The sequence below is a fragment of the Pogoniulus pusillus genome, chromosome 25 (genome assembly GCF_015220805.1).
Source record: "Pogoniulus pusillus isolate bPogPus1 chromosome 25, bPogPus1.pri, whole genome shotgun sequence".
Lineage (NCBI taxonomy): Eukaryota > Metazoa > Chordata > Aves > Piciformes > Lybiidae > Pogoniulus > Pogoniulus pusillus.
In genome coordinates this window covers 177131-299026 of record NC_087288.1, presented here as the reverse complement: position 1 = coordinate 299026, position 121896 = coordinate 177131, and the positions used below count along the sequence as shown (strand labels likewise).

General features: G+C 47.4%; 5 protein-coding genes across 19 annotated transcripts in view; 1 reads left to right on the top strand and 4 right to left on the bottom strand.

Moving 5' to 3' along the window:
• Positions 1-226: 226 nt before the first annotated feature.
• On the bottom strand, positions 227-50805 carry PRIM2 (DNA primase subunit 2). 2 transcript variants are annotated; one of them, XM_064164108.1, is made up of 14 exons: positions 50709-50805; positions 46772-46934; positions 45027-45130; positions 44657-44736; positions 42578-42698; positions 34579-34674; positions 33612-33749; positions 25026-25093; positions 20927-20999; positions 19581-19766; positions 7544-7670; positions 6816-6898; positions 2168-2236; positions 227-759 (listed from the first exon to the last, which is right to left on the bottom strand). In XM_064164108.1, the coding sequence occupies exons 2-14, from the start codon at positions 46926-46928 to the stop codon at positions 532-534; spliced, it is 1530 nt and encodes a 509-aa protein (XP_064020178.1). In that variant the 5' UTR covers positions 46929-46934; positions 50709-50805; the 3' UTR covers positions 227-531. The 2 variants fall into 2 exon arrangements, with proteins under 2 accessions (XP_064020178.1, XP_064020177.1); XM_064164107.1 differs by lacking the exon at positions 50709-50805 and having other exon boundaries at positions 46772-47181.
• A 53-nt stretch (positions 50806-50858) lies between these two features.
• On the top strand, positions 50859-60351 carry RAB23 (RAB23, member RAS oncogene family). Of its 3 annotated transcripts, none has more exons than XM_064164110.1 (8): positions 50859-51014; positions 51893-51977; positions 52396-52587; positions 53399-53484; positions 54416-54572; positions 56014-56096; positions 57187-57279; positions 58099-60351. In XM_064164110.1, exons 3-8 carry the CDS (start codon positions 52433-52435, stop codon positions 58233-58235), a joined length of 711 nt encoding a protein of 236 aa, XP_064020180.1. In that variant the 5' UTR covers positions 50859-51014; positions 51893-51977; positions 52396-52432; the 3' UTR covers positions 58236-60351. The 3 variants fall into 3 exon arrangements, with proteins under 3 accessions (XP_064020180.1, XP_064020181.1, XP_064020179.1); XM_064164109.1 differs by having other exon boundaries at positions 50861-51014; positions 52387-52587; XM_064164111.1 differs by lacking the exon at positions 51893-51977 and having other exon boundaries at positions 50860-51014; positions 52387-52587.
• Positions 60352-62720: 2369 nt separating this feature from the next.
• On the bottom strand, positions 62721-70886 carry BAG2 (BAG cochaperone 2). The gene is made up of 3 exons (XM_064164113.1): positions 70599-70886; positions 64659-64768; positions 62721-63724 (listed from the first exon to the last, which is right to left on the bottom strand). Exons 1-3 carry the CDS (start codon positions 70751-70753, stop codon positions 63324-63326), a joined length of 666 nt encoding a protein of 221 aa, XP_064020183.1. The 5' UTR covers positions 70754-70886; the 3' UTR covers positions 62721-63323.
• A 7539-nt stretch (positions 70887-78425) lies between these two features.
• On the bottom strand, positions 78426-111096 carry ZNF451 (zinc finger protein 451). 4 transcript variants are annotated; one of them, XM_064164103.1, is made up of 16 exons: positions 110624-111096; positions 110066-110146; positions 108833-108916; positions 107091-107216; positions 104098-104209; positions 103360-103510; positions 102221-102347; positions 100507-100660; positions 98485-98632; positions 96310-97949; positions 94698-94832; positions 92678-92808; positions 91621-91807; positions 81981-82058; positions 80847-81004; positions 78426-80395 (listed from the first exon to the last, which is right to left on the bottom strand). In XM_064164103.1, exons 2-16 carry the CDS (start codon positions 110141-110143, stop codon positions 80378-80380), a joined length of 3327 nt encoding a protein of 1108 aa, XP_064020173.1. In that variant the 5' UTR covers positions 110144-110146; positions 110624-111096; the 3' UTR covers positions 78426-80377. The 4 variants fall into 4 exon arrangements, with proteins under 4 accessions (XP_064020173.1, XP_064020174.1, XP_064020175.1 ...); XM_064164104.1 differs by having other exon boundaries at positions 110634-111096; XM_064164105.1 differs by having other exon boundaries at positions 110985-111095.
• Positions 111097-115121: 4025 nt separating this feature from the next.
• BEND6 (BEN domain containing 6) overlaps positions 115122-121896 on the bottom strand; it is an 18773-nt gene continuing 11998 nt past the window's right edge. For all 9 annotated transcript variants that reach the window (XM_064164094.1, XM_064164098.1, XM_064164092.1 and 6 more), the window contains 2 exons: positions 119107-119245; positions 115122-117149 (listed from right to left, as the gene is read on the bottom strand). In XM_064164094.1, coding sequence (XP_064020164.1) covers positions 116894-117149; positions 119107-119245 — 395 coding nt within the window. In that variant the 3' untranslated portion in view covers positions 115122-116893. The remainder of the gene's footprint in view (positions 117150-119106; positions 119246-121896) is intronic.

Here is a 121896-nt window from a genome sequence, read left to right as displayed (position 1 = left end):
ACATCACAGGTAGCAGCCTTGCTGCGGTCTCTGACTGACCAAGTCTCCACACGCTCCCTCCGAAGAGACACCACATCTACGCACGCTTCCTACATCTGGCATTGAGATACAAATCTGGAAGCTGATTTCCCGCAGCTCCTCTTGCAGAAAAGGGCCAGACTCCTCCCATGGGTAATTCTGAGCTTAAGTGCCATTCGAGCAGAACTAAGAAACACACCACAAACGCTGGCTTTGCAATTTATTTATTAAGGAGAGACACATTTGCACTCCATTGTGTGGTCACTTTGAAGAAAGCAGAGGCAAGCCGGGCAAAGATCACTGGTAACTGGGAGGGCAGCTTCATCTCCCAGGCGTCCCCGTGTCATATAACAGTGCAGAGCTCCAGCACCTGTCTGCCTCTTGGTCTGTTCAGACCACTCAGGGCATCCCAGGTAGCAAAGAGCCACATCCCTTAGCACAGGAACAAACCAGCTAGAGAAGAGGAGGTGAAAGAGAAAGAAAACCCAAGCCAAGCCCCAAGAGCGCAGCTGCTCAGTCTTCAGTGAAGTATGCCTCCAGCCCCTCCAGTTCTGCAGCAGCTGCTGTGCTGGAGGAAGTGGGAGTAGAACTCAAATTCTTGCTTTGCTGACTAACACTTTTTGGCTGGGAGTTTGCTGAATTACTTGGTTCCTTCTTCACCTCCCTAGCACCACTCAGCAGCCTTTGGCTCTCTGTAAAATACTGGTTGGGGTGGCTCAAAGAGAACCCGACGTCATCCACCTGCATGCAGAAGGAAAGCAGCACTGGATTACTGCATTTCGAAAGTCATCTTTGCCACACTGCAGGACAAATTAATCAGCAACTTAACAAAGAAAAAGGCATCGTTTTGCAAACACCAGCTCAGTAGGCACTAGCATGGCACTGATTTAGTTTCATCACAAGCATTCTCCCTTCCTAATGGAAGTCAAAGGCTGTCAGACTGCCTTTGCTGTAATAAAGACAAGGAACACCCCACAGCACATAAACAACAGAAGGATGCTGGCAAACCTTTTCCCACACACAACAATTGAAGCTTAAATTGAACCTTAAAACTGCATTTTCCTCTCCAAAAGAGGGGCTGGGATAAGCCCAGCATGCCAAGGGCAGCAGAGATCACTGCTGAAAGTTGTAACAAGTGCACAAGACAAATCCCAGTCCTGAGGACCAGTGTGAAACTGGGGATGGGCACAGGCAGCTCCACCTCCTGCCCTGTCTCCTCCAGCAGCCACGAACACAGCATCCTCAGGGTAGCAGGCTAAGACAGGAGGCCAACAGACCCAGCTTTGCCGTGCTCCATCAATGCCAGCAGCAGCATTCTGCAATCAGGTGTGCAACCAACAACACAGAGCATTGAGTCTGCAGTGGAGAAGACAAAACCAGCAACACATTTTCACCGCTCCTTTCCACTGAGCAGCAGCAGCATTCTCTCAGCTCTACCGTCATCCACAAACTGAACGTTCAACCAGTGCTGAAACACCTCACCAGCTAAGTTCAGAAGGCAGCTGTTCTGGTGTGTGCACCACACAGTTCTGCCCTGCCTGTCTCCTTTGGGGGTTCAGAAGCTGGGACACTCACTTTAGAGGGTGCTTCCAGTCCTGCTCAAGCAGCCTGCACTTCCTGGCTGCCCATCAGTTCATGCAAACACCAAGAACATTTTCAGGGAAATGCTGCTCTTAAAAAGTGCAGGAAGATACCAGGGAATTAACTATGTCTGTGTGTGCTGGGAGGTCAGAGCTTTAATTACATTGTTTAGATCCTTTTTGTTTATTTTTAAGGCATATATGGAAATATCAAACACATTTTTTACTAGATATAAGACAAAAAATAATGGGTTAAGCTCCACAAATCTGATTAAAACCAGGGCACTGAGAAAGTTAAATGGCTTACAACAGACCAAGTTCAATGATGTTGATGCTTTCAGGAAGGGTAACCTGTTACTGCCTCTAGTAATGGTCAGGCTGTTAACTTCAATGCATAAAAGCAGGAGATTGCAGAAGATCTGAAATCACTGGAAAGAAAACCAGCAGGGCAAGACAGCTGATGATGGATGTGGAAACTGCACAGTCTCTGGGCTCCACACACCATGTACAAGGCCCTCCTAGAGACAAAGACTGTGGCCAGAATCCAGCACAGATTAGCAGCTACTTACATCGTGGGTCACCTCGAAGTATTTCTGGCAGGCCAGCTGGTAGTGCATGCCCTTCACAAGCTCCAGGATCTGCACAGCAGGAGGAAAACCCAGGTCAGAAGCAGCATACCCACCTCTTGTGGATACTCATCAGAGAAGCACTGAGGCTGGAGAAAAGGAACATTTGCTCAAATACCAAACTTCTAATCCCCAAAAACACAGAGAGGATAAAAGACTGAGCATCAGGTTTGCAATTACACTTCCTCAGGCTCTCCTCTCTTTAAACCAGCTTTGAAAATACACCAGGCACCAACTGCTCTGGCTCAGGGCAAAACATTAGCACTAACAGCATGGGCAGTTCTGTGTCTGAACCTAACCAAAGCGTGCTCAGCACTCACTCTTTCTAAGAAATGCAAATACCTGAAGATGTTGGACATACAAATACATAAGTGCATGCAAACATATACACAACATTTTGAGAATCAAACCCTAAACTCAACTGATTTGAAGGTAAAAAAGAAACTTTCCTAGCGAGACGTTGGTCATAAGCAAGTCGGTACTAAGAAGAGTCAGATTCAGCTCTCATTCCAAATGAGGCTTAAGCTGCCAAAGCTTAGAACAAACACGGTCCAAGGAATCCTTACTGCACTTTTGACAAACATGATTATGAGTGATTTAAAAATCATATAGAAGAGAGAAAAGAGCTAAAACACAGAGCTCTGTGATCCCCACAGCCAGTAAGCTCATTGTTTATTTTGGTAATACAGCTGTGAGTTAACTGTCAAACCTCCACCCTGCAGCAGCTATGCCATAGCTGCAGCCATAAATCCAGCAATTCCAGGGGCTGAAGTGTGAAGCAATCAAGGACTTCATTTGTGTTTTTATCTCTCACATTGCTGGCTCACACAGATGCAGACTAAAGCAGCATCATGCTCCCATCGGAACGTGTGATCCCAGTTCCTGAGACAAAGATCTGTGAGAGGAAAGGCTTTGCCTTCAGTAAGATTTGTGCCTTTCTGAAATGAAGCTCTCTCTAGGCAGGCTCAGCAGAATGTGTGAGGAGCCAGCTGCTCTGAACATCCATTAAGGAAAATCAGGCCATCTCTTGTCAGTGCAATTTGCTTCCCACTTCCACTCCAGGTAATCTCCTCTGTGCTGAATGAAGCCTTGTTCTTATCTCCGCAGTGCAATGCCAGTTGAAATGTTGTACAGTCCCAACACCTCCTCCCCCATCTCCAGAACCACAAAGTCTGCTCTCTGCTTATCAAACAGATAAATTGCTGCAGTTATGAGGCAGCCTCAGTGCAAGCACAAAGACTTCTCAAGCACTGCTAATTTCAAGTCTCTTTCCCACGGCTGCACTGTGTCACACACAGCCACAGACCCCAGCTGAACCTCCTGCTGTCCTCAGTACTGGCAGCTGCCTGGTATTTATTGGCAGATCTATCAATAAATTAGATCTGCTGAATGGATAAAACCAGCACCACACTGCCAGGGAAATTCTTGGCCCCACTGCTTCTCCATCATAGCCCAGCTGACAACGTTCCTGCCCCTCTTGCCACCTCCTGCTCACTCTTCGTAGAAGATCAAGGCCGAGGCCAAATAGGCAATGAAGTCTAAACTGTGGCACTGTCACAGAAGGTAGGGGCTGGAAGTGACCCCTAGAGATCATTTGTCTGTGAGTCTGTGCTTAGTTATTTCCCTACCACCTCCTCAGAAACTGACTGAAAATAGTGTCAGGTGAAGTGGCTGAGGGCAGAAGGAAACTCACCCAGGCCTAATCCTTCAGCTAGTGACTCATGGTCTCCAGCTTGCTCCTTACAACTGAAGCCAGGCCATGCTAAAGCTGTCCTGGCTCTCAGCACATGCTTCCAGAAGGTATGTTATAGATGTCTTCTACAAACACCTCTGTGTTCCCTCCATTGTTAATGGACAGGGTTGCTAGCCTCAAGCAGGGACACACTGGAACGGCATCTTAATGGTCATGAGGGTCTGTGTTCAAGGTGTGGCCATGGCACTTGGGGACATGGCTTAGTGGCCATGGTGGGGTTGGGTTGATGGCTGGACTGATTAATCTTACAGGGCTTTTCCAACCCAAACAATTCCACGATTCTGGAAGCATATGCGAGACCTCCACTGAGTGCAGCCAGCTTGGAGCCTGCTGTGAAGCCCCTTCCCATTCTGAGTTTGTTGTCCTGTACACATGGTCAGCTGAGTGTCCCTCAGCTCAGAACACCACATTAACCTCTTCATCTCCATCAGAAAGCAGGCTGAGAGCTGAAATGCATCTAGGAACAGACATTCTGACCACACAGAGGGGAATTTTTCACTTGGACAGCCTGCTCGTCTGGAGCACATAGTAGAGCAAGATGTGGCACTAAATGGAGTCACATTTGAAGAGAGCAAAAGAAATTCAGAGTAAAGCAAGCAACAACCTAAGAGGTCCCAGGAAAGGGACAGCGTTTACTGAAATACCCAGCTGAGAGGTCAGGCTCTGACTCAGCCAGGGGAAAGAGAAGCTGCCAGGCTGTAAGGGTGCTCTCACTCCATCTGCAGCTGACAGGAGGTCTGACAGACTGGAGGGGATGGTTTGAGTGAGTGTCAGCCTTGAGGCCCAGATCCTGGAAAAGCTTTGAAAGGCTGCAAACCATCCACCCCTGTCACCATCTACTGAGCTGAAGCAGAAACAGCAAACAGCATCAGAGAAGGCTCCCAGAAGTCCCAGTCTGGACTGAAGGATCCTAAACTGGCATTAGTCATACAGAAGTTACTGGACCACACCAACAGAACAAATATTGGTGGCAGCAATGAGACCTGTGTGGGATCTCAGAGAGGTGTGAAGCAAGCCTCTTCCTCTTCCATGGAACATTCAAAGGCTGTCTGATGTAAAAGATCCATTTCTGAATGCTCAGCCACAGCCAACCTCTTTATTTTGGCTATTCTTAGTGTCCTGGTGTTCTGCTCTGGGTTGGGTTTAGCTTAACACCAGGAGTGGCCACTGCAGAGCCTGTACCCTGACACTAACAACACAAAGCCCAGGGACAGGACAGAGTTCAAGAAAAGATGCTGCTGATGGAGGCAGCTTCTCTAAGCCACTTTTGGCAAGAAAATTAATCTCAGTCCAAAGAGAAAAAACACACACATATCTCTTCCCATCAAATAAGGAGCTCTGTTAAGGACAAAGACACAGCCCTGCTGTGCAAAGCCATTGGAGAAATAACCTCTGCTAGCTTCTGCCCGCACACAGAGCACGGCAGCTAAGGCAGTAAATCCCCAGCAATACTCCCTATGATTAGCAGGATAAAAATCTCACAGCAGCATCAATTTTTGATGCATACAAGATGGGAAAAAGGCAAAGGCAGGTATCTCAGATATGGAAGACAGTCAAATGCTTGTTTATGTGAACCAGAAGAAAAGGAGAAAAATAAAGGAGAAAAGATCCCTGGAGAAAGTCTGAGCAGCTCAAGAACTTGTCAGGAATGACTATGAGTGAGCAACAAAGGCTTTAAAACTAATCTCTTCTCATTTATATCTTAATTGTTCCTTCCAAGGAGCAGAGACTGCTGTAAGTTGCCCTCTCACATGCTTCTCTCTCCAGTTCAATACTCTGGCAAGCACTAGTGACACTCCACAAACTAAAAGGCAGCAACCGAAAGCAGTTTCTTCCGATGGACCTCGAGCTGGTTTCAGGCAGTGCATACACAGAACTGCTTGCTGAAGTGCCTCAGCTTCCCTCTAACCTGTCCCTTCCTCACTGAAGATGATGGCATCCTATTATAGCCTGTCTCATGCAGCAGGAGTCAGAGTCCTTCAGTACACACCCCAGAAAGCTCCAGCCCCTGTGCTTTCCTTGCTATACAAGGCAGGGCTTCAGTGGAACGTTTCCTTTTCAAAAGCCTCAAGATCTCTGCTTCGCCTCCCTAGGCATGGAGCTTTTGTTGTCATGGGGAAGTTAGAGCAATGGATGGTTAAGAATGTGTGGGCTTTAGAAGCTGATTGCAGGAAACAATTCCTTGGGTCTCCTGACTGCACTGTGAAGTCGTCACAAGTCACTGCCAGGACGAAGAGATTCTCATGGTTGGGTCAGAAAGGATCCCAAAGGTCACCGGTGCCAACCCTGTGCGACACCTCCCACTGGACCTGGTTGGCTCAAGGCCCCAACCAGCCTTAAACACTTCCAGGGATGAGCTGCCCACGACTTCTCTGGGCAGCCTGGTCCAGTGTCTCACCACCCTCATAGTGAAGAGCTTTGTCCTAATGTCCAACCTAAAATCTACTCTGCTCTAATTTCAAACCATTGCCCTTTGTCCTGTCTCCACAGGCTCTCGTAACAAGACCCTCTCCAGCTTTCCTGTTGCCCCCTTCAGGTACTAGAAGGCTGCTAAAACACTGCCAGATTCATTCAAACTCTTTTTTCAAACACAGTGCAGTAAAATGAAGTAGAACAAGACTACCTGCATCGCACCCACTGCAGCAGCAAACCACCTCAGGAAGCCACGCAGTCAAAGGTGGCAACAACACAGACACCAGCCAGAGCACTGGAGCCAAGATGCTGAGTTAGATTTTGCAAGAAGAGACACTCACAAGCTGCATCCTGCATTCCTACAGAAATGGGAAGGAAAACTGCAAACAAGTGCTGCAGAACAGCGTCACATCAGCTGTGCCTTACCTGAGCCATCCCACCAGGAGGAACCCTGTAGGCCTGCAGCTTCTGCTTCAGCAGCTCCGGGTCGCAGTGGCGGAATGGGCACCCTAGCAGGTAAAGCAGCAAGCTCACACAGCATGTCCACCCAGAAGCTGTGCACTCAGGCACCCCAGACACCAGAGCAGCACCTCCTGGTTTTCGAGCAGCCAAAGTTAATTGCCCATGTGTGCGACTGCTTACTTCTTACAGGCTACTTTAAAATAATGACTCCACTGCACAGCCATCAGGGGGCCGCAGGCTCAAGAGGTACAGAAAACACCCCAAGAGAACCAGGCCACAGTTTTCCTGCACGGACAGGGAAACAGGCTCAGGTACGTCCCCACCACCAACTGCGAGCTGGCTGCCCGCTAGTGAGGTCACCAGCTGGACTGTGAGTGGGAGGTTTCGAGACACAGCTGAAGGAATGACCTGGTACAGCACAGCAGCAGTGAAGCCAGGGTGAGTTTTCCACGTTTAGCCACACAGGGCTTGAAAGTAAGCTAGCAAAGTTGCAGTGTTCTGCCCAGCTGGGTCCCTCCCTCGCAGCACCTCTGGCTGGATGTCATTGTAAAATCTCCTTGCACTGCCACCAAGGGCAAGGGGCCTGTGGCCTTGAAATGAAATATAGCATTTAAGAGAGTAGAGGAGGGAGTCTCTTCTCTAGCCAAGGGCTTCCCCTGCTTTTCAGCTTGCACAACAGACAAGGCACTCACCGTGATAATCCCCTTGGCTGGGTGGGTTGGACATGATGATCTTCATGCAGCTGTAGGGGGTGTAGTCGGTTCTCCTGCCCTCCTTGCCGTAGCTGTGGCGGATGCTGTAAGCGTATCCTTTGTCAAACTAGATAAACAGAAGAACAAGTCCTTACAGCTGCTGCCAGTGGTTCCAGCAGCTCTGCTAACAGCAGCATCGGGGAACAAAATGAACCTTTCAGACAGACTTCAATGGAGCAGAATAAACCTCGAGTTGCTTGCTGCTGACTTTGGTTTGTGTGCGACATGGGCTTGCATATGCACACAGACTTGTGCAAGTGCTGTCATTTGAGCTCTCCTCGGCGGCTGCAGGCATGGCCTTGGAGGTAAGAAGGTTGAAAGATCAAAAGTTTGAACCCCCAGATGTTAGGAAGTGGAGAAAACACAGCAATTTAAAATCTCTCATCCATGTCCCCACACTGGCTGCAAAGTGCATAAGTGTAGGTTTGTGTGCCCAGGTTTACTCTTGCCCTTCCAAAGCAGAGTGCATGACCCACTGGAGTTCAGCTCAGGAGAGTCTAAAGTGGGACACACTTCCCTCGTGCAAAAGAGGAAGATTTTAGCAAAGGTCTCCTGCCCACTGACAGCCTCCAGCCCCTCCAGTGAATGAAGCTGGCTGAAGAAATGCAGACAGACAGACATTCCTCCTGGCAGCTGAGTGCAGCGCTGCCAATATGTCACTGCAGGTGAGCCCTGTGGAGAACAGCTCGTGGCACCAGCTCATGTGGCTGTGTGTGCAGGACCAGCTGGCAGCGAATCTGAGCAGAACCAGGTAGCTTAACACATGGATCCCCTTCAGTTGCATTAGCTACTGTGAGACAGCAAGGAACATTTGCTCAAATACCAAACTTCTAATCCCCAAAAACACAGAGAGGATAAAAGACTGAGCATCAGGTTTGCAATTACACTTCCTCAGGCTCTCCTCTCTTTAAACCAGCTTTGAAAATACACCAGGCACCAACTGCTCTGGCTCAGGGCAAAACATTAGCACTAACAGCATGGGCAGTTCTGTGTCTGAACCTAACCAAAGCGTGCTCAGCACTCACTCTTTCTAAGAAATGCAAATACCTGAAGATGTGGGACATACAAATACATAAGTGCATGCCAACATATACACAACATTTTGAGAATCAAACCCTAAACTCAACTGATTTGAAAGCAAAAAAGAAACTTTCCTAGCGAGACGTTGGTCATAAGCAAGTCGGTACTAAGAAGAGTCAGATTCAGCTCTCATTCCAAATGAGGCTTAAGCTGCCAAAGCTTAGAACAAACACTGTCCAAGGAATCCTTACTGCACTTTTGACAAACATGATTATGAGTGATTTAAAAATCATATAGAAGAGAGAAAAGAGCTAAAACACAGAGCTCTGTGATCCCACAGCCAGCAGCTCTGGAGCCCTCTCTCGTCCTTAGGCAAAGACAAATGAAGCACATCCCACTGGCCATACAAAGGACACTGAGGAGGTAAATTAAAGTAGTTCTCTGTGAAGGAAAAGCAAACCTGGAATGCTTCAGGATGCATTGCTCAGTTTGCCAGAAAAGGAACACCCCTTGAACAGCTCTGTGTGCTGAAATCTGCAGTGGCAGTGCTCACATCTCCTGCCTTAGTACCCAGAGAAACCACTTTTACTGCCTCCACACAGAAGCAGCTCCTGCACACAGGAGCAACAGCTACAGAAGACCGTGACGTGGCTTTGGGACAGGATGAGGATTTTCTCCTTGCTTTCTTGCAGGACTGCATCTCAGAGCTTTTGCAGTGGCAGGCAGCAGCAGAGCTGTGTGGTGCCAGGCAGCAGTGGCACGGCTCTGCACCCCACTTGCAGCTCTTTCACCTCTGGCATTCAGAGTTTCTTTTCTCGAGCAAACAAACATAGGATTAGCAGGGCTGGCACCTGACAGGCCGTGTGGTCATCCTGGGTGCAAAGGGAGCAGGCACTGCAGCAGCTCCTTTCAGAGAGCACCTCCAGCACCACAGCCCTCTGTGCTCTGGGGGATGACTGCCATGACCAGGCTCACAGATTGCATTTGGTTGGAAGGGATCCTCCCAAGGTCACCTTCTCCAAGCCCCTGCAGGCAGCAGGGACACATCAAACCTGACCTTGAAAGTCTGCAGGGATGGGGCCTCAACCACATGCCTGAGCAGCCTGCTCCTGTGTCTCACCACTGCAGAACTCCACAAGTCCTGATACCCATTCTCAGCATCTCTGCTAGGATGGAAAGCAAGTTGCTGACAGGTCTTCCAAGCCCTGCGTGCTCAGGTTCACACTTCTGCAGAACTTCCATGTTTCACTTCACTACTTTTAGACACTTCTGTGAGTTCTTATGCATCTATTCCTTACAGGGCTGGAGATTTATTCGTGTGAAATCTAACACCCAAGCAAAACAGCTGCAGTAATTCTGTCTGTCTTTTGGCTGACCACCAGATGAGTTCCAACTCTGCAGAATTCAAACACTAATGCTATAACACCTTCATTTAAACATTCACTGGATAATTTCCTGTCTAAAACTGTTGAGCCTGCATGGATAACAGCTCCAAATTCAGACATTTATCACACAAACTCTTGTGTCTTCACTTTTCCATCCACTCCCCAGGCAGTTGCCCAATCATGACTGCTGACACTGCTTAGCTGGCAGATCTTTTTCCAAGAACCCTTTTTTTTTTTTTCCAGCTCACTCTTCAAGTGGCTCAACCTGAGGCTATCTTTTCTGAGGCACAGCTGTCAATTAGGGTCAGGAACAAATCTCCAACTGCTACAAACAACAAGTTTCAATTTACCCTAAATTCTCCACCTACAGCAGGACTTCACAGACTGAAGGGACTCTCCAGGTCACCTTGTCCAACCCCCTGCATGCAGCAGGGACAGCTCCAGCTAGAGCAGGCTGCCCAGGGACACAGCAAGACCTTGACTGTCTGCAAGGATGGGCCCTCAACCACACCTCTGGGCTACCTGTTCTGTTCCACTGTCTTACTACTCTCATTGCTACCCTAAAGGTACAGATCAGAGACACCAGCTAAAACTGGGCTGGAAAGTTCTGCTACGTTGTGCAGCAGCCACCACAGAGCAACTCACAGCAAGTGTAGAAACATCTCCTCACTCTCATGTCAGGTTTTCCAAGCCATACCAGGCAAGAACTGCTTTGCCTGAGAGACAATTTCATCTGCCACAAAGGATATCAGGACAGTCTGGGTCAAATTACTCCTATGCTTCCCCACACCAGAGTAAGACGTTTGACCAATGAACCAGTTTTGAGGCACCTCAGACCACTCCTGCAGGTGTTTCTTTGCAACAGGCTCAGTGTAACCCAGCTAAGACATAATTAACCTGCACCACTTCTCCACACATATGCATGGACCTAGCCTCTGGACCAGAAGTATGGAAACAAGTGACTGTGAGTTATCTTCTGCCCTAAGGCACTGCCTCAGCACAGCATCCTAAAGCCACCTCAAGATCTACAGGGTTTCCCTGCTCACCTGCAGAAGCCTTGCCCAGCCACTCCAAGGCACTGCACTGTTTGTCTGCAGCCAAGCTGGCAGTACCTGATTTTTTGGTCTGTGGATGTTTTATGTATCACTATTGAAAAACTTAGAGAAGATGCATTTGAAAACATATGATCAAAGGAGAAACATTCCAGTTCAGACTGGAATGGTGTGTGGATCTCCTGTCCCTTATGGAGCCAGCTCAGGTAGCGCTCCACTGGGCCACCAGACAGCTGCTCCAATGTCACTGGCCAAACCAAAAACCACAGACCGAGAAAGAGATGGAAACACTGCACACCTGTGAGTATCACTGGGCTTGAGATTCCCAGAAATATCCCAGGGTGCTCTCTAAATATCTACTTAAACTACTGCAGCACTTTGAGTCAGTACACTACCAAACCCAGAAGCACTAAAGAACGGAGTTTTTTTGGCAAAGACCACTGTGTGCTTGACAGGTTCATCTATACCAGAGTGCCCCATACAAACCAACAACCTAACTGAAAACACTGAGCTGCCAGCACAGACCCCTCAAAGTCACTGAACACAGAGGGGTCAATTCCTCATCCTTCCAGCTGAAACAACCACACAAAGCAGCAGTCCTGCTTAAGGACTGTGCCGAAGAGCCACGAGGAAACTGGCAATTATTAGAAGGGAAAGAATCACTACTTTCGATGGCAACTGAATGGGTGAGGAGAAATTTCTGTTGCTTCGCTTCCAAACAAGAAAGCATAAAGTCTTATTTTAAAGATGAACTAAGAGATTAATTAAAAGGGCAATGTTTGACAGCACCAGAGAAGAGTGTGCTTAAATATCTGCAAACAGTATAGCACTTTCCTTCAGACAGCAAATGAGCACTCAACTCAGTAAGCTGTCGTGGCTCAGCTGCAGCCAGCTTCTGCAGCCATTTTCCAGCCTCTGATCAACTCTTCAGAAAAGGCTTTCTCAGGTCAGAGAACAATCCTGACTTCTCCACTAAATGTTGTTCCCCAGCAGACTCATTTAGCAAGTTCAATACGAGATTTTAATGAAACAATGATCCAATAATCGGTTTCTAACCCACAGAAGCTCAGTCCGTTAGGACACCCACACCCCCCAGAGCCTTTCAGATGTCCCTGCTGATGTTCTTCAATCAATACTTCTCACATCTCAATATTCACAGAGGTTATCTGCTGCGACTGAAAATTCTGTGATCATGAAGAAGGGAAAGGACCTTCAAGACTGCCAGGTCCTCCTCCAAACCACACCCCCAGTGCCACATCTACATTTGAAGCATCTTCTGGGACTCCAGCGCTGCCCTGGGTAGCCTGCTCATCAGGCGTGGAGCACAGGTCCTGCGAGGAGCAGCTGAGGGTGCTGGAGTTGCTCATCTTGGGGAAGAGGAGGCTGAGGGGAGCCCTCATTGCTCTGAACAGCTCCCTGAGAGGAGGCTGGAGCCAGCTTGGGGCTAGTCTTGTTCTCCCAATGACAGAGGGAGAGGAAATGGCCTCGAGCTGTTCCAGCTCAAACAGCACACCTTGGCTCAAGAGCTCTGGCACTGTGTGAAAAGTGTGCTGTAAACCCCAGATTATTTCCTTACTAAAAGTAAAGCAAAAACAGAACAAACCCAACAAAACTAAGTAAACCCAAACCATTTTATGATGATGATCAAAGGAAAGAGAGGCTCAGAAGAACAGCTATGAGCCCTTGCTGGCACGGCAAACAACTGCTGGAGATTCTCCTGTGCACAGAGCAGCAGAGTGAAGGGCGGCGGCAGCCTTGGGAGCCTTGCTGCTCTCAACAACAGCGGCAAGCTTGCTCTGAGCACACAGGAGCACTTACCCACGATTAACTTGTCTTTCTTTTGCCAGTCCATCAGAAATTAAGAGATGACTGCAGGGAAAATGCAAACAGAAGACTAAAAGCTCGACTGCCAGACTGCTCTGAGTTCCCCCAGAAGAAGCACACAGACCCTGCCTGCTGCAAAGCCCTTACAGAAGAGCAACAACTCTGGTAATCAAACACAGCTACTGTAACTCATCCTAAAAACCAGTCTCCTGTGCTTTAGTGTCAATAACATATTTAAAAAGACAAATTCCTCAACGTTTCCAGCCCCAACCACTCTAACTCTGTGAGGTGCAGTCAGGGAGCTCGGAGACCTCCTGGTGGAGTGGCACAGGGCAGCAGGCTTTGTTCAGCAGCCTGCTCTAAGAGAGCTGTGCGGTCAAGAAGGCATCAAACAGGGGCATGCTGCTAAAGACTGCCCTTAGGACGTTCACATCCTGCACAGCTGCAGAACTCGGACATCTGGCACCCAGACAGACAAACCCATCTGTTGCTGTGTTTAACATGTCACAGCCTGACTTGCTGCTGCTGTGATGCCTACTAAAGCAGGGCCCTCCTCTGACAAGCTCACAGCCTTTCTCAGAGAGAATCAGGCCAAGCTGATAAGTGGCTCAAGATCACAAAGGGAGCTTAGAAAATCAAAGGTCTGGCATTTAGCATCTAATTTTATACACACAATTCCAGAAGGACAGCACAGCATGGAAATAAAACACATGCTGCTGCGATTAAAACAAGCTGTAAGAGACCAGATTCTGATCTACATTTGGTTTAGGAAGGGCATTTATTGTTTTCTCAGTGGTGCAAGATCCTTACCAGTAAGTTGCTCACACTGCACTGCCACAGACAGACCCCAGTGCCTAACATGCAGCAACCACGAGAAGTGACTCTGCAGTTCACAGCACAGGGCTTTGACTCAGTTTAAAACAGAAATGCCAGCTCTGCAATGCCCTGAAGAGAGACTCTGTAGCTAGATCTCTGCTCAGTCCCCAGGACGTGGCACCAGCTGCAAGGCTGCCCAAAAAGTGCCTGTGTGACGTAAGTCAAGAGATGAAAACTGAGCATCAGAAGGGTAGATACACTCAGCAGGTTAAAGAGAAGGCTGAGCAAATTCAAGTACTTTAAAGCCAGTAACCACAGGAAGATGCTAACACAGCTTTGGCTTTGCTGCACATACTGCAGAATTCCACTTTCAAACTGAGGTATTGATAAATCTGGTAGCAGGTGGAAGAGGGCTGGAGGGGAAGAGCACCCTTGTGTGTACCCACAAAAGAGCCTCCAAGGAGATCATAGGCTAACATTACTTTGTTTTCTAGCACACCATCAGCACTTGTGCTCTAGTTCAGTAACACCAAGGAACACAAGGGTGGAGAATGATGGGTTTATAACAGCTCCATCTCACTGCTTTAAGATTTCCAATCTGAAAAGCAAAAACTAACTTTCCCCCTGCCCCCCCTAAGTCTAAGGGTTTTTTAAAAACTATTTCTGTAAGAGAAATTCTGTCTCATTATAAAAAAATCAACTATGAAATGCCAGAGAGGGAAACAGATTGCTGCCAGAATCCAGTGAGCTCAGACAGTTGCAAGGTGCATGGAGATGCTGGCTGGGAGTGTAAGGGAATACACAGTCTGAGTTCAGTGTGCATCTGCATTAGCCACAGGGCATCATTAAAACTACAGCACTCTCTTAAATCTCCATAATGATGTCCCAAAGACACTTCTGCTTTAGCATCCCGACCTGTACTGATAAGCCAGCAGGGACCTCGGCTTTAAAGCACCATACAAGGTCATTCTAGGGTGGTATTTGACTTTAAACAGGTGAAAAAGTAAAAGTTTGGTTTGGGTTTACTCCTAGTGCTCAGAGCTCCAGGTGTGGCAGGCAAGACAGAATTCTCCTGCACACTGAATGGAAACATTACCAAGTGAGGCTGCATATTACTATCCAGGAAATTGAAGCAGCACCTACCACTGCTGGGGAAAGAGCAAACCTGGCTCCTTTTGGCAATGCCAGCAACTTCATTCATCAATAGTTCTGTGGTCATTCATCTGGGGCGGGGGGGGGTCCCTTTAGTAGTGAATATTCTACCTGCAAATTTAAACCCCACCCAAGTTAACCAGTTGAACTCAGCCTCACAGCGCTGCACACCCCTTACCTTCTATCAGTAATCCTACTCCAGGTTTTCATCTCCTGAGCACAGCTGCATCACGTGCAGGCTACACACATCCCTACACACACTCCAGCATCAGCCATGTCTTCACGTAAGGCTGTGAGCCAAGAGCTCCCTTGCACTGCTCGCTGCTCAGGTGGCACAGGCAGAAAGGGTGGGTGAGAAACTGCTTCCCTCCATCTCCTTTTGCCAAAGCAGGACACTTGTACCACACGCGACAAGGAGCAGCTGATCCCTGCCAAGTGGGGCTATGAGGCGCTTCCTGTACCTGCAAAATCTGGCAGAAAATGCACAATGGTGCATGAGACAGAGAGCCCCAGAACACAGCTCGGCGTTGTGTACTAGAGGCAGAGCAGCACAGCCGCAGACACCGGTGTGAGCACCGTGCGGGCAGCCCTCGCTGGTAAGCCCCTGCGCAGCACAGCGACACGGTGCCAGCAGCCTTGCCCCGCCGGCGTTACCGACCACAGCAAGCAGGCACGTCCGTAAACGCAGCACGGCTCCTTACTGCAGCAAGCGCTAGCCAAAGTCACCAGCTGATGCAAGCAGCCTTCAGTTACTCTGACTGGATCTCAGGATGCTTAATTAAACAGGGAGCAACCAGCCATCTCCAGCTCTAATTACACAGGCTGCTCTCCGCAGCCTTTGCAGAATGGCAAACTCCCGTCCATAAAACACAACTTCAGATGAAAGCTCCACGGTGCCAAGGACCCTGCACGGATTCAACATGCACACTGCAAGGCACTCAGCGCCAAAACCAGCCCCCATTCCAACAGCAACCGAAGCTCACTTCCTTTCAGCTGAGGAGAGATTACTTGGACTGAAGGCCATGGACGGAACACAGATATTGCAAGGAATTCTCCTCTAACTGTTCAAAGGTGGAACAGTAACAGCTGCCCACAGCAGGACTGCTCAGGGTTCTCAGTTGTTTGAGTCCAGCTCCTCACTGCTTTTTATTAGCAAATTACCACAGCCAAAGGTAGAAATGAACATCTTTCTCCAGCTATGACCAACAAGCTGTGCTAGTTCAGGTGGGCTCAGCTCCAGCCACCACCCCCCACACTTTTACAGCCACGCTTTCCATTTGGAGGACCAAAAAAGTTCTTCTGCATCCTGCTCATCAAAACACTAACCAAACTGTAGGCTGTGCTGCTCAGCCAAGATCACACCTGCTGACTGACCTCGGCAGCCAGCTACCATCACCAGAGCATCACCTTCAACAGCAGCTACGTCCCCCCTGAACCAGGCACCTGATAACCTCCAGGCTTCAGCTGAGATGCAAATAAAAACGTGACAGAAACTGTGGGAGAGGAGCAGATCATCTGCTGATGAATTCACTTCCATGGAGCTGATTTTTAGAAGCTAACCTGACTGCCATGAGTTCAACTGTTTTTACCACAGCGTTCTCTATACTACTCTGGCAAAGCCTGCTCAACTCCTGCCCAGCAGCATCTCTGGGCAGGTACCTCAGTTCTGCACAAGCACACTGACTGACTGCACAGCCCTGGCTGCTCACAGCAGTGTCTAAAAACACACACACACAGAGCAAACCCCAAGCCAGAACCACACAGAAGAAGTTAGCAACAGTGAAATCTACAAGTTTTGGTGTTTGTTTTTTTTAATCCTTTGGGGTGGAAATTCCAATTAAATATTCATTGTTCCTTTAAGCCTATTGGCCTGGAACAGACCTGGACCATCTCTGTAACAGCTGTGTGTTACTGCTGCATTCTTCTGCCTCTCATTTAAGGAGAAGGTTTAATGTAAATCCAGTATGAGGTTTGGGAAGAAACACGAGTCATGCAAATGAAAGTGAGTTTTCGTGTTTCTTCTGACAATTAAATCACTTCCAGCCTGGTACTGAAGTCATTTCAAGAGATAATTTTGTTTGCAGGATACCAGAAGTTTGGGGTTGGAAATTATTTGGAAACCTACCACACCAGTACCTTGTCTGCCTGCTCAGCCATACTGGGCAATCACAGCCCTAAAACGTGTGCCGGTGGTATGAGCAGAGTGGCACTGTGCCAATGCACAGCCACATCTGTCTGCCAAAAACCTTTAAATCACCTCTGTCTCCCTACCACTAGGGTACGAAGTGATAACTTCCACACGGTGAAAGAGTACTAAGTGCTTCTACTGAACTTAATCTTTCCAGCACCGGTGGAAGGAGAAACAGCAAATCTCTTCCATTTTATGACAAGCTTAACACAACAACACAATTTCATCCAGAACTTGACTGTGTGGTCCCCAGATAACCAACGAAGGCAATGGCAATGTCACTAACTGCATTTCTGCTTTGCTGCCAGAGTTCAGGGAGCCAGGATTTGACAGGTGATGCATGCTGCACTTCTACATCTTCCTGGGGAACAGATTAAACATTTTGGTTAAGGTCTATAGGAGCCGTTATGCATCTTAGGAGGATTCAGGCCTGAACATGTACTTGCACTGCACTGCTACTGATGTGCAGTTAAACAAAGACCAGATTTTAATCTCCACAGAGGAATTTCTATTACACATCTTTATTTCTTAGGTATTAAATATTGTGCCCTGCTGTGCAACATGCCACTCCAGGCTGCAGATTTGTGAAGCTTAAGTAATTCAGGAATAGAAGTAGCAAATGACAGTCTGCTAGATAATTATAATTAAGATGTGACAGAACAAAGGTTCTTTTCTGATCTATGAATCAAAATATGTTCCCAAAAATAGGAGGTAGCATTACTCAGTATAAAAGGAGGCAAGTGAAAAATTAATCTAGCTGCAAATCATCCCTCAAATGTCAGACAATGAGAAAGCAAAATACTAAACCCTGTGTCTGACTGATACAGAAAATACTCCTGGGACTGAAGGAGCTGGAGCTTGTTTTACAGCACCAGCACAGCATCACTACGCTATAAACTGCACTGGGACAGCTGTGCCTGCTAAAAGCACTGCCCTGCAGTTCACCTACTGCCTGCTTCCACTGCATTTGATGTAACTGTGCAGACCTACAAAGCCTTACAGCACTTCCCACTTACAGCTAGACCTTTATTTGTTATTCCTTGTGCTCCAGCCTCCCTCTAGCGACTGGCCCTCACCAACACCGACTCCTGCCTGTGTGCACAGACAGCTCAGGCTGCGAAGGACCTCAGGAGATCTCTAAGTCCAAGCTGCCCCTCCTGGTTGGCTCTGATAGAAACATTCACCACCATCTGTCTGCAGTCAAGGTGAAGTCTCGCTCCTGAAGCCACATTCAGGGACCTCCCTAGGATCCTCTGGAAAAGAGCTGCAGAGCCAGGAAAATCAAATCGCTGGAACTATGTAATTGTGAGTATCTTCATCCCAAAGTTTCATCACTTAACAGAGCAGAAGATGTATTCCTTTGCATCCTGATACGGTATGTGGCTGGCAAGCTGTCTATACAGGATCAGGTGTGGAAAAAACATCTAGAATGCATCAATAATCATCTGAACCTCAAAAGGTTAATTCTGAAGGGATTGCCTTCAAAAGCCTGAGCTAGATTAAGTCTGAGTAAATTTTCCTCTGCCTTCTTTCAGGAGAATGTCTGCCATGAGAACCTCCACCAGGACAAAGGGCTGCAGAGGCACCCCCTGGCTGGCCAGCCACCTCTGGCAGCTAGAAATCAGCCTCCTCGTTGCCACGAGTGACCACTGCTACAAAAAACAAGCTATTGGAAGCAGCATTAAGGAGATCTGCAAACTAAGCCAGAAGAGTAGGAGGCTTCAGGAGCCTGAATGCCACCACCTCCCTGGCAGGAGTCCTAGAACACAGTGGGTAAATAGCCCTGTCTCATTCTCAATGAGAAGCCACCAGGCCCAGGAAGCTGTTGTGATCAGGATAATTCTGTGAGGCTTACATTTTGGAGATGCATTACGCAGGGTTTTAAAAGAGAACCCAGCAAACTCCTGCACAATTTCCAGATGCATTTCAGTAGTACAAGCACCAGGGACACAAAGAAGCGCATCACTCAAATGCAGCATCAAAGCAATTCCTTCTCAACACAGCAGAGCACAACCAGCAACTGCCTCCTCTGTAAGCAGCAGCAAGCCACTAGTGCCGAGAGAGCACTTTGCAGCATCCTGCATCGAGCGCTGTAAAAAGAACGTCCATCCCCAGTATTTACATAGCAAAGGAAAGCAGAGCACAATAGGCAGCCCCAAAGCCACCCACCTGCAATTAATTCATCTGTTTTGAAGGAGCCAACAAAGAGAGGCTGCCCTCACCTTCCAACCAGCACTGGCTGTGCTCACCTACCTGCTTGGTGAATTTATGGGCAGTACCTGCAGTCCACAAAGAACATTGATTTCCCAGTGACTGAGTGACAAAGTAAGATCTTTCTAGCCCTCATCCATCTATGCAGAAGCTCTTTGTGCCTTAATTTTCTCCCTGTGCTTCAGGACAATGGCTGGTAGGGGGCAAAAAAACATAAGCAAAACTGGGAAGAACTCTCTTTAGAACCTGTTAGTGTGCCCTTGGCCCAAGGTCTGCTTCAGCGAGCACCCTCACACAGCTCACTGAGCTGTTCCTCAGCTGGGCATTACCTTGTCTGCATCTACTTTTCCCCTGATGAACTCTTTCTTCCAGAACTCCAGGGCCTGCTCCAGCGTCAGGCCAATGCCCTTCAGGAAGAGGCCGTACTGCATGCGGCCGCCGTGCCGGAGGTGGTGGCTGTCACGCAGGGCTCTGTGCAGCTGGCGCATGCAGAGGGGGAAGGACTTCACCGAGAGCTGTCAGGAGAAAGACAGGTGGTTACAAATCATTCCATTCGTAGGCTGTCTGGTTACTGCCATCTCTGAGTGCCGAGGCACTGGACCAGGCTGCCCAGGGAGGTGGTTGAGTCACTGGCCCTGGAGGTGTTCAAGAAACAAGCAGATGTAGCACTTCAGGACATGGTCTATGGTCATAGAGATGTTGGGGAGAAGGTTGATTTAACGACCTTAGAGGTCTTTTCCAACCCTAATGATCGTATTAATTAGCTCCACTTGAAAATACCAATAGCTGGAAGAAAAGCCATGGACATGCAAAGCACCAACTTGGTGTCCTTTAGCCAGCACATCCTGCAGCCACCTCCAGAACAGGGCGCAAAGCACAGGGTGGAAGTGGAAGCATCAGAGCATTTCCAGCTGCACACCAAGAGAGGCTTTGTTGCTGTCAGGAGAAACACATCCTCAATTCCATTATAACGTTTCTGTTTTTTTCCTTGTTTTAGCTTCTGGAACAAGGTTAGTTTTGTTCAAATCTTCTGGGGGCAGGAGGGGGATGCAGGGAGCGGGGCTTGGGCTCTACTGCCTGCTCTCAGGTGAGAGGAGGAGAGAAAATGGCCTGGAATGGTGCCAGGGAAGGGTTAGGTTGGAGAGGAGGGAAAAATGTCTTTGGTGCCAGAGTGGACTGGCAGAGGCTGCCCAAGGAGGTGGTGGAGTCCCCATGCTTGGAGGTGTTCCAGACAGGTGTGGCCATGGCAGGGCTGGGTTGTGGTTGGACTGGATGCTCTGGGAGGGCTTTTCCAACCCAAACAACTCCAAGATTCTATGAAAAAGGTAACATGACAAAGCAATAATCACAAACTAAACATCATGGTCTGCAAAACTACGACATAAGAAATCTTTGGTAAGCTCCTTTTAACGATGTTGGGCACTTGTGCAAGCACACAAAATGAGGCAGCAGATTAGACAGTTCATTACATCTCCAGCCTCAATCTGGTGAGTGTTCTGCTCACTCTGCTCCACTTTGGACTCTGTCTCAGTTTCATTTTAGCACTTCTCAAGTGTCACAAAGCAAACATGAACCAAAACCAGATAAAGGCTTTCATCTCATCTGTACACAGAGCACCTGAGTTTAAGATGCCACACACCAACCCTCAGCAGAACTCAATGAAGAGTGGACTCACAGCATCAATCTGATCCAGAGAAATCTTCCCTGCGCTCTTCTGCACGCTGTAATCTGGGCCAACATAGGCATGGCTGGAAAACAAAGCCAACAGCACAACATCATTCACAGCTGCTCAAAAATCAACTTCCTTTTAGGTTTACAGATTTAGAAAGATGTAGCTCACCAACTAAGGGCTGTCAACATTTCACATCTGGCAAAACCAACACAGCTGTGTCTGACAGTTAGGTAGGGAATTAATGACAGAATGCCAGGCTGGAAGGGACCCCAGAGATCAGCTGGTTTGACTTTCTAGGTGATGCTGGAGTTGAAATTAGGTGGCCCAGAATGCTGATTGACAGTTATAAAACCTCAATTAAGATTTATAAAACCAACATTAGAGCCAGTGTGGTGAAGAAACCATCCCTCATCTGGACAGAGTGGCGAGAGGTCATTCAGAACTCAGACCACAGGATCATGCTACTGGTGATCTTTGGAGGTGGGCAGAGAGGTGGCTGAAGTCCCATGCCTGGAACCATTCCAGGTTGGGTTGGATGGGGCTCTGAGTGACCTGATCTAGTGAAAGATGTCCCTTCAAACCCCAAACATTCAATGATTCTATGACATTTCAACAAGGCAAAGTGTGCACAGTGTTTATTTTACTGCAGCACACAGAGCTGGTTCACTGGATCTGCATTCATTGGTTCCCTGCTCTTAGCTCTGCCATGCACTGCAGTGCCAGCCAAGCCTGCTGTAGGTAAGAGCATCTTCTTCAGTACACAACAACAGATAAATAATTTAAATTATTTGAGCTGTGGATGTCTATTATTACTAATTCTACTAAAGAAACATCTACATTTCCTTGTAGAATCAGCTCTACATCACTTTACTTGGACAAACTACAAACAGAAACCAGAGTCCTAAAAATATACCAACCAAAGCACAGAGCAGCTGCTTGGAGTTTTCTGGCAAAACAGCCAGCTAGGGAAACAGCAAATAAGTGATAACATCCCAGGGTGAGTGCTGGTGGCTTCCTAAGCTGCTCTGCCACAAGCATCTCAGCTCATCTGCTTGCACCCTGCTGTGCAAATCAGAATCACACCTGTGCTGGAAACCACTGCTGAGCTAAGCAAACCCTGCTTCCAAGCAGCCATCACAAGCGTGGCCTGGGAGAGGAGGCTCAAAGACAGCCAAGTAAACAAAAAGGCTTTACAAATCCAAAGGAGGATACTCTCTCCCAGTCCAGCTGACCACTGTGTTTACTGCAAGGACAGGCATCCCCACAGTGCCACCTCCCCCTGCCAACACCAGCCAGGTGAGGCACAGCTGCTCCTGGCTGCAGCCTAGAAAATCTCCCTGAAACAAGAGCCCAACTCCCTGGGAAATCTGCTCCCACCTGTCTAGAATGAGCCTGACATCTGCTGTGAAGCTCCCATGCTGCTCTGTGACCACTGTCATTTGTTCTGTCCCCGAGCACCACCACCAACTCTGACACCACAGCGTTTGCTTGGCAAACAGCCGCAGGCTGCTATTTGATCCTCCCTAAGCCTCCTCTTCACCAGGCTCAGTAAAGTCAACTCAGGCTCTCCTTGTAATTCATGTACAGGCAGTCTGTAGGAGTTTGATGGGATGTGACAGCTTCTGTCTATCTTTGAAGTGATTCCTGCTGGAGATATCAAACAGCAGAGTGTTATAGCTCCATAATTTCATCACAAGACCCGCATGAGTTCCTTTGAAAGCAGAGGAGGCCGAAGTGTTCTTCCCATGCATTTAGACAGAAGGTTTCCATTTCTAGTCAATTGCTCAGGTTTCAGCAATTTAAATCCTTGTGAAGTCCCTCAGCACAATCTCACATCACTTACCATTTTAACTAAAAAGGTTCTCTGTTTTTGGTCTAGCACAATTGATATTAGAAAGTTACAAAGAAACAGAACAGGACACAAAGAGGACCTAAGGCACAGATAAATGTTTAGTCCGGAAAAGTCCAATTCCAAAATCCCTGTCGTGACTGGTTTACAAAAATGGGCATGGATTCCATCACCTCTGCAGACATCATGCACAGGAAAATGACCTTTTCTGACCACTGGCTGATTCAAGGGCCACAAGCAGGTACCCAGAGATGCCAAAAGCTGCACGAGGCACTACCAAGCAAATAATGATGCTCTGCAGCCTTCACGTGCAGGCTCTCTTCATGCATTTCTACCTCAGCTTTTGCTCCCCTGATGAAACTTCATTGACACATGCCAAAAATAAACTGCTGCTGTCAGAACCCACAAAACAAAGGTAGGGGAAAGCTTGCAGCTATTTTTCCTCTTCTTGTGGGCAAGATGAAGCAAAAACCAACTCAAATAACCAGAGCAGACCTCTTTGGTCTCCTCTTTGCTCAGCTGTAAAGTGTGATCTACTTTGCCTGTTTTAACAGAACTCCCCAGAAGCATTTAGGCATTTCCTGTTGGTGAGAGAATGTCCTGGGAACAGGCCCTCCACCTCTGCAGGAGCCAGATGGCAGTCGCCCTCCTGTGGTTAAATGCACCCAGGTGCACACAAGCGAGTGAAGAGCACCTCCCTGCACGGGTGCAGGATGCAGTGTCCCTGCTGGAGCAGCTCATGTCAGACCAGCTTTTGCTGCAACCTTTCCTTCTCCCACGTTCGAAACTGACAAGTGCAGGGAGGATTCTGACTGTTGGGCTACTGAAGGCTCTTCCACATAGTGTAGAGCAAAATGCATTTTGAATGTCTCAGTAATGACCCCTGGACAGCACAACTCATTACAAACCTAACTGCTCTTTGCTTCAGGTACACCACTGCGGCGCGGGGTTCCAAACCCCAGAAAGAGCTCTGGTGACAAAAGCGTGGAAGGTCGTTGGCGTTCCCAAACCAGCCACATGACAGCCACACTGCAAGGTGATTTTATCCCCATTCTTTGCTCATGAACAAAGTTCAATCCTCTCTAAATAAGCAGAGATACAGTGAGAGCTGCTTGTCTCATTCTCATTTACACTAGAAGAAAACAGGAAACTGTTCCCAAGCAATAATAATGATGAGGGTTGGTTTTTTAAATCCAAATAAAACGTGTTGGTTTGGGTACAAACACCTTGAGCAGCTGCACACCACGGGAAGCCAAGAGCATGGTAACTAGCTAACAACTAGCTCCGCATCCTAACTGCGGTGCAGTGCTGCTGGGGCACAGCTCACCACTCACATTTTTAATTCATCCCACGTCACTTCAGGCATCTTGATGCAGAGCTGCATGTGTTCAACAACAGAGCTTTCACCACTGACATTCAATATTTAAGTAAATTGTTACCCTTAGGGGTATTAAAAATTCAACTGAATTAATACCTGAGCAGCCTAGTCTCACCAGATCCACACTGAGCAGGGGCTGGACTCGATCACCTCCAGAGGTTTCCTCCAAGCTCAACTATTCAATTGTCCTGAACCAATCTACCTCCCTCTACTTGTATGGTCTTTGTCCTCCTGCACACCACTGCAGTAAGAAAGCTCTCCCAGACAATACAAAGTGGCAAAAAAGGCAATCATAAGAGACCAAATCTGTGCTTAACCTGAAGAACATCAGGAAAGGTTTTTTTCTTATTCTTCATCCCAAAATACATCCAAAGAAAGTACAAAACTTCTATAGCCTGTATGCTAGCAGCAGAGGCAGGCTGCTTCAGCTGCAGAGCACCCTTCCAGGCTCACATCTGCAGCTGTTTTCAGGTTCATTAACAGAGGAAAACTGAATTCCATTTGGCGATAAGCAACAAAGAGATCTTCCAAAAATGTCAGCATAAAATATCTGCAGGAAGGAAGGACCATGTTCTGAGCAGTGCCACTTGGAATTCATGAAGAAACTTAACAACTTTGCCTTTACCACAGGAGGAAAGAAAGTCGCATTACAGAAGTTGCCAATGTTTTCTTGTTCCTTAGAAGCAACAGCAGCTCCAGGTCATTTATAAACCCTTGGTAAGATGAAGAAATGCACTCAGGGGTTGTTCTCCAGTCAAAGCCTAATGCACAGATGAGGCATCTATAAGAAAAAGCAACTTTTGCTAAACCATTTCCCCACCAGAATTATTTCAAGCTGTAGGAAACAACCCACTCATGCTTCCAGCTGGGGCTACCTGAGGTGGTTCAGCAGAGGCTGCAGTCTCTCATCAGTCTGTACGGCAGGCAGCGACCGTGCTGTCAGCTGGAAGGAAACAGAGGTCAGTTAGCAAAGTATTACCTTCAGCAGAGCAGGCAGCACAGACACCACCGTGTGCTGCTGCCGGACACAGCACGGGCAGGGGCATGCTCGCTCCTGCCCAAAGCAACCAACGCAACCTTATGGGACACCTTGTTAGCAGAAACAGTCACAAGTCCCACGCAAACAGTGAAAACTCTTCTTTCTGACTTTGGACATTAGCAGGAAGACATCCCTGGAGGCAGACACTTTCTGGACATAGGCAGAAAGCCATTCCTGGAAGCAGATACTTTCTGGACCTCGGCAGAAAGCATCCCTGGAAGCAGATACTTTCTGGACCTAGGCAGAAAGCATCCCTGGAAGCAGATACTTTCTGGACATAGGCAGAAAGGCATCCCTGGAAGCAGATACTTTTTTCCAAGCATATTTGAGCTAGCAGCCACCTTCTACCTAGATGCCCTTCTAGCACTCACCTAATGCAAATACAGCCCAGGAAGCCACAGCACATACAGCTCCCAGCTGCACAGCATATAGCACTGTGTGGCTGCTCTACAGACCTGCCCTGTGTCACTGCTGGGTGCTTTTAAACCTTCAGTATTCTATGACTGTTCTGAACTAAGCACGCACCTCCTCCTCTTGCTGCTTCTATAAGACTGGTTAAAGCAGTTAACCTCTCCTGAGAAAATAAAGCTAGTAGTCTGCATTCAGCAAGCACAAGTTCACTGGTCTGTTGACTAAAACAGGTATATCAGATCAGATCAGTATCAGGAGACAGGTGTCTGCCTTCACCTATACAAGTTACAAGCAGGGCAGTTCTGACAGTGCTGCTGTTTCTCCACTACAAAATTCTGCAGACCAAATAGGTCTGCTCGGAAGAGAGCTCCAAGATCATCCCTTTTCATTGTGCTACTGCTGCCACGGCTGTATTTTGAAAGCAGCCTTGGAACACGTTTAAGATTTCAGCCCATTTCCCATGGCATAAATCACCACCAAGTTCTGAAGGGCTACAGAGAGAACTGAGCTACCTGCAGTGCCAAAGCTCAGCTGCCAGCACAGCACTTGTGTGCACACTCACATCCATGGCCACCTTCACATCAGACAGGCAATGCTCTCCCCCATGCAGTACGTTAAACATTACACTGCATCAGGAAAAAGTCCAACTGGTTCCTTCTTACAAACAACACATTCACAACAGATGATATTTGTGGAAGTCAAAGTGGAACAGTGGTGAAGAAGCAAAACCAGTAGAAGTCAAAATTATTGGTGCTACTGCCACAGTTAGTGAACCAGGTTCTAGTTCTGCTTTGATTCCCACAGGTGCCCCCGTTAGCTTTCACACAGCACTGCTGTCATTGCCTAACAGTCTGTTTCACACTGACAAGAAGCTGACACACTTCAGGTTTAGCACAGATCTCACAGTATTTTGAAAGCTTAGCTGCTGGTCTGTACAAAATCCACTGAAGGTGGCTCTCTGCCACCTGCTTTTTGTCCCTCACACCCAACAGCAAGTCCTCCTGACTTACAGAGGAAAAGTAATTCTTACATACATATATATTCCAAAGCCCAGACAGGGGAGAGGCTACACATGCCGAACTAGGAACGAAGAGAGTCAAAATCCACTATCAATAAAGTCTTTTACATCCCTTTAAAAAGCAGAAAGTTGCTGCCATACAGACAGTAAAAGCCCACAACAGAAGCTCCACTCCTGTTTCTCCAGCAATCTGGAGACACGACCTGAGGAAGCCACTTCCAAAAGTAACAAATACACTCACCATACCCATCTAAAATGGGACTAACAAATTATACTCATTTTAATCACCCTCTGTAATGCACTGATTTAGAACTCCCTTTTCACACCATCCCAAAAGTCTGAACACCCTGTGCCTGTGGCATGCTGGCATGCACAGGAGGCCACTTTGCCCTACCATTTCCCTGCATAACTGTTTCAACTCTTCACTGCTCCACTACTCGTCTCCAGCTTTTAAGTTGGAGAGATCATATCCAGGTTAATTGCTTCCCTGTTATTTTTCATTGCTCTAATTGAACGAATTGGTACCATTTCAAATGCTGCTGGAGCCCACACTGGCAAGGTAATTACATAGCCTTGAACAGCATCCATAAATGTTTGCTGCCGTTAGCAGAACAGTTTCTGAGCTTCAGTAACATTCACAGAACAGAATTCTGCACCCACAGTCACTTAAACATTAAGAAGGTGGACTTGAAGCAGTGTCCCCATTGATAGTGCATTTGCTCAGGGAAAGCCTTTTGCCCACTGCAGTCTGTCCCCAACTGCAGTGTTTGCTCCAGAGCCCAGTCCAGCTGGGGGAAGCCAAGGTCACAGCAGGCTCTTGGTGCACCTTGATCAGAGGTGCTGGTGAAGAGCAGGGCTTCTGGAGCCTTAACACAACTCTTTTCTCCCAACAAAACCTGAATGCCTACTTTCTCTCAAGCAATGTGGCAGGCCAGGAGCTCTCCAGTAAAGCAGTCTGCGTTTCTACCTTGAATTTTACTGCAGCAGGCACCACAGTAGCTGCCTTCAATGGAAGGCAGCTTATGCTGTCTGGAGAAGCTGTGCGCTGCTGAGAGGCTTCATGGAGCCCTCTCTTGCCTTTTGAGCCACGAGATGCACAGATTGCCAGCAGCCAACAATTCCATTTAACTAGGTTTCAGAGGAACACCCCTAACACCCAGCTAGGCTGCAGACTGCCTCATCCCAACCAGAGATGATTGATTTTGAAAGATCAGCGACCTGCTACAGCAGCGAAATGCCCTCATGCAAGTTCTCTGCAGCTGGGGGCGGGAGCCAAGCCCTGGCATGCCCGCACGCTGCTGCACCTAGGCAGCTGACGGTGTACTGCTGATCGATTTGCTTGCAAAGAACTTGGGGCTTAACCTTTCACAGCATGGCACAAATCTTGAGTGCTGTAGAAAATTAGTAAGTAATTTTTGGCAAGGCTTTTTCAGCTATTAAAGGTTATTGCAGCAGCACTTACACCGAAGCGTGCCCAACAGAAGCTCAAGCAAACAATATCACAGTCTGTCCATGTGAACTCTGCACGCAGCAGGCAACACTGTCAAACAGAACTAGTGAAGTAAAAATGGTGATCACTGGGTTTTTTTGTTGCAGTGGGCCAAGAGAATTTAACAGATAAAGCACCTGGATTGTTTTCATACAGCACCACCCAATGTATGGAAGAAAGGCAGTAATGCAGATTGGCCTTACTCAAAGGTTTACAAACACATGTAGGGCGAGTGCCAGGAGGCTGGAGCCAGCCTCTTCTTGGTGATGCCCAGTGACAGGACAAGGGGCAAGGAGTAGAAGTTGAGGCACAGGGGTTCCGTGGGAACCTGAGGAAGAATTTTTTTGCTGTGAGGGTGACAGAGCACTGGCACAGGCTGCCCAGGGGGGCTGTGGAGTCTCCCTCTCTGGAGATATTCAAGAACCATCTGGATGTGCTCCTGTGTGATCTGCTCTGGGTGATGCTGCTCTGCAAGGGAGCTGGTCCTTTCCAGCCCCTGACATTCTGTGACTCTATGAATTCCCCTCACCAGTCTCTGGTGGTTGATACAGTGGCACTGTAAAGCTCAGGTTGGTTCTGTGGGGGTGCTCTTTGTTTAATCAAATAAAACTCTCCCTCACCCCCTTTAGAGTAACACAAACCAGCCCAAAGAGAACCAGAGAGAAGGCAGAGTGGGTTCCCGTGCCTTCAGGTAGGCAAACCCAAGGCAATAGCTAACTCACCTTTGAAAACAAAGAATTCAAGCTCTGTTCTTAGCACTGCAGCTTTCTTTGTTGGGACTCTAAAGGGGAGGGCACAGCAGTTACCCGCAGCCCTGTCTGAAAGTACATCTAACAATTCAGTTGGCACAGGTACAGCTTTCATTCTATGACACATGCATTCTACAATTACCAGTACCATGTACAGGCTGTATCTGGCTATTTGGTCAGTCCATCCCAGCTGCCCAAGAACACCAGTTGTGAAGAACTCACTTGCTAGCGTGGCCTCGTTATTGGCCTAATGCTTTAAACACTTTGGAGAACCCAAACTGCACTAGTTTCAGCTCAGCACGTGTCAACTGCACTAGGAATGATCATTAATGTTCTCCTGAGGCATTTGCTCCTGGAGCTCACTGATTTCTTCCTCCATTTGGAAATGTCTAGCTTTCATATTCACACTGAAGTACAAACAACATCTGGGTTGAAGATTAATATTTCGTCTTGAAAGCACATTTTTCAATAATTAAACCTTGTTTAATTGGTAGGTGAGCTGTTGCTGGGTTTTGCAGCATTATTACTTATGCATATACTCATTTCACTTGCATGTTGGGGTGAAAGTATGTAAATTAATTCATCTCCCATGCTTTTCTGCATTCCAAGGTGCAGCTGAAGTTGACAGCTACCAAGATGCTCATTAGATTTCCCCTTCCAAACAGATTATTAATTCCATCTTCCTTACAACAGTGCATAGTGTCTTCCAGGCTTTAATTATATGTAGATGGAAGTAGCCACTTAGGAATCCACTTTGTCAGCAGACTGCCCCCCTTCTGTTAAACGATGCTGCTTCCCATCACTGGGGAGGTTCTCCAAGCTGCCTGGCCACTGACCTACCCTTCACCAGCAGCTTTCTCAGCTCTTCATTTCACCCTCAGCTGTTTCTGTACCTCATTTCAGACCGCCCATCCATTTCAAACCTCAGTAAATCCTGTACTAGAACACCTGCCCACACAGCAAACTGGAAAATGAAATCACCTCACCTCTAACAGGTGGAAATAATCCTTCACCTGTTTGGTACTGCTCACTGCTCTTCGGCTGTGTGCAGACCCTCTGGTTCCTTTTTGGCATTATTTATCAACTGAAGCTTCTCCAGTTTGCTGACTTTCTCCCAGGTTCGTGAACTAAATGCTGATTCCAGAACCCCAAGGTAACCTGGAATCTGTCCTTCAGTTCAGCCACACATTGCTGCTTGAACCAACGTGCCTCCGCAGAGCGTTGCTGGAGGGCGAGAAGGTCCCAGGCAGCAGTGAGCTCCCTCAGGGCTTAGCATTAGGATCTGGACATTGTTTCTTGCCTCTTGCCTTCGTTCATGAGAAAGAAAGTAAGAAAAACAACATCTCTGGAGTGTTTGGTAAAAGCTCCTGGCTGTGCTGGATTTGTGCCTGCAGGGCTTCTGGTAACAGAGGAGCACTTCTGGGCTCCATACAGCAACTTCTGTTCTCTAAGCACCCTCCAAAGGCCACATGTTCACCTTCCCAGATTCCTGGTGATGAGCAATTAGGCACAAACCCTAATGAGGATTTAAAATCTTTTTTCAGGAGGATGAAATTAAATTATTTTTCTTTTAGAAACAAGATCATTTTGGTCCTAGATTGCTTTCAAAGAGAAAGAATTAATAGCTTTTAAACACTTGTCTTTAGGGTCCAGGGCTGGTTACCACCATTGGCACTGCCCAAGGCTGCGTTCCCACTCACACACCAGGTACAGACATTTACATCTGAAAGAAAAGACCCCTACCACCAAGTGCTTTCTGTTTAATGAGCTCATCAGATCTTCATGAACTAACTCTGGTGGAGAAAGCTACTATGCAACTGCAAATACACTGAAGTAATCCTTAGATTTCCATGCTTGATCCTCAGCAACAAAAAGCCCAGAAAAGACTTTCTTACAACAATCTGTGTGATGCCATCCTCTAACTATCAAACCTAAAATGAAAGGGTTTGACTTGCAGTGTTTTAGTCTCTCAAGATGTGGCACTGCCTGGAAGGCCTTGCTGTGCTGCCGAGACAGCAGACACCCATCTCCTAACACCAGTGAGGTACTGGAGTGCTTCTGTTTAGCTGTCTGTATTTCACAGCAGTGGGGGTTGAAGAAATAAGATCAAATCTTGTCAAACTTAGAGTTTTCAGCCCTAGCTTCCCACAGGTTGAAGTTCCAGTTGTTCCATTCTTATCTTCACTGAGTAATTCAGAGCTAAACACATGGCAGGTGCTATTTCATGCTGCTATTAACCAGCATCAACTTGAGTCAACTCAGCATCAAATACTGTATTTAACCTTGACTCTCAACTGCTAGCAACAGCCATCATTTCCCAGACTGTTCTCTCTCCACACCAGAAAATGACATTCCTAGCAAAGAAAACCACTATCAGCTCTGCCCTGGTTTTGATTCACTGTTTTAAAGTGTTGGTTATTTAAGCACAATCACCATGAATGTTCCTGAACAAACACACTCTGACATAAGGACTCCTTCCCCAGGACTCAAGCTCCTGGAGCAGAAAACCAAACCCTCAAAAGGAGCACCAAATAATAAACCCAGCCCCATGAATGGTCTGATCTGCTCATACCTGTTGGCTGACCTCAGGCACGGGAGCATCCTGTAGCTGGCCACAAACTGAGGTCTCCTCATAGACTGACTCTGAAAGCTGTTCTAGGCTGAAGTACACTAGCACCACACACAGATAACTAGGAATAGTGTTCAAGGCCATAGAATGGCTTTGATTGTTGGAAAAGACCTCTATGATGATCCATTCCAGCCACTGATTAAACCATGCAAATGCCATGGCCACACCTTTCTGGAACACCTTCAGAGATGGGGACTCCACCACCTCCCTGGGCAGCATGTGTCAGTTCTTGACCACTCTTGCAGCAAAGAAATTCTTCCTCATCTCCAACCTAACCTTGCCCTAGCACAATTCAAAGCCATTTCCTCTTGTCCTTAACAAATCTTACTAAGCTGTTACTGCAGTGTTACGGCTGGGCAGAAGCCTAACTATCAGCAGAGCTCCTACACTCCCACCTCCTGCCTATAGCTTTCCCACTAGATGATCCATAGTAACTTTTCCACAATCCCATAAGTCCCCTCAAACATCACCAACAGAGCATAGCATCACCTCAGACTCTGAAAGCCTGTGATGCACCAGGACATGTCTGCTACAGCTGATTAGGAAGCAGTGAGCTACCCCTCAAGCACACAAAGGCGCAGTAACTCCAGGGGGCACACACAAGCAGATCCATCAGGCAGCGCCAGAACTCTTAAATGGTGACCATGTCCTGTCTTCCGCTTCTGAATTCACGCCGAGATGCAAGGGGATTCATCAGCGCTCAGAACCAGTGACACTCAGTGAAACGGTGATGTGCACCTGGCATACACCATCGGCCTAACAGCAGCCTCATTCAGGGGCGTCCTGCACTAGGCCAAACGGAACACATTCTTCTTCACAAGGAACTCAACCCCAGGGCTTCCTCCCCGCCCCTGAAGAACACATGGCTACACAGAAAGGCTGCGTTCCAGGCAGGACTTTCCACCCTGACTCTTGGGGTGCCTCTGATGGCCAAAGGCTTGAGGTGCCCCTTAAGCACCTGGGCACAGAGAAGGACGCATTCACTTCTCTGCTGGTGCAGTACGAGTTACTTTCAGCCTCTAGTGAGAAGCAAGGCTTTGCTCTGCCAGCGAGGCCATGCTGCAGCCAACCTCCTGCAACAGTGCCTGGCAGCCTCAGCTCCAAAGATCGCTTTAGAAGCTTCTCATCTGGAGCAAGAAGCAAATCACACTTCTCATTTGTTCTGACAGCTGGTGCGATTCTTCCCACCTTCTAGAAAAGTAATTCAACATTTTCATGTCCTCCATGTCTTTCCCAAGCTTTCTGATTCTAGGATTCTGTCCTCCAAAGACGACTCCTCCAAGTCACAGCTGGAAGCAAGGGCAGGGGTGTTGCTGGCATTTCTGCCTTTTACATTTATTTTTATTATCTATACATCAAAAGGATGCAGCAGAAATAAACACAACCCCTGGGATTAACAAAGCTGGTAACAGAACAACCTTCACCTCATTTTGGCAGCATAACTAGGAAAGCAGTAACTGAACAGTGCTGACGTTTGCTATCACTCAAGCAGCGCCGAGCACTTCATCCAGACTGAATCCATTTCTCTCCTCCATGCCCACACAAACAAAGCCTCCAGTCATTAATGAGCCATGGCCTCTTACTAAACTCTTAGAACCTTTACTTTTGGTATTTGTTCAAAACTACAAATTATTTAAATTAGCCACCAGACCTTACAGACAGGAGAACTCTGGTGTTCACATAAGAATTAATCTGTTCACATAAATACAGAGCAACTAATGTAGCTACAAACACCTGCTGGGTCAGAACTTCTACTGACAGGTGCCTCTTCACCCCAGATAAGGCTGAGGACAACCCCTAAAGCAACAAATCACTGCTGCAAAATGGTGTGGGAGAACAGGCTGGAAGGAAAAAGCAGCAGCGTGTATGGGGTGAAATTCTGAATGAAGCCAGGAGACAGCTTCTCCTGTGTCTTTACAGGGCACAGCAGACACTGAACTCCATTTGAAATCAGTCCACTCTCAGTTCACAGTGAATTTTTTTCAGTGCTGCCAGCACTTTTGATAAGGTTTCTGGTATCCTCCAGATGGAAGCAGGTCAACTAAAAAAACCCAAAAGGCTGCTGCCGACGAGTGTCAGCAAGCAGTGGAAGCAGAGCTAAAGGAGCCAGAGCTGAGCAGACTCACCGCCAGGGCCTTGGACAGCTTTGCTCTGTAGTTGTTCAGGACGATGGCATCGATGTCCTTGAGCGGCACATATGCAAACCCATCCTTGATGAACACTCTCCTGGCTCTGAACAGATCCACAGCATCTGCAAGACCCACCTGAGGAGGAGAAAAACACTGTGCAACAGCAAAGCAATGCAGCAACAACAGATGCCACCCGAGTCAAGATGGACCAGCAGGCCTTTAAATAATTTTGTGTCTTCTAACAAGGCTCTCTGCAGCCAAACCGCCAAGGGTTTGAGAGTCCTTTCAGAGTCCAGCAACCAGGCAAAGGAAGATACTTCAGTGGTTGTGCCTACAACAGCCAGCTGTGCTGCTCTGCAGCACTTGCTGATTTGGTATTTGAGAATGAGTCTCTGCTGGACGCCTGTTTGCAGACACCTTGCAGTGTTTGATTCACGCAAACTACGCACAGAAGATCTTGCAGCCTGGGAACCCAACCAACTCGGGTCCAAAGAAGCAGATGCTCCTCTCATCTCCTCCTGTTCTCTTGCGAAGAGAATTTCAGACTAATACAATCAGACCAAACCCAGTGCCAGCACCAGGTGTTAGATAACAGCCTGTCAGCCAGGCCACATAAGTCTTTTGCCTGGGAAGGTTAAAACTTAAGATCACAGAACCACAGATGCATTGAGGCTGGAAGAGACCTTTGAGGTCACCAAGTCCAACCACCCGCCCAGCGCTCGCAATCCCACTGCTGCTGCTAGGCCTCTACCACTAAGCCACATCATGAGCGATGGCAGAAGAGGTCACAATACATTAAGTGGGGTTTAAAACTCTCTTCACGTTCCCACTTTGTCCTTACGAGAAGGACCCTCACTAGTCTGCATTAATTTAGATACCCTGATGAGCTGTTAGCACCAGTATGTTAACTTTTAACTGACTGAGGACCAGTGCAAACCTATGGCACTCAGCCATTTCTACTCACCTTGTAGAACATTTGCTCTTTCACTTTAATCATGCTGAAGCCAGGGGTGGATGTACACAGATCATTTGCCAACTCATTTTTCAGGTCTTCGCTAACCTAAAATTAAGAGCTTGCTTTAGAACTGCTGAAACACTTGGAAATTAGGCTTTATTTGCCCCTATCAGCTAAAAGATGAAACCTGCAAAGACATCATCCCTCCCCGATAGGCCAGCAAGTACACCAGGAGAGCTGGGGAGGGACTCTTGACAAGAGCTGGGATTGACAGAACAAGGGACAATGGCTCTGAGCTGGGAGAGGAGAGGTTGAGACCGGAGAGGAGGAAGAAATTCCTGACAGTGAGGGTGGGCAGACACTGGCACAGGCTGCCCAGGGAGGCTGTGGATGTCCCTTCTCTGGAGGTGTTCAAGGCCAGGTTGGATGATGCCTTGAGCAGCCTGTGCTGGCGCGAGGTGCCTCTGCCCATGGCAGGGGGTTGGAGCTGGATGATCTTCATGGTCCCCTTCTTCCCAAACAACTGTTTCACCCAGTTGAGGAAGCACTCCCAGCTCTTTAGGACTCCAGCACACTAAAGGGAGCACAGGGAACCGCACAGCTCGTGCTTTAGTTTGGCAAGTCCGTTTTAAGCAACAAAAGCCATCTCCTAAGGGTTCCTTAGATTTCTGTAGATAATCAGCATCTGTTTCCAAGCAAACTGAGATGATTACCAAATTAAAACTTTTAATTAGCATTTTGCATCATTTACAAATGTTCATTCTGTTTATGAAGGTGAAAAGGGACACTCCCAGTAGCTATACATTCTTCAACCACATTTATGACTTAATTGCACTGTTTCATGGAACACTGCCAGCACCACATGTGCAAATAAACACATGCAACTACAATTCCTGCAACAAAACGCCAGGTTTCTCCATGACTAACAAACTCATGCTTATAGTTCAGGGCCCCATCAGAGGGGGAAATAAAGACCCCTCCTCATTCATCCTGCCAGCACATCAAACAACAGCAAGTGGCTGAAGTGCTTTTTCAGCAGCTTCAGGCAGTGGAAAATAAGCTTATTTAATTTCCACATTAATGATCAGCACACTGGCAGAAGAGACTTTCTGATACTGTAAGCCTAAGTATTTCAACTCAGCTATTTTGGGTCCTAATAGCCCCGAGGAAAGACTTCTCCCAAGGATTTTCTTGCCCAGGATTTTTTAACTACAGTCAGCTACAAGGGCTGGCCACAAACCACAACACCAGAGGGCTGGGGTTTTCTTTGTCTGGAGCAAACCCCAATTTTCTAAAAGAAAGAATTGATTCTGTGGCAAAGCCACCACTTAGTTTCATTAAATCTGTCTTCTAGACTTGAATGATTACACTGAGAAACTTAGTACATCCTTTAGAGTTAGGTACTTCAGGATAAGAGCAACCTGTTACTTTTTCATTACTGGCATAGGTTTGCCTGTCTTACTCAACAGACTCCAGCATTTAAAAAGAGTAAGAAAACAAACAAACCTCCACACCTACTCCTTTGCCCTGCCACATTCCATTTTGGTTCTCTGATAACTTCAGGCGTGGAGCTGAGTGGCATAAGTCATTTTTAGCTTGCTTTGGCAAGCTGGCACTGTTTCCACTTAGACATGCATCACTTTGACCTCTGCAGTCACCTGTAAGACAAGCATTGCTGCTTCCCATGCAGAGGCACAAATGTCAGCCCCAAGCATCAGGAAACTAGGGTGAAATGGAGAACCATTCCCTTCACAAATAAACTGTAGCCTGCTTGGACATAGTTATTGCTTCAGCTTGACATAAGCTTCCACACATCAAAATTAGGCTCTGGACAGTTTCCTCTTTTCAGCATTTTTCCCCATCCTGTTTGGGAAAGGGAGAACAAAATGCTACCTGCTGTCTCCAAAGGCAAAGCCTTCACCCAGGCAAGAACACTTTGGTACCAAAACGTACAGCTATGGCCATGGTCAGCATCCAGCCACTGACAGCTTCCCTTCACCCCTCTTTCTGTCCTTCCTCAGGACACAAACAGACCCCTTCTCATTCCCTGAAATCCGAGTTCAGGCTCTTCTGTACCCATAAGGCAGTCATCACACACTGGAAGAAGCTGAGCCACAGCTGTTTGTACAGCTCCCCCAGCGCTGCCAGGAGTGCCTCTGAGCAGAACGCAATGGTGACACCAGGAAGCCTCCCACGGGAGTGCTCTGATCACACCATGGAAATTTAAGTAGTTCAATTTCTGCTGCTTAAAGCTGCTCGAAAAGCACTTCAACCACAGCATCAAAGAGCTACTGTGGAAAGAAATTAACTCTAACAATAATGTGTTTTGCCGTTTTCTTTTGCAGTTGTCTCCTCTCCAAGGCTGGCAGCACGACAGAGCGTTGGCTCCCCCAGCTGACGACTCTATCTGCTGTCGTTCCCCAGGACTCCGATCCAAGACCTCCTGCCAGGACGATCTGCTTTGTAACTGCATTAACAACGTTCAGATGGCTAATTTTGCAACAACGGGCACCTAACCTAGAAATTATGAAGAGCCAGACATAATGTATTTTCAATTTCAAGAGGCTTCCCAAAGGTGAAGAGGTTCTAAGCTAAAGAGGATGTTTAAGGCAGAGAGGAAACAGCAACACAGAAGAAACGTACTGTGCTTTGAAGTTCACTTGTGCGCGCTGCAGGGAGATGACACAGGGCAGCAGCATCGCAGGGAATCTAAACTCGGTTATATCATCCTTATCCCCAGACAAGGGCGTGTTACAGAAGCAACCAAGAGGAAACCCATCTGCTTCAAGGAGCAGTGTACAGGTTAGAGGAGGGGTCACAGCACATCAGAACAGTCAGACTGATGACCAGAACATCGCTGAAAAATAAATGTAGGGCGAATCTTACATTCTGTTCACATTCCCCTGCCTCCAGTGCAATCCCTGGAAAAGCACAGCATGGGATCAGACCAGAAAGTCTGGGCTAAAACTGAAGGCTGTATGTCAGACACACTTCAGAGCTCCACACGTGAGCCAGGTCTGTGCAAGCAGGGGAAGAGCTGACTGACCAGGAGCACTGAGAACAGCCCTGCAACCACTGCATCTCCAGCCTGTGACTCGCCACATTGCTTCTGAGATGTGAACAACAGATTAATTTAATCTCCTCACCACCTTAGAGCTGGCAATGGTTCACCTGGAACGTTCTGACCAACTAACACTGGACTGCAACAAGAGATGCTGCCCCACTGAAAAAATGGCAAAGGACACTCACAGAAACTACAAACACAAAGCACACAAAGACAGGCTGAATGAAGGAGCAAGAAAACATAACTAGTGTCATCCTATGTAGCAAAGGCACATTCAAAGAGGAAGGGGAAAAAATGAACAAAACGTTTTTCAATTGCTGAAGAGAACCAGAAGAAACAGGCTTCAGTTATTGGGAGGTAGAGCCAGTTTTGATTGGAAAAAGAAGTTATGAGAGAAGTAAATCAGCAGAATCACCACTGTGAGACATGAATCCTACTGCCTCACCACAGCAACTGAAGGCAGAAAAGGGAAAAGAAAATGACTGAAAAGTCCACAGCTGTGCACAGCAAGAGAAGAGAAAATCTTGCAAGACTGAGCAGCACTAGAAAGCAGTTTCAGCAGAGGAAGGGAAAGCTGCAGGTGAGAAACATACCACAGTCAGGACAAAGGAAAGGCAAAAAAGCTCATTACTTGAAGAGAGACAATGAACTGCTAGATTTTCTTCAAAACTGGAATCCTGTCAGAAGAAAGCTGCTGAACAGCTGAAGTGCATCACCAGCTTCACTGAATGAGGCTATGGCATGGAAGAAACCCCTAGAACTGAAGAGCAGAACCAGGCATTGATTCTGCTGAGATTGACCCTGAGAGGAGGGATGCAAGGTGCTGAGATAGCTAAGTTAGGGAGTTACTTTGTGAGAGGAGGAGGTGGACTAGACTGGTCTGAGAGACAGCAGAGCACGGCAAGCCAGTTCCAGGGATCAGAAGTAAAGGCCCCAGCTGTCTAAAAATGAATCTGGTAAGTGCCAGTTTCTCCGTGTAAGTGCAATGCAGAGGAGAGTTCTGTTTGTTGGCATTGGAGGAAACAGGATGCCCTCTGCAGCAGCTGAGGGCAAAGCCAAAGTCATGGAGAGGAGGAGGTGCTCATAACTCCAGGAGTTAGCACTGAGCTCTCTGCAGGAGATTAAAAGAAAGGTAATTTGGATTTCTGGTAGCAGAGGTTCCTTTCAGGGAAATGTTATTCCAAACACCAGATCATGCATGTTAGTTGTCAGGCCAGAGAACTCCACTTCCAGCTGTGCAGCCAAGCTAACAGTGCGGTTGGGCCACTTTTGATCCAGTTCCTCCTGCAATGCTACCAACCAACAGCTGGTGTACATTAGAAGACCAGAAAAAATTAGAGTGCAACTACCACTCTGAAAAGAACACTCCCATCACTTCTCAAACACATCCTGAAGAGCTGCTGGAACAAGCAGAACCTGCCAGAGGTGCCTGTTTGTATTCCAGAGCCACAGAGAACTCCAGACCAAGGTCTAGGAGTGTTTGCAATTGAGCACACATGAGACCAGCCCTGCAAGGTGAGGCAAGCAGCAGAGTGAAGGAAAGACATCTCTTATGACTTCAGGTTATCGTAGTCACCATGATTAATGGCTTGCCCAGTGCTAGGCCCTGTAAAACCAAACAGGTGAAGACCAGGAAACTCCAGACCTTAAATCAGGAATTCCTAGGAACAGCAATGCACAGACACCCTGCCACTCTCCTCAAACTCAGAGATGTATTGAAAGCCTTTCAGTACCTTGGGGTAGTTGCCATAAGCATGCTGATGATGTCGAAAAGGCTGTCAAATGGATAAACCAGGGTTTCTCTCATGCCACAAAGGTCTAAAAGCACAAAACTGTACCCAAAAAAAGTGCAGGTGTGGTCAATTCCCAAGGGCTTGATACAGGCAAGCAAAAAGGGAAAGGGCTGGGGCAGGGAGTCGGGAGTGCATGAGGGGGTGCAGGGCACGTGGAAAAGCACCCACCCAGCCAATCTGACTGATCAAGTTAGGTGAGCACTGTCACTGGCCCCAGAGAGGCCAAGTATCACAATGCAGCAGCAACCAAACCAGGCACTCCTAACTCATCCCAAGGAAAGCAGCAGGTGCCCACACCTCATGGCAGCAAGAAGACTTCCCAGAAAAGCCCAAGTGTCACTTCCCTGTAAATCCTTTCACTTCACATCATTTTTCAGGCACTGAAAGACTCCTTTTGAGGCAAAAACATTTCCTTCAGTGACTGCTACTTCATACATTCACTAGATGCCCCTATAAATGTATTTAAAATGGCTTCTACTGCCAGAAGCTGCCAGGCGTCACTGTTGCACTTACTCATTTCTAGTAAGATTCTAACGCTTTCATCTCCTAAATGAATGTAAATCCCAACTGCACGCCTCTGTCTGCATGTTCTCTTTGATGGGCTCTGTCACCCTAGATGTCAGCATCTCTTGAGCACTGCTTCAGGATTTCCTGTGCTCTGACTGATTTTGCACAGAGTATTTCAAGTGCCTTGAGAGATCAGAATTACACACCACACATAAAAAGCTTCTGGATGAGGGCAGCACTGTCCCTTAAAACCCTTTTCTTTAAGCACATAAAGTATCAAATAGACTTCTAATAGATAAGTATGAATCAGTCTTTAAGTCCTTTGTAAAGCCTTTTACAAACACGACATTAAGAAAAAGAGCACTGCTTTCATTTTAGTGACCCCTGCACAGCACCCAGAGTTTAGACCTCTTTTAGATACCTATGGAGCTCCTTGGCCATATTAAAATGCTTTATACTTGATAGTGCAAGGAGGAATTAATTTTGGTTCAATTCCCACTGAAACTGGAAGGGACAGGGAAAACAGAAGCAAGGAAGAAGGCTTTCAACAAAATGCTGCTCTGTTGCCTCAACAGGAACAAGGAAGTCACTGCTTTGCCATCACTCTGACATGATGAAGGCATAGTCAGCAGCATGGAACCAAGCTCTACTCCTGGCTGCTCCCAGCAACTCACAAACATCAATTTATTCTCACAAGCCTGAATGCTGTAACTGTGGCAGGACTGGGAATAGGCAATGGAGCTACAGCTCCACAAATATTTGCTGGAGGGTCTGTGGAACCAGAGTGGTATTTCCAAGAGTCTCTCAAGGACCCAGAAGGGTCCACTTGTTACTGCTCAGATGGACAAACATCTCAGCACTGTACAAGTCGCCTTGCACACTCCACCTTCCAGACCCTTCCAACCGGCATCATGCAATGCAAGTCAACCACACATTTCAAAATGCTGAAGTTCTTCTTCAGAGCCAGGCCCAGAGAGAAAACTGTCTTCAGTAGTGATGGCTGCACATTCATTTTCATTAATTTTACTGCTAGCTGCAGACACAGCTGGAGCTAACAAAGCAGTTTACAGCTGCAGTGCCACATTTTATTGAAGGCACTAATGCAGAAACCGTGCAGCAGGCATCTTCTTTTAGCCCACTCAGACAAAGCAACATGTAACATCAGGAGCCCTAAAACATTTAAAAGAGAGCCGTCATTTGTCTACCCAGATTTGACATTTGCAAGCTTTTCCTATGTTCAGCACCTGTGGAAGAAAAGCACTTGCAGAACTTTAGACACCACTTACACTCTGTGCTCTCCAGCAGGCACTTTGTGGGCCAGACCCAAGAGGTCTGGTGAATGGACAGTTTGTGGACATGCAGGAGTAAAGTCTGTGTCAATAAAGCTGAATGCACTGCACATGATTTCTTTCACATGACACACACACAGAGGTGAACTGCAACTACTGCATCCAGTACCAGCTTTCCTTTTCAAAACCAAATCATGGTCTTGGTTGCACATCTACAGCTCCAGAGACTCACATATGTGGAATCTAAGTGATTTTGAGCATGCACAAATGCACAACCCTCTGTCCAAAGTATACTTGCACAGGAGAGAGAAGTCTGCACTTTTTAACCCACAGTGACCCTTGCAGGATCACTTACACACCTGAGCAATCCACGCACGACTTGGCATACCTGGAGTATTTGTACTTGGATTATTATTTGATAACTTTTCATAGTTAAGTTTTCCAGAAGAAAATGTTTCCCCACAAGAACAGTTGAACATTAGAATCATCTTCCAAGGGTAGCAGTGGAGTCCCCTGCACTGGGCAGTTTGAAGACTCAGCTTGGCAGGATGCTGGGCCAGCTCATTTCAACTTCACCATCACCTAGAAAGGTTGGACCACATGGTCCTTGGGCTCTCTTCCAACCTGGCCTGCTGTGAGTCTGTGAACTGTTAATGATGCCCTCAAAGCTCTCTTCAGCCCTCCTTGGATACCTCTCTGTTTAACTTTCAGAGAGATGTCGGTATCCATGAAATGGACGAGGTACAGAGTCCTCAAGGTCACTGCTTTGCTTTTGCTGCTAGAGCAGGAAGGCCACAGCTTAAAAGTCATGCATACACTGCAGAGGTTCTGGAGCAATGGTTATCCCCAAAGACAGACTGACCAAAGCCATTGCCCACACCCTTCAGGTGAGGATCAAACATGGCCACTGCTTTCTTATTACTGAAACTTTTGGGGTTGAATGTCACACACTCCTTCACCAAGATGGAGAGCAAAGCAATTCTGACCCGAGTGCTTTTTGACTTCATGGGCAGGTGAGACCTTCAGATGCCACATGTGAAGAACAGAGGCTAGATCTGACCCATCCAGAAACACTTCCCAGCAGCCGTGGTGAACATAGGTAACTTAGAGCTGTAGTTACACATACCCCAGTGGACTGCTGGCCAGCTGAAGCAGGCTGATTGCTCCTACTGCAGCACATTTCTCATTCCTGCGGCACACATGCGGTGCTGCAAGCTAAGCAGTTCTCTGCAGTTGTTCCCTTCAAGACATAACTGCACATTGTATCTTTTCAACAGAAGCACTGGAGCTCTCGTGATGGGAGCTTTAAGTGACAACAGGCAGACACAACAGGACACAGCTAGCAGCACACTTACAGCTTCAAAGGACAGGTTGACGTGCTGCAGGAACTTCTGCCTCAGGCTGTCAGTCAGCTCGTTGAAGCGGTACCGCAGCAGATCCATCTCCTGCTGGAGAAACCAGCGCCTGAGGTCCTCTCTGCAAAGGAACAGCACAAAAGCACTCACCACAGGTGGTGTGATGATGCATTCTCTGTCTAGCCCTCAACCCAACACCACCATGGCCACTAAACCAAGTCCCCACGTGCCACAGCCACATGCTTCTTGAACACCTCCAGGGATGGCAACTTCACCACCTCCCTGGGCAACCTGTGCCCTCATGTGTTCTCTTCCACAACGCAGACACCTACCTGGGCTCCTCCTGCAGCTGGAGAGCTGCCTTACACCACTGTGCATGGCCAGCACACACTGCAAAGCTGCCTTTCCCAGGGCATCATTTGCTCTTTTTGTTAACTGACACCAGTTCTGACCCCAGTCACACCTCATCCTCCTGGGGAACATTGTGAAGTTGTACACTCAAGACACATCTCTATGGTAATACTCATTACCAAAGCCACAAGCTCCACTGAGCAGCAGTGTCACTGCCATCAGGCAACTAACCAAGCTGCTGCTGGACAGCAGACAGCTGAGCTATTTGTGCAGATGTTAAGAATGTTTCCTTGACTTTCACCACAAGTCTGTAGAGATTTTGTTGCGTTTATACAACATTCTACAATAAATATGAGAGCTTAGTTACCAACTTCATGTCAGCTTGTGAGATGGGCCAGAGATGTATTCACTAGGCAACCAGCACCATAAGATTCCTCAGAGTTTAAGTTGCAAAAGGTAGATGGCAAGGGGGAAGTGGGTACTGGAAGCACACAAATGAAAACGCTGGTCAGTGTAGAAGGCAGCGGTTTGACAGAGAAAACCAACTGCAGATAGTAGAGAAAGAGCATCAGAAAGCTTGATAAAGATCTTAGCTCTTTATTATGTGTCCAAAAAAAAGGCCAAAACAACAAGAAAACAAACCAACCAAAAAAACCAACATAAACAAACAAAACGAAGGGGAACAAATAAATAAAATAAACCCCCACAGAAGTCTGCCTGAAAGTTTCCTGAACAGAAGAGAGAGTTTCACCGTCAGAGGCAAGACTTAGCTCTTCCACCCCAAGCAATTAAAGTGAAGATTATACTCCTGTGACTGACAAGATTCTTCACAGCTCAACTGATAAAACCAAGAGGGATGCACCACAGCAGCAGGAATGCATGGGCACAGCCACAGGCAATGAAATCCTCTTTGGAGCTGTGCTTGCCAGCAACGCCAATGAACCAGCAAGACTCTGTTTCCTTGTCGTGACAGAGACGTGACTTCAGCAGAGGTGAGAAAGAAGGGCATGGATGAGGCTGTTCACTCAAGATTGGACATACCAGACCTTAGCAACATGACATGGGGATAAGCTCTAAAGCTTTGGAAGGCAGCAGGACAGCCAAAGGATAGAGACTACCTCACAAATGTAAATGACAGGAATGGTGGTGCTGGCCCCCTGGGACCAAGTGAAAAACAGAACTACCAAAAGTCCAAGTGAGGACTGATGTAGACTAGGAACAAAAGCTGCTGTGAGCTCATCCCCCCGGGTGGCACTGCTGGCCAGCTGGGCACTGAGCAGGGTGGTGTGGTAGGAAAGCAAGGCTGTGAGCACAGCTGCCCAGCAGGCCCCAGGGAGCTGACTTCAGCCCAGCATGCAGCCAGTGCTGCTAGAGTCCTCTGTCAAACACTCTGACCTCAACAACTTTCAGCACTTAACCCTGGCTTTGTGCCAGGCTTGTCTTTCTGACACAAGATGATAAAGGCTGAGGGAACAGCATATCCTGTTTGCCTCTCCATTTGATCTGCTGGGGAACAGGCCAGCTCCATAGCATCCCTGAAACAGCTGCCCTTAACAGAGAATGAAGAATGCTGGCACAGGGTCACCTGGCAGTGCTTGAGGTGCCAGTTTCCATCTTATGAGCCTGCCTTGCTCTTTAGTAGCCAGGCAGCTCTACAGCACCTGTAGTGTCAGAGCACCTGTACACATCTAAAACCAACGAGTACAGCAGAAAGCCAAGGGTACTCACGACTGGCAGTAAGCAAGGCGCAGTATGAAATGAGAGATGTGGTCTTTCCTTCGTGCTTCGTAATCATCCTCAGCCAAAGCCTACAGAACACAATGTGATTATTTCAGAGCAACATTCTCTCCCAGATTTAAAACTCCGCATTAATCCCTGCTGATCTGCAGTGCATTAATACTCCTCTCTAAGACAGCAAACGCAAGACTGTTGCAGAAGGGGTTGTCCTAAAGGAAGACACTGGCCACGGAAAACATCTCTGACAACATGACAGAAGTGCTGTGAGCAGTATTTCATCATCTCTACTTCCATTCGGAATTCCTGCGTAGTATAAAGGAAATAAAGTGCGAGAGGAACTGCTTTTTGGATTTTCACTTACTCTGTATGGAAACTTCAGCTTGCGGAGCTCAGTCTCCAGCTTAGTTTTGTAGGATTCATTGCCCCTCGCATAGCTCACACCAAGGTTCTCAACTGCTTTGAGCACTGGGGGAAAAAAGGTTCATGTGAGAGAACACATATTGAGAACAAATCTAACTGCAGTGATGCCTTGGAGAATACACAGCCCAGGCTAAGGCCAGAAGAATTGCTTGGAGTGGCCTGAGGAGCAGAGGAGTAAGATAAAAGGGGGATAAGGTGTGGATCACAGGGCTTGAACCACACACCCAGCTCTGAGGTTCATAGAATTCATAGACTGATAGAATGGGTTGGGTTGGAAGAGAACCTTTAAGATCATCTAGTGTCAACCCCTGCCATGGGCAGGGACACCTCCCACCAGCCCAGGCTGCTCCAGGCATGACAGCATCACAGTATCATCAGGGTTGGAAGAGACCTCACAGATCATCAAGTCCAACCCTTTACCACAAAGCTCAAGGCTAGACCACGGCACCAAGTGCCACGTCCAATCCTGCCTTGAACAGCTCCAGGGATGGAGACTCCACCACCTCCCTGGGCAGCACATTCCAGTGTCCAATGACTCTCTCAGTGAAGAACTTTCTCCTCACCTCTCCTCATCATCTGACCTTGCCTCAAACACCTCTAAGGAGGGGGCATCCACAGCCTCCCTGGGCAACTTGTGCCAGTGTCTGCCCACCTTCACTGTCAGGAATTTCTTCCTCATCTCGACTCTCAGTCTCCCCTCTTCCAACTCAATGCCACTGTCCCTCATCCTGTCACTTCCAGCCCTTGTCAAAAGTCCCTCCCCAGCTTTCCTGGAGCCCCTTCAGGTACTGGAAAATTGCTCTAAGATCTCCCTTGAGCATTCTCTTCTTCAGGCTGAACAGCCCCAACTCTCCCAGCCTGTCCTTATAAGGGAGGCTCTCCAGACTTCTAATCATCTTCATGGCTTCCTCTGGACCCTCTCCAACAGCTCCACATCCCTCTTATGCTGAGGTCTCCAGCACTGGAGGCCCCAGCACTGGAGGCAGTGCTGCAGGTGAGGTCTGAGCAGAGCAGAGGGGAAGAATCCTCTCCCTGTGCTGCTGCTCTCCCTGCTCTGACTGCAGCCAGCACACGGCTGGCTCTGGGCTGTGTCCAGTGCTGGCTCCTGGGCAGTTTGGCACCAACTGCCATACTCCAGGCTCCTCTCAGCCAGTCCTCACCCAGCCTAGATCTGTGCTTGGGATTGCCCTGGCCCAGGCACAGGTCTTTGCACCTGGCCTTGCTGAACTTCAGGAGGTAGGTTTGAGCCCCACCTTTCCAGCTTGTCCAAGTCCCTCTGGATGGACCCCTTCCCTCCAGCGTGTTAACAAGAAAGGAAGCCAGCTGACGGCTCAGCACATCTGTTCACACTGCAATCATGGAAGACTTGGCCTGAGTGCTTTCAGGAGCCAGAGGAGCCCTTGTTCCCAGCTATCATCCTCTGCATCGCCATACTCAGACCTGAAAAGCGAAACTCAGGCTACTCAGACACCCCAGTGCCACCCAAACCTGTGCATCCCCGACTGCTGCACATCGAGCACCGGCTGCGAATACAGCCGTGGCTCTCTCGCGTTCTCCTCCGTACGGGGGCTCCTGCAGCACCAGCCGGCTCACACCGTCAGCAGAGAGCCTGCAAACACACCCGACACACAGCCGCGGCAGGCAGAACCGACAGCTCCGAGCGGGCACAGCCGGAACGCCACTCACGCTTCAGTCGGTCGATGGCAAAGCTCTCGAACTCCACCAGAGAGATGTTTTCCGTGGGAGGCTCCAGGTAGAACTGCAGGCTGTGAGGATACAGCTCCCGCCGGTCCCCGGCCAGCCGGGCCTGCTTCAGCCTCGCTCGGCCGCTGGAGAACTCCATCTGCCCCTGAGAGCAATACGGACGCTTAGCCCCGAAGGAGGCAGCACCGGGGAGAACGGCTGGGAGAGAACGGCCGGGGAACACCGAGACGGTGCGGACACGGCGGGCGGAGATGACAACGTGGTGGGTGGAAGTGAGGAGGAAGTGGGGAGAAGGCGGCCGGCACCGGCCCGAGCTGCCCGGGGCTGACTTCTGCACCCTCGTTCCCGCGGTACGAGCACCGTCCCCACCCGCCGAAGTCCCCACCGGCTGCCGCCCGCCACCCGCGCGGCCCCGGTTCCCGCCACATTCAACCCCGCCCACTTCCGCGCCCCCAGCCCCCTCCCGGGCCCCGCCTCCCTGACGGCCATTGGCTGGCGCCGGCGGAACGCGCGGCGCCAGGGGACGTGCCCACAACCGTCATGGCGGGCGGAGCTACGTGCGGGCGTGCTGCGGCGGCCGCTCCGGCCTCGCGGAGGAGCTCTATGGTACCCGGGCCGTCACTGACCCGGTGCCGGCAGCGGTGATGCGCTGCCGCTGCCTCTCCCTGCGTGCTGCCACGGGTGCAGAGCTTTGCAAACTGGAAGACAGCCTAAGCCTGCAGCCTGTCTGCGCAGCGGCAAACGAAGGACGGTGCTGAGCTGAGCGGGGACAGTCCCTCTCCGGTGACCCTCAGCCGCAGTGCTCGTGCCGGTTCTCAGACACCGAAGTGTGCTCTCCGAGCTGGCCCACAGCTCTGCCCCGGGGGCACCGGCACGAGCCTGTCAGGACCCAGAATCAAGTCTCATTCTCCAGGGCTGCTCGGTAGTTTCCCAGGAAGAAAAACATGCTAGCCACGTCTACTTTGGTAGGATGTTTAACATCTTTTTGCAGAGGTACGCCAAGCCAGTTTAAACCAAAGTCACTTTCTCTCAGTAGCCACTGCTGGCACCAGTGCGCAGCTCCTTCCCTTCTGCTGCTACACAAGGCGCTCAGGAGCAGGAGTGCACCGCCCCACTCCACCTGGCAGCTGCAAGCGGGCTAATGCCCGAGAGATCTGACTGCGACTGACCCTTTCTGCTGCTGACCCACGCCCTGCTGATTTTTAACAGGTCAGCAATGAGATCTGCATCTGCTGCTTTCCTTTGTTTTGTTTTACTATCTTTTTTCTCTAATGCTGAGTACTCATCTTCAAATGGTGTGGAGTTAGGGTGAATGTCTCATTACTCTTCCAAGCTGTCCCACTCATTTACCGTGCCTAGAGTATTTGGTAGTCTATAGACAGCAAGGACAAGCGCCTCTCAAGTAAACATGAAGTAGAGAGAAGATCTGGGTGTGCTACAACTTGGTAAAGCCACAGGCTGTGGTCACCAGGCACGGAACACAGTCCATGTCTGAAATGTGCAGCAGGACACTGCCGACGGCCGGCCAGGTCGGTAAGGATTTATTCACATGTGACAGCAAGGCTGGGGCTGCTGCAGACCAGGGTTTGCTTTCTTACATTTACCAAAACGTAAGGCTTTCTTTTCTCTATAGTTTGGCTCTAACATCTTACAAAGTCAGATTCTGTTGTCTTACTGCTTTTAACTTGCAGTATCCTTCATTAGGTATGAATTCTTTCCTCTCCTGCTCACCACAGAAATGGAGGAGCCTTACAACAGCCTGCAGACAGATGCAGGATGTTTGCACTGTGATCTGCACAAAGGACTTCTGTAGATGGCTCCCCAGCTGTCTTTGTGCTCGGAGTTCCAAATTTCTTGCCTTACTTTCCTCCTCATGGGTGTGGATGCAGATTTTAGGCTTTATGTCTACATTGACATGATCTCAACTTGACAGTATGTAATGGGAAGCTGGCGGTAGCAGTGATTGGAAGGTGAGTCAGTGTCTGGAGTCCAGCTGTGCTCCCCACACGAGCCTGACCAGAGCCGAGTTACTCCGATTTCTGCGACTACCTGAAGCTGTCTTTTTAAGAAAGGAGCACGCTTGATGTGTGCTAGATACAGCTGTACATCCCAGAGCAGTTCACTGCACATGCACATCCCAGCATGCCTGTGGAAACAATTTGCAAGCAAAGGCTGATTATGCAAAATTGAGTTTATATTTCACAGCCAGGCTTCCTGTGACAAAAACCACAGAGCTCCTGGCAGTGAACACTGTGGTGCACAGTGAATGGGTTTTGTCAGACCTAGATATTGCTGTGATTGGGTTATGTATTTTCTTGTCCGACTTTCAGCAGAGGCTCTGCTTAATGAAAGCAAGAAAACATTGAACTGCTGTGAAAGAACACCACATTGGCTGTGACATGCAAGCTTAGAATCACATTAAAGCCTTGGAAGCATTTTTTATTTTAGGCTACCCTCTACCCTGAGGATTCCTTACTTGGAATTTGCTTGAAAAAGCTGCTTCTTCTGACATCATAGAGAGGACAATACATAGAATCTACAAAAGTAGGTCCCAACAACAGAAATAGTAGGGCAGAAGAACATGGTAGGTCAGAACTGTGAATCCGCAAGGCTTTTGGTAACAGGAGAAAGAGAAAAGGCCATCGGGGCAGCAGATTGGAGAAGCAAATCTTGGCTTCCAACTCAAACCCAGATAGTTTGGGTCTATGAGTCTGAGTTGCTAAATTGTGGAGAATCATCTCTCTTGCAAATGTTAACCTGATCTTTAAGTCAACCAGTGGAGCACAGAGGAGAAAAACCCTGAGAGGGAGAATCCCTTCAGCTCAGTGCATGCCTTGCTGTGACAAGACCCACTGTCACCCTGTAAGCTCAGGAACTTGGGAGATCTGCTCATCAGAGTCACTCACTCAAAGGAGTGCATCACCATCCACCTGCATCTCTAACCGTGTACCTTCTGCTTCAGCTGCCTGATCTTCCTCATAATGGCTACCAGCACGCAGCTCAGCTCCTAGGTGTTCTGGATGGCCAGCTACATCCAAGTCCACATTTACAAGGACTGAATATAGTAAATATAAGCATGCATAAATGGCGCAAGCACTGGGTGAGATGAACCCAGCCACACCTGGGACCCATGGAACCTGGGAAGCACAAGCAGCAGCGTTTCTCACACAGGGATATACTGGGCAGGTAACTCATTTCACAGGAAGGCTTTCCAAGCCAAGGTCTTTGGACACACATGAGCCCTGGCGCCAGATGGCCTGAGACTAGCAGCTGGGGTCAGCATTACAAAGTGTAAGCACACCTCTCAGCACAAATGTAACTGTTCTTTTGAGGACTGGCTCCAAAATATGCTAATCCAAAAGGTATTTACTAGGCACAAGTACTACTGATTGCCTCGAGCGAGACATAGCCTTGGGAACCAGGGGATAAAGAGACTTTGGCTGTGCAAAGCAGCTGCCAGCACCCCACAGCTGCTGCTACCCGAGTGTCCCCTGGCTGTGCTGGGCTGCAGGAAGCAATCACCCAGCAACGAGGGGCTCTGCAATATTTCAAAGCGAGGGCATCCTTTATCAGTCCAACTTAGAAGAGCCCAGAACAACGCTCCATCTCCACATTTTCAAGTGTCACGCCGACGGTTATGGTCAAACTTAGCATAATCTGGCCTAGATAACGTGCGGGAGCTGGCGGAGAACGCACACGGCGATGGCCGGACACCTGGCACAAACACACGGGTCCTGCCCGCAGCAGCTGCCCTCAGCCACAGCGGAGCAAAGCCGCGGGTGCCCGCGCAGCTCTGTTCTCCGTGAGGAAAGAGGCGAAGGGATGCGCGCACCCGGGGGCAGGCAAGCTCAGCCTTGCTCAGACCTCCCCTCAGGAGCCCAGACGAGAACCTCCCACAGCCAGGCGAACGAATTCTCACCCCTTCCTTGGGCAGGCAAGCGCTCCTCGGCTCGGCTCCCTCATACGCCGAGCACTGCCCCGGCAGCCCCAGCTACCCCCGCCGGGAGCCGCCGCCGCGGAGGCAGCGGCAGCGGGCGGGCACCTCCCCAAGCGGCGCCCCCGGTCCTGACGGCGTTTCCGGGCGGGGGAGCCGGGATGTGCGTCCGGGTTGGGTCGGCCCCAGCGAGCCGTTTCCTCTCGCTCGCCTGCTTCTCCTCATCCCTGCCTTCCTCCCTCGCCCTCACTGCGGTGAGCGAGCGCCGCCCGCCTGCTCCTCAAAGGCTTGGTGAGAGAGGCCGCGGCCAGGCGGGGATCATGGCCCGGAACGGGATGATGCCTCTGGGCAGGCTGGCGGGGGCTGGGGCGGCGGGAGGGCGGACGGGGCTGCGGGCGCCGCTGACTGAGCCTCCGCCCAAAGCGTGGCCATGGCGGCGGCGCCCCCGGGCAGGGGCGGGAGCTGGCCGCGGGGCCATCTCAGACTGGCCATCGGGGTTGCCGGCGACCGGGCTCGGGCAGTGCCTGCCGATGCCGGCCCAGATGTGCACGGCGGCCTCGGTGCAACCAGAGGCGGCTTGGCAGCGTCGTATGCCCGGAGAAGCCGGAGCGAGGGCACGGGGCCACGGCTCCGGCAGCGCGGCCTGCGTGGGGCTGGCGGTGGGCAGTGCGGGGGCCGCCGGCCCCTGGGGAGCGGATGCGCAGCTGCAGGGTCGCAGGGATGGTACCCGGCGCGGCAGAGCGCGGCAGAGGCAGCTTTCACTACGCCTGCGTCTCAAAAAAACCCAACAACCAAGAAAACCCCAAGAAGTGAATGACGGCTTCACAGCAAGCCCAGAGAGGTTATTTTCCACTCTTGCACGGTGGAAGTGTAGCTGATGCGCAGATCTCCGTGCCTGCTCTCACTGCCGGTGTCCCCCCTCCCTGCAGCGGCTCTGGGATGGGATGCTAGCGTCTCACCTAACACATGTATGGTGTCGATCCTCTAAATGCAAAGAACTCGCCTGGCCACTATTGATAAGCTGTCTAAAAGTTTAAACGTCTAAAACCTGTTTTAAGATAAACGAATTTTTTAATTTCTTGGGGATTGTTTTGTTTTAAAATCTTTGGCAATGCATTCCCATGTAACCCTTGTGCATTTGGTGTTTTCATTCACATGCCCAAAACCAGTAAGAAGTAGTGCACAAATTTCTCTGATGATCTTTACTGAAATACAAATTTGGACAAGATCCTAAGAACTGGAGTAGGAGTATAGGTAAGTCTGTATGCTTCTGTTCTCAGAACACCACTGTTGGTGCTCGTTGACCATCAGAACTAGAGAGAGCAGTGGCTGAAGTTCACAGCCACTGTGCTCCAGACTCGTGCTGTGTGCTGGGTTGATCAGTGGAGCACCAGAGGTGTGTTAGTAGGGGAGCATCAGGCACATAACCGACAGCACATTCGTGCTGCAGAAGGCTGTATTTTTTGAACCCTAATATTTACCCAATTAGTAAGTGGCAAATCACATTAGGGCCTGGCTCCACACCTTGCTTGAGGTCACTTAAAGCAGTTTGTGGTAGAGCTGAAAATCAGCTGTACAGTCCTTGTGAATTCCAGTGCATGATCCTGTGTCCTTGAGCTCTCTCTTCTCAGCATCCTCATGAGCAGAGCCATTTACTTTGCAGAATCCATAGTCTCCTGAACAAGCTGCAGAGTCTATTTGCCATAAAGATGTTGGAAGAAGATATGGAGGTGGCCATCAAGGTGGTGGTGGTGGGAAATGGAGCTGTTGGAAAGTCCAGCATGATTCAGCGGTACTGCAAGGGGATCTTTACAAAAGACTACAAGAAAACCATTGGTGTGGATTTCCTTGAAAGACAAATCCAGTATGTATTAAACAGGTGCCACACTGCTAATTGTCACCTCTCCCTCTAGTTCTTTGTGCTGCTGCAATCTCAGGATTTATGAAGGCTTGACACAAGGCCTGCCATCTCCAGAGCATGGCGAAGGGAGCTGTTTTCTTTCCTGCACAATGGGCTAAAATCATACCACTCTATTTTCCATACGAGGTTTACAGTTGTGAATTAACAGCAGGATAGAATTTGGGACTTCTGACATGCCCATTTTTTTAATAAGGTTCCTTTGTATTCTACCACCTGTTGTTTCTGTGGGGTTTTCTGATCTGTGGAGCAAGTGGAAGTACTTGTGGTAAAATGATTACTCAAATGTATCATCCAGTATAGATTAAAATTGCCGTGGAAACGAAAATTAAACACACTGCAGAGTCAGTGTCTTTATATAATATAAGCAGCTACTGGCCAATGAGGTTTGATGAAATGGAGATGCTGTGTTTTAGGAGGTGAGTAAATTCTGTCATTCTGGAAGCTGATTAAAAAGACAAAAAGGTTATTACTGAGTTTTAAGTTTTTGTTAGTCTTCCTCATAGAGGGAAATGTAGAAGAAGAGGAGGAAAGGAAGAAGGAAGTGTAGCATGGACTGTCAGGAAGGAGCTCATAACGTAACTGAGGGACTACTACAGTGCTTGTTGCAGAGGCAAACTGTTACCAGCACAAAGTTGCCTTATATTTAAATGAAATTAGAGTTGAGCTGAGTCACTCTTGTATTGCAGTTGTACGTGCCCGTTGGGGTTTTTGAGTTGCTCTTGTTCCCTGTATTGATGACAGTTGTTTATTTCAGAGTTAATGATGAAGATGTCAGGCTGATGCTGTGGGACACAGCAGGTCAGGAAGAATTTGACGCAATAACTAAGGCCTACTACAGAGGTGAACATACCATAATCGTTGTTTGGCACTTCAGGGTTTTGTGGGCTCCATATCTCTTAAGACATTTTCCTATCTGTATTAATCATCTCCTGTGTGGGTGAAAAGCATTTCTAGTTCACCGTTTCCAGTTTTTAGACGTTTCTCCCCTCCATGTCAGAGACTTGCCCTCATTAAGTGTCACTTTATGCCGGACGCTTAGCAGTGCCCTTTAAAAACATGGAACAAAACAAGTGTCTGCACAGAAACTGCACAGAATGTAGCTCTTCAGACAACCCCTCTGAAAGAGTGTTATTCCTCCTGTAAGACATTTTTGTGTACGTTCCAAAGCCTGTGGCTGAGGTACTTAGAAATTAGTCCAAGTGAACAAAAAATCCTCCAGTCATCCTCCAAAGAGTAAACTAAGCCCAGAAGTTCTCTTGTTAGCACGGAGACTGCCCACAACACCTTACCCCAAAGGAGTAACGAGGAGGGGTTGTTCATTCCTACCACAGATCCTGTATTAGTCACATAAAGGCAGTGTATCTGCTTGGCCACTTACCAACCACATACTTGGGCTCTCCTTGTGTGTAATCTGATGGTTCTGCAAATCTTTTTTCAGTATGAGAGAGATTAATGACTTGGTAAAGATTCCATGATTCAGTTCTTGTCAAGCTGATGGCTGGGAAAAATGTACCACTACGGTATGAAATCTTAGGAAGCGATCACCTCAGTAGAGGTAATGATAGCAGTACTGTGCTGCTGCAGGTGGGACAGTTCTCACCTTTGCCTGTTTTGCTGTCATTTGTGCCAACAAGCTGGTAGTGAAAGTGCACTTTTGTGGGAGTGGCTTGAAAATCCGACTTGCAGTACAGTATCTGTCATCCTTCTTGGTTTAATGCTTGTGGGGTTATTTGTATTTATTTATATTGGCAATTGATTTGTGTGTTTGTAGGAGCCCAGGCTTGTGTTCTTGTGTTTTCTACAACTGACAGAGAGTCCTTCAAAGCAATTCCTACCTGGAAGGAAAAAGTTGTGGCTGAAGTTGGAGATGTTCCCACGGTTCTTGTGCAGAATAAGATTGATCTTCTTGATGACTCTTGCATAAAGAAGTAGGAGATTTACCTTTCTGTTTTTAAAGGACAATATATGCCCTGTGTATACACACTGGGTTCAAAACAAATCAGTCTGTGGGAGGTACTGGTAAGGACTCCTGGTGTCTAGGCTGTCAGAGCATCAAAAGGTGCCCCAGCATGTGACAGGCACTGCTGCAGGACTGAGTTACTTGGGCAGACCTGCTTGCAAAGCTAGGAGCTTTCAGCTGGCTTCATGCCATCTTCTGGAGTGTCAGCCACAAAAGCAGAGGAATAATGTGAGGAGTTGGGCTGTGCTCTGATGTGATTCTCTCTTTTTTCCTATTTTGAATCAGAAATTCTAGAACTTTCCTCTGCTGGTTAAATGTACCATTACTGCTAGTCTGTGCCTGCACCAGTGAAGTTACATTGGCTAGTGTGGCCAGGGAGTGCTTGCTGACAGGATGAAGCATTAAGCAGGTTGTTTACAAACCGGATCTAATATTCTTTGCTTTGCTTTAGTTTGTTTATAGTGCTCATGTTAACCAAAATATTGTCACTCTCTGTAAACCCTCTTCTGGTGATACTCTCTAACTGCACGCTGCTGACCCTTCCCCGTTCTGTTTTTCTCTGCACTTCTAATCGCCAGCTCATTCTGCGCTTGTGTTTGACCAGCTTCATTCTTGCCATAAAGCTGTCCTAACCAGTGCTTCTATTTACCACAGTGTGCCGTGTAGACAGTACTGCGTGGTGAAGCTGAGCATTCTCCACTTTATTTCTGCCATCTTCCTGAGATTTAAGTTGTTTCTTCTTTTTGTTGTTTCCTGCACTGGCTTGCTTTGTTCTCTGTTTGCTGTCATTGGTGGCATAAATCAATTTCTACTCCCTCTACAAAGAATACTGAGGATTTTGCAAAGGAAAAGCAAAATTGCGTTTGAACTCCTCCTTTGTTCATGGTATGTTGCTTAGGTTTTGTCCTTGGAATACTTTGCCTGCCTCAGTAACATCATCTTTCTGATGGTGTGATTTCCCTTGGTGAAATTCTCTTAGGCTTCCTCAACTTCTTAACAATTTAGCATTAGTTCTCCTTCAGCTCACACCAAACACTGATGCTTGATCTCATCTCTGCATACACTCGCTTGCGCAGTCCACTGCTTCACTGAAGTGCACTTAACCGTTACATTGTTGTTTGGACTTTGCAGCGGCAATTGTAATTCTAGTGTTAATTGCGGCCAGCTTGCTTTTGGTTTCACTGACACCGGAACCCTTGAGAAACTGTAGCTTAAGAAGTGAATAATTAGTGAAAAGAAATCACTTTAGATCATAAAGAAACTGCATGTAAAAGGCCTTGTTTTTGTAGTGGAGATACTGTAAACAATTGAGATGTTTCAGCTGAGTTACTGAATGCACCTTGTCTGTAAGAATAAATGCTGACAAATAATGCACCTCAGCATTTACTGAGTCTTCCTCTGCTGTGCAGTGAAGAGGCAGAAGCCTTGGCAAAGAAGCTGAAGCTGAGGTTCTACCGGGCATCGGTGAAGGAAGACCTCAATGTCACTGAAGGTAGGAGATGCTGGAGAGTGGGGGGTCTGTCCTGCCCTCTGCTGTGGTCTGCAGTTGATCTGTCCCTTCCCATTCTTTTTGATCTTTCTTAGCAGCACACTAGAAACACAGCTACAGCTACAGCTACTGGGCAAGCTAGGCCCCTTGCTTAGTGAACAGCTCTCCCTTCCAGACACAGCACAGCCTCAGCATGCAGATGTGCCCATGTGCTCAGGCTGCCTGGTCCTAATGGCTGCCAGTAGAAGTTCAAGGACTACAATACTCAAATTGTTGAACAGATTATTTTGTGTTTGTTAATAACTGATATAAACAACTATTTCATAGTTTAGTTACACTTAAAGTACATTAAAATGACTGGAACTCCTGCAGCCTTTTGTGTACTGGCGATGCTTTACTAATTCCCTAGTATAATTTTTTAATGCACACATTTAATGTCCCATGACTACAATTCTAAAATGCAGTTACGGTCTCTTGTGTGGCTCATGAATTACAGTCTTTGGTAACTTTGATTTTCTCTTTGTTTAGTCAGAAAAACTCCACAGTAAACTGATTGTTTCTTCTCTTTTGACATCATTCCAACCTTGGAAAATAATGTGGAAATGTAAAACATTTCTGCCATGTTTAGGTGAATTACTAATTACACATGTAAATAATCAAAACATACAGGTTCTGGAGACTGTCCTCTAGCTATAGATTGTTTCAGAATCCTAGACAGGCTCTGATTTGCCCTCCAAATGATGGTAGCATTAGTTAATTAGATGTTGCTGCCTCTCATCACCTTTATGACCTCCTCTGGACCCTCTTCAGCAGTCTCATGTCCTTCCTGTATTGGCTACACCAGAACTGGAGGCAGTGCTGCATGTGGAGTCTGAGCAGAGAGGCAGAATCCCTTCCTTGTCCTGCTGCTCACTCCTTTTGATGCAGTCCCGCACACAGCTGCCTGCTGGGCTGCCAGTGGCCACTGGCAGCTCCTGGGGAGTTTTGTCATCAATGAATGATCATGAAAAAGTCAGTAATAAGTTTTTCATTTTTGATCTAAAGATTCCTTTTAAGCATTCTCTGATGTAGTTTTTTCCTTTTAACATTGCAGTTTTTAAGTATTTGGCTGATAAATACCTTCAAAAGCTGAAGCAACAAACAGCTGAGGATCCAGAAGTAGTACGTGCAAGCAGTAACAAAATAGGTAGGTATGCTGTAAGGGACAACAGTGTTTGGTGTCAGCACAGCCCCTGGGCTCGTCCCTTTCCTTAAGGGTTAATAGAGGGTGAGTCAGGGGCTAATTATTAGCTTCTGTCTTTGGATAGTGTCTCTTTTCCTCCTGTGAAATAACTTTGAAGTTACAAGACCATCAAACTGACGTACTGAAGTTTCTAGCTTGTTTGGCAAGTGCCCTTTGATTAAATTGGTTTAAGCAAACATTGTGCCAGGGCTTGAGGAAGGATGCTTCTTGGGTTTCCTCATGCCAGTAGTATTGACGTTGCTCATCCTGGTGCAGATTTACAAGACGCTCACGGTGAAAGAATCTGGCACGTAAAGAGAAGGCCTTTGTAAGCTGCCTTTTGTAAGGGAACACTGAGCTTCTGTCGTCCTTCTCTGAAGCATTTCTGAGTCAGTTCATTTACTTTCCTTGAAGCACTCTCTTTTTATTCAGGCTTTTTCCTTCCACTTAGCTCAGCAAAGTCTCTGATTTTAAAATTGCCATGGTTTTCTTGTATTAGTCAAGTCCCCATCCCTTTCTCTTGTGCAATTAGTAGCATACACATTGGCAGATGAGTGCATATGCTGCCCTTCAGTTACATGTTGACCAGCTCACATACTGCCCAGCCAGTTATTCCAGCTGGCCCTGCTTCCAGTTTAGCTGCAAAACTGACCCCAGAGCTTGACAAAGCCTTTAAAAACCAGAACATGTATTTGAGATGCACTGCTCTGCCTTTGATATGTGTTGTATTTTAAGTGTTAGTGTATTATGCTGCAAGTAATTCTTTTTTTCTGCATTCTGTAGGTGTTTTTAATACCACTGGTGGAAGTTACTCCAGCCAGAATTCCAGCGCTCTTAATGGCGATGTCGTCAACCTTAGACCAAACAAACAGAGGACCAAGAAGACCAGAAGTCCTTTTAGCAACTGCAGTGTACCTTAGACCCATTCTGGAGGACATAAAAGGAAGCCAAGTGAAATGGATGAAGTTGTGCAATTGAGTACTGAACCAAGCCAGCTGTAGAGGTGTTTTCACCAGTGCTTTAGCAAACCTTGTGCCTACGGGATCCTCTATAGAGGGTGGATTCATATAACCCTGTGATGCAGCATGTGTTGGTGTGTGGAGTGAGGCACTGGGTGGCCAGGCACAGAGCCATGGCTGCCCCATGCACTTTGTCAAAACAAAGCAAGCTTCCCCTTTCCCAAGGAATTGCTATGAACTGGGTACTGCTGAACTGCAAAGCACATTTAACCGAAGGCTCACACTGCCTGCTGTAGGTGCTGACCAGAACAGTACAGCCCAAAGTACAGCAGCAGCCTCACAGCCACGCTCCAAAGGAAACATTAGAGTGGGTTAGTCAGGACACCAGAAGGTCAAGAAGAGCAGAAAGAAGACACTGCATTTTACGCCTGGCTACTGGTAGGGATCCTGGCAGTTTTGTCAGTGCAGTCGACTTGCATTACATTGTCAGGGGTTGAGTTGCATCTGCTGATGTGTGCTCGATCCCACGCTGACCACACCAACTGCAAAACAGGAGTGCCAAGGTGCACCTGTGAGCATCCGGTATGGCCATGCAGGCTAAATCCCAGTGCAGGTGTTGGAGATCAGCTGATGACTGATAGAAGAGGACCTTCCAAAAAGACCTTTCCTTTACAAATGTGGTGTTTCAGATGAGGCTTTCTCAGCTGCCACTGTGTACGTTTAACTTGCTCTACTTTGGGCCTAAAAGCTTAGATTTAAAAATGCATGGTGCCAAAAATGCTCCTTTTTACCTAATGCAGTGCTTACAGATAGTTTCCTAATTTGTTTTCTCTCAGTCATAACAGGTTGAACAAATGGTGCAGACTTTTGACACTAGTAGCTGTTCAGAAGGAACGTCATGCGACCACATTGCTGCATCCTGCGTTGTTTGCAAAAGGGGATCTCGCAGAGGGGGTTCACAAAACACTTCTTTGGACAAACAAAATTCAGAGATAGCATAGATTGAGTTATGGAGCATCCAAAAAATGCAGCTGATCTCTGAGCTACATAAACACAACATTTCTTGAATGTCATCTCAGAGTCCAAGTTAGCTGCTGGGTGCAGAAAATCTAATTCTACAAGATCAGAGATGTGGCGAAACATTTTCAAAGTGCTTAAGTAGTTTTACAGAATTGTTTTAGATATTTAGGAGCGAATTTCAAGTTATTTGGACTTAGGCTCCTAAATCACTAAGGTGCTTTTAAATTGCTAAGCAAGTATCTTTTCCTTACCAAAAATAAAGAGTTTGTAATCCTCAAGAGCATGCATGCCTTTAAAAACTATCCGTTTGTTTACATCTTTTCGTATGCTGTAATTTTAACTTTCTAGGACAGCAAACCTGCCAGTGGCAAACCTGAAATCTGCTGCTTGAAGAAAATCAGACTTCTAACAGGTTGAGGTGACCAAGAATGCAAACCAGTTGAGTGATCCTGCCTATTTTTGGAGGAAGGACTTTTTTCGCTGTGTGAATTCCTGTAGGAATCATGACTGACTTTGTTTCTAAGTCAACGAATATGAAAACCGAAATGTACTCTGTGTCACTGTTTGCAGAGAGTAGTGGGTGGTGAGTTATGCACAAATACTGAAGATCTCTGAGCTCTGTATTTTGTACTTGCTATGTGAGACTTTGTTTCTTTGACAAGCTGCTAGAGCATTTCCTGTTGCTGGCAAGAAGGCAGCCTTCAAGGCACTGGATCCCCTTTGCTATTGCAGCAGCACTGTGTGTTCCTCACCAGAGTGTTCCCTGCTTTCTTTTGGATGAAGGCCTTCATGTTCTAGCAGGTATATTAAGTCACTGTGTGCAGAAATGGAGTCAAGTCCTACCTGTCTTAGCAATGCAAGAAGTAAAGGCACTGGGGTTAAGACTTGCATTTGTACATCACAGGGCTGCCTTGTAACTTCAAGATGTAGGACAGAGCATACATGAAGAATTTTGACCACTTTCTAACATGGAAACTTGTACATTTCATTGTCTCTGCCAGTTTCATATTTTTATTCATTTTCCTTGAAAAATAAACAAAACCATGAAGTGTCTGAAGCATGTTTTGTGCCCTGTTTGACTGTACAGAGTGCTGAAAAATCAGTCTCTTGGGTGCAATGAGCACTTGTACTATTACACACCATGCTGTGGACACTGCACTGTCACATAAGCCATTTGCATTTAATGTCTGTCGTTATCAGCCGTTGTTCTAGGGACTGAAAACTTAAGTGTAAGCTTACATAGACCTGGCAGACCTGCTAGACTTAAGATGTGTTGATATTTAGTGATATTTAGTGCATCTGTGTGAGACTGAGCCAAGGGCACTCCTGCTCTAACCCTTAATAGCTCCTAAACAGCTCCTTGGCTGTTTTCTCTGAGTCCTGCCAGAGCTCGGTTTTGGCTGATAATGCCACCACTAGCAGTAATGGTTCAGCAGTCCCCAGGGAGTGTGGCACTGGAGGACTGCCAGTCCCCAAGCCCTGTCCATTCAGTGAATGGGTCTTCCCCAGTCAGTGGGGCATCACTGGATGCAGAGCAGTAATGCTAGGGATGTGTTTCCCACTGAAAATTCAAACTTTTAAGACTGATCACATGAAGATTTTTGTGTGTGAGTAATTAATGAAATACTCCACTTAGGACAGGTTTGGAGCTTTCTTATTTTCAGTGTTTCTTCAGGCACTGCTTAACCTTTTCTAGTCAAATTTCCCTACTGACAGCCTGATACCCTGTTTGAAATCTATGCTTCAGTAAAAATTGCCTTTCTCCATTCCCCCATCACTGGGCTACAGTGTATCTGTCACAGGGGCTCCCTCTCCATCCCTCCTGCAGGCATACTAAAGGGACTCAGCAGCTGAGGTACATGCTCTGAACCTTTAAGTCCACCTGTCCAAGGGGCTGGCTGCCAGATGGCAACAGGTTAACTGATAAGCACTGCAGAACCCTCAAGTGGGAGCTCTGTCACACAGCCAACAGCCAGACTTGCTTCTTAGGTTCAGCGAGGATGCCCCCACCTCTTTCTCTGAACACAACTACAGAGCTTTGGCTGCAGCTGCAGTATCTGAACACTAACTGCACACAGACCAGGAGCAAGCACAGTCCCAACAAGCTTGACTTCATCTAATCCACCTTACCCTCTTCTTGTGGGAGCCAGCAGCTGTGCTCAAATAGTAGTGACAGAAGAAAATATTTCTGTTAAATACGGCAGCAAATAGAGAACCAAGAATCTAGAAGGAAAAAAGGCAACAATGCTTAGGTTTAAGACAAAAAGTGACATACAAGAGGAGACTACTTAGCTCCATGCTGAAGAACTGCATTTTGTGCCCTTGCAAAGCCAGGCGATCCTGGTACTGAGCCAGGCTCATTCTCAGGTTTTTGCTGGTGGGGTGATGCTGATAAATAATTTGTGGAGTGAGTGTTCTTTCTTGCCAAGACAAATGCGAGTCAGCATGACCCACTACAGCTGGTCAACCAAAGGAAAAACTAACCGAGAGCAGGAGGAAAACACTGCTCTCGTCGTGAGGATGAAGGGCACTGCGAGTAATCAGTGAGTTGGTCTTACTTGCAAGTCCCTGAGGATCTGGGCGGTTAAGGCAGCCCATGCACGTAACTGGGTGTGTCACTGTCACGATGGCAAGTAAACGTGATGCATTTTTAGAAAAAGAAGTCAACACAACTTACCTTAGCTCCTCAAGTGGAAAAGCAAATGCTTAAAGCTGAATATTCTGCGTGCTGCTCCTGTGAAGCCCTCGGGAGTTAATTCTGCTGTTCTGTGCCGTCAGCGGTGCTGTGCAAGGGACCCACCATCGATTTGCTTGTTGTTTGGTCTGACCCACGTCTCTACTTTTAGCCTTGCGTGGACCTGTCACTGGATTGCTTTTTCAAAGGGGCTGTTGTGACCCTGCATCTGCTTGAGAGACTTGTGTGCCTGTTTCTAGTCCCATGTTGTGAACAGCTGGGATCCAAAGCAGCACACTGGATACCTTCGAAGGAAGGAGCCAGGGCAAGCCAGGCAGAAGCACTGTTTCTGAGTGCTTGCCTCTGATTTCCTCAGCAGACAGTTTAAATACAGGACATGGATTCTGCTGTGCTCTTTCATTTTATTGTTCATGATTGGCCTAGTTAATACAGTGGTTTAAGTGGATGGCTGTAGACACTGGAAGTGGCATTAAAATATTACTGATCTATCAAAGATGCCTGGTGCATTTTCTGAAGGCAGATGGGTAAGTAGTCACATTCGGATGGGGGTGGGGGTTTTGTGTGGTTTTGCACCAGGGTTTATCTCTTCACCCAGGGGTCAGGAATATGGAAAGTAATATATTCCTGCTTCCTCTTGCATGCAGTTCCATGTGCACAAAAGCAAGCTGCTTGCTTAATACCCCAGTAACAATTAATTAGCAACATTTTAAGCAAGAAAAAAAATCCTGAAATGTGAGACAGCTCACATTTTATTGTCAGGTATTTTTAGGTCAGGGAAGAGCTTAACAACAACAAAATGAAAACCCTGAGAAAACTCTCTTGGAAGGTCTATTATCTACCTAGAAATGGTGCCAGATTACTCGAGCTGTAAATGGTGCTGAGTAGGACAGGGTATTGTTTATGAAAATACCATGTGGCACTTATTACTGATTTTGACTTATTGCCATGACCTATCTCTAAGCCCCAGAAGTCTGATTCACACACTATGGATACAGCAGAGAAAGGCCAGCCTCGCGGTACTCAGCACACCTCTGAACCCCCCAGGAGAATGGAAGAAAGGCAGATGTTGGCAGTTCTGACAGCTGAGCAGAAGCACAGTTACAGCTTGCAACAGAGCAGCATCAGCTCTGCAGAGAGCTGACCCACCCTGTATTGCCCAAAGAAAACGCCCATGCCACCAAACCCTGTAAATGCTGGCCCCTGGCACTGGGAACCACTGTGGTGCCATGCGTGTGCCCGCGTGTGCCCATGCAGGGAACTCTCTCCTTGGCTTCTGTGTCCTCTCAATGGGGATTTGCCTGTCCTGCAGTGTGCCAAGAAGCAGCCAGCAGAGGCTAATCCTGCTTGCTGTTGCAAGACTGTCGAACGGATGCTTTCTGGTGCTCCAGCAACGTGATGGACTTCTCAGAATTCTCCAAGTTCCTGAGCAGAGTCTCTAGCCGCCTTTTGATCTTCTTCTGGTCCTCGATGGCACACCCGATGACCACAGACTGGAACTTCTGATCGATGGGTCCTGCCGGCACGTCGGACGTGCAGGCACCGTACAGCGACATGAGGCGGATTTTGGCATCTTCCAGATCGTCCAGGAGCTTGTTGACGATCTCATCAATCATCTTGGTGGCATGCTGCAAGGACTCCTGCTGCTGGGCGTTGCGGATGGTCTCCACAGACACCTCCACAGTCAGGGTTCGGCCCATCAGACGATTGGCAGTCAGATTCAACTCTTCTCTCTCACCTAGACCGAAACCAAGAAAGCATCCCAGGTTGCAGGCAGGCTCCTTCCTCTGCAAGGAGCATCCTCAAGACAAGTGAGCCACTCGATGTGGCAACAAACAAAGCTGGTTGTGTTAAGCAACAACCCAGATTTCTTGCATCTGCCCAAGTCTCACTCAGGCCACGGAAGGCAGTTTCTCCTGGTTTGAAAGTAGGCTTCCAGCCCTGCTGGTAAGCTAAGCAATGCTTCCCTGCTGTGGGGTTGCTGTGTCACATGGACGCAAAGCCAATGACATTATCAGGAACCAGTAGTAACTGGCAGAGCTGGCACCCCAAGGATCTGCTGTACCACTGTGAGGGAGCCATCTGGACTCCAGAGGGCCATAAAGAGAAAACTGATTACTGGCTGCCAGGTGCAGTTGGGGATCATGAAGAAAAAGGGGGTTCTGGTCTGTGAAAACTTTCTTTCCCAAGCTGCGGACACAGCACATGTGACAGGCACTCTTAGGGAGCCACTGAAGCAGCCATGCAAAGCTCTCCCTTTGAACCACACAGACTTAGAGGACAGATTCAAAGCCACATCACAAACCACAGCAATCATCTCACCCATGCCTGCTCAGTATTCAAAGCCATTAAACCATTGGCTTTTCAGATACATTTCATCATCATCATTACAATGAACTTTTCCCCCTCACATGAGCTGTGTTAACCCTGATTTTGGGCAGTCAGTGAGCCAAGTATGGGCTTTTTCACACAGCAGTGACAGCCATGGCAGACCATCCAGCTGAGCAGGCTCTAACTTCACACAGCCAGCAGAGAGGTGATTCCAGGAGAACTGACAGCCCTTTTACAACCGTCACTGGCTCCAGCACCTGCGCTCTCAGAAGCAGCTCCCTAAAGCATGGGCTGCCTTGACTTTGGGTCAGTTGGGAGGGGGTGGCAAAGCAGCTGCTCACCTTCACTGATGTGCCTCATATCCTGGCTGTTCTGTATGTTGTGGATCATTTCCAGCAGGATCTCTTTCTCTTGCTCCATAGCCGATGCTGCATCACGGAAAGCCTCTACCCTGAAGGTGGTTGAATCAAACAGAATGGTTAAACAGAAGAGCTGCCAAGAACTACTTCGTTAAACATCAGCCTAAGAAGTACAGTCCAGTTTTAATTTTCCATGGGGCAGACTCCTGGATTTCAGGACCTCTCCCACATCTTAGTTTCACTTCTCAAGGCTCAATATAATTTTGAAATCCAAAGCAATGGGTGGAAATACCCCAAACAGCAGTAATGTGATGTTTGATTTTACTGTCTATCCTACTCTGCAATTAGTCTGGATCTCCAGAGCCCCACAGCAGAAGTTTTTCAGCTTAAATGGCAGCTATCATCAGCTGCTGAGCTGGAAGAGAGAGGCTGAGTCCCTGTCAGGGAACTTGAAGGAGAAGGCTGCAGCAAGGGAGCTAGCTAGCAGTGCAGAATTACTACAACCAATCGATGAAACCACAAACACCCCAGAGAGACCTCCAGCACCACCTTGTAGCTGAACGACTTCTTTCATGAGGGAGACAAGTGGGCAGGAGGGACAAAGCTCACACATTGTTATTAACATGACAAGGGCTACCCCACCAAGTGCTGTGCTTTGGCCACTGGGAGAAGATGCTGGACCACCTGCTCTCACGGTCACTGGTGTCTCCCAAGGAGCAATGTTCTGCAACTCATGCAGAGGGGAAGCTTCTGTGGGAGCAGCTCCTATTCCTGATCTTGTAGGGAAGCATGAAACTTGGTTTTACCCAAAACAGGACCCCTACTCCAGCCCTGTTCACTGTACTTCAGCATCACTCACGCATGATGTGGTGGGGGGCAAGGGGAAAGCCCATCCAACTGCTCTCCCTGGTAACGCAGTGAGCGACGTGGCTGTGTGTCTACAGCCTGCCCTCCTCCTTATGGCACAAGCTGCAGGCTCTTCTGGCCATGGGCAGTGTGGAAATGCCACACCAGATACCCCAGCCCAGTTCCCTATTCTCCACCATGGTTTTAAGAAGGGGGCTTTTGCACTCATCTGAGCAATACAGAAAAGCACATCTGGGAACTGCCTGCTTTGCTTGGCTGTGCCCTGGAGGCTTGCAGGTAGGGGCTCTCAGAGAGCTTGCAAGTTGCAACTGACTTCAGGAGTTATGCCAGAAACATCAACTCTGTACTGGCAGAAAGCAGAGCATCATCTGAACCTGGCTGATGAGTGCTAATGCTTTCAGCATGCAGCCTGGTAGGTCTGGCTGCTGCAAGCACCATGGGACATCTACCCTCACATGTTTACAAAACCTAGCCAGAGAAGGGGAAGCAAACCAAAACATTGTGAAGTCTCTTAGATGCTTTGCACTCTTCAACGTTGCTGGAGACAATCTCGGGGAGTGTGGTGGCTCATTGCTCCTTCTTGGGGAGGAGGGGAGCTTCTCTCTTGAGACAGGGATGGAGCTGCTGCTCCTTCCCTCAGAGCCTGTCTGAGGGCACAGAACTTTAGGGAGCGGCAGGAAGAGAAAGGGGAGTGAAAGAAGGCAGAACAGGAGCATCTGAGGATATAAATAGTCACACTCCATTCACATGCAGCCCGCTCACGAAAGAATCCTGGTTTATAAAGTATTTAACCTAATTTAGTCAGCAAAAGCACAAGCTCCAGGCCGCGCCTTTCATGTTCATTCTGAGGAGGGGTGGGAAAAGGTACTGCAATGCAAATTCTTGCCAAGAGCAAATCTTTGTAATGACTATTTTGGGTTGGTTAGTAAGGGCAGAGAGGCAGGTGGAGCCACTCGGCGCTTCAGATGTCTGCACTCTGTAATTTAGGAAGTCTAGCAGTATTTCCATAAATGCCTCTCCGTGCCCCTCTAACAAACTGGCTTTGTTACCACTTAAAAAATGCACTCTGGCCCCTGCAAAGCTCCAGATGAAAACGTGCAAGTGCAGAATTTCAGTTTTCACCGTGTCCTTAAATCAGATCCGGTACCTCACTGTGCTGACTGAAAACCTGATGGATCAGGCCCTGACCTCCACAGGGCCTGCTGGGTCCTGTGAAGAATGTGGGAGAACTGCATTGCAGAGATGCATCCTGAGCTGGTGCAATCCTAAAGACAGGGGCTGAAACATCACTGCTTCCTCACTGGTATTTGAGGCAGGACCCCAAAGCCCAGTTATCAGTACTAACGGTTGTATAATGCAAAAAACCCATCATTCACCAACTGGAGCCTGGGCTGACGTCATTTTACAGGAAGTCAGAACCGAATCTTGAGCACTATTTTATTTGCAGTAATCGCTTCGCAGGGATTCCTTGAACCATGCTCCCAGCTGCAGTCCAGAGTGCCCACCGCTGAAATCCACTGGTTCTTCAGCGCTGGCTTATTTGCTTCCATAAACATCACCCAAGTGTACCCTAGCACTGCCTAACGGCACACAGGTGAGACAAAGCAGCTCCTGCCAGCAGGGCAAAGGGATGGGGAAGCAGCACATCAGGACTCTCACAACTCTCTGCTATCCCTTCAAATAACTTCCATCTTGACCCATTATTGCAGCACACTGAGACTCAACGAGCCTAACAAAGAAACTCTCTGGAGGGCTGAGTGGCAGCACAGTGTGCTGACACTGGCATCAGCCAGCCTGCAGCAATTACCCACCTAAGAGAAGATGAAGGGGAAATGGCCTGAGGAAGGCAAGACAAGGGACAGAAGAACTGTCCAGCTGTGACTGATAAGGACCAGGATCACACAGGGGTTAAAAGAAGTGGGATCATATCAGAGCAGTGCTCTAGTACGGGAAAAAAACCCAAACCAGCAACAAAACCAAAACCCCACAGAAACCACTCACATCAGCCTCAGGAAAACGCTGCTCCACAGAAGATGCTGGGGGGCTTTACCAAGGTCAGACACCCACCCCTGCCTTGCCCTGTTTTGCTGCCCTGGCTAGTGCCAGGACCTCTGGTCACCTGGCTCTGGCTGCCACCAATTCCTGCCAGCTCCCAGGCTGCAGCCCAGGAGAGACCCCTGCACACCTTTCCCTGCATTCCTGCAGGTCCACACCTCCTGAGCAGCTCTCATAGCTGCTTTCCTAAAACGCACTTTGACTTCACAAGGTTTGTGTGAATCTTTACTTTCCTGGGGTGATGGAGAACAAAAAAAGATCAGAAGAGATTGATTAGAGCACTGCCAAGGCTGCAAAGGCCAAGAAGGACCCGAAGGCCAGGAAAGGAACATGAAATGCTGGTACCCATACCCAGCACCACCTGTAATCTAACAGGTGGAAGCACCCAAATCAGATTTTCACTGGGCATGTATTTCGTGCTTTGAACATCAAACAAATGCTCTGGGCACTGCCCAAAAGGGAACCCCATGTTCCTTACTGCTGAGCTCTGTGAGCCCTTTTTTCCCACATACCATTCAGATGAGCAGAGCATTCCCCAGAGGAACAGGTGGCCCAGCCTGGGCTTTTGTTTCCAGATGAGAAACTCGACACTGGCTTTCTTAGGACAGCTGCAGTGACTCTGTCCTTTACTGCCTGACTTACACAGCTCACTGTTAAAGCCTGGTGCTGAAGGGGTGGAGTTTTCAAAGGAAATGAGAAACACCCGAAGACAGTGCAGCTTTTTTCCTGAAACAAGGCTGAGGACACTGGACAGAGGCAAAGGCAGGTGGCTCTGCCCTGGTGTCCTCTGCTGCTTAAACTGAGTTTGTGTTCTCAGTTCATCGGCCCTATTACCATACAGATGATGGCAGGGGAACACAGTGGTCTAGAGGGCGAATGGGGGGCAAGGCATCAGCCCGCTGTCTCTTTCAGAAGAGGGCGAGCGCCTGACCCCCTCAGGTGTCGCTGCACCGAGCACTGCGTACCCTCTCCAGCCAGCCCTCAGACCGCGGTGCCTCGTAAGCAGAGACTCTGCTCCCGAGAGGTCTTGGCATTCACCAGAAAGCCAGGCCAACGCGAAGATCCAAGCTCTTGCCCTTACAAGGTTCAAGTGTGCCTCCTAACCACCGCTGCCAGAGGGCTCGCTCCCCAGCAGCCAAATTAATCCCCCTACTGCTCACTTTCCCAACAGAACAAAGTCCCTCTGCAAGCATCTATCAGGCAGGTGCAAAAGCACTGTCAGAAAAGCATCTCTCCTGGTGGAAAGGAAGGGGCGAGAGGGAAGGCTGCTCAAACCAGAGCATGTCCAAAGGGATGAGGGCTGCCATGGGGTTTGGACAACTCTAAGCAAGTGAGAACTGAAGATTGTTGAGAGGGTTAATAAAAGCTGTATTTCAGTTTGACAAGTTTTCACTTTATTTACAAGCAACACCTCAGTGGTCCACAGCTACTCTAAACCAGATGAAGAAGGAAGAAGTGTGGAAGATCCTCCTCCTGTCATTCCAATAACTTTGAAATGAGGCATGTTGATTAGTTATGCATGGAAAAAAATACCAAAGCAAACAACAAACTTAGTCACTTTCATAAAAGGAGTTTGGGTCTTTTTCTTTTGGTAACTGTTCCTCACTTAGCACTACATCTGTCTGAAAGACCCACAGCAGACTGGGAAGTTGAATTTCTGGTTTACCACCCTCTCTCCTTTGTTTTGGAGTTGCTCAGCAAATTTGAAAGCTACTTTTGTGTGTTCTGCTACTCGTTTTATGCTAACATACTCACCTGCTAGGCCCGATGTGAGCAGACAGACTTGTTCACAGACAGAGATTTTGTTTAGTCAAATCCAGAAAAGTCTGCAGCACTTCAGGGAGATTTAATCAAGCTAACTGAAAGGCTAATGCAACAGCACATAAAGCCCACTCCTGAAAAATGCAAATGAATGCAGGCAGAAAGGGGAAAATGCAACTCCGGTGTCCCACAGAGCTCTCTTAATTACAGGAGAGTCCTAGAAACATGCTGGGTGGTGCTGTGAAAGCCACTAATCAATATGCAGCTGTAATGAAGGAAAGGGTGTGTTGAAACAGTACTGGCAGGACGTGAATCAGTGGCGTGCCCACAGCACCCTGTGCATCCATCCACCTCAGAAAGGACATGGTGTAATTAAGCAGGGCTGAGAGGACAAGGAAGATTGTTAAACTCAAGGAATTGTCTCTCATGACAGCTGAGCTGAGGAAAAAAGCCAAACGGGACTATTTGGGGAAGGCCATGTATCAGTAGGAGACCACGGCGCAATGATGAAACACTCATAGTGCTCACAACTCTTCTGGAAAAGGCCAGCAAAGCTGCAGAATGCAGCACTGGGCACCCCGCAGCGCAAGCCAGCGGGGAGGCGGGCAGCGGCGCGGCCAGAGCACACGCACAGCTAGAACACGCAGTGCAGCGAGGCGAGGGAGACAAGCAGCCTCCCACACCAGCATCCAGCACTGCGGCTCAGAGGCTGGCAAGGGCCTCCGATAGCCTCAGTGGCACCGCGCCTTACGCTCTGTTTTTCTGCATCTCCTGGTGAAATACCTGCTCGGCTGCTGCGGGAAAGGCTGCGGAGCCGGGTGGTAGCCACAGCCCACCGCGGCCCGGGCACTGCCCGCAGACCACCGCCCGGCTGGTTAAGGACCCCTCGTCACCTGTACAGGGTAACGACGCACGGCAGCCTTCTGCGCTTTCTCTGGTTTTACACACTCACGACCGTTCTCCCGGCTTGGTGCATTTCCAGCCGCACGACTTCACCCCTGAGCACCGGCTGCCTCTATTAAAGTGTCCCACCTCCCACTGGCGGACGGGGATCCTTTCCGCCCCGGTCACGTCAGGATGGGCCAGACGCCGCTCCCTTCCCGCTGGTGAAGGCCCCGCGCCCGCCGCCGACCCGCCGCGACGTGAGCTCCCCGGGCCCGGCAGCGCCTGCCACCCCTCCCATGCCCGGCTCGACCCGGCCGCAGCAGTGCGTGGTGCCGCCGCGCTCCGGACCCCCACCTGAGCTCCAGCTGGTCCAGGTTCTCGAGCAGGCGGCTGGAGCGGTCTGCCATGGAGGTAGAGCGGTAGAAGCGGCCTCGGAGCTGCCCGCCGGACTGTTGCTGCTGCTGCGCCGCCCCCTCGCTGGCCTTGGCGCTAATCTTGGCCTGGGCCATAGCACCCGCCCGCTGCCGCCGGCGGATCCGCGCCGCGGCCGCTCCCTCCCCGCGTCCCGCAGGCGACGGCGGCGGCCGAATGCCGGCACCTCGCTCATGGCCAAAGAAGGAGCCCGCCTTGCCGCCTGCCCCCGCGGCCACCCCGCCTCCGCGCCGGGCCTCGGCCCCGCGGGCGCCGCCTCACGCTCCGCTGGGCCGGGCCGTCCCCGGGGACCGCGCTGCTGCTGCCGGCTGTCTGCAGAGCGGGGCAGGCCGGCAGGCCCGTGCAGCTCTGGCACCACAGCAGGCGCTGCTGATGGCGGAGGAACTCGTCAGCACAACTGTGTCGCGCAGGGGGGAGCCCGCAGTAGGACAGGCGCTTGCCGCCCTCAGCCCGGTGTCACCCTGCACCCATAGGGACGGGGGGGGGCCGGAGCTGCCCGTGCTGCTGTCCCCAGGCGCCGTCGTGCCAAAAGCAGCGTGACCCAGAAGGCAAGGGAGGCACACCGAGGCTTTCAGCGGCTTTCTCGCTTTGAGGAGGGCTTGCAGGTGTCAGTTGATGACAGACTCCCCATGAGTTAGCAGCGTTCTGCTGAGACCCCACCTGCACCACTGCCTCCTGTTCGGGGGCCCTCAGCGTGAGAGGGACTCTACAGACATAAATGTAATCACACAATGATTTAGTTGATAAATAACATCTGCAGACAGTTCCTCAGACAGTAAAACAAGCCCCCACAGCAAGGTTTGAAGTATGTGACACAAATGACTAAGTTGCTCTTACTGCAATAAACTGTCATCCTGAGATATTCTAAGAGTTTAGTTAATTGTGCAAATTATCCTGGCTATGAAATCAAATGCTAAATCGAATAGGGGCCGTACACCACAGGAAAAGCCTCAGATCCACACAAGGCAAGCAAGACCAGATAGAAAACAGCAAATGCCTTACAGAAGAGCCCTTGCCTGGTCCCAGTGAGGAGCCTTGAGCTACAGGAGGACCTGCAACATCCTTACTGGACTCGTTGGTGACAATTTATGGTCACAGACTATCGACAGGGGGTCCATATGCCTATAATCCATGAAATATAATCTTGGCACTGCTAAAATGGGACACAGATTGTGCAGTCATATTGAAAAAAAAAGCAGTTTGTGAACCTCACTCTCAATGATACCTGCCTTGCAGACAACTTCATACACACTCTATAACAGTACAGCTTAGCTGCTGAAGCAGCTGCACTCAAATTTAAAAAGAAGGATTCACTACAACAACCCTGTCACAAGTAGAAGCAGCAGCAGTGTGCTTTATGAATAGCATTCCGGTGTCCCAGATGAAGTGCAAATGCCATTACCCCATTGTGTGGGCAAGTGAACAACCAGAAAGGGCAAGACTGCAATAGGGATGTGTCCAGTTCTGGGACCTGAATTCAAGAGAGATGTTGAGGTATTGGAACATGTCCAGAGAAGGGCAATGAAGCTGGTGAGAGGCCTGGAGCACAGCCCTGTGAGGAGAGGCTGAGGGAGCTGGAGGTGTGCAGCCTGCAGCAGAGGAGGCTCAGGGCAGAGCTCATTGCTGTCTGCAGCTACCTGAAGGGAGGCTGTAGCCAGGTGGGGTTGATCTCTTCTCCTAGGCACCCAGCAACAGAACAAGGGGACACAGCCTCAAGCTGTGCCAGGGCAGGTCTAGGCTGGATGTTAGGAGGAAGTTCTTGCCAGAGAAGAGTGATTGGCATTGGAATGGGCTGCCCAGGGAGGTGGTGCAGTTGCTGTACCTGGAGGTGTTCAAGCAAAGACTGGATGGCGCAGTTAGTGCCATGGTCTGGTTGACTGGATAGGGCTGGGTGCTAGGTTGGGCTGGAAGAGCTTGGAGGTCTCTTCCAACCTGCCTGATTCTATGATTCAAGGGGACAATAGAAGAGAAACTTCAGGGTTACTAACTTGTAATTGCTCCCTGCTTCCTACCAAATGCAGGCACATTACACGAGGTACCAGGCCTTGATGGAACAACTCCAGGTTTCTCCTGGCTTTGGGATGGACACACAGGCACATCTGCAAGCAAACTCCTGTCCCTTAATCAGGGCCAAGTATCTTGTGCACTAAGATTCACATTCAGAATAATGAACTCTTTCAAGACTCTATTTCCCAAGATATTCCCTTAGAAAATTTCGAGTAGGTAACCCCTGGGTAAAAAGGCCATCTCATTTCCAGTCCTTTACCGGATGGCTGTGGCTAGGAGTTAGCAGACTGGGAAAAAGCAGTAATAAACTTCCTTGCACCAATGAAATCCTCTCCAGTGCAAACAGACAGCATGATCTGGTTACAAAGAGAAATAAAACAAATCTAGCAAGTAACGGCACCTTGGATTTGGGGTTAACTTCATAAGGAGGAGTTTCTGTAATTCTCTCTTCTTGCCCCCATGCTGATGAAAGCCAACAGGTAGAACAAAATGTGGGGAGAATACAGCCACAGTTACAACTGTGGCACCAGAGGATGCACCCTGGACTTCCAAAGACTTGGGGCCTCCCTTAGCTGCCTGGATACGAAACCTCCCTTGGCTAAAGCAGCTGTTTAAGCAGTGATCTCCAGGGCAGCTCTTTGGATGCTTGCCTATCTGATGATTCAGTGCTGGAGCTGTTGTATTTGCTTATGCTTTAGAATCAAATATGATGAACCAATGTAAGATTTTGACTGTGATGTATTTGGTTACTTCATAAGCCTCACATAGGAAGGAAACATAAGCAGAAAATGAAAAAATAGGTTAGTGATACAGGTAGAATTTTAATATTTAAGTATGAAATAGAGCACAGCAGAGAAACCATTGTTATGAGCTTGTTCCTTTCAGGTAACAGAGTACAGCTGGAGAGGCCATCTTTGTGACACAGAAATACAGGCCACAGATAAGGAGGTGACAGATCACTGAAAAGTGGAAAACTCAGTATGCTTGAAGACAAGAAAGAACAGGGAGTCTTTCCAAACAGGCCGAGACTTTGGTAATGAGCTAGGCTCACTGGAAAGAAAAGTGCTGAATGTTCTCTTTCTGTGCCAGAAGACAGAAAAAAAATCTATGTGATGGTAGCCAAGGCAGTGGATCTGCACCTGGCACCGACACCTTCCGAGATCACGTTGAGTGTGGTTGTGCCAAACGCTGCCTTCTCTGCTGCCAGTGCCCACCATACCAGCACTGGCACAGAACCTCTTGTAGTGCAGCTCCTGCTGGCAGCTTTGGTTCCAGCAGTGCAGCTCACTCACAGGCTTCATTCACCACAGCTGTGAGCATTTCAGAAACAATGTGCTTATCCCCAAAGGCCAGGTTTGGGCAGACACCCCATGGCTCTGACAGACCCATTTCTGGCACTCAGCTTGGAGGGACTCGGTTGCACAGGGAGACTGTTTTGTGTGCTCTCCTGCTGTGATTCCAACTCACTGTTTTCTCAGGCTTGTCCATTCAGAATGATTCATGTCCCAAGCACTCTCATTAAACTAACAGAATTTTATGTGTTTTATGTGGTTGGAAAAGTAAGGCTTTTTGTCTGTGAGCTCATGGAAAGAACTTCAGCTGAACAATTGTTCCATCCATCGCTCTACAGTCTTTGCAGAAAATAATTAAAACCTGCTTTCCACCCCAAACAGAAACCATCTGTAGCCAGGAGACACCACTTGCATCCATTTTCTCCCCTAGAACCCTTCTGTTTGTCCCATGCCCATTTATGGAATATCAGTTAGACTGGGTTTAAAAATCAGAAGTCAAAATAGCTGAAGAGCAGTGATGACTTTTGTCCTTGCACAAGGGGTTAATTCCACGCAGGTAGAAGCTGGTGGTAGAAACACAGGTACAGAACAGCTGCAATTGTGTCCCAACGTGTCCCAGCACCCCACATAGGATTTACCCTCTTGGACAGCACACCGGCAATGGCCAAACCCCAGCACTCGAGGCTGCACAAATCATGGAACCAAACTGTCTTTTGAAAAGCAGCAACAGCTGTCTGGGACAAGCCTGGATGTGACTGCCTGCACAGCCAGGCGTATTTTCTCCTTTGGGAACTGGGAATCACGGAATCATAGAATCAGTCAGGTTGGAAGAGACCTCCAAGCTTATCCAGTCCAACCTATCCCCCAGCCCTATCCAGTCAACCAGACCATGGCACTAAGTGCCTCATCCAGGCTTTTCTTGAACACCTCCAGGGACGGTGCCTCCACCACCTCCCTGGGCAGCCCATTCCAATGCCAATCACTCTCTCTGGGAAGAACTTCCTCCTAACATCCAGCCTAGACCTACCCTGGCACAACTTGAGACTGTGTCCCCTTGTTCTATTGCTGGTTGCCTGGGAGAAGAGGCCACCCCCCACCTGGCTACAATGCCCCTTCAGGTAGTTGTAGACAGTAATAAGATCACCCCTGAGCCTCCTCTTCTCCTGGCTAAACAACCCCAGCTCCCTCAGCCTCTCCTCATACGGTTTGTGCTCCAGGCCCCTCACCAGCTTTGTTGCCCTTCTCTGGACATGTTCCAGTATCTCAACATCTTTCTTGAATTGAGGGGCCCAGAACTGGACACAGTACTCAAGGTGTGGCCTGACCAGTGCTGAGTACAGGGGCAGAATAACCTCCCTAGTCCTACTGGCCACACTGTTCCTGATGCAGGCCAGGATGCCATTGGCTCTCTTGGCCACCTGGGCACACTGCTGGCTCATCTTCAGCCTACTATCTATCAGTACCCCCAGGTCCCTTTCCTCCTGGCTGCTCTCAGCCACTCAGTCCCCAGCCTATAGCACTGCTTGGGGTTGTTGTGGCCAAAGAAGGACCATGACAACTGGTACTCCTGCTCTCCAGAGGCACACACTGCCTCCTCTCCCCTCTTGTTTCTTGCTGGGTATGTAAAGGAGCAGCTCACACCACATTTCCAGAAGAGCTGACTGGGATGGGAAGATAGGAGTTCATCTCTGTGAAATGCTTGAGGCAGTAGCTAAGGGCAAGGCCAAATCTTCTAAACCAGTACTTCTTCAGCAGCACTGTGAGCTACACACTCAGCTATCAACAGGAGATCTGCAGTGAGAAAGCAGGAGGCACAGGGGAGAAGTACTGAGAGATGCTACTCACTCTGTAGCACTTGGATGTTGAGTCAAAGGCACTGAAGTGTTTGAACTGTTTTGTGGCACCTGAGCAGTTCGTTCTGGTGGTGTGGGTGCTAATGAGCACCGAGGTGCTCAGGCTCTTCAGCTGTTCTGCTCGACAGAGATGGCAATTCCATCACAGTCATGACTAGAAGTCTCTCCAGCTTTTCTAACCGTGGTGACTGCTGCCACTATTCTGACTCTTCACAATGCAGAGAAAACAAAGTAATCCAGCCGTGCCCTGGTCTCACTCTCCACAACAAGTACTCGTTTCCGGGGTAGCTGTATTTGCAGCAGCTAGTAGCAAACTGACAGATTGACAAATAACAACTGTAACAAAAAGCTGTTGCTTGGCCTTTTGTTACCTTTACTGAAGTGCAACAGGCTGGTAAAGCTGCATAGGCCTTTTTTAAATGAAGGAACTGAGGAGGGTGGCATAGATAACAATCTTAATCACAGAAGTAATGGTCCACCTTAAAATACAGACAGCACAAAAATCATTAAGACATTCCCAGTCATTCATCCAAGGCTCGATTTCCATTAGAGATGAGAGCATACAGCAGTGAGACAGCTTCTCTCACACCCACCCCACTCCAAAAGTAGAAGCTTCTGCCTCATGAAAAGTTCTTCCAGCCTCAGATTGGTGAGAGAAGCCACACCTCGCAAACTTTAAGCCATGAAATCCAACACTCCACTTGCTACCACCAAACCCCACCAGTGATACCAGCCAATGAACTACACAACAACTGCAACAGCCAGACCAGAGAGACTTAAGCCATCATCCTTCAGAAACAGAAGAAAGGCTGAAATCTCCTTGTTTATCACACACGATGTACTGCAGCAGACATCCCTGAACTGCAGCTGTTCCCCAGCGTGGCAGAGGCCATCAGATCACAAACCCAACAACTCAAGATACAGACGTGGGTCTGACGCGGTGCTTCCCAACCTTTGCAAATACAGGAACCAACTTCCATTCTGGCAGGCAGCCACGATGGCACAGGGCCAGCGTACTGAAGGAGCTTCATTTACATCTCCTCCGGGCTTCTCTTGATAGCTTCTTTCAGCTCTGCATCTTGCTCTGTAGAAACACAAAGCACTGATTACAATCTGCAGCTATGGCTGATAACCTCAGACACAACTGCATTAATAGCACTGCATAAAGCAACAGATTACTTCTGTGGGCAAAACAAAGATAGAGTACCAGAAGGAAGGCATTTTCCCTTCATTTTATGCCATCTTTTCAGTATTTCAGAAGTGCAGGAACCACCCCTCCAACACCCCCTGCATAAGCTACAAATGGTCACACTGCTTGTGACACACACCTTAGCTCCAGCTCTGTGTTATTCCAGGTGCTGCTAAACACCTTCTCACATACCCTGCCACTTATACATGAGCTGTCATGGAACAGGATCAAAGAGAAGGCCTACACGAAGAAATGGCATGCCAGGTGATTTTCTCTCTTCACCAACAGGAACCTCATCTGAAGAACCTTTGTTATACACAGGTGTTATGGAAACAGCAGTTCCAATGACAACAGGATGTGGACATGGCCCGGGCCAGCCAGCCAGGTCCCCCAGCACTGACCAGCAGCAGCAAAGATGGGCCAGGGGGGTGTTTTCAGTATAGAGTTGCTGGCACAGAATGCACCTGCTGAGCCCATGCTACTAACCTCATAACTGCTGTGACCAGTGCCAGTGAGAGCCAGCCTTGGGGCTGCCTGTACCTGTCACAGCCCTTGGAGTGTGTGGGTGAGCTCCAGGGTCCCAAGCTTGACAGAAGCCTGACTAAAGCTCTCTGTCTCAGAAGCAATCTGAAAGCTGCTGTGACCATTTCAGGACACGCAGCAGTGCATTCTCATGGAGAGGAAAACTGCCTAGCAAATGGGCCAAGGAATTCTGTACAGCTGCAGAGGCCTTGGTGATTGTTGATGAAACTCTGAGCAAAACACCCCAAAGAAATGCAGGGACTCCCAGAAGTTAGGATGCTGCACTTAAAGTGAACTTGCTCAGATTGACAAAGGGAACTTTAAATCTCTGTGCAAGCAGAGCTTTGCCATCCCAGTGCACACTTTGCATACACTTGAGTTTTCCACATTGTTTGCATCCACTTTCATAGTATCTTAGCCCATACAGCTTGACCCCTTCTGTTACGACTGAGCTCTAAGCCACTTGAATGGAGAATTTCTCCAGGAAATCTGAGAAGGCTTAGAACCAAAGAAACACACAGACCTGGCCTTTACTAAAGCTCCTTAGCTGGAAAGAGTTGCCAGAAAGGATTTTTGTGCTAATGACAGCCAATTCTTCCAAACTAATTCTGAGACAATTCATCAGTCATCCCCCTCATCTCCTTCCAATGCACAGCAGCCACTGTAAACAATTGCTAGGAGAGCATCAGCAGATGAGAGAACACTTTTCCTTCTAAGCAAGCAGACATACCTCTGCAAACTTCACCATATTTAGTAAAGAGTGGGGAAAGGTTTGCATGCTGTGAGCACTACAGAACAGCAGTGGCCATTCCTGTGTACCTTGAAGAGCTAAGAGAATTAAGCCAACAACAACAGGCACGTACAAAACAAGCAGCTTACAACAGGATGATCTAATTTTTAAGATTTTATTGAACTTCAGAAGCAATCAGGCAGGCACAACACTTTAGTAACAGTTGCACTGACTTGTTTGCAACCTCTTCTTGTTTCTAAATATGGCCAAAACAGGGATTCTGTCTGGTGTGAGAGAAGCACCAAAAAGGCAAGACCCGTGTTCCAATCCTGTCCTGCCACTACTTCAGCTTTGTAAATCTTATGCTTTCATCATACAGAAATTAAGAGCATTAAAACAAGCAGCTGGTGATAGCCAGGTGGAAACCAGACTTCCCTCATCAAAGGTATGAAAAAGAACCACAGACTTAGTACCAATGAAGGGTGGACTCAAACATCACCATAAAAACAAATTCTCTTTTAAAAGGGCAGGACAAATCACTTCTAGTACAGAGAAAGGATGCTGGTCAAACTCCTTTTAATAGATGAACTGCGCCTGTAAAGGCAGACAAACCTCCCAGCACACACAGGGCAAACTGCAAACATTTCAGCCAGTTCAACAAGACTCCCCAGTCAGAAACATTAAATTCTTGAAACAAGCATTTCCATGGTGGCTTTTCCAGCTGAAAAACAAAGTGTAGTACCCTGAAATGGTGGTAACAAGTCACATATTGCTACATGCAAGATTTTAACAACAGAATATTCTCTGCTGTTCTGGAAGCAGAGTTTCACAGCCTGTGATGGCAGAGAACTTTGCAAAGAAAAACTTCACAGTTAAGAGAGCCTCAAAGAGACTGAAAAAATAAATGAGGCCAAGCCTTAAAACTCTGGCAATTCTGGAGGCTACTTTTAATGTAAAAAAAGAATGCAGAGACCAGAATTCTGTCCAGTTCTTTTCTAAAAGCTGTAACAGTGCTAGCTGGGGTTTGGCAAGCAGGTGAGCAGGTCAATACAAGCTTTTTAACAATTCGAGCTCCATGTGAGTGTGCAGGCACAGGTGGGGCTCCTTAAAAATAAATACATGAACGTGCCCCACCAAGTCCTGCCCTGCAGGGTACAAGCAACCTTTATACCTGTGACAGAATGTTAGAGAAAAAAGCACACCATCACAAACCCTAAAACTAACAGGCTCTGCAGAAGACCATCTACCTAGCTTTTAAATATTCAGTAAGCTAAGCAAAGAACTTTTGCAAGTTGAAACACTTTTTTCATGTAGAAGATATCTGAAACTTTAGGTTTAGGTTAGTCTGCCCAGAAGCTTCTGAACATGGACTGAAATGGATTTTTTTGAGGATGATAATGGCTCTGTCTTATTCCTTTATCAGAAGAGCTTGGTGTGGAAAATTTGATCGTTTGAGGCAGCACTGTGAGCTACGCCCTCAGCTTTGAACAGGAGTGCAACAAATCTGAGTTTTGCAGGAAGAAAGCAGGCCACAGACAAACTGAAGGTGAGACTGGCCACAGGCCACGTGTGCAAGTTACAAACCTGGGATCTAAAGCTTCTCCTTATAACAAGATCAGCCACATAAAGCTGAGATAACTGTGGAGTTTATTAACTGTTTCCAAGAACACATGGAAAAGCAAATACAATGACATTTTGTGACAGAAAACTAAATACAAGAGCAAATTAAAGAAAAAAAAAAACCATGAACAACTAAAGCCCTCCAGAGAGACCAGCCTATGAACTACACAACAACTGCAACAGCCAGACCAGAGAGACTTAAGCCATCATCCTTCAGAAACAGAAGAAAGGCTGAAATCTCCTTGTTTATCACACACGATGTACTGCAGCAGACATCCCTGAACTGCAGCTGTTCCCCAGCGTGGCAGAGGCCATCAGATCACAAACCCAACAACTCAAGATACAGACGTGGGTCTGACGCGGTGCTTCCCAACCTTTGCAAATACAGGAACCAACTTCCATTCTGGCAGACAGCCACGATGGCACAGGGCCAGCGTACTGAAGGAGCTTCATTTACATCTCCTCCAGGCTTCTCTTGATAGCTTCTTTCAGCTCTGCATCTTGCTCTGTAGAAACACAAAGCACTGATTACAATCTGCAGCTATAGCTGATAATCTGTCAGACACAACTGCATTAATAGCACTACTCTGGACTCCTGAGAGCAGACTTTATCCTCTTCAGGGATCTGCTTGGCAGAGTGTCACCCGATAAAGCCCTGGAGGGAAGAGAGGCCCAAGAAAGCTGGGCAGTAATCAGGGTCCACCTCCTCCAAACTCAGGAGCAGTGCATCTCAAGAAGGAAGAAGACTGGCAAGAGTACCCAGAGGCTGCTGTGGATGAACAAGGTGCTCCTGGATTCACTTGGCCATGAAAGGAGAGTTTGCAGGGAGTGGAAGCAAGAATGGGCCCTGTAGGAGGGCAACAAAGGAGTTGTCCAAGCAAGCAGGGATCAGGTTAGGAATGCAAAGGCACAGAGAGAGTTAAACTTGGCCAGGGACAAGAATTGTCACTGGTGTACCTGCAGAAAAAGGAAAGCAAAGGAAGATGTGGTCACAACAGACGTGGAGAAGGCTGAGGTCCTCAATGACTCTGCCTCAGTGTTCACTGGCAAGGTCCCCAGCTGCACCACACAAGCTCCAGAAGGCAAAGGCAGGGACTGGGAAAAAGATCTGCCCACTGTGAGCAAAGATAAGGTTTAAGACCATTCAATGAACCTGAAGGTGCTCAAGTCCATAGGTCCTAAGAGAACTAGCAGATGAAGTTGCCAAACCACTGTCCATAACATCTGAAAGGCCATGGTGGTCTGGTGAAGTCCCTGCTGACTGGAAGAGGGGAAACATCACCCCCATCTTCATGGTAAAAAAAAAGAAGACCCTGGAAACTACAGGCCAGTCAGTCTGACCTCTGTGCCTGCAAGATCATGGAGCAGATCCTCCTGAAGGCCTTGCTAAGGCATACGGAAAATGAAGAGGTGGTTGGCAGTAACTAATATGGTTTCACTATGGGCTAATCCTGCCTGCCAAACTTGGGTGGCAAGTTGATTGGGCAGCTTTGGGACCAAGGGCATTTCCAGTCAGCAGGTGTTTAGGAAAGCAGAGTGAAGCCTTTAAACAAATTGATCTTCAAAGTGCCTGTAGCCTGTCACCAAAGATGAGTAACCACACTGTATGAACAGCACCACTGAGCTCAACAGCAAAAGGATGAAAACAAGGTCAGGTGCAAGAAGATAAGATGTGAGCAGCCAGGCGCACTGCTCATTCAAACTAATGCATATACCTACAGCTCCTTAGGAAACCAGAGTGCTTTGCTGAGATACAACACCTCATTCTGAATTATTTACTCAGCTCGGCTCCTCAGCCAGCAGCTCTATGCTGAGTCAGCACAGAGTCAACTGGTACAAGGCAGGCTGAGTCTTTAATTGCACAAGACCCTGTGGTGTGGCAATAAACCAGACTTTGGGTTTGCTGGCACACTGCAGGTTAGGAAATGGTTATAGGTCACTCATTTCAGTGTTCTTACCTACTCATAATAGCCCAGCGCATTTAGAGAGTATTCCTAAGAGGTCACTGGCTGTACAACTGATTGCAGGTTCAGTGTCTGTGTCTTCCACAATTAACAACACTCTTCAACATAGAAAAGTAAATTTACAGACCTTCTTCCCATTTCTTTGTTTCTTCTATGCTCCTCTTCGTTGTTTCTTTGACATCTTCATCCTCTTCACTATTTGAACCTTAAATGCACAAACAGAACATAAATTACACGTTGCTTCTAATCAAAACCCTTAACGGTCTCACCTTGCATTTCTCCTAGTGGAATAACATCTGCATTCAAATGCTCTTGTCATGAGCTAGCAATCAAGATAAAAACGCATTGCAATGGTAGTTTAAGACAGCAACTCAAAGGGAGTAATTTTTCAGCTATGTTCTCCCGCTTCTCCCCAAACTCTAGAGGCAGACTGCTTCAATTTTGTATTTTAAAGAAGCCAGAGGTAGCTATGGAAGCTCCTGTTAATGTCTCCTGCATTTGCTTTTTTGTAGTTAAAGAGATGACTCACAAGGAATTCATTATGGGAAGAAGCTCTGTAGTGTATTTCTGCCTACACTTGATCTTAAACTCCTCTTATTTTGCTGCCTAAATACAATAATAGAATTTATTTGGTTTGAAAAGACTTCCAAGACCACTGAGCAACCATAAGCCAAACACCAGCGTGACCATTAAACCATGTGCCCAAGTGCCAAGTCCACACATTTCTTGAACACTCTGGGGATGGTGACTCCATCTCACTGAGCAGCCTGTTCCCATGCCTCTAACATTTCCTTTGAACAGTGGAGTGCTGTAACTGTACTGAGCAGTGCAATTCAGTAGATATTGTTCCCATCTTACACACACTTGGTCTACCCTGCTAACTCATAGGCAAGCCTAGGCAAAACTCCACCAGCCTTCCCTTTCTAAAGATGCTCTTCATGAAGCTGGCTTCCAGGTACAAAATGACGGTTCTGTTTTAGTGTCTAGTGGGGACTAGTGTAGCCAAGGTATGGATTCGTTGGGGTTCTGTTTAGTGTTATTCTCCTGCACCCCCATTTGTTTTAAACAGGGACTCAGCGGGTTACAAAGAAGCAGGTCAGTGAGTGACATGATGTACTCATTCTGCTACAGGCCACTGCTGTTTTGGGAGATGGTCTCTGGGATCAGGTCTTGCAGTATTTGCCACCAGCTAGGTGTCCCATGGTCATATGCACAGAAGCACCTCTCTTCATCATAGGCAGCAGCACACCAGTGTACTTCTGGCGACATCTACTAGCAAAGAACATTTCAGTATGGACACCTGACACCATCTGTGTGGCTCCTGGCATTCCCAGCAGTCCTGTGCTGGGGCCCAAGCCAGGCATGCAAAGCAACAAGGCAGGCTTTCAGAAGGGTGCTTCCAAACCTCTGACACAGGCCCCTTTTGTGAACAGCAACCTTGGTGACTTTCCCAGTATCAGGAGTAGAGAGGCCAGCAGCTGGCATCAACAGAGATCAGAAGCCTACCAAAGATGGAAGAAATAGCAGGATGGACACCGCAGTTAAAGTCTTTCTCCAGTCACTTGGCAGACTGTGAATCCCTTTGGGAACTGCCTGCTATGTCTGGGCAGAAGAGACACTATTTTGTACGTCATCTTCCAAAACAAACAAGGCTAAAACAAGAAAAATCCACACCACCTCCAACCCCCCCCCCCCGGGGAAAAAAAGAAAAGTGGTCATCACAATGACTTAAAGGGAGGAAAAAGTGCCAAGGGAAGGTGTTACAGAAGTGGCTGCATCCTCATTAACCATTCTTTTAGTTTTCCAGCCTGCAAGACACCTCAGACTGCTGTACAGTTTCTGTACCTGTTAGAGGTGTAGCAGTCAAAGGAATCCCATCACTCCCTGATCAATTCCTTGGCACATCTTGTGGAAGGATGAAGCTCTGCTGAGCAATGAAGCACAGCATAAGAGGGTCTCTGGTTTGCTACTATTTCAAACACAGATGCATTAAGAGCACTTTTCTGAAGGGCTGCAGTTCTTTTAGGCAGCCTGACAGAAGATGCTGGCAAACAGGCAAGGCAATATTCTTCTGATGGCATCTTGCACAGACAATTAAGCAAACAACAGGAGCAGTCAGAAATCCCCAAGTTCCTTTCAGACACCATCTAAAGCAGCCAACTTTCCTGGAGTTGGTCACAGAGTCAATTAACATTCACCACAGAGGCAGCCATGGTGGCAACCCACTGACAGGCTCTTGGAGGACAGCACTTTCCTGCTTACCTCTGGCCTCCCCAACTTTGGCAGCAGGCTGACCTGACCCTCGTGTTTCCAAACACAGCACAACAAGTGCTAAGCTGGCTTCACTTGTCAGACTATGGATGGCAAAGCAGGATTTATAGATGGAGTTATTTTAAGAAAGTTTAAGATTCATCTCCTGCATTAATGCAGGTAACACCTTGCTGAAACATTCTGCTAGACACTCCATCCCAACCACACCACTTGATAACACAGAGCGTACACTGCTGCAAAACACTGACACAGTCTGAAAGCAATCTGCCCACCCCAGAACTGCCCCATGCACCCAATAGGCAATAACCAAATACTACTTCACAGCTACAAGATCACAGAAAACAGGTTTGCTTAAAGCATAGTTGAAAACTTCACCACTCCACTGCCAAAAACTATCAAACCTGAAAACAATCAATGAATCTTCTGTTAGTCGGGGGGAGGGTAATCAGCTGGTAGCTAAGTGTAGTTCTGAGCACCTTCAGTGTCAGGAGCTACCCTGCCATCACTGGATGTTACTGAGATCTAACCGTGTGCATGCACACACAACTCCCCATGAAGGCAGCCACTGGATTCTCTGAAACCTGACTTGTTGAAAGTTAAATTATTAAAAAGCTAACAAAGTCAAAACTTAATGAGGAGCTTTAAACGCAAGGACTTGTCAGTGTCTCAAATTATACCGACACTTTCCTTACCCAAACCTAAAATCATGGCTCTGCTTGTCCTCAGTGCTCCCCTCTACCCTCCCCAAACCTACAGAGAGCAAAGGCTAAAGGCATAAAAAGCAGTGAGCAAGAGAATGTCAGGTGTTCTGGTATGGCTCCATAGGAATCAGGGATAAGACTAAGCCAGAGGAAAAGCCGTCTGCAGGCCAAAGCCCCAAGCAGAAACACTGCAGCAAGTACGAGGGTGAGCAGGAACACAGCTTCCTTTAGGGGCTGGACAGTAAGAACTAATAATGTGGAACTCACCCCTTGTCCAGCAGAGAAAACTGAAGGCAAAGTGACTAAACAGATGAACGATGCAAGTCAGAAGGCATCAGATTGCTTTTGCGCATTGAACAGGTCACTGTGTTTGACTGGATGTTGCACCCTGTGACTAAACTGTTCACGGAGATCTTGGATTCCAGTTAGGAATATACTCCATGCGAAGATCGCAGAATGGATAAGGCTGTGAGGGGCCTCTGGAGGTCATGCTGTCCAGCTCAAGCAGGGTCACCACAACATTCAGCGTGCTTTCAATTATTACCAAGAAGATACAATACCAGAGAGCTCAGAACTGGACAGTGATGACCTTACCAGTGCTGAGGAGTGGGAGTGAATCACCTTCCTCAAACCTGCTGCCAACACTCCTTCTAATGCAGCCCAGGGCACTGTTCTTAGCAATAAGAGCACTTTTCTGGCTCATAGTCAACTTGGAGTCCATCAGGATACTCAGGCCCTTTTCTGCAAAGCTGCCTCCCATCTGCTTGATCCCTGGTCAGCATCCACCGGTACCTGGGGTTCTTTCCTTGGTGCAGGACTCTGCACCTGCTGAACTTTCTAAGGTTCCTGTTAGACCATCTACCCCATAAAGATTCCTCTGGGTGGCAGAACCCTCTGGTTTTATCAGCTGCCACTGCTAGTTTTGTGTCATCAGCAAGTCTGCTGAGGGTACGCTTGGTTCCCCCATACAGGTCATTAATGAAGACATTAACCAGGCCCAGAACCAGTACTGATCCCTGACATACACAGCTGGTTACTGGCCCCCGACTGAACTTTATACCACAGATCTTCTAAGTCTGGGCATTCAGTCATTTTTCAAACCACCTGTTTGCTCATCCAGCCCACACTTCATCAGCATGTACTCCTGGCATTCTCTGAAGAGTAAATGAAAAGACTTAATTTGGAGAAACCAGATATGTTTTGCCTCCCTTGTTAAAATCCTTAGCACATCCTGTAGCTCTCAGCTCCTTTGAGGTCAAAGGAAAAACAACTGCCCAGTTTTTCAGACAAGAATGCTTAAGATATGGCCTCTTCTCTAGTGTCTTTTGTCAAATGAACAACAGCTAGGAAATTCTGACCATACCTATTATCTCCAAGAAATCCTGCTGCCCACTACTGCCCCCGAGTACGGCCCAATTCCTGCTAGGACAAAACTGCAAACAAAGGAAACCAAATTCTGGACGCATGTAGAGCTCCAATCAACAATATTAACCCTACAGGTGACAGAAAACAGTGAGTTTTTGCTGTTTCACAAGTCTCTCATACAAACCTGTCTTGGAGAGGCACTCTGTGACAGGTCACTGCTCTAAGTGCCACCCCCTGTCCTGACACCAAAGCACCACAGCCTGAACCTGGATGAGCTGCCCACATGGTTCAGCATTAACTCCCCCCTGTATCTCACTCTCTTCTCTGGCAACCTCAGTTGCCACCTCCTTAATCACCACCAGCCTCTTAATCCTCCTTGGGGTTAACAATTCCTGTCTAATGAGAGACTGTTTTCCTTCCCTGGGCTCACTCCTCCTCCCTTGCTGCACAGCTGCATATTCCTCCTGATTGCAGTCTCACACCCCAGCTGCACTGCTGTCTCCTCCACTGCTCCTTCCGTAGCTCTGAATCCCACCTGTGCATTTCCCATCAACATCACACTGTCTCTCCAGCCTCTGAACCCTCACAGCTGATGGCTGAAGCTTTGGTGCTACCTTACCTTGAGGATATCATTAAAGTGACTTCATTCAGGATCTCAGTGACTACTTAACCAAAACTTTCACTCAGCACCCTACCCCTGCCTTTACTGGCACTCAAGTTCTTTGTGTGATCTTGCTGCCTTGAAGATACTGTTCCTTGCCCTGCAGAATTCCTTTTCTTTATCCCTTCTTCAGTGTGACCCTGGAAGATCCTTCCCACATACTTATCTCCAGCACTTGCTGCTCTAGTCTGTTCCTTCATTAAGGTGATACCACTTGTAAATGCAAGCACAGCTGATGCCTGCTGAGAGTTCACAAACAGACAAAGCTTCTCCCCCACAGTGCCAAGTGAAACTGTACTCTATACATCCCTCCCTACGGATGCTCGATTCTTCTGTTCATTCAAGTGTAGCATGACTGAAAATAAAGCTCTCAATTCCTCAACCACATCTAACTACCAATACTGTGATGGTCACTTTGACTTTCACCTAACCTTCATCTCAGACTCCTCTTTAAAATGAGGTAGACCAAACCTTGTGGATATTTTGTATGATTCGAGTCATAAGGTCAATCCACTTGGCTACAGTTCTTGCTCATTATCCTAGGCTCTGCTCTTTCCCAGGGCATGTACCTATATGCACAGAAGCACACAGGAGATGCCACTGATGCACCAAAGCAAATAACTTCTGTTGTGGCTGAGCACAAGGTCAGAATTCCCAGTGAGTCTTATCACTCCCTACTGCCATGGGCTGTGGTCAATGTAGTAGCAGTGTAATTAAAGGAATAGATGCTTTCCAGAGTAACATCCACTGATAAATGTAGGTGCACCACACTGCAGATGCCCATGCCCTTCGCATAGCAGGGGCTGAAGGTTGTGACCCATCATCTCCAGCCAGTCGCAGAATGCTTTACTGAAAGCTCAAAGCAGATCTCACTGTCTTCTGTAAATAAATTCTTCATCCCTGTTGGAGACATATTAACCAAAAGCTTCTTGGGAGTGTAGGAGCTGGGAATCTTAGCAGCATTTGTCCCAACGAACTGAAATTTTGCTCTTTTGAATATAAACTCTCACAGAAGCTGCACTGAGTAGTATTTAAACTCTCCAATTCAGTAGCAGACTGAAGATACAGGTTGATAACTCCACCTGAACTCAGCGCAGACAAACCTTACCAGACAGTGACAAAGGGGCAGTGGTTGTGGCAGTTACAAACTGCCCCCAGCTAGCATGAAGGCCTGAGGCTTGCTAGAAGCTGGTAAAGATAAGCTTGAGGTCTCCACACATCAGTTGGTGCCTTGGGGCCCACAAGTACCTTTGCTGCAGCCCCCCCACTAATGAACAAATGAAGGAGCAGCACACAACTTGCCAGGTCTGGATTGAGTCCTGATGTGGAAGAGGCAGCCTGGCAGTAAGACCTCCCACCCCCAGCACCAGCCCTCACTGCTCCTTGGTGAGTGCATCTGGATACATCCATCCTGGTAGTCAGACCTTTTGCCGTAGCACCAGCCCTCTCTGCCCCCTGGTGAGGGTATCTGGATATACTGGGGCACCCTTAGGGAGATTTTCCTTTCTAGAGTGACTGTGTGTACATTCTGGGTACTCTTTCCCTAGACAGCTTGGCTGGTTGTGCAGCAGGATATTCCTGACTGACATCTGAATCTGTCATTTTACTGTGCCAGGAGTGCAGATTATCTGCAGTAAATCTGTATCTTCAGCTGGCTGCTGCTATCTATTTTGTGGGTGCCTCTGCCTTTGGCAGTAAATATGGTCCTGCCCCACACCACTGACTTGGACAGTCATGAGACAGCTCGGCTCTTTACAAAAAGGGAGGAACGCTCACAAGTTCTAATCCTTTTCTAATTAAAACCTGTGCTTCATTTAAGACCTCAATAAAGGATTATATTTGAATCTGACTGTGAGAAACAGTTATACTAAAGCCATTGATTCACACACAGAAAAAAACAGATCACTTTTGTCACCCTAGCTGTGGCATTCCTGCCCACATCAGGATGGGTGTGATGATCCCTAACCTGCTATCAGCTTTGCCCTTGACATTGTTCAACACTCATGAGAAGTATAAGCTGTAGCAGCACAGTCATGACTAGACAGTGAAAGGTCAAGTCAGACAAGGCACTAATGCTGCTTTTCTGCACACAAAGGATTAAAAGGGAGAACTGGAGACCTCTCTTCCTCTCTCAAACCACTCCAGCAACACAGAGAGTCTATAACCTGTTGTTCCTTCAGCACAAACCCCAACCACAGCACCTGTACTGATAAACTCAGCTTCAACAGCAGAAAGCAAGTATCTTGCTTACTCTTTTCATACTTCTGAGGAAATTCATGCACCCACTCCAGCAAATGGTCTCCTAAGGTACCATGCTGCTGATGCCCTTTTGCAGCACACAGGAACGGTGGTTGTTACTCATTTTAGAGTGAACGTATGCATCACAGTTCCCACAGCAGTCCTGCTGACAAGCTAAAATGGTTCACAAGGGCAGCTGTGGCAACTGTGGGAGACTGCCACAATCCAGATAGGGAAACAGCTTTTTCATTTTGAAGCTTATCCAGTGCCAACAACTGTCAAATTTTTCAGCACAGTTCTTTGTGGTTAACTGTTTCTCACTTGTTTCTCTCTCTACAATAATTGCCATAGGCTTGAGAAAGTCATAAGGCAAGCAGCTCTTGTTCATATTTTGTTATATCCAGCTGCATCTCTGTAAGAGGACAGCAGCCTGTGATGCACGCCCTGACTTCCCATCTCAGCCCTCCAGCACTGGGCTTTCACACCAAGACATGCAAACATTTGCTGCTGGGCTATGCAGCAAGGGCATGACACAGTAGGCTTAATCTTCTCCAAAAGCACTTCTTGGTCATGCCATCATCACACTACACAGTGACACATGGGCCTGACAAAGGTTTCTAATATTTTGGCTTAATACAGGAACAGAAGACAAAAGGCAGCTTTCACTGTCTGGGTTCCCCGCTGCTGACACTCCTGGAGAAGAGGACCAAGGACAGCTCAAGACAATACTATTTCTCATTAGGTTTTTGCTATTGTTGGTTCGGGGCGGGTTTTTTTGTGAGGGGGTGATTTTACTGGTTGTTGTTTGGGTTTGATTTTTTTTTAAAGCTACAAACACATGTCTAAGTTAAGCAAAATGCACAGTGACCAGCCAGCAAGTTAAGGTTTGGGACATCTCAGCAGTGCTCATCACTGTAACAAGTAAATTAAACATTACATTAATGTAAGTAAAAGACCCTGAAAGAAAAGTTAGTTTAATAAACTTCTGAAAGCAAGCTCAATGTAAGAAATACACTACAGTACACCTTATACATGGAAGGCAGATCTGAGTCATCAGCTCTGAGCCAGCAGGAGTAAAGCTGTACTAGCACAACTGCGCAGGTAGGGAACCAGAGCATAAGAGTCTCACATCCTTAGGTCACACATGGAACTGCACCAGAAAGGAAGCCCCCACACCTCAACTGACTCGGAAACATCAACTGCTTGCAAGTCACAGCTTTTTTCATCTCCTCCTCTCCAAAACACACAGCACTCGCAAAGCAGAAGCAGTCTGCCACATCAACATGCTGTTATAGCTCAAACTATATCAGAAGACATCTGTCCATCCTGGAATTCCAATATGCTCTACCACAGCAACATTCACAGTGGGGATGCTGCAGCTTTACAGGTAACTGGAGAAAAGCTATCTTCCCTCTTGGACAAAGTGAAAAGCACTGGTCAAAGTGGTAGTTCTGTAACTAACTATGCCAAGAGATTTTACTGGTACAGCTGCTTCTGGCTGACAATCACCTTTCCATAACCCAGCTGACAAATCTAGACCAGCACATGCATGGAGTGGCCAGAAAACCACAAGCACCTTTCCTGTATCAGAAACATGTGGTTCCACCTCGCCACAGGTAATTTTTATCAGGAATCCATTTAATTATCCTGTATTTCTTTTTCCCTGCAATGAATGAATGCCCATTCACTACTTAGTGCAAGCACCCCACTTGATTTTCCCTGGTAGGACAGCAGCACTAAGTGATAACTCTCACACACCTGCATCAAGACCAGCAGCACATTTCAGGGCTAACTCTGAAACAACTTTCTGTAACATGCACTCAGTTAACAAGCCCCTAAAACCACAACAAGAACCCAGGGAAAACAACAATAGGGCTACAAAACGGGTCATGTCCTACAGGAAAATTTTACCAAGAAACACTCTGAAATACTGAGGAGGATTAAAACTCATCCCAACTCTGGTACTCCTTCACACAAAACCAATCTGGCTCAAACCTCTTTGATAACCCTACACAACACGAGCGTGAGCATGTCACATGTTTCACTACAACATGGCATTCCAGAGAACTTCAACACCTTCATGGATGTCTTTGCTCCAAACAGATGCATGAGTCACATGCCAGTGACTAGAAGCAGACAGGGTTAGAACAGTCAGAGAATTGAATTTGGGGAGATAATAATGCTTTAGCAGGGCTGCATGTATTTCAGACGCATAAGAAATCAAGCAAAGCAGATTTGAGTACCCAAGAGTGCTCTAAGTAGCTTCTCTTTAACCTGGAAAGGAGCTCTCAGACTGACCCATCTTATGTCCTGTAAGAAAGCATACAGGGAGGACACTTTGTTACACTGAAAACAAATGCTTAGTGAAGTCTGGTTTCAAAGCCTGCCCCAAGCAAATCGTTCTCCTCTGAAATACCAGTACAATGCAAGAACCATTTAGCAACGGGTTGTGTTACCAGCAGAAGTGCTCAGTTCTTTATTGGAGAGAACAGTCAGTAGCACGAAGACTGTGGGGAATGTTCACTTTCTACCTTTAGTGGTATCTGAAATGCTGTTTAGCAAGGCACACATCATGTCCCCTTCCATGTGGTGTGGGTTTAGGATGCGAGCTGAACGCTGGGTCATCTTAAACTGGTTTTCCAGTTCCAGGAAGCTTTTGTCTCCAGACAGTATAGTGAAAGGGATCTGCTTGGGCAGGTGCTCATCCAGACGCCCAGCCTGTGTGCAAACAAACAATATGCATTGAACTGAGATCACCTCTTCATCCCATGAGGTCTGCCTAGCTGTTCCAAAACACATGTCCAGAGGAAAGCCTTCTGCAGCAACTCACCTCTGCTTTTATGATCTGATGAATATTATACCACAATGACAGGAATTACTTCAGTCTGACAGAGCATTTACTCCATGTATATGACAACAGATAGAGGAAATGGCTGCCAGAGCAGTACAGAAGGACAAAGACCCATCTCCAGGTAAAATAAATCATCACTCCGGAGCATTTTATGAGTCATTAAAAATAAAAGAGCATGATTTGGTATACAAACCCTGCCGCAAAACAGAGTTGCTCTGTGCAATCATCTGTTAGACAAACCACTTGAAAAATCTAAATCACTGCATTAGGAATCTGAGTTCTCCTTGCATCCCAGATTCCTGTCCTTCACCTGTACCTCTCCTTACCCAGCCAGAACCCCAGGACTACTGAACAGAGACACTGGTCTTGATCATCCTAACAGAGTCTCTGAAGCTGGCACTCATCCAATTTCATCTTAAACATGGTCCTAGATTTGAGCTACCTGAAGAGCAAGTAACATAACACTTCTCTCTGCAATAGAAACTCTAAAAACTGTGGAGGTTTATTCTTCATTTCCTAACCAACCTCCTTCCTCTCCATAAAAGACCGACATCCTATTTGGGCTAACTCCACTCACTTCATGTCAGATTTATCATTATTTTTAGTGGACTCTGAAGTCACATGAAAAGAAACTAAGAAATCTCATCTGTAACCAGCACTAACCACCAAAAGCACTATCACCTGTCACTCTTCTTCAGGTACAGAGACAACAGTAAAAGAAGGGTGCAGTAACTTACATGAACACAGAGAGCAAAGTCTGCTGCTTCTCTTCTGGTACCACAACGGGGATGAAGAAAGAAACATCCAATCCTCTGAAGGTAGTTGTAAATTCTGCACTGCACTGGAGGTTTCCAGTTGCTGTGTCCTCCTAAATGGTGAGGAAGAAAAACAGTAAGAAAACCCACAGAACAGACATGACACCATGAGGTAAGAATGCAAGAAAACAAAAGCAAAGCTAAATCTGGCTTTAAAGACTACTTACTTTGAGCGATGTGAAAGCTAAAATAAACAGATACAAGAATCCCAAAAGAACCTTTGTTCTTGAGTTAGAAAGTAAACAAGGAAACAGCCAGCCTGACCCTACATAAAGCCTCTCATCCATTTTGTCTTCTCATTCTGAAGAACCTGTCTCCTAGATGCCACAGGCACCGAGACACAAGGATGTACTCTTCCCAGGTTTAAGTGCAGTTTTGGATACGATGCAGAAGCAGAGGAGCTCTGGGAACATGACAGAGTAACAGGAATGCTTGCTTTAGAGAATTCTGTGCAAAATGCAGTTCCAAAGATGATGTCCAACAGAATCTACCTGACACATGTCACAGCTCTGAGATAAAATGCAAGAGCAACAGCTGAAACAAATGCTAGAGCCCTGGCAAACACTTAGATGCAGTCAAGATAAGTAAAACAAAGCTACAGCTGGGGAAAAAGTGAAGGTATTTTTTCAACAGTATCCTAAAACATGGAGTTAATGGCTGGGAAAGATGACTGAGTAAAGACAAAAAAAAAACATTGGTCTGAAACAGGTTGCAAGGGAAAGGAAAGGAGCAGCAAATCTCTCAAGAGAGGGACAAACAGCGGAGATTAGAGTTACTGTGACAACCTACAAGAAAAAACAAATGGAAGGACAAACTGAAGGGAGCGGATAAGAATTTCATGATAGTGATAAGAAATAATTAGGAGGAAACTTTTCTCTCCCAATGGGGAAAGAAAAATGCTGCTTTCTCTGCCAGATGACAAAGCAGCTCAATACAAGGAAGGATTTTTAATGGGAAGCAAAACCAGTCACTGCTGAGACTTGATGAACAGGCTCCAAAGGAGTGAAGTGTGTATTCTAACCTGCCCACCCCCACCTCACAAAGGAGAAGCAATCCTCTGGACATTTCTCATGAATTTCAGAGTGGGGGCGTAATGTGTCTGGTTCACCCTCTCCCTGTTTCAGCCTAATGGCTATAAAAGGGTATCACAAATTATCTCACAGCTCAAAGATTCAATAACAGCCTACACAGAACAAAACATAGGAGCACCTGTCCTCGAGAAAAACAGTATTTGCAACTTGTCATCTGTGGTGACACTGCTACTTGGAAAAAACTTGTTATCACCAGCCCTGGTCTTTGGGTGCATTAGTGTAGAACGTGAACATTTGACCAGGACAGCTGAGAACAGTAACAGAACTGTACTTGCTCTATCAGAGCCAGAGCACAAGTGGGTAAAAGCCAAGTGGCTGTCTGAAAGCAGAAATAACACAGAGCTTAGGCAATGCAATGGGGCACTTGAAGCAAAGTCAACACTGTATCAGCAACTGCAACAGAAATCATGCAACAGCAGCATATAAAAACAATTTACAAAAGAATCAGAAATGCCGTTTGGGAAATGCAGATAACATATCAGAAGAGAAAGGGATTTTGAATGCGTTAAGCAAACGGGAATAGTATGCATCAATCACTCTGTAAGCCATTGCTAGGAGAGGCACCTACAACAGAAACCCAGAAGTGCCCAGGAGCCTTCATTTTCTAGTCTCTGTACCCTTGTAATTGGCACCAACCAAGAGAGGTGTTCTGATAGGAACATGGCCCAGTTTAACCACCACTGACTCCTTGGCCTGGGTTTTTTGGTTTCAAGAACATTTCTACTTCATGCTGCCTATGATACCCTGGTGGCTGCTTGCTCCTGTTCCTCATTCTCTCAGCGTCTTTGAATCTCTGCTCAAGTGTTTGTGTAGACTTGTTAATCTTATCTATTTCCCTCAGTCACTCTTACCTTGAAAACCCCAGATGAAGGTCCCTTGGTTCAGATTAGTTGGCAGCTGTGTGAATAAGCTTGCCCAGTTGTCCAGATCCACCAACACAATGTGAGTCATGGTACTCAGGTAGTCAAGATCAGGAAGTTCACCACCTTCAACAGGATAAAAAGAATGCATCTGAAGTTGGCTTTTCTATTCAGCTGCCATACACTGATTTAAGATACGCTACTGAAAATTCATGTATTCAGCTGTTCTGTGAGCTAAAAGTTACAAACCATGAATCTGCTTGGCCACAGCATTGTTTAAACCAGCTGCAGGAGCACTCAGTCACACACAGATCAGCCAAGGGAAGTAGGATCTATATAGATGACAGCGTAGAGCTGCAGAGTTTTGCACAGGCACAGAAAGCTATTGTCCCGCCCTGAGAGATGTTAACAGTCCATCCAGCATTCAGTTGTGCACCCCCTCCTTTGGCAAGTCTCTGTGATGTTCGATTGCTGGCATGCACAAAAGCTGAGGAAATGCTGAGAACATATTTTGCTGTCTATTAACACCAATGTTGGCCTTTTAATCAAAAGCATTATGACACCACGAGTAATCAAAAGCACTTCCAGTTTTTGAGCAGAGTACACCTTTGGCACCTCTGAAGCCATTCTTAGAATCACAGACTGGTCTGGAAGAAGGAACAAGAACTTTAAAAAACATTTAAAAAAATCCATGCTCAAGCAATATACCCTAACATACTGAGAACATAAATTCTCAGCCGAATTTTTCTGGCAAACTAAGAAACCCCAGCAGATAGTGTTAGAATGATAGTACTGCCTACATGGAAAACATCACCAGGCCCACAAATACTTACACCTACAAAGCAAACAAGTTTGTCTTCTACATCTGTGTTCTAAAGCACTTCTACCTTTCTAGGAGTTAGATCTGTCTGAGAATCATAGAATCAACCAGGTTGGAAGAGACCTCCAAGATCATCCGGTCCAACCTATCCCCCAGCCCTACCCAGTCAACCAGACCATGGCACTAAGTGCCTCATCCAGGCTTTTCTTTAACACCTCCAGGGACGGTGCCTCCACCACCTCCCTGGGCAGCCCATTCCAATGCAAATCACTCTCTCTGGGAAGAACTTCCTCCTAACATCCAGCCTAGACCTACCCTGGCACAACTTGAGACTGTGTCCCCTTGTTCTATTGCTGGTTGCCTGGGAGAAGAGGCCACCCCCCACCTGGCTACAATGCCCCTTCAGGTAGTTGTAGACAGCAATGAGGTCACCCCTGAGCCTTCTCTTCTCCAGGCTAAACAACCCCAGCTCCCTCAGCCTTTCCTCACAGGGCTGTGCTCCAGGCCCCTCACCAGCTTTGTTGCCCTTCTCTAGACATGTTCCAGTACCTCAACATCTCTCTTGAACATTCATACAGCACACAGCAATACGTCCTTGAGTCCAAGTTCCAGAAACTCAAGACACCAAGAATTCAATATGCAGCTTTGTGAAAGAACAGCTATTAAATTCTGAGCTACGTTATAGGCTGGATGTAGGCAAATGGCATGCTACCACTCTGTAAGGGCACTGAAACAGCATGGCAAAGACAATAACACTGGTGAAAAGAAAACATCCCTACATACCTTCACCAGAGAGCACAGAGTTCTCTTCCTTCTGTCCCTGCACTGGTGCCTGCAGAGTAAGTGACTGCAGTCTTTCCTGAGGCTTGGGTGGAGATGCTTGAGATTTTTGTTTGTGGGGTTTTCTGTCCACACAAGCCTCACTTGCTGTGAACTTGAAGACTGCATTTTCTGATTCATATGCAAGACTTGAGAGGTCAGGTTTCTGCAAGAAGCAGTGTTTCATGTGATAGTGCTGATGAGCACTGTTGACATCATCAAAGCTCCTGCTGCAGGCAGCACACCTGACAACATACATCTCCTCCTTAGGCTTTCGTGACACATGCCTGTCGAGATGCCTGTTCATGTCAGCAAGGCTCTGTGCGGTTGCAGAGCAGCAGCAGCAGCAGAACGACAGATTTCCTCTCTGCAGCATGGCTTTCTGGCACCTCGTGGAATCGCTCCTCCTGCTCACTCTGGAGATGTAAGCTGCCTGGCAACCACAGGTGAGAAGGGCTCCTTTCTCTGCTGGGAGGAAGTCCACCTCTTTCTTTATTGATGCTTCCACCTGCTCAGGCACAAATGCGTAGTCTGTGCTATGGATCTCCTGATAATGGGCTAGAAATTCTTCTTCTGTGTCAAAGAAGAGGTTTCCACAGAGACCACAGAAGAACCTGGTTGGTACCTCCTGGCTGTGGTGCTCCTGACTGTGCCGTTGCAGCGTGCCCACCTTGCAGAAGTGGCTGTGGCACAGGCCGCAGCAGTACCTGTGGAAGGTATGGCTCTCCAGGGACGAGCAGTGCTGTCTGACGCTCTCCTCTGACTCAAACATCTCCTCACAGACACGGCACTGCCACTTGCCCAGGACAGGACTCTTCTCTGGACGGAGCTCCAGAGGACTGGGGACACAGTCTGTGCTTTCACCCGCAGAGATGCATGCTGTATCAGAAGCAGATGGTACGGGTTCATCTTCTAAAGCTTCTCGCTCATAATAGTAAGTATGTCCACCATGAAATTCAGTCACATGCCCCATAACACCTTCCTCTCCCAGCAGGTCCATGGAGCATGCTCTGCACCAGAGCAGGAAGTTATTCAGGTGTGCTCCTCCATGGAAGCGGCTCATGTGCAGGCGGATAATGCTGGAGCTCTCAGCCAGCTTCCCACACACAGCGCACCTGTGACAGATTCTGTTTGCTGACAAAATGTGCTTCTCCACTGCCTCCTCTGTAAAAAACTTCTGAAGGCATTCACAGAACCAGGCCTTCACTTTGCAGGCATTCCTTTGACTTCGGTTTACTCCATGGTCTTCATTTTCAGCCCTGAAAGGGCTCTTCCTTTTTGCAGGAGCAGTCCCACTCTCACTGAGGGGCTCCTCTGCACTCAGATGTCTTTTAAGCAGCAGTCTCGACTGATCTGCAGCATGACACAGATATGACTGCTTTTTATTTTTCCCATTGATATGGCAGAACATCAAGATGGACTCTTCCACTGTGGCAAGAATTTTAATGTTATGCTGAGTGGTTTCTTTATGCTGGGTGATTTGATTCTTATCAGCAAACAGTTTTTCACAGTTTTCACAGCACCCTTTTGTTTTGAATATCTCTGCAACTTGGGCGATGCTCTTCTTTGACAGTACCACAGGCCCAGAATCACGACAGCATGTCCTAGAAGAGGTTACAAAATCAGAGGTTGTATCACAGATATCACAGTCTAAAACATTTCTCAACTGCAACATCACCTAGCAGCTGCAGCAACGAGTGCCTGAAAGCAGTGTCCTCCGAATACTTTAACTCACCTACCAGCTTGCCAACAAGAACACACAACGCTCATCTAGTCTCTGCACCTTAAAGAGAGCAAGGTGCTGATTTCCAAGGATAGCACTTAGACTGCCACTTAGGTTGCTGACTCTAGGGCAACTTTGTAGAAATTAAATGCTGTCAACTTAGAAACAGGGGAATAAAGACCAAGTTCTGCTGGGCTTTCACAAAAACGTAACAAAGACATCGATCAGCATCCTGCAGTGGGTTGTGTGGGGTAAGGCAGAGTAAAAGGCACAGGAAGGGGGCAGGGGTTTGAGAGTTTGCCCAGGAAGCCAGCAGTCAGATGGTCTTGGATGCCCTGAAATCTACTAGCACTAGGAAAAGCTCCACCTGCCTGTTAAGGATCTGTGGACATTACAGACAACTGCGTCTTACACACCTGAAATGAGCCGTCAATTCCGTATGCGAGCGCAGTACCTTGTAGCAAGATCGACATTTCACTTGGAAGGGGACCTCCTTACACAGAGAGATCAGAAGGTTCTTCGCATACGATGGGAAAGGTAGAGGAAGGTCAGCCTTCATGTCATCTATAGGATGGAATAGCAGAAAAACACAAGCAGATATTACAAAGAGCTCTTCCACAGCATTTCAGCTCTCTTGTGGCACAGCTACAACTGTCAGAGGCTGCAGAAAGCAAACTACCATGTGTTGGCTGAGGCACAGTCACTGTGCAATGGGAGCTGCAAATAAAACTGCATTCACATCTCAAACTCCTGCAACAACCTCACCTCACATCTGAATCTGACTGCACCTTGAATCTTGCAAGATGAAGCCTTGCACTTGCTGATTCCCCTCTTCCTCGCTCCAGAAGGTCAGGTCAGATACCTCACCCAGGAAAGTTCTTGCTGACCTCTTTCCCCTGCTCTATGATCACCTGATTTCTCTTTCTTTGACACCAGATTGCATTTACAAACACAAGAAAAAGCAACTCATTAAACAAGTGCCCAGACTCAACGGTCACTCTCCTTGAAGTTTTCAGGTGCAGGACATTGTTGTCCCAAGTGTATATTCCATGTCTAACTCCAGGTACCAGGAGAATAAAAGCTTCTCTACCACAAAGAGAATGGGAAATGGCTCGTGAACTATATCTTGCTGTTATTGCTCTGCACCTTAAGAGGCAAATCTCACTTGACTCTTCTGTTTAGTAAGATGCAGTGATCAACAGGCGTTTGAAGCTGTGCCTTCCAGCTAACTTTGCTGCACGGTCTTGCAGTCCATGCAAGTCCAATGCAAAGAAAATAATGGGGCACTTCTTTTCTTGTTCTGTGCTACACGCTGCCCATTTCTTTGTGCTTAAAATTTTAAAGCTATAGCTTGATTTTAAAGGCATTTACAGGCAGCACATTCAGAATCAATGACTTCTCTAAGAACAGATGTTAGATTTACAATGCATAAAAAAACTCAGAACTGTGCAGCAGGTTTTAACTTTCATGAAGACTGCAGTACTGACACAAACTGCAAGATGCTGCTTTCAAAACCTGTCTTCATTGTATGCTTCCTGCAGCCACTCTGGGGAAGGTCTAAGTTAGATGATTATGAAGATGAGAAATAACTACATCAAGGCTTATCCGCAAAACTACTCTACCTAAAACATGCCAGCTTCTCAAGATGTCAATTCCATCCACATCTCATCTGTCTCAACTCTTTACCTGACACTGAAGTAGATGCTTTACTGTCTTTTGCTCACATGAAATTCAAATGGACAGTACTGCTTTGATGGCCTTTAACCGTGTTTTTGAGACCATGGTCAGACAGGTATCTTCAATGAACACATTTGCTAAGTATGGTTCTTACTCGCAGGATGTTACCAGCTCACAACATTGCCGGTATTTTAGCCTTCAGCAGCAGTGTGGCCAGTGTGGTCATCAGACTAGCAGCACCATTCAAGCTAAGCAGGCCAAATTGGCAATTATGTGGAAGTGAAACTCTCTCAGGTGTTTTCCATCAGGAATGCTACAGATACTCAACAAGAAGTGGCCTCCATCAGACTTTAGACAGTACAGTAAGGAGAAGACACACCACAGTTAGTCTTAACTGGAATTGAAAAGAAAACAGATGTGCTTTGACCCAAGTTCCTAAATGTAAACTTCTTTTGGACAGTAGCTACACAGTCACGAAGTGACAAGCTTATGTAAGAGACCTGACAGAATGGAGATAAAGGAACATCTGCTTCTCATTACAGCAACTGTGATGAGGGAATCTCTTCTACATGAATATACAAACTGCAAAACGTCTCCTCAGAGACCTGTATCACATTTAAGACCCTAAAAAGAAATATTTGTTCATTTAAAAAAAGAAGTTAAAACCTTAAACTTTTCTTACACAGCAGAAAATGCCACTTCCTACTACAAGGATCAATGCCCAGAAGGAATGAAAAGCAACACACTTAATAGCCACTTACCACCCAGTTCAGAAGCCTGGAGGGCATGATTCTTCTCCGACATATGTTGCCAGCACTCCTCTCTTCCGGTAAACAGCAGGAAGCAGCTGGGGCAAGCAAAGCACTGGATGTACTGTGGGGGAAGATCTTCTCTGTGCCCATCATTCTCATTTAGCTGGAAGAGAAAATGATCTGGTAAGGCAAAAACACAGAAAGCCAGTCCACTACTCCTCGTGCCTTTCCATGGTAACATTTTCACGTTTAGGTTTTCAGCTGTCACTTCTGTATTTACCTATAGCCTACCCCTAAGCACTTCAGCTTGAGAGACACAAGGGTCGGGCCCAAGTGGCACTGTCAAACTCACCGTGGCTGCACCACCAGCTTCTCCGTTCCCTTCCTGCACCCTCCCAGGAACTACAGCCTCCATCAGTTCTTGGACAACTCCCTTGCCCGGGCTTTCAGAAAAATTCCTTCTGCCACTAACAGCAGTTTTTCTTTAGGTCAGTTCTTCCTGAATCTTGCTAACCTCCAGCTTCTCGAAATGCTGATCCTCAGAGTAGCCTTTTATTAGAGTCAAGTTCTCTCACTCCTTTGCCATCTATATCAATGTCAGACCTCTGCCTTTAGGGCAAATATTCTTCAATTTTGCTGACTCCTTTCTCATGTCAGTCAAAGAAACACGATATGCTTATGCTTTCTTCTACAGCTTTCTTTAGGACTACCTCCCAATCGTTCCACATCAAATTAATTCTATCTCCTTGCCTGCTGCAAGAGCCACTCCCTCTCCCCAGACTTGTAACTTCTACTGATGCCCCTGGACATAGCACAGGCACACAACTTGGGCACAAAGTAAAAGAGCAAGGGCCAACTATGATGCAATCTTTTCAGCTTGTCGGGTATGACTATCCATCGGGAATTACTACTACTAGCTAAAAGCACTCCTGCTTTTAGAACATTTAAAGCTTCCCCTGACTAGCACAGCTTATAGAGACTAGGTGGACACACAACAATATTTGTTACTAAAACACTACACTTGGAAAATACTACCTGTTGTCTAGTTCAGCACCAGACTGCTTAAGCAAAACTGTGCACCCAGAAGGCAACACCTGAGCATCTGTTATTGAACTGAGACTTTACACTGCTGTTGTGAGCAGAAGAGAAAGAGAGAACATTCTCAAAAAGTGGATGTGGGAACAAAGAACACCAGAAAAAAGCAAGTCCTATTACCTTATATTCAAAACTCAAGTGCTAGATTATGCCTTTCCCTGCTGTAAGTTAACTAGTTAGTAATAGTAAATACATCTGCCAGAGAGACTAGAAAAGTGAAGAAACAGTTGCATCAGGAGAGTTTCTTTTCTCATTCTGTTGCCTCTTTTTCCACATCTCCTTTCAACCACCTCTCTTAACCACCATTTATTTCACCCTAACTTCTTAGCTTTATCTTTCAGTTTTGGAGGTACAAAAAAGGGAATACACTTTCACAGCATCAGTAAAGGGACATGAAGTTCAAGACTGCACTACAATCCTCTATAAAGCACACTGAAAGTATATCCTAATGGTCAGATCTAATGGGAGCACTGTCAGGAAACACAGCAGAACAGGAAAAAACTATCTTGAAGACAAAAAGAAGGGAGAGGAGAGAGAGGGTTAAAAGAGAAAGAAAATCAGTGTGTAATTACACGTCTTGAAAACTCTCTACCACAGTCATGTGAGTTACTTAAGCTTACGATCTTGCCTTAGATGAAAGATGATCATTGTACTGCTGAGAGGTTGGAAATCTTTGGCAGCATATCACACAGGCAACAGCGTTATCTGGGGGTCCACGTAGTGTGACTGTTGGATCACAAGGGGAATGATCAAACCTGGAGAGCAAGAAACACAAATACTAGTCCCTTCTAAAGAGTGCGTTTTTTTTCATGGGAAACTTTCTGTCTTTTGGAGCTGTTGGACAAAAAAAGGATCACATTAACCTGAAGTGTAGATTTCCTCAATTCTCCTATCATCAAGTGCATCAGTTCAAGTATCCTGTACAGAGGTGATTCTCCCTGCAGCCCACCTGTCACAACATCCACTTTGCAGAATCATCACGGTTTGTACGAGCAAGAAAACTAATAACATTTTGACTTCCTACAAAGATATTTTGAAAAACTGTTTTCATTTACTTGCCTGTATTAGTTCTGGCTGGGATGGAGTTAATTTTCTTCCCAGCAGCTTGTAGGGTGCTGTGTTTTGAATTTCTGAGGCAGTGTTGCTAACAGGGCTGTTGTAGCTGTTAGGGAGCAATGCTTGCACAGCCTCAAGGCCATCTCTGCTTTACTGGCTGCCCTGCCAGAGCCAGTTGGCAGTAGGCAAGAGGCTGATGAGGGACAGAGGCAGACAGTTGACTTCAGATGACCAAAGGGATATGCCACACCACGTGGTATTGTGATCAGCAACCGTTCTCCATGACACAGTCACCAGTTAAAGGGCTGGAACTGACTCCAGACACAGTAAGTGCTGACTAGCCATGGTCAGTTGTGAGCAGATGTCTCACCTACAGCTCTTGCTCCTCTTTCCCCTCATTGGGGACATTTTTTTCAGCTCACCATCAAGTTTGACATTATTTTGCTCAAGTTTGGATGAAGAAAAAAACAGAGAACAGAAGTCTTGTTTCTGAAAACACCCCGATATTAAAAAAAATTGCTCAACAAGAAGAAATCAATTCTCAGTGAAAACACAAAAACCTCAAACAACACCATCCAAAAAACAAAGCCCAGACCAAACAAAAACACCTCAAAAAACACACAGAATCAAATGAATAGAGTAAAAGGAATGATGAAGTTGAGCTGATGTCCTAAGGTTGAGCATATGCTTTCATGACTGTTTATGCCTTACCTTTGAAGGTGACCTAGGAGAAGATGTTTGTTGTCAAACTCTCTGTTGCAGTGCATCACAGGACAACATACTGGACCGCTGTCGACTTCCATCTGATTTTCCCTCCTGTGAACCCCCCTTCTTCCACTGTTAATGGTGCCTGGTTTGAGGCCTGTGTTACAAAACAAAGCACTTCATCAGAATCTGAATTAGAGAGTCTCACAAAAAAACAACACACCACACAAGGACTGAAGCACTGTAAAACAGTCAATTTATACTGATTTTTAACAAGGCGCAATAACTCGGCTCTACTACAGCACTTGCTCTGGCAGCCGAAGAACATCTTTTCAGCGCCCAGCAGGATTACTTTCCAAACACTGATACCTTTACTCAAGGGCCTCCAGTAAATAATTTGAATGGATTCAACTTCCTGAGGCTGTAGGTACTGTCACAGACATTTTCCTGAGCATTGTTTCAGAAGTAATACTGCTCCCTCTGGCAGTTCTGCTTATAGAAATAGTTAACATTGTCTTAGTGCTCTCAGACTTGGCATATCAAAATTTCTAAGCAGCAGAACAGAGGAATAGCTTTTATGGAAACAAGCATCTAAGAGCTTTTTTCAGCTCACAGCCTAGCAAAGTTCATGCCATAAGATTTGAGTGTACCTGAGAGGCACTCTCCAGCTGAATCTCAGCATTGCTTAGTATGTTCTGTTTGGCAAGGCAGAGCTTGGAAACATCATCACTGGCCCTTTCTCACCTGGCATTTTTAACCACTGGTCCACACATAACCGTGCAGCCTCTGTGTCACTGTGCTCGCGAATGAATTCCAGCTCTTGCAGCCCATGAGCACACTGGGAATCCACTTTCTCCTGAAGGGGCAAACACACCAGGTAAGACCAAATGGAAAACAAACACAACTCAACACAGGTGGGTCCCCGAAAACTAAGGTCAACACACCAAGAATGATGGACAAAAGTCTTAGAATCTTGCAACTAAACTGTAACACCATCAAGATGGAAGGCAACCAATTAAAAATACTGAAAAACAGTACCAAATTCCATGCTTCTGAAGCATAAACAAGAAGATTATAAAAAAAAAAAAAAAAAAAAGAAATTTAAATTTAGAAAAAAGGTAACATAAAACTTTACTGAAACCACAGAGTCACTCTGTTCTGCTGCTAAATCAAAAAATAAAGGCAATTTCATTTGAAGAGCAATTTAATTCTGCAGATTGCATTATCTGAAGAGTGAGGAATCACAGAATTACTTTGGTTGGAAGAGAGCCTCAAGATCACCCAGTCCAACCATAACCCAACCCCACCATTGCACTAAACTCTGTCCCCAAGTGCCATGGCTACACCATTCTGGAACACCTGCAGGCATGGGGACTCCACCACCTCCCTGGACAGCCTGTGTCAGTCCCTGACCACTCTGGCTGCAAAGAAATTTTTTCTCATCTCCAACCTAACCCTCCTCTGGCACAATTTCACGCCGTTTCCTCTTGTCCTGTGATCTGATCCCAGCTCTCCTTGTGCTGTTGATATATTTATAGAAATATTTTTTATTATCTTTCACAGCAGTAACCAGATGAAGACTGAACTGGGCTTTGACCCTTCTTATTTTCTTCATACACTGCCTCACCACATCTTTATAGTCCTGAGTGGCTGCCCCTTCTTCCAGAGGCCATAAACGCTCCTCTTGTTCCTGAACTCCAGCCAAAGTTCTTTGTTCAGCCATGCAGATATCCATGCTCACTGGCTCATCTTTTGGGGCCTGGGGATGGCCTTCTCCAGACCCTTCAAGACTTCCTCCTTAGGAGTGCCCAGCCTTTTCATCTCCTTTGCCTTGCAGGACAGCCTCCCAAAGTACTCTGTCCATCAATGTGAACAGGCCAAAATCTGCCCTACAGAACGTGGCTGTTCTGCTGACCCCCTCCTTACTGCCCTGAGAACTGAAAACTCTGTCACTTCACGGTCACTGTTCCCAAGACATCCTCCACCCATTACATCTCCAAGTCCTTCCCTGTTAAAAAGCAACAGGAGTGCTGTCCTAGCTGGCTTCTTCCCCAGCTGTGTCAGGAAGTTCTCTTCCACACACTGCAGGACTCTCTGGGTTGGCTCCCTCTCTGCTGTGCTGTATTCCCAGCAGACATCTGGGAAGATGAAACCCATCACCAGAACAAGAGGCAGTGATTGTGAACCCTCTCACAGCTGCTTGCAGAGTGCTTCATCAGCCTTAGCACCCTGACTGGGTGGTGTGTGACAGACTCCCACCACAGCGTCTACCTTACTGGCCTTCCCCTCAATTCTTACCCACAAACATTTAACTCTATCACCACTGTCACTAAGCACTGGGCAGGCATATCCCTTCCCGATAGAGAGCCACCCCACCACCTCTGCCTCCTTGCCTGTCCCTCCTGACGAGCTGGTATCCATCAGTTGCAGCCCTCCAGGCATGTGAGCTATTCCACCAGGTTTCCATGGTGGCTACTATGTCATAGTTGCCTCATAGCACAATGGCTTCCTGCCACCTTTTGAGGGACAGTGCCTCTAGCTGTTCCTATCAGGCTGACCACAGTCTCTTCTGTAGTGACCAACCTATCAACTTCTGTGTCTTCAGTGATGAACAGATCACCTCTCCCCTAGAGGTGGCCAAACCTCTCTAGCGCACTCTCTCACAGGTATCAGCATGCCATTGCAGGCATCTCTTTAGCAAGCCTGATTTCATCCCACACCCCTTCAGCTATAGTTCAAAGCCCTACTGACCAGCCCTGCTAGCTCTTGCCCCAGGACCCATCTTCCTCTGAGACAGGAAGCGTGCAGTAGGAAAGTCAACATTAACAGACAAAGTTTTTAGCCTCATGCTCAGACTACTTCAAAAAGCTACACAGCTATCTCTGATTTCACTTTACAGACAAAAAAACTCTGTGGCAGCATGGGCAGATTGCCCAGCTCTATCTGAAGAAGACAGAAGAGGGATGAAAGCCTCCATCCAAACATGAGGAAGAAGTTCTTTACTTGGATGGTGGTGGAGTGCTGGAAAAGGCTGCCCAAAGAGCTGGTGGAGTCTCTGTTTCTGAAGTCATTCAGTGCCCATCTGGATGCCATCCCATGCAGCCTGCTCTGGCAGAGGAGTCTGACTCAATCTCCAGACGTCCCTTCCAACTGCCACAGTGTGATTTTTTGTGAATTTCATGAGGTTCTTGTAAATCTGCTCCTTCAAGGTCCCTATCCTAAAGCCTGTTGACTGCATCTCTGTTTGTAACTAAAATTAAAGCTCCATGCCTTTCAAATGACTGCATAATGGGATTTGACTTGAAAATTATGCCTTATACCTCAAAAATGTCATTCCATTATGATGTGTTACCTGACAAACAGCTTTCCAAGTATGATATAAAAATCAGGAAAGTCACTAAATTTGCTAACGGTGGCTTGCTGGAACTGTTGGCTTTCAACGATTTAACCAGAACAACTGATGTTAACATCCCTGTGCTCCTTATCCAAGTGAGTTTTTGTCAGTGGCTTACATGAAGGTTAGGTTGTTCCTCCCTCTAAGAATAAGAGTAAGAAATTGGTAAGTTAAGAGCCACTGAAGAGACCAAGTCCAGACTGCATTTTGAACCACGCCACAGAAACAAAAACCTCTAGTTCCAAGCCTGACTCACCAGTCTTGATCACTTAACAGTGAAAACAGATTCCTGATTATAAGGCCTGTACTATGCAATTCTACTGAAGCAAAACATGTCCAGTACCTTAAAGGCTTTATTCTTCTCTTCTTTTTGCTGCTTCTCTACTTCAACGTGGCGTGCCAGGCGATCCAAGGTGGACATAACTCGCTCTTTCTGGTAGTCAACATTATCCTTACGCTTGACATTGCTCTGCAATTCCAACGTTAAAAGTTTGTTTGGCAATTGCTAAATAACATGCACTGACACAGTGAGAAGCGATGCCCACGTGTCAGCACGTAACTCACAGAGTCTGATGCCAGGTTCCGCGATCTACCTCACCAGTTTTCTCTGCTTTACCACTACCCGCACCTTCTCTTAAAAACGAGAGACAAACAGCACAACTCTCAGCCTCCCTGGAAGAGCGAAAGCCACACAGCACCAACAGTAGCCTAACAAAAGCACAAGAAGGAACACGTGTGACTCTGCTAGGTCTCCTACAAGTCCTCAACTCATTGAAAATTAAATAATTCTTCTCAATAGGGAAACAAAATTCCTAAAGATCTCAAAGCCAACATGCATCCCCATCTGAAAAACTAAGCACTGGGGTGGTTTCTGCTGTAAGAATATGGCCCATTATCTGCAGAAAGGCAGATCATTGGCTGCTTCTAGCAGAAGGGACAGGCTATAAACCAGAGCTGTTCCTGGTACACAACTAGCTGTAGTGATCCTCACTGTGGAGCAAGGCTGTGCACATACCGAAGGTCCCCCCTTACCAGGTTCACTATGTGCACCCTGTACTGTGGGAAGCTTTCTCCTGCAACGAGGTATGGAATGTAAACATCAGGCCCTGTGATGGGAAGTGTCCTTGGAGTCTTACAGATTCCCAGAGGCCTAGGCTGAGAACAGTGAGCAACCCACGCACAGCTGCCAGGGGGTGGAATCTGCCCGCCCCTGAGGCGGACACAGCCCCAGGGGGCTGACCCCGGCCAGCCCCCCTGGGTGGGAGCCACAGGTTGTTTACCACAGGTAACTTATCTCTGCCTTACACTTAACTTGGGGCCAATCTGTACTGTCCACTTTGGCCAGCCGCAGGCTGGTTGTGCACACCCCCTCTGGGGTCTATATAAGCCACTGTATTGCCTTAATAAATTGTACTGATGCCTAGAAGCTGCTGTCTCGAGTCGTCAGTACCCCGATCTCGCCTCTCGCCAGCCTCCGTACCCCAACACTGTACTGCAATACAAAGGATGACCACTTCTGGTAAACATAACTCCAGCGAATTCTCAGCCACTGTAATTCTCTACAGCCCCACAGAGTAGCCATTATAAGCTTGGGGGATACAAGAATTGATGAGACTGCTTCTGACTCACATATTCTTAGGAGGGATCACAAAGAATGAGGCTTGAGTTAGGACCAGATTGTGATCGGAATAAGGTACTCCAATCTACACACTGCTCCTAAAAAGTTACTTCAGAAGAAAAAGGCATGGGAGTTGGCCAGATATATTTGCAGGCTAGCGACAGAACACACTGACTGCCGAGGTCACTTGTAAAACAACATTTTTCTCTGACACCTTTGCTAAACTCACTCAAAGCCAAATAGGAGTTCCTTCAAGGTGACAAAAAACAGCTCAAAAAAAAAAATTAAACACTGCCATTCTTGCCTTCCACTCAACAGAAAGTAAAAACCAAAAGACTTTAATGTTGGTTTATCTATTATTAAAAATACTCCTAACAACTTTTTGTGTTAAGAGTAACTGGTAGGAAAAAATTGAGAGGCCTAATTATTTCAGTCAACAGAGAAGTCCCAAAATACAACACACTCACATGAACATAAGAACTGCTGTTAGGTTCTTCATCCTCACTGCTGACAAGATCAATGTACTCCAGTACAGGTCTCAAAGGTTCTTCCTGAAAAAAGCGTTAAGCACACACAGAGCAGCATTACGTTGGCAGCCTCGGAATTTAAACGTCGCACACACTGCAGCACTTTGTGAGTGTGAGCAATGCTTGAAGGAGAGATTCACCAAGGCCTCAAGAGAGTGCAGTAATGAAATTCCTGCATAGCAGCTTTTCTACTTAATAGACTAATCTACAAGACACAGTCAGTATTTGCAAATAATCATTTATATGTTGATATTTCATCAATTAAAAAAACCCAACAAATTAACAGTCTTGACTTGCTTAACATCCTTCACCTTCTCAGGCAGCTGGGATCTACACGTTTATAGCTGCTCAAATTGCACCATTAATGCAATAGCAATAGGGCAGCAGGCTGTTATTAAGAGGAGCAATCTTTAAGATTTCACTAAACAATTTTCAACAGGCTTTTACAGTTTTTGGGGGTTGTTTCTTGAGAAGACACAAATTACACTCCAACTGCAAAAGTGTGGTGGTTGGTTCCAGGTGTCCACCAAGCCAGCCTATCACTCTCCTCAGCCAGAGCAGGGGATCAGGATAAAGGCAGATTAACAAAGCAAAAGAAAACGCAGTGCATGTAGGCAAAGGGAAACAATTTTTCTCTGCTTCCCACCAGCAGGCAGTGTCCAGCCACTTCCCAGTACACACATCAGCTACTCAAGACAATCATAACAATGAATGCCTCAGCTCCTTTATCCTAGCTTACATTGCTGAGCATAGACTATTCCTTTGGTCAGCTGTCCTGACTATGCTCCCTCCCAACATCTTGTCCATCCCCAGCCTACCGGTGAGGAATGAATTTTGGAGAGAAGTCGATGCTGTTGGAGCACTGCTTAACACTGCAGTGTTATCAACACTTTTCTTAGCTACCATACAAGGCATAGGTGAGGGCTATGAGGGCAGCTAGAGAGAGAATTAGCATCAGTCAGCAGGTAGCAAACAACTGCACTGTGCATCACTTGTCTTTTCTTGAGGGTTATCTCACCCCTATTTTGTTATCTTCCTTTTCATGACTATTACTGTTGCTACTATTTTACTGTAGTTATTAAGCTTTATTTCTCCTCCCCATCTCACTAGGCTCCCACCCAGTAAGCAAGCAAATTTACTCCAAGCAGTGTTCCCACTACAAGATCTACTTACTCCAATGAATTCAACCTCATCTTCACTTTCACTTGGTGAATTACTCATGCCAGTATTGACAGAGCTAGGAGACTCCATTATCTAAAGATAAAGGAACAAAACACGTTTTAACCTTTTACTCCAAGTTTTCTTCTGCTTGAGAGTATTTTCCATTTCATGCCTGCTTTGGCTCCGCAGCCTGTGTGCCCCAAGTCTCTGTCTGTCAGTGGCAATTAGCAGTAGCACCAGAAAAGGCGGTTAACAGTTTGGATTCGGATCACGCAAAACAGGGCCTTGGCTACCAAGCACCCCCACACCTACACTCCTCGAGCAGCCACAGCTATAGGGTGCCGCTGGAGCTGGAGAACATCGGTGAGGCTGCCCACTGGGCCCGACTCAAGGCCAAGCTCCCGGCTAACGGCGCACACGAAGGGCCGCTCCGTCACGGGTACTTCTGATGCCTTGGGCCACTCCAGGCCCGCAGCAGAGCCAGAAGACCAGCGCGGCCCTCGCCTGCCGCACGGCCCCTCAAGCGGCGCGGAACCGCGGCCCGCACCCAGCCCGCCTCCGCTGACTCACGTTTCTTTACCCGCACTGCCGCCCCACGCACTGGGACACACCGCCACAGCCCAGGGTGGGCGGCGGGGGGAGGCAGCCGCCGCTCTTCAAGCGTCCGTTGCTCGCCCGGCCACCCCGCGGCGTGCGGGTTATCAAGCGACAGCCCCGCGCCCCGGCCCTCCGCACCCAGCAGCACCTGAGGGCACAGCAACGCCCCTAACCAGCGCGCCGCTGCTTCCTCTTCCAGCCGGGGGCTGTAAAGGCTCGCCGGGACTTGTAGTAAAGTTCACTGCGCGTCCCTTCCCCTGCTTCTGCCTCAGGGTAGGTGCCGGCACTACTGCCACAGCCTGACCGCACACTCCCCGTGCAGATGCTTCAGTACCCTTTCCTTCCACAAGCTCCCGCCGCCCCTCTCCGCCTCCAGCCCACTTGCGCGCACTTGCCGCTGCGCAGAGGAAAAGCCCCGCGCCACTTCCGACCCTGGAGGAGGCGTGGGGTAGGGACGGGAAGGCGGGAAACTCGCCGCTGCGCAGTGAGCGCCGGGCGCGGCTCTTAGCGCGGCTGAGGCGGCCGCAGCTGGGGCGCTGCTCGGGCTCGGGCTGGGCACTGAAGCGCGTTGCATTCGCGGGCTGCCGGCCTTCAGTGCACCTCACTCTGCTCCTCCGACTCAGACGCCTGCAGCGTGTCTGTGAGGAGGTTGGAGGAGGCCGGAGAAGCCTCGGGAGACAATGTCCCTTGCTTTCCCTTCATCTATCAGCCCTGTTGTATTGGCAGTTTACGAAGCTGGTCGTGCACTGATGATGACATACTGATGATGCCTGACGATTTTCTTGTCACTGAAGTTCCTGGAAATGCTTTCCAGGATTAGTTTTCCCATCACCTTCCCATGGACCAGGCTGAGCCTGACTGGCATTCTCTTTTTGGCCTTTCGTTAAGGTGGAGGTGACATTTACTTTCCTCCAGTTCTCAAGCATCTCTTCAAGTCACCATGACCGATCAAAGATTATTGAGGCCTCCCAGTGGTATCTGCCAGCTCCCTAAACATTCAGGGGTGTAATCCATCAGGGCCCACGGACTTACATATGTCCAGCTTGCTTAGCTATGCCCTGACCTAGATCTCTTCTATCAATGGCACGTCTTCCTCGCGCCGGCCTTTCCTGATGGGCGCTGGGAGCTCCTGAAGGTTGGGCTTGCCAGTAAAGGCTGGGGCAAAGAAAGCATTCAGTAACTCAGCCTTTCCTGTATCCCGTGTCACCAGGCCACCTGACTCACTTAGCACTGGGCCTACATTTTCCCTGGTCTGCCTTTCGTCACCCAGGCATTTACAGAACCCACTCTTGCCCTGGCTAGATCCAATTCCAGTTTAAGCTTCCTTCCAAATATGATTGAAAAAATAGCTTTATGAGCAAAGACAGACATGCTGAGATGTTGGTTATATAGAGTCATAGAGTGGTTTAGGTTGGAAGGGACTTCAAAGCTCCTCCAGTTCCAACCCCCTGCCATAGGCAGGGATACCTCCCACTAGAGCAGGTTGCTCGAGGCCTCATCCAACCTGGTTCTGAACACCTCCAGTGAGGGAGCATCCACAACCTCCCTGGGCAACCTGTGCCAGTGTCTCACCACCCTCACTGTAAAGAACTAGCTAATATCCAGTTTGAGTCTCCCCTCTGCCACTTCAAACCCATTCCTCCTCCTGTCACTACCAGACCTTGTCAATAGTCCCTCCCCAGCCTTCCTGGAGCCCCCTTCAGATGCTGCAAGGCCACTCCAAGGTCTCCTGGAAGCCTTCTCTTCTCCAGGCTGCACAGCCCCAACTCCCTCAGCCTGTGCTCACAGCAGAGCTGCTGCAGCCCTCTCAGCATCTTGGTGGCCTCCTCTACACTGGCTCCAACACTTCCATGTGCTGCTTGTGTTGGGGGCTCCAGAACCGCACATAGTGCTCCAGGTGGGGTGTGAGGAGAGCAGAGCCAAGGGGCAGAATCCCCTCCCTTGCCCTGCTGCCCACACTGCTCTTGCTGCAGCCCAGCACAGGGTGGTGTCTGGGCTGCACTCACACTGCAGGTTCTTGTTGAGCCTTCAGGGCCTGTTCCTCAGGGCTGCTCTCAGACATTCCCCACCCAGCCTGGAGTTGTGCTTGGGATTGTGCCCACCCAGGTGCAGGAACTTACACTTGGCCTTGCTGAATGTCATGAGGTTGCCTGGGCACACCTCTGCAGCCTGTCCAGGTCCCTCTGGATGGATCCCTGCCCTCTAAGCAAGTCGACTGCCATACAGCTGGCTATCATCTGCTAACTTGCTGAGGGTGCACTGGATTGCTCTGTCCCTCTGTACTAGTTATATACTTGCTAACAAACATGTACAACTTAATCACGTTTTTTGGGATGCATAAACAGCGCTGATTTGAGCAGGTTTATTTCACCACTAAAACAATGGAAATCTGACTGCCACTTGGAAAGCTAAAGTTGTTGCTGCTTCAAATTTGTTATTTTGCGTTTGTAACAGAGTTGCTAACAGAATGTTGGTAGCAGCCATTCTGGTTGTAGCTTGCAATTGCACTTAACTGGTTTTGACTCTTGAGAAGAGGGGTGCAATGGGATCAAGTTACTAACTCAGCAACTTGTCATTTTCCCAAGTGTGATACTTAATGAAAATGACACCCATTTCAATATGCATTTTTCCTCAGTAACTCTTGTAAATGTCTGTTCCTGCAGTGACCTATCCAAACATCTTCCTGTCATTTCAACAATACAGTTAAGGGAAAAAAATAGTAAAAAGACTGCCATGTAATCATGCCCGCATGTCCAGTATGCTAACAAAGCTCTGAATTCCAAGACCTGATTATTTCAGCTAATTGCTGGGAAGGCACAGGCTTCCCAGCTTGGGTCAGCTTCTTATGTGTTTCACGAGAGAGAGGTAGCCTGCTGCACTTCTTGGCTGGTGGGCCACCTGCAAGGCACATTCTCTAACGTAGCGAGAGGGTAGGCACTCTTTTGTAAAACACAAGTGGTGTAGATTGCTGAAGGCAGGAGCACACAAATCTAGAAGAGCATGGTCTACTCATGGCCTGCTCCTCATGAGCAAGTCCAAACCCTAAACCAAGTCAGTGTCACATAGGATGTGGAAGCTGTTTCTGAGCAGACTGTCTTTATAGACTCAGTAATGCTCTCTAGCAACTAGTTCCAAAAATTCATTATTTTCAATGTATTTCAAGGTCCACATTTCCCTCCTGGCTCCTTGAGGTGAGCGGAACAGTGCCTTTTCAACCAGGTATTTCCCTCGTATCAGCATTGCGTATTGCTGCTTACTTATCCACATCAACAACGTAGATGTCTGGTGGTTTGGAGCTTTTAACTTTCCTCTATGGCAGAGTATGAGCAGACATGAATTTGCATGCATTAAGTCTATTGATTTATTCAATAGTTTACTTTCTCAGTAAGCTTTTAACCCATTCTTCACATACCTCAATATTCTTCCCTCTTTAGAAAGCAAGTGCTCATACTGAGCAGTTCATAATCAGCAATTGCCAAACACTTTTCCACAGTAACCCTCACATTCAATCTAAGTGCAGTAGTAGAAACAAGTACTTCAAATGATTAGTTTGAGTACTGCCTATATATTCAGTACTAAATTCCCAGCTACTCAGTGCAGCGCAGCCATGTAGCTGCTGGGTTTTTATGCAGTAGTCAGCTGTCCGCCCTCTCCAGTTCTGAGCAAAGCAAGTAACGTGTCCGTGGTCACTCATATCCCAGTTCTACACCTCATGACACCACACATTTATGCATCATGAATTCATGTCCATTTTAGTGCAAATCTGGGGAGAGGCTGTATCAGACTGCTCTGCTCTCCTCTCCCCTTCTGAAGTTTCTCATCTGTGATTACCTAGTCTTGAATTTCAAGTTGAGTTTGTTGGGATCATTTTGGAAAACCAGTCATATTTCCTTCCTTTTGGTCACACTGAAAGGAGTATGGCTCTCTGCTGACTGTATAGTTGTGTGAAAAACACTGATCATTTTTTATGGGACATTGAGGAAGGAACTGTCTCTTTGCAGCTTGCTTCCTCTTTAGCCTTACGTAAAACTTGAAAACGTCTCCTCCTTTATATTGTTCTTGTCCAGAACACTCATGTCTCTCCCAGGCCTATGCCTGGGAGTAGGCCCTGCACCCCACCAGGAGAATCTTCCTTGACTTTGTGGAGGGCTGCCAGCCCCACTGCCAAAGCACAGTGCCGCGCTAGGAACAGGGAGAGCAGCTGCTCCTGGTTGGCTCCATGGACTTGCCCGTGTTTCTCTTTCTGCAGTACAGGTGAAGTTGTGCAGGATTGGCCGTGACAGCCTTTGTAAAGTGGGCCAAGGCCTTCCCCAGCTAAAAAGCAGGAGCTTCACAGACGTTGGCCTCAGAACAATTATTAAAGAGAAAAAAATGTGAGCAAGAGAAAAAAGCCAGCCTTGCAAGTTAGAGAGTACAACATAGGCTGAGGTAAGGAAAGGCTCGGAAGACAGTAAGGACAATAACAGAGAACTAAGACAGAGTAATGTTTCATTTTATTTGATAGAAAGTCACTTCAAAAATATGGTTAACTACATATGTTCTTATATGCTTTACAATTACATATACAAAATGTACGCGACAGCAAACACCCTTCCGTTGCATTTTACAGATGCCAGGCAGTAACGAGAATTTACAACCTATTTCATACCTGCTTTCTTCCTGATCCTATCTAAAAGGAGTTGATAGGCATGAGATGAAAAAGGCTAGCAGATCACTTAGTTCATGCTCCAGCCCCCACAAACGTCTTCTCCACATTGTATTTTCTTAGCGCATTCTTCTGGCACAGTTAGGTTTGCAGCTCTTCCCTCAGGCTGTATCTGGCTACTAACCTTATCTTTAGATAATTTTTTTCCTCCAATGTTTACTTCAATACTGTTTCTAATTTATTTCTGGAACTCAGACCTCCTGACTTACAGAAATCATTCTCAAATCAAGCTAGATTTAACTTTATGTTGGGGTTGGGGTTTTTTTTGTCATGGTGTTTTTTTAGTGCCTTCTTTTTCCACTTGGTTGGTTGGCTGGGTTTGTTTGTTTGGTGTGGTTTGGTTTGTTTAAATCTTGATTCCTTAGTTGCTTGTTTGCCACATATGAAATAGATTTGACTCTTGGTGGTCTCTGTTCTGTGATAAGTACACTCAAGCACAGAATTTACAACCCAAGTGTTCTTGCCTTCCCATGCTACCAGCACACTGTAGGCCTGGAATTGGTCAGCAGGGAAAAACCTCTCCCTTTGCCCCTCCTGTTCAGGCAGCTGCAGGGCATGTGACTGCCAGCTGCTTCCTGACACAAGCAGTGTTTAAGAGGAACTGCCCAGCTACTGGGATTTTTCATGTCCCAGTACCACAACGAATGCTTTACCTGTTCACTCTTTCTCTAAGCAAGAGGTAGTGTACCAAAATAGAAATAGAGGGAACAGAGGCTGGCAGCTCTGTGCTTCACTTGTCACCTCCACTTCCCAGCTGGAGGGGACTGTCACTCTTATCTTGTGGACCTCATGTTCAGGGAAGCAGAGAGCTGCCAAATCAACAGAGTACCAGTAGCAAAAGCCTCTGAGAGAAGCCACAGCCTCCACAATCAAACAGGCTACCCTGGGGGACTCTTCCCAGAGCTAAGAGGGGTCATGGCTTGTTTCACTGCCTTTCTAGATCTCAGAAGACAAAAATGAGCTGCAGCTTTCCTGCAGACATCTTAAGACCTACAGTTTCATTACACTAAGTATCTTCTTCTTTCCAAATTAATAGCATCCTATTTATTCTCTGCTCTCACGTGGCCCTGTGCTTTTTAACCCAATGCTGGCCATAGTTTTCACTAGGAACTGTTTTCCATTATGTTTTCATACCTCTCTTTTAACTTAATAGGCAATAGCTTTCTCTGATCAGTAAAGCAGTTTTCTATCAGCTGCCAAGGTGAAAGCAATGGGATTAAGGTTCCTCTTACGCATTCTTTTGACATTACTTTAAATATTGTGGGTTTTTCCTAGCTAAGGGGAACTACTTATACTCTTCAGAACAACTTTATATTCTTTAATTACTGTATAACATGCATATATTTAATAACATCTTAAACCCAAATATATTAATATGCTTTTTTTCCTAGGCTATGAGATTTTAATTTGTCTGAGAAGAAAAGTTCTCAAGCTTCTGCTGTGCTTGCTGTATCTCCGTCCACTGCTGCTAGGCTCACTTTTATTTTACACTAGTCTTTAATCTCTATTGAGAATTTGAACTGCTGTGAAATACCTTGTTATTCCTTGTCTGGATTCCTGAGATGCTGTCCACAACTCTGGTTGGGAGAGGGTGCTGGTGAGCTTCTGGTGAGTTGAGTCTCCACTTCAGAAGAAGTGGGCTTCAAACACTCCTGCTGTCCTTGGGAGGTGGGAGTCAGATAGCTGTCCCTCTGAGTTTGTGCTCTAGCAGCTGGTGAATCTTCATCCTGCTGGTCTTCTCTACTGGGAGGAACAGCTGAAGAGATGACGCCCTGAGGAGCAGCTGTTGAAATACTGTTGAGAACAATATATAACTAAGCTTGAGATATTGACATTAGATGTGTAACTACTGTTACACAGTTACAGTCTTAGCCAGCTAACTGGTTATCTTCACTGACACATCTCTCTTTCCCTCGTTTCACCTCAGCTCTATAGATCTGAGATGGCTTGTCTCAAAATCCCTTCTCTTGAATCACAACTGTATTTTGGGGAAAGGCAGAGGAGGTGGGTGAAGGAGAGGAACAACAAGGGAGGGATCAAACCTGCAGTACCACCAGTTAGTGCCTTGTGTGATAGTTGTTACTATAGGCACTGCACAATAGCATTTTCTCTTGACCCGTCTCTGTGCTTCACTGCTGGAAGATGAGCTGAAAGTGTAACAGTGAGATGAGCACCTTTACATTCTTCTAATTTTCTTACAGAGATAACCTGGGGAATCACCACCTTTATCTTCATCATGTACAAAGTGCTTAAATGCCTACACAGTGAGGAAATGCTGCACAGATGTAAAATGAATCCATTATAAATGCACTCTAGAAAGCATCTGTTGAGAAGAAATTACACAGGCAGTATCTGCACTGGTTTCAGCAGATGTTGGACTGGGTTTCGCATAAGCGCTTATCAGTAACAGAAACTAGGACATTTTTAAGGTACTGAGTTTAAATGGAGAGATCTATAGGCAATGTGAAAAAAACAGCCCAGAAATGTTGCAGTGCTAGCTCGAGATGCTTCTGTCAAGGCTTCAGGGATACTGCATTGGTACAGGACAGGACTCGGGAACTAGCAAAATTTAAGGATTTGGCTGGTGGAAGATTTAAAACTTAACAGATTTAATACTTTCAGAGCACACAGGTTCTGTGCTGCTATTTTTGCCACCTGTGTCAAGGAGAAAGAAAAATCCTACAGTGAATCAATGCACACTGAATGTTAAATCAGAGAGGACCTTTGTCTTGCAAACCCCCCTCATCTCCAGGCAAAAAGCATGAACAGAGTGAACTGTATTGCAGCCAGGCTGGGGCATTGTCTGCTGTTTTGAGATGGAAAAAATCTGTGTATGTGGATTTTTCCAGTAGATATTACCCAAGTATTTCATGAGTAGTAAATCATAGGGCCACCAGTGGTCCCTGGAGTATTCCATGGTGTCTTAGAGAGGAATTTTAGTAGCAAAGCACTGCCACTTTTCAGAAAACTGTGTTGCAACATAGTAAAATGTCTTAGGGTAGCTTTAGCTTTGTTTTGTTTTCATCATAGAATCAAGCAGGTTGGAAGAGACCTCCAAGATCATCCAGTCCAACCTATCACCCAGCCCTATCCAGTAAACTAGACCATGGCACCAAGTGCCTCATCCAGTCTTTTCTTGAACACTGATTTGAATCTCCTACCCTGTTCTTTGTTAATCTCTTATCCTGTTCCTTGAAGATAAGCAAGGTTAATGGTTGGACTTGATGAGCCTAAGGGTCTTTTCCAACCTGAATGATTCTGGCTCCAGGGATGGGGCCTACACCACTTCCCTGGGCAATCTGTTCCAGTGTGTCCCCACTCTCACTGTGCAGAACTTCCTCTTGATGGCCAATTTAACTCTGGCCTGCTCCAGTTTCAAACCATGGCTTGAATGCCCCTTGTCCTATCCCCACAGGCCCTTCTGAACAGTCTCTCCCCAGCCTTCCTGTAGGTCCCTTTCAGATGCAGCTCTGAGGTCTTGCAGGAGCTTTCTCTTCTCGGACTGAACAGCTCCAACTCTCCCAGCCTGTTTTCATAGGACGAGTGCTCCATCCCTCTGTCCTGTAACATTAAGCTGGGCTGCTTCTATGTTACTTGCTTCTTGCACAACGCTACGTAAGTATTTCGTCACTTGGTAAGGCATCTCTGAACATGAATCTTCATAGCCATTTTAAGACTGCTTTTAGATTTTGTTACTGCAGAGTAGTACAGGGAATTACACACTGTAGGCTGCAATTGTTTTGAGACTTACCAAAAGCTGTGCTTCTGAAAAGCACCTGAGTTATGATCTTTGCTTAGAACTGGCTTCTTTGTGCAGTTGTTCAGTTTTTGTCCCATCATTCGTCTAATTAAAGCATCATCTGTGTTTGGAAACAACTGTTTTGTGATTCCTGCAAAATAAAGACATTTATGAGGCCTCCAAATCAGGGAGAGACCCATGTGTGTGATCTCAGATGTAATTCCTGCATCTTTGACACTTACAGCTACTTCAGCTCCAGTCTTAATGCACTGCTTTCATGCACTAATGCATAGACTTTGCACCTGCCAGTGCTTGCTTTTCTCTGTGCCTTCCTCATCACTGTGCCTGCTCCTGGCAGACTCAAAGGAAACTCCAGGGCCACAAGGGCTTCCTGTAGTGAGAGATTTCTGCCTGCTCATCCTCTCTCCCTTGGTTCTGTTCTTGATCAGAATCCCTTTCCTATCTTCCTCAGTTCTTATGCCTCTTTTGCTAACTTATTTGCATTTGCAGATGAGGTCTCTTTCCCTACAAATTTCCATTCTCTTCTGCCTGGCTAATGCCATACTAACAGGACTCAACATCAGGAATGTAATTCCCCCTCCCCACTTCCATCATCTGAACTGCTGTCCATTTTCTAAACTCCCGGTATTCCCAGGCTTGCTTCAAGGTTTGCTTGCCTAGTGATGACACTTTTCTGTTTGCATTCAGGAACGTTCTTATTTCCCTTAACAGACTTCTTTGACTTGTCTGGAGGCTCCACTTGCACCTCTGAATTCTCTGCAGCATGCTATATTCAACGTCCCGATTATCGTCTCTGCTTCCCTTGTCGGTATTGTCTAGACCAGGCGTCCTCAAACTACGGCCCCCCGCGGTCCTCAGTCCGGCCCGCCGGTGTTCACAGAACCCCCCCCCGACGGCGGCTGGGGGGAACCAAGCAGCCTCTTCCTGCCGCTTACCCCGCGCCGGCCTCCGCCGCCCCCAGCACCGCCGAGCCTCGTCCGCGACCTGCCCCGCCACGGGGCGCCTCTGGGCTACACACCGCGCCGCCGCCGCCCCCTCCTCCTATTTCTCACTGGCACTCGCCGAAAGCAATGATGTTCGTGATTCTGCACAACTGCTAATTTTCATTCGTGGGACAAATGATTCTTTCGAAGTCACAGAGGAGCTTGCTACATTGAAAAGCACCAAAGGAACAACTCCAGGAGAGAATACCTATGAGAAAGTTCGCCAAACTATGAATGATCTGGAGCTGGACTGGGGTAAACTATTCAGTGTGACAGCTGATGGTGCTCTAGCACGCTGGGGTCCACGGAAGGAGCGGTTGCACGCATTAACAAAGAGATGGACAAACGCAGCCGTTCACATCCAATAGCCACACACTGCACCATCCACCAACCAGCACTGTGTTGTAAATCACTGAAGCTGGACTCTGTCATGAAACTTGTGGATTCTTGTGTTAACTTCCTTAGAGCTCATGCACTACACCACAGACAGATTCAGGAATTTCTGTCTGAGCTAAATGTTGCCTGTGAAGGTATTCTGTAACGCACAGAAGTCCGTTGGCCGAGTTGAGGGAGAGCTTTGAAATGATTTTATGACTTACTGCCACAGGTTTGTGATTTTATGCTTTCTAAAAACAAAGAAGTACCAGAGCTCAAAGTGCAGAATGGAAATGGCACCTTGTGTTTCTGACAGATTCAAGGAGAGGGGAAGCTTATCTGTGATATGTATTCACAAGTGAATGCATTTCAAGTCAAATTAGACCTGCTCATTAACCAAGCAAAGGAGGAAAACTTCTCTCATCTCCCCACAACCCAAAACCTGTCTGCAGAAAAACCAGCAGTTGCATTCCCAAACAAAACCTGTACGGATGTACTAAAAATGTTCTAAAGGGAGTTTCAAATTAGCTTTAAAGAGCTTGGTCTCCATGAACAGGACATGCAGCTCTTCCAGAACCCATTTTCTGTTGACACCAAAACCGTTGATACGATTTACCAAATGGAATTGGCCCAACTACAGACCTGTGACTCGCTGAAAGGTGCATTCAAATCAAGCAGCCTTACTAATTTCTATGCATCTCTCCCCTCAGAGACATGTCACAATCTCAGGAACCATGCACTCAAAAGTGCAGCCATCTTTGGCAGCAGCTATGTCTGCAAGCAGACTCTTTCCCAAGTGAAACCTCTGGAATCTCCAATCCGATCCAGACTAACTGAGGAAGACTTGTGTCACTTGCTGCCACTAGCAGTGACAAATATGGAACCCAGCACTGGCCATCTCATTAGCCAAAAGCAGGCTACTGAAATACTCACACTGAAATATTATTTGTTTGTGTTGATTACAATTGTTCTTCATTTTAAACACTGCATTCTTTTTCCTATTTTTTGTGCACTACTACAAGTAGAATCCATGCAGTGTGCATAGGAATTCCTTCATTTTTTTTCCAAACTATGGTTCGGCCCCGACAGTGTCCGAGGGACAGCGAACCAGCCCCGTTTAAAAAGTTTGAGGACCCGTGGTCTAGACCCTTCCCCAGCATCCACCTTTACAGAAGTAATGAGTAGCTCACAGAATCATTTAGGTTGGAAAAGCCCATGAAGATCATTGAGTCTACCCACTTTTCCCATCCCATGCCATCTTTCTTATACATCAGTCTGATCTGTCCCATCGTACCACCTTTACGTGTATTTTCACCATCTTGCATTCTTCCATTTTCTCTCTCTTGGCCCAAAGTTTTTTTTCTCTAGCTAAGGCCTTAAGAAAATGAGGTTTCTGCAACTGATAACTTTTGAAACTGCTGAT

Excerpts from the sequence above, each read along its gene's own strand:
- PRIM2 (XM_064164108.1), bottom strand. The coding sequence starts at position 46,928 with ATGGAGTTCTCCAGCGGCCGAGCGAGGCTGAAGCAGGCCCGGCTGGCC. Across the intron at positions 33,750-34,578 it reads AAGAGCAAATGTTCTACAAG|GTGGGTCTTGCAGATGCTGT; the intron begins GTGAGTAGAAAT and ends TCTCCTCCTCAG. Across the intron at positions 2,237-6,815 it reads CTCCTGGTGGGATGGCTCAG|ATCCTGGAGCTTGTGAAGGG; the intron begins GTAAGGCACAGC and ends CCTGCTGTGCAG.
- BAG2 (XM_064164113.1), bottom strand. The coding sequence starts at position 70,753 with ATGGCCCAGGCCAAGATTAGCGCCAAGGCCAGCGAGGGGGCGGCGCAG. Across the intron at positions 64,769-70,598 it reads CTGGACCAGCTGGAGCTCAG|GGTAGAGGCTTTCCGTGATG; the intron begins GTGGGGGTCCGG and ends AACCACCTTCAG. Across the intron at positions 63,725-64,658 it reads TATGAGGCACATCAGTGAAG|GTGAGAGAGAAGAGTTGAAT; the intron begins GTGAGCAGCTGC and ends GTTTCGGTCTAG.
- ZNF451 (XM_064164103.1), bottom strand. The coding sequence starts at position 110,143 with ATGGAGTCTCCTAGCTCTGTCAATACTGGCATGAGTAATTCACCAAGT. Across the intron at positions 97,950-98,484 it reads GAATTGACGGCTCATTTCAG|GACATGCTGTCGTGATTCTG; the intron begins GTGTGTAAGACG and ends AACCTCTTCTAG. Across the intron at positions 91,808-92,677 it reads ACTTTGCTCTCTGTGTTCAT|GCTGGGCGTCTGGATGAGCA; the intron begins GTAAGTTACTGC and ends GTTTGCACACAG.
- RAB23 (XM_064164110.1), top strand. The coding sequence starts at position 52,433 with ATGTTGGAAGAAGATATGGAGGTGGCCATCAAGGTGGTGGTGGTGGGA. Across the intron at positions 53,485-54,415 it reads AACTAAGGCCTACTACAGAG|GAGCCCAGGCTTGTGTTCTT; the intron begins GTGAACATACCA and ends GTGTGTTTGTAG. Across the intron at positions 54,573-56,013 it reads GATGACTCTTGCATAAAGAA|TGAAGAGGCAGAAGCCTTGG; the intron begins GTAGGAGATTTA and ends TCTGCTGTGCAG.